The 144179-nt window shown below is 36.5% G+C and overlaps 3 protein-coding genes, 2 long non-coding RNA genes and 2 pseudogenes across 5 annotated transcripts; 3 read left to right on the forward strand and 4 right to left on the reverse strand.

The window, feature by feature from the left end:
- Positions 1-6010: 6010 nt before the first annotated feature.
- Positions 6011-71915, reverse strand: LOC130591967 (protein PIN-LIKES 3-like). The gene is made up of 10 exons (XM_057395989.1): positions 71690-71915; positions 66509-66588; positions 44980-45104; positions 44571-44692; positions 25686-25835; positions 20850-20963; positions 12162-12262; positions 6561-6613; positions 6243-6428; positions 6011-6135 (listed from the first exon to the last, which is right to left on the reverse strand). The coding sequence occupies exons 1-10, from the start codon at positions 71822-71824 to the stop codon at positions 6011-6013; spliced, it is 1191 nt and encodes a 396-aa protein (XP_057251972.1). The 5' UTR covers positions 71825-71915.
- On the forward strand, positions 21653-24378 carry LOC109136407 (uncharacterized). The gene is made up of 3 exons (XR_007275416.2): positions 21653-21668; positions 22256-22362; positions 24313-24378. It is a non-coding gene; the product is annotated as an uncharacterized LOC109136407 (long non-coding RNA).
- Positions 48060-48688, reverse strand: LOC104890496 (uncharacterized). Its single transcript, XM_010676005.4, has 2 exons — positions 48290-48688; positions 48060-48193 (listed from the first exon to the last, which is right to left on the reverse strand). The coding sequence occupies exons 1-2, from the start codon at positions 48661-48663 to the stop codon at positions 48157-48159; spliced, it is 411 nt and encodes a 136-aa protein (XP_010674307.3). The 5' UTR covers positions 48664-48688; the 3' UTR covers positions 48060-48156.
- A 27248-nt stretch (positions 71916-99163) lies between the features above and the next one.
- LOC130589393 (uncharacterized) lies at positions 99164-100466 on the forward strand (annotated as a pseudogene).
- A 480-nt stretch (positions 100467-100946) lies between these two features.
- LOC104901155 (major pollen allergen Ole e 10-like) lies at positions 100947-102751 on the forward strand (the record flags this gene model as incomplete). The annotated part of the gene is made up of 4 exons (XM_057396019.1): positions 100947-101292; positions 101390-101423; positions 102045-102200; positions 102487-102751. Coding segments are annotated over 3 exons (531 nt in total), but the record flags the coding sequence as incomplete, so codon positions are not given.
- A 35176-nt stretch (positions 102752-137927) lies between these two features.
- LOC125499040 (uncharacterized) lies at positions 137928-138502 on the reverse strand. The gene is made up of 2 exons (XR_007275703.2): positions 138323-138502; positions 137928-138189 (listed from the first exon to the last, which is right to left on the reverse strand). It is a non-coding gene; the product is annotated as an uncharacterized LOC125499040 (long non-coding RNA).
- Positions 138503-140756: 2254 nt separating this feature from the next.
- LOC125499120 (squamosa promoter-binding-like protein 1) lies at positions 140757-143908 on the reverse strand (annotated as a pseudogene).
- Between the last annotated feature and the right edge of the window lie 271 nt (positions 143909-144179).

Raw genomic sequence — 144179 nt, forward strand, 5'->3', positions numbered from 1 at the left:
GATTTTTCTGAAGGTTTTTGTTTGAAATAAAGAACAATTTGTTCCATTTTTACAATAATATGTTCTATGCCAGAGCTAATTTGATAAATGGTTTATATGTGCTTGATAAATCATTACAAGTCTATAACATAGATAGCAAAAAAAAATCAAATGATTCTAACCTAACCTATATTTGGCATTGCCGAATGGGTCATATAAACCAAAAGCGCATTCACAAGTTACAAAAGGACGGTATAATTCCATCATTTGATTTCGAATCATTTGATGTATGTGAATCATGCTTAACACGGAAGATATATGACAAAGTCACCATTTACTGGAAAAGGTGAAAGGGCCATCGATCTTTTAGGACTCATACATACAGATGATGTGGTCCTATGAGCACAAAGGCAAGGGGAGGGTTTAATATTCATCACCTTCACTGATGATTTGAGTAGATATGGCTATATTACTTAATGAAACATAAGTCGGAATCTTTTGATAGATTCAAAGAGTTCCAAAATGAAGTACAGAATCAACTTGGTAAGACAATAAAAGCACTACGATCCGATCGTGGTGGTGAATATTTGAGCCAAGATTTGATGATCATCTAAAGGTTGTGGAATTCTTTCACAATTAACTCCACCAGGAACACCACAGTTAAATGGTGTATCTGAAAGGAGAATCGAACATCTACTAGATATGGTTCGATCTATGATGAGTCTTGTGTCTTCCGATTTCTTTTTGGGGATACGCTCTCGAAACTGCTGCACACACACTAAATAGGACCCGTCAAAGGCTGTAGAAAAGACTCCATATGAGTTATGGAATGGAAAACCTCCAAACTTGTTTTCTTAAAATCTGGGGATGCGAGGTCTATGTAAAGCGGTTACTATCAGACAAACTCGCACCCAAGTCAGATAAATGTCTCTTTGTGGGATATCCAAAAGAGACAAGGGGTTATTACTTCTATAACCGTCAAGAGAACAAAGTGTTTGTTGCTCGTGATGGTGTCTTTCTTAAAAGGAATTTGTTTCTAGAAAGACAAGTGGGAGTAAAATAACACTCGAAGAAATTCGAGATGAGCAACAACTGGACGTGGCTCACACCATGTCAGAGACGGCCCAACAAGACAAAAGTCATGTTCAGGAGATGACGTATTAACACGTGAACCTCCTACCGTCCCATTGAAGTTGAATCAAGCGAAAATCTTCAAACTGTTGAAGAAACTTTCTCTTGATGCTCAGCCCCGCTAGGTCTAGTAGACCAAGGATTCCAAACAAAAGGTTGGTTGATTTCCTAATGACTAAAAATTCTGAAATTATGATTTTGGAAAATTCAGAACCTACTACCTACAAACAAGCTTTGACGACCCAGACTCTGAGAAATGGCTTGAGGCCATGAAATCCGAGTTAGACTCCATGTCTGAGAATAAAGTTTGGACACTGGTTGACTTGCCTGATGGGGTTAACCCTATTGGATGCAAGTGGTGTTCAAATTGAAAACAGACAAAGATGGAAATGTCTATGTCTACAAAGCAAGACTGGTTGCAAAAGGATTCAGACAAGTTCATGGTATAGACTATGATGAGACCTTTTCTCCAGTACAATGCTTAAATCAATTCGGATACTTTTAGCGATTGCTGCATTTTACGATTACGAAATTTGGCAGATGGATGTCAAAACCGCATTCTTGAATGGGTTCTTGAATGAGGATGTGTACATGACACAACCTGAAGGTTTTGAAGATCCAAAAATCCTAAAAGAGTTTGCAAGCTTCAAAGATCCATTTATGGATTGAAAGCATCTCGGAGCTGGAATCTTTGGTTTGATAAAGCAATCAAACAATTTGGTTTCATCAAAAGCGAAGAGGAGTCTTGTGTTTACAATAAGTTTAGTGGTAGCAGCTTAGTCTTCTTGGTTCTGTATGTAGATGACATACTAATCATGGGAAAGACATACCAATGCTTGAGTCAGAGGAATGGTTAAAAGTTTTTCTCTATGAAGGACCTTGGAGAAGCTGAGTACATACTGGGAATCAAAATCCATAGAGATAGGTCTCGAAGGATGATTGGGTAAGTCAAAAACTTATATTGATAAGGTTCTTCAAGGTTCAACATGGAAAACTCGAAGAGAGGTTTCGTTCCCATGTCACATGGCATATCACTTAGCAAGAGTCAGTGCCCGACTGAGCCTAATGAGTCAAAGCGAATGAGTAGCATTCCTTATGCTTCGGCTATAGGTCATCATGTATGCCATGATAAGTACTCGACCTGATGTTGCATATGCCTTGAGCATGTGTAGCAGGTTCCAAGCAAATCCAGGAGAAGCACACTGGACTGCAGCTAAGAGCATCCTTAAGTACTTGAGGAGGACTAAAGGCATTTTCTTAGTATATGGGGGACAAAGTGAGTTGGTTGTTGAAGGTTACACGGATGCAAGCTTCCAAACCGAAAGATGATATACCGCTCTCAGTCAGGTATGTCTTTCGTCTAATGGAGAGCAGTGAGCTGAAGAGCTCAAAGCAAAGCACTGTAGCAGACTCTACGAAGAATCGAATATTTAGCAGCAGTTGAAGCAGCTAAGGAAGCAGTTTGGAAAGAAGTTCTTGACAGAGCTGGATATCGTACCTATGTTCTGGAAGGAATTGAGTTGTTTGTGACAACAATGGTGCTATTGCGCAACAAAAGAACCAAGGTCACATAACAAGTCCAAACATGTAATGAGGAAATTTCACCTCATTTGAGAGATAGTTGACAGGAAGGATGTCAAAAACTGCAAAGTTCATACATATGAGAACGTGGCTGATTCGCTAACTAAACCATTACCTCAATCCAAGCACGAGTGTCATGCTAGGGCTATAGGCTTGAAGCAAATGTTAGAGTGGTTTGATTTACTAGGTTTAGAGAAACTTTTACAATGTAAAACATGGTTTTGCTATTTATGTTTATGAGAATAAATTTTTCTTATTTAATTTTGGTTTGGTATTAAATAAAATGTCCAAAATATATCTTGAATTCTATGGTTTTGTCAAATATGTGATTTGATGAATGAAACACCATAAGTAACAAATTCATAGAATATTAAGTTCCAATCTAAGTCATTAAACTGGACATAAATGACTTTTAAAGGATTAGCATAAAGATTGATTGATAGCGCGTTTCATGGGCTTATGAAACATGAGATGTTTAATCAATCATATGATATGTATAGTTGATACATAGTCGAACTAGACCTACTTAGAAGTTTTATAACTTCGAAATTATATTAGTAGATTCTTAAGACATGAGTGGAACATTACTTAGTCCAATGATTGATATAACTTTGATACTGTCAAACGTCATGCCGTAAAAGGGGAGTATAAAAGCAGAATTCAGGTTGTGCTAAAAGTTGAGTGGGAATATTCTTTGCCACAAGATTGAAAAGGTCCTCCTATATGTGATAGGATGGGTGTCTTAGCCCTTTGAAGAGTAAAAATAAAAAAATGCATGGTCGTGCTCAAATGAATCATTCGAAGATCATTTGTTTGTCAATTCAAACTCGGATTTCAAGGATTAATTTGAAAACTAGTATGGATAATATAGAAATATGATCATACTATCGAATTAAGACACTAAGAGACTTGAGGAATCAGAACATTGCACACTTGTCTCGGACAAGTGGGATATTGAAGGATTTATGTCCTCGACTTACATGCAATTACTAATTATATTATGGATCGTATTATGGAGATAATAAATTCGTTCTTTTAGGTCCTCTATACGTCTTGCTAGAGAATGCTATATAACTTCGGGTTAGACAATTATAAATCCTAAGCCCAATATAATGGATCCTATTAGGTCACACATTAAAACCTTGGATCAACAAAAGAAACCTAGAGCCCATAAAGGATCCTAGGGGTGGCCGGCCAAGAGGAGATGAGAAGGGATTTTATTCTTACCTAAATATGCTTATATATATATATATTATAATATATATATATATATATATATATATATATATATATATTTATATATATATATATATATATATATATATATATAGTGAAGGAATAAAAAGGATATACAAGATATCTCTTATTTTCTTCTCTCTCATATTCTTTCCTAAAGTCACATAAACTTCATTAAATTAAAAGAAAAATTTCTTCCTTCCAACTAGCATTGGTGGAGTGTTGATCCGGATTGGTGGACCAAGTAGAGGAATCACAATTGGGGTTCTTTATTCGGGTTATACAAACTTTGTGGAATTCACGCTACAAAGGTTAATTCTAAACTTTTATTTGATCCTTAATTGTATATGCATGTGATCCTATTTTAAGTGCTTATGAATTAGATTCATGAAATTTCGCTTATAGTACTTATTGTTGGATATTTAGAGTATCGGAGTATCGGTTTTCATAATTAGTTACGTTAAGTCACATAGGATAAGGTGTCGTGACTTAAGTAATGTGAATTAGAGATGACTAATGTACGTAATACATTAGTGAAAGAGCGCTCGCTCGGTGTCCGAGCGATCGTACAAAAACGGAAGGGAGACGATGAAATTCGCAAAGAGAAGAAATGGGGAAAGGAGCGCTCGCTCCTTTGAGGAGCGCTAGCTTCTTTGAGGAGCGCTAGCTCCATGTGGCCCGGTTTCAGTTTCACGTCTTTTCGAGTGACGGTTATTGCTGTGCGTGGTTTGTGTTTCTTTAAACATTACAAAGGCTCTAATCGTTCATATGCTTCATATGTGAATGAAAAAAAACCAGAGAAAACTCTCTCAAAGTTCCATAGCACTAAGTTCATTCATTGCTACAAATTCTTCCTTTCTTACACTCATTTGACGAATTTCACAACGAGCGTGATCTTCGTTGTTCTTCTTTGTATCTCGGAAGTGAATTCCTTGTAACCCGTGCTCAGTACAGGGTAGGAATATTGCTTTTGAGAAAGTATCCCAACACGCCTAGAAGATTCAAAGTTCATCTAGTAATCATCTTTATCACCCTATTACCATTTCTAACACTTATAAAATCCTACAATATCTAGTTAAGTTGGCGAGGATGATATTGTTGTCTAGAATTGTAGAGGTCAATGAATTTGCTCGTTTGAATCTCTTCATGGCATTGTCTGCTTTTCCTTTCTGAAATGTTTTCTTTTGTCGCTTTCCTATTCCAATTTACGTTTGCAATATTTTATCAACTTGAATTTTTTTATTTTCCTTTCTACCTCCTCCTCCTCCTGTACAAAGGTATTCTACATATTATCTCATTTAAAAGAAGTATTTATTTTTGTATCTTATAAACTTTCAAATTGTTAATTGTGCGTGCACTGGAAAAATAATGTACACAGTCTAAAGTCTAAACATAGATTTCTAATTTTCGTTTTAGGTGTTGGTTGATAAAGTGCATTAATCTTTAATGTATTATATATTGCGATATTCGGAGTTTATTTGTCTTGTTACTCGATTGTCGGGTTATTACGAAATACTTTTTTCGTCCTAGAATAGTTTGAACACTTTTCTTTTTTATTTGTCCTAATTTGATTTGGAGACTTTCATTTTTGACATCGTCCTATTATTATATTAGTTCTCTTACCCCTTTGGCTCACACTCTATCTTTATCAATTGAAAAACATACGCAACTTTTATTTTCTTTTTCAATAAAAATACTCTTGTAATTCCTACCACATCTAATTTTAAATAAAGATAACATTTGATAACCACATTAAATTTATAACCTTTAACTACATGTTCCACAAGTTTCAGATCTTTTTGAAACGGAAGGAGTATCAAATATTAATCATATGAAAGGACAAAGTTTTCTTATTTGGAGACTAGTTGCTCGTAAACATAAGTTAGTCAATTCTCAATTAGTTGGTTATCAATAAATTTGCATATTTTATTATATCTTTTAAAAATACTCCCCAAGTTTTTAAACAACATCGTAATAATGTACGTAATCATTGATGGCAATTTTTTAAATTGCCCATTAATTCTCAATTTGCTGTTTAGAGAGTATATAAGTTAAACCTACAAAAGGAAAGATCTTAATGACATTAAATCACTAGCCACATAAACAGTGTGGACCAAAAGGTGACGGCTAATGTAGCAACTATATATGTCCATAGCATAATGACGGAGCATTCACCTTCTCCTGTCTCGAAGAGTTGGCTGATAGTACCTGTTCGGTATACCAAAATGTTGTTGAAATAAATGCACATATATTATTTGTTTTAGGAGGAAAGAATGAAGTAAGTTTATAGTTTCAGAAGTAGGGACAATACATACCTACTTGCATTGCTGGTGGCACGGCAAACTGAAACATAAGAACGAACCTATAAAATGGTTTTGGTCCAACCATGCCAAGATGATGAGCAGCTCTTACGACGACGATGCCGAGTAAAGGCAATGCTACAAAACGAACCATTATTACTCCTATTATAAGCAGTGCACTTAGTCCTGATCTTCTCAAACCTAAAATGGAGATATCCTTTTGGATAAGTAACATGCACTTATAAATAAAGCAGAGATTAAATGACTCAAATAAACAAACAAGAACTCGTCAAAAACAAAAAAGAAAACAAGAAACATGAAGATAATGCCTACCTTTTAGAAGGTTTGCTCCAAGTACTAGTGTCACACAAGGCACTGTTGTTCCTCTAAAGATAATTCCAAAACAAACCAAATCATTAGGGATCTTTCGGTATCATTAGTAGTTTTTTGCTTTTAGTTTTTTAACATTTTAAAGTCATATGATGTAGCTTGTAAACAAAATTTAGTAATTAGTCATATTTAGTGAAGTCATGTTCATATTGTAAGAATTTAAGCTAAATTAGTTTGTTCATCCATGAACTGAGTGAAACTTAGAGAGTGTTTGATAGGAAATGTAAGATAATTCCCCTTACATTGAATTACAAGCTTAGAGTAGTTTATATACAAGAAGGCTAACTAACTCTAACTAATCATGTCAGCATGGCATATGTATAACAGAAGAAGTAACAAATATCTATTTATTACATCAACATCATACTATTATAACTAATATTCCCCCTGAAGGCGGGCTTGGATAAGGAGCAGACACGCCCATCATGGAAATAAGAAGCTTCAATTGTGGTGATGCTAACACCTTGGTAAATAAATCATCAAGTTGGGACTAATTGGCAGGTAAATAAGTTAACTGAAGTAAGTCCTCAAGTACTTTGTCCCTTGTAGAATGACAATCTATGTCAATATGCTTAGTTCTCTCGTGAAAATGGGGTTTTTTGGCTATGTCAATGGCTGAATAATTATCGCAATGTAATATGACTGGAGTAAGGTTTTCAACACCAAGCTCTGCAAGCAATATGACTAACCAAGTCACCTGAAAAGCCGAAGAGGATATATCCTTGTATTGTGCTTTAGAGGAAGATTTAGAAACTTTGTTTTGCTTCTTGGATTTCCATGTAATAGGATATTTTCCCAAAAGAAGAACATAGCGAGTAATATATCTTCTTGTATTAATGCATGAGGCCCAATCAGAGTCTGAGTATGCTTAAAGAGTGAGATATGCATTGGAAGCAAGCAATATAATACCCTGATCAGCAGTGTGATGTATGTATCTTAAAGTGTGATGTAAGGCAGCAAAATGAGAAGCTTTAGGAGGTTGCATAAAATAGCTTAGACTTTGAACTGCATAAGAGAGGTCAGGTCTGATATTGGTGAGAAAATTAAGTTTGCCAACCAAAGACATATAATGTCCAGTGTCAAACAAGATAACACGTTCAGAATCTTGGAGCTTTAGATTAAGAGGAAGAGGAGTAATAGCCTTTTTAGAAAGGTCAAGGCCAGCAGCAGCAAATAAGTCTTTGGTGAACTTCATTTGACTAAGAATGATGTCTTTAGGGACATAACAAACTTCTATGGCAAGGAAGTAATTAAGCCTTCCCAAGTCTTTGATGCTAAACGCATGATAAAGATATGATTTTAGAGCATCACTGTCAAGATCATTCCCAGTTAAGATGATATCATCTACATAAACTATTGCAACACAAATCAAACACTTGTGCTTCTTTAGAAACAAGCTATATTCATTCTTAGATTGAGAAAACCCTTGAGAAGTAAGAGCATCAACCAACTTAACATGCCATTGTCTGGAAGCCTTCTTAAGGCCATAAAGTAACATTTGAAGCTTGCAAACAAGTTTGCGAGGATTAGGAATGCCATCTGGTAATTTCATATGGACATCAACAGATAAGTCTCTATGTAGAAAGGCATTGTTCACATCAAGTTGGAACAAAGGCCATTTCTTAGAAGTTGTTAAGATAAGTAAACACCTTATTTCTCATAGTCTACTCCATATTTCTGGTTAAAGCTTTTGGCAACTAGCCTAGCTTTACATCTTTCCAATGTGCGATAAGATTTGAGCTTCGCCTTAAAAACCCATTTGTTACTAATAGGTTTCTTACCATTAGGGAGCTTAACAAGTTCTCATGTCTTGTTAGCATAATGTACAACATTTTCTTTATTCATTGCCTCAAGCCAAAGAGGATGAGTAGAGGCTTCAACATAGGAGGTAGTTTGTGCAATACCACAAGAGTTACTGATGAAAGCATTGTGAGAGGTAGAATGTCATCAAAAGCCAATGGATTACACCAGTGAGAAGAGATGGTAGGATGGTTGGGAGAAGAAACTTGACAATTGTACTCTGTAAGGTAAAAAGGAGGTTATGTGTGTCAATTAGGTCTAGTGGGAGGAGTACGAATTATTTCAGGTGAGCGTGTAGTTATAGGGTCAAGCAATATAAAAACATTAAGTTGAGAAGGAGAAGAATTAGAAGGAGGAGATGTATCTGAGTGCGAAGAAGAAGATGTAGGAATAAAATGTGGTGGAGAAGGAGGAGGTGGTGGTGATGAATGAGAAGGAAAAATCGCATCTTCAAAGGTAGGTATAGAAGTAGATGAAGGAAGTTGGATAATAGAGGGTAGAGTTTGAGGTACAGTAAGATGGAAAGGAAAGAAGTTTACATGGAATGAAACATCCCTAGAGACAAAGACTTTGTTGGTTGCCATATCAAGCACCTAGTAACCTTTTTGAGATGAGAATAGCCAATGAAAACACAAGGAGAAGCCCTCAGGTTAGATTTGGTTCCATGAACTTTAGTGTAAGACACATAGCATAAACATCCAAACATCTTGAGATGATCTAAGGAAGCATCAGTTTGATACAGAGTAGCATAAGGTGTTTTGTTGTGTAGAGGTTTCAAGGGAATTATGTTTATCAAATAGACAACACATAGCACACAATCACCCTAAAATCTATCAGTGATTTTATTTTAGAAGTAAAGAGTTCTAGCTGTGGCTAAGAGGTGCCTATGATTTCAATCAGCAATTCCATTTTGTTGTGGAGTATCACTACAACTTGTTTGGTGAAGAATACCCTGGCTTTCATAGAATAATTTCATATCACCTCCACACAATTCTTTGGCATTATCAAATTTGATGCAAAGAATTTTAGAATAAAATCGTGTTTCAACATATTTTGCAAAATTGATCATAACATATACAACATCAGATTTGTGTTTAAGCAAGTGTATCCATGAGAATCTGGAAAATTCATCTACAATAATGGTCAAGAACCAATTACAAACAGTATAGATTTTCACCTTGTAAGGACCCCAGAAATCAGTGTGGATCAACTGAAAAGTAGAAGTAGTATGTGTATTAATTTGGCAAAGATAGTCTAGGTTATTTGGAGATGGGACAAACCTGACAAATACTATCCTCAATACATTCTTTCACAAGATAATCAAGTATTATCACCTTTATTTGTGATAATGGTAGGTGACCCAACCTCAAATGCCATAGCATGGCTTTATTAGCATCAACAGAGGAAGTAGGAGATGTCGAAGAAGCATCAACAGCTGTCGATACATGGGCAACATGTATAGAAGTGACTCCATCATGTGGCTTATCTTCAACACAATATAATCTAGTTGTCTAGCTACCAAGAAGAATTTGCTTCTTGTTATGTAATGGATCTTAAATAAAACATTATTTGTGAGGAAATGAAACTTCACAATTAAGATCCTTGCATAACTTGTTCACAAAATTCAAATTGAATTTGAAATCTGGAAGATGTAATACTCTGTGAAGAGTAACATTGTTGTTCAGAATGAATGTGCCAATGTAAGAAATAATGACTGATTACCATCTGGTATAGTGATATAATTGTGAGTTCCAGTTAGAGCTTTATATTCAGTAAATCAATTCAATTATGAGAAGATATGGTCAGTAGCTCCACTATCCACGAGCCATTTATTACTAGAAGCAGACAAAAGACAGAATGTACTTACTAACATGGATGGGAAGCAGATTCACTTTCAATGAACTAAGTACCAGAATGATGGAAGGTTGGTTTATGAGTATTATTGACCAGTTCCATCAGCTGGGTGTATTGTGCCACATTGATATTGTTCTTTGAATCAGAAGATTCATTAGTAGCTGGTTGAGTTACAATTGTAGGAACAACTCTTTTGTCCTTACAGCCTTCAAAGCCAGGTGGATAGCCATGGTGCTTAAAGCATCTTTCATTACTATTCCTAGGGACTTTACAATGAGTGTAGTAATAATTTGCACCAAGTCTTTTCTTGCCACAGAAGGAATAACCAGTGTTATTGCTAGATGTAAAGGATTTCTCAAAAGATCTTTGATTACACCTCTAAAAGTTACCAAAAGCTTTGTATCTGTTGTTGCCATTTTTCTGAGTATCAGCAAGGAATACAAGGGTTTCAGTCTGATTGGATGTTGTAGTAATCTCTTTATGCCTTTGTTCTTGAGAGAAAAGACTATAGGCTTGTGTGATATTAGGTAGAGGTTGTAGCATCAACGCACTACCTCTTACAATAGAAAAAATTTCATTTAATTTCATCATATATAAATTGTATTAACCTATTCTCTTGTTGTCTGTCAATAATTTTCTTACTAAGATTGCATGTACCCTTATTACATGTACAAGTTGGAAGAGGATGTGCATCATTCAAAGCATCCCATACTATTTGTATGTTAGTGTAAAATTCAGCTATACTTTATGAACCTTGAGTTATCTCACTGTTCTAATGTGCAAACATGAGCCATCAAAGCATATCAAACAATTTCCTCTAATTCTTTCCAAATGTCTAAAGCATAACTAAGAACATAACACTTTTAGCTATTGATTCTTCAAGATTGAAGATTAACCAGGAACATTCTTTGATTAACCAGAGCTTGCTAAGATGTTTTTCGATCATTCCCTAAATGAATTCAAGTATTTTCTTCTCCGAGGTTCATCATATTTTGTAACAAACTGAATTCATTCAGGAAATGATTAAACACTTTCTCTCAATTTTCAGAAAATGATCCATGAATTAGGAGGAAGTGTTTGATAGGAAATGTAAGCTAATTTCCCTTAGATTGAATGACAAGCTTAGAGTAGTTTCTATACTAGAAAGACTAACTACCTCTAACTAATTCTATTAACATGGCATCTGTATAACTAAAGAAGTAACAAACCTAACAAAGTTTTATTTATTACACCAGCAGCATAATAATATAAGTAATACATATTAAGAATTAATAATAGAAATCTATAAACATTTTTACTATATACATTTATTTGCTATTAATTTTTTAAAAAAACAAATTTAAAAATTATAAACGACAATAGATTGATATTGTAATCGCTTATTTCGATATCTGTGGCTAATTTAATAGTGTACTTTCAGTAACGAAGTAAATTTGATAACAGTGACCAAATGAGTAATAGCTCATCTCCAAACGACAACATATTGATATTGTAATCGCTCAATTCGATATGTGTGGCTAATGTAATAGTGTACTTTGAGTAACGAAGAAAATCTGATAACAAATATCAAATGAGTAATAAATCATCTCCATATGGATAACTAATTTCTACCCCATGCGTACGCTCATAACACCATGAAGCCGACCAATGCATTTAATATCGAACTTAAAGAAAACCATATAAATCATAAATCATAAATCATAATAGACATAAGGGTGAGTTCTAATCGAATTGAATTAGATACTCTATCAAACTATTGTGACAATGAATTAAACTTATAGATTATTTGAACTTAATCATGTGACTTAATGTTCTGTAAACTAAATTAAAATAAATTAAAGACAAGCAAACATGATTAAAATAATTACTTTTATTAAAAAAAATACATACCCTAGTATATCAGACGCACTGTATATAATACGAAGAGGAGCATTACTACCGACTACCAAGTTCTTCAAAAAAGGGGCTACTCCGATGACCAGTCCAGTTATCTATATTAAAAAGGAAAAAAGTTAGTGGAAAAGTAACATGTATACATACACAAATACACTATGTATCCAATAGATGTACATCCATTGGAATTATAGTCGTACTTTAATTATGAAAAAATTTTACTAAAAATGACTTGGTTTAGTAGTTAATACTTTATTATATAAACTTGAAGTCACGTGATCAAATCTTTAACAATGTTACTTTAACGCACTATATTAAATAGTCGTGTTAGCATCATCTCCAATCCCAAAGATCATGGGATCAAGTCTTACCCATGCAAGGGATCTCCTATTTCCCCCTGGTTACTTGAAGGGACTTCATATTACTTTATATAAAAAAAAAACTTTAATTATGATCGAGTCTCACATGTGCAAGGGATCTCTAATTTCCCTCTAATTGCAAGGGGCTTTATCTTACTTTATAGAAAAACTTTAATCATAAAAAGCATTTTTTAAAAGGATCTTGAATGACTAAATCACTAGTAGAAAAACGTTAATTTGCATCTCTTGAATTGCGTTGCACAACTGAGAAACCGATGTAGATGTCAATGGGTGCATCATTGGGGTCGGATACTAAGGGGGTACGACGCAAATCTTAATTATGTGCGTCGGATTTATGGTGCATTCGACGCAAAACAGTGAAACAAATGGGTGCGATTTGCATCGAAGGTACGCGATATGCGATGCAAATTGTTGTATACTATGATTTGCGTCGGATTTAATTGGCCCACTCGACGCAAATGCTTGGCCCAAGTTTAAAAAAGGAGCAACTATATGCGTCGGACTTACTTTGCCCATCCGACACACTTTCCCCACCTCCCCCTTTTAATTTTCTAGTTGCCTCAAACTCTCAAACCCTAACCTATCATTCTTTTCTGCATCGCACAAACACTTTCTCTCTCTTCTCTTCTTCCTCATTCGGTTGCTACTCCCAACTCATAGAAATGAGTGATTTCTCTCTCTCTCTCTCTCTATCTCTCTCTCTCTCGCTTCTTAAAGTTAATCTATCTCTCCTTTCACTCTCCTAACGTTGATTTTAATGGATTCTAAGGTTTTGATTTTCTTTCTCCTCTTAAATGCATGCAGGTGCCGGTGAAGAACCTTTCAAACCCTATAAGGGACATTAAGGTCGAGAAATTTGTTCTGGGTATTTGAATCTGGTGAAGGTGGAGATCGTATCACCATTGCTGCAAAGGTTGATTTTATTGAAATTTAAGGTTTAGATTTATTATGGAATTTTTGTTTTGGGTATTTGAATCTAGTGTTGTAAAGCTGAATTTGATGTCGCACAACACTTCAAAATCAAAGGAATTCCAAATAAATCGAATTGTTCGGTTTGATAATTTCTACAGTTTCATAATATTATAAACTGTAGAATAAGAAATGTAAGAAAGAAGAGATTTAGCTAAGAAGCTTCAGGGAGAATTTTATTCAGTAAAATCATAATTACAGAGATAGGATAGACAAGTATTTATACCTACATGATACATTGAGCTATGATTGATAACTAACTTAACCACCTAACTAACATGTAACAAGATGTAACAATAATCAGTTAGATGTGTAACAATAATCAGTTAGGTGGGTGGTGAGCTGGAATTAGTAAATCCAATACCCCCCCCCCCCTCAAGTTGGGTGGTGGTGCAACCATGCCCAACTTGGACAAGAGCTGTCTGAAATGTCGAGAAGAAAGAGACTTTGTAAACACATCTGCAAGCTGAGAGCTGGTAGGTAAGTGAGACAACTGTAAAAGACCTTCCAGAACTTTATCTCTTGTGAAATGACAGTGAATGTCAATGTGTTTGGTTCTTTCATGGAACTCAGGGTTCCTAGCAATATGCAAAGCACTCTGATTGTCACAAAATAAAGTGACAGGTTTGAGTTTTGTAACACCCAACTCTTCCAAGAGTCTCACAACCCAAGTGACTTCTGCAGCTGCTGATGCCATAGCTTTGTATACAACCTCTGAAGAAGAGTTGCTGATAGTGCCTTGTTTCTTGGATTTCCAAGAAATTGGGGATTTGCCAAAGAGAAGAAGATAGCCAGTAATTAATCTTCTGGTGTCAATACAGGCAGCCCAGTCAGAATCAGAGAAAGCCTATAGTGTAAGAGAATCAACACTAGTGAGTAATATACCTTGCCCTTGAGTGTGTTTAAGGTATCTGAGAGTATGAGTGAGGGCTTGAAGATGAGAGGTTATGGGATTGTGCATATATTGACTGAGGGTTTGGACTGTGTAGGCTAGATCAGGTCTAGTATTTATTAAAAAATTTAACTTGCCAACTAATGATCTATAAAGGTCTGGTTCAAAAAGAACATCTCCTGCATTTGCTTGTAATTTGAGGGAAACAGGGAGAGGAGTGGTAGCTTTTTGAGAAAGGTCAAGGGAACATTCAGCAAGTAGGTCTTTGGTAAATTTTGGTTGGCTAAGAATAACACCTTCAGGATCATAACCTACTTCTATCCCTAGGAAATAATGGAGAATGCCCAGGTCCTTGATGCTGAAAGTATGGTGAAGGTGAGCTTTCAAGGCTGTAATGGAGGTTGCATCTATGCTTGTGAGTAGGATATCATGCACATACACTGCAACAATGGTGATGTGAAGATCAATTCTTTTTATGAAGAGGCTATAGTCATTTTTGACTGAGAGAAACCTTGGGCAGTGAGTTCACTCACTAATTTGGCAAACCATTGTCTTGAGGCTTGTTTAAGCCCATATAATGATTTTTTTCACCTTGCAAACATAGTTATTAGGATTTCTGAATCCAGCAAGCACTTTCATGTACACTTCTTCATGCAAATCTCCATGGAGAAAAGCAATATTGACATCAAGTTGGTAGATAGGCTAATGTTTCTGAGTAGCAAGAGTAATGAGACATCTAATAGTTGACATTTTGACTACTGGTGAAAATGTCTCTTCATAGTCAATGCCATGTCTTTGGTTGTATCCTTTGGCAACTAGCCTGGCCTTGCATCTTTCCACTGAACCATCACCGCAGCATTCAGTTTAACCTTGTATACCCACTTATTCCCAATAGCTTTCTTTCTAGTAGGTAAAGGAACTCCATCCCAAGTATGATTATCTGTGAGAGCAGTGATCTCCTTGTCCATAGCAAGGATCCATTCAGGCTTAGTAGAAGCCTCAACATAAGAAGTAGGTTCTTCAATATCAAAAGAAGAAGTAGAGAGAAAAGCTTTGTCGGAAGGAGAAGAAGAAGAAAATGAAACCAGGTTACACAAATGTTGAGGGAGAGGTGTAGAAACCACTGTATTACAGTGATAATTAGTGAGATATGAGGGAGGTTTGATAGTTCTGGTGGAGTGTCTTATAGGGGGTGGATCAGAAGTGGAAGAAGATGATGAGAGTAAAGGACTGAGATGAAGTAATGTATTAGGAGGAACAGAAGAAGAAGATATATGTGTATCGTCCAAGGAATCAGTAGTAGAAGGAGCAAGAGAAGGGGAATCTGATGTATGGTGTGATAATGGGTTACAAGATGTAGTGGTATGAGAAGGAGTAGGATAATCATCATCAAAGAAGGTATGAGTAGTACTTGGAACAAAAATGAAGTCAGCAATAGAAGGAGAATCAGTAGGGAGAAGATGAAAAGGAAAATGTTTTTCATGAAAGGTGACATCCCTTGAAATTAAGATCCCTTGAAATTAAGACTTGATTAGTGATGAGATCCAAGACTTTGTAACCCTTTTGAGTTACTGAATAACCAAGAAAAACACCAGGGTGTGCTCTAGGATCAAGTTTGGACCTATGTACCTTAGTAGTTGATAAGTAACATAGACAGCCAAAGACTTTTAGGTGATCAAGTGTAGGGTGCTTTTGGAACATTTTGTAATAAGGTGTGGCAAATTGGAGACTTTTTTGTGGCATTCTGTTAATCAGGTAGGCTGCACAAACTATACAGTCTCCCCAAAACCTTGTTTGTACATTAGAATGAAAGAAGATGGCCCTGGTAGTTTCTAACAAGTGTGTGTTTTCTTTCAACAATACCATTTTGTTGAGGTGTGTCTGAGCAACTTGTTTGATGGTGAATCCCTCTTTGCTCATAAAGTTTCTTTATAGCCCCTTCCTTCAGTTCTTGTGCATTGTCAAATCTCACAGAGATAAAACAAGCATTAAATTGTGTGTGCACATAATTAAAGAAAGTATCAAGGATAAGAGGGCAATCTGATTTGCTTTTAAGAAAATGCACCCAAGTGAAACGAGTGTAATCATCCACTATAGTCAAAAACATATTACATCCAGTGTGTGTTTTGGCCTTGTAAGGACCCCACACATCAATGTTCAACAACTCAAAAGGTTTAGAAGTTTTAGTACTACTGACTGGAAAAGGTTTTCGAGTTTGTTTTGCTGCAGGACAAATTTGGTAGATAATGTCATGTTTACAAGAGTGAACATTACAATCAGGTAAGATATGTTGTAATTGTGAAAAAGGAAGATGTCCTAAACGTAAATGCCAAAGTTTAGCTATATCAACAGCAAAAAGACAAGCAACTTTGTTATCAAAAGAAGAAGGCTCCACTGAATGAAGTTTAGGAGGTGTGACATTGTATAAACCTCCTTGCAAACTACCAAGAAGCATTGAAGGACATGTCAGCCCCTGAAGAAAACATTCATTGTGAGTAAATGTAATTTGACAATTTAAGTCTGCACAAAGTTTATGGACAGACAAAAGATTGAAATGAAAGTCAAGAATGTGAAGAGCATTTGTGTGGGGAATAGTTTGTGTGAGATATATGGAGCCAATATGTTTGACTGGAATTTGTTTACCATCAGGGATTGTTATGTTTTGAGTGGTGTCATTTGTGGGCTCATATGTGTGAAATAAGGATAAATTTGAGCAAATATGGTATATTATTATTGCTTGTTAAAAACAATATGTACCTGCCATGAGAGCATGACTCCCTAGTGTGGGTTCTGCAGTAGTAGTATGTTGTTGCTGAAGAAGACTCATGAGTTGATTGATTTGTTCAGGTGAAAGAGAAGTAGGTTGGGATTTAATGAATTTGGTTTGTGCTCAGAAGCATCAAATTCTTGTTGTTATGCTAAGTGAGTAACAGCTGATACTCTTCTATCTTTAAAACCCTTGAAGCCAGGTGGAAATCCATGAAGTTTGAAGCACCTTTCCGTACTGTGACCTGGTATCTTGCAATGGTTGCAAAAATAGAATAATCGAGGTCTCTTATTGCTAGAGAGAGTAGGAGGTTTTGTGGGAACATAGGATTTCTGAGGATTCTGATAAGGTTTGTAAGCTCTTCTGTCTGCACCAGCAAATGCCAATGATTCATTGCCAGAAGAAAGAGAAGTCACTTTTTTGTGTCTTTCTTCCTGTGCAAAAATTATGTAGGCCTGTGCAACCTTTGGAAGAGGTTGTGTCATGAGTATGTTTCCCCTCACAGTAGAGAAACTATCATTCAGTTTCATCATAAACTGAATTAGCCTTTGTTCCTGTTCCCTTGTATGTATCTTTTGTGTCAGGTTGCAAGTGCACTTATAGCAAGAACAAAATGGCAATGGATTGGCATCGTTAATTTCATACCAGATTGTTTTGCATTGAGTTGTGTATAAAATTCAGACACACTAGCTGTGACTTGACTGATTTTAGCGAGTTTCTGCTCCAGTGCAAAAACTTGTGTCATTGAAGAGTATTCAAACCTCTCTTCTAAATTTTTCCATACATCTATTGCAGTATCAAAGAATAGAACACTCTTCTTCACAGTGTTGTCTAGGTTAGCAATTAACCAAGATATGACCAGATTATTGCATCTCTCCCAAGCTACGTATTCAGATGTTCCTATTGCAGGAATATCTAGACTACCATCAACAAATTTCAGTTTGTTTTTGGCTGATAAAGAGATCATCATTGATCTCTTTCAATCATTGAATGCACTTCCATTAAACTTTACAGATACTAATTGATTGGAAATTGCATCTGCAGGATGAATATAGTACACACTATAGGATCCTGATTTAGTGGTAGTGTAGAACTAGATGTTTCGTTTTCAAGAATGATTGTGATTTGAATTTGATGAGAAAAGAAAGGTTCAGAAGAATAATCAAGATTTTCAATCTTGAAAACAATTTTGCAAGTAATCAGAGACCGAAAATTGAGATTTCTCTCACAGTTTCAATGAATTTCAGAGTGAAAATTGATGCAAGATCACAATCAAGAAGCAACAACTAGCACAATTTCAATGATTTTAGTTCAAATGAACTCAGATTAATGATCAAATTTCAGTAAAAGAGAAGAATACACCTGGAATGAAGATGATTTAACTGGAGATTGTATTTTCTGCTTCAATATTTCAGAATTTCAGATGAAGAACTCAATTGATCTCAGAAGGATGATTTTGAAGAATTGCACAGGAAGAACTTAATTAATTTCAGGATCGCAGAATAAATTTTGCTTTGATACCTTGATAATTTCTACAGTTTCAGAATATTATAAACTGTAGAATAAGAAATATAAGAAAGAAGAGATTAAGCTAAAGAGCTTCAGGGAGAATTTTATTCAGTAAAATCATGATTACAGTGATAGGAGACACAAGTATTTATAGCTAAAGGATACATTGAGCTATGATTGATAACTAACTTAACCACCTAACTAACATGTAACAAGATATAACAATAATCAATTAGATGTGTAACAATAATCAGTTAGGTGGGTGGTGAGCTGGAATTAGTAGGTCCAATACGATTCGTCGGTGAAAGTCGGTGTTCGTTCTCCATATCCTGTAATCTCCTTCCGATGAATTTCTTCTTGTCTTTTTCTGCTCGGTTTTTACATTTTTTTTTACATATTTGTTCAATACAATTGAGGTAAATTCATATATATATACATATATATTGAATTTCAAATCTCAGAACTTACGGAATTTTTTCCTTTTTTTCTCTCATTGTAAATTACAAGTATTAGATAAGTCAGTTTAGTTGGTGATAGACAAAGAACACCTGATGTAGGCTTCATCATTGTATCAGAGTATTGTATTTTTCATTATACATACTTTGTTGAATTTAATTTTTATTTTGTAATTAATCTAATTGTGAAACTTAGTGTGAAAATTGGGGCAGTTGTCAGATCTGATTTGATGTGCTTTTTTGTTGTTTGATTTAATTTTTTTTAATACAAATTAGCTAATTTGCATCAGATAGTGTAACTTCGCCCAACGCTTATCAAGCTTTTCCCTCCCAACGCTAGGGCCATTTGCTTCCTGGTATGTAGAGGCATTCGCATCGGATCCTGCGGCATGTCCGATGCAAATGGTGTGTCGATTGCGTCGCACAACACCTAGTATATGACGCAAATGGCCCTGCGCACAATATCTGGTGTGGGCTATTTGCGTTGCTCGTAGCTGTGGGTGCGACACAAATAGTACATGATATGCGTCGTTTCTTATTTGACGCAGATTACATCTCTGTCATGTTCGTCGAGGCATGTGATGTCGGACCGATGTCCGACGCAAATTGTGGTCCCAGCCTGACGCAAATCAATGATTTTGTACTAGTTCATACATTACAATATTAATCTAGTATCAAGTACGTATAAGGATACACTCACATTCTCCCTCTTTCTTCTTTCCTTATACCATCACCAACTTCTGCTTCTCCCACTCCAACCTCATAAGAGCCACCACCACCATTACAAATTTTTCAACCAAGAACCACTCCAACTCCTCTCTCTTTTTTTTCCCCTCTTTTCCCCTTATCATTCACTTCCCATCTACCTCCTCTTTCTTCATTTCCTCGCACCATCATCACCCCATTATAAGTTTTTTGGCCAAAAATTTCCTCTATTTTTGTCTCCTCAAATTTTGGCCAATATGGCGTGATTTTTGTTAAATCTTTAGTCAAGCGTCTACTTTAGACACCTAAGCTTAGGTCATGATATTTGCGACATAGGTGAGGCGTGTGTTTTAGATGCTCAACCTAGGGGTAGGCTTATGAAACAAACGTCTGGTGTTTTCAGGTAAAACAAATGCCTATGTGATGGTTGTGGAAGTGTTGCTGATGGTAGTGGTTGTGGCGCTTATGATGTTGGTGGTTGTGATGGTGGCTCTTCCAGTGCTGGTGGTGGTGCTGCTAATGGTATTAGTTGTTGGATAATGTAGGGGGGAATGGAAATTGGATTGATTGGTTGAAAAGAAAAGGGGAGGGAAAGGAAGGAAATCAAAGTATTTAACTATGTATAATAATACGTAGTTAGGATGACACTAATAAGTTCCGAAGCCCTGAAGAGCAAAATTCAAAAGTTTTCCCAATATAAGGACACATTTTCATCCGATTATGACAAATGCATAACGAAGAAAACAAAAGAATAATAAATTCACATGCAAGTTTACATTTTTTACCCACAACAATGTATTTGACTAGTGTACGTGCTGACATGTAGGATGAAAAATAAAATATTATCAGGGTCTTAGTTTTTTCAAGAGATATTAACGATTGTTGAATGTAGTCCTACAAAAATGTCATTTAAATTGCATCTCAACATATCAGGCAACACTTTCTTCATTATGTAAAGAAAAGGAAATGGTCTGAAAATTGTAACAAGCTCTAGGTGTTAGAACTTACCACTCCAATATTAGTTGGTGTGAACAACATCCGTAAATTGATACTCGTGAGTGTGTTGATGAATCGAAGTGCTCCATTCTCGATCTTTTCTGACATGGACACAAGGCCCCCAACCTATAAAAACAAGTATATACAACTTCGTTTTGATTTTTCGCACTACTACAAAAAAGGGCAAACATAACACCCCTAAATTAACTCGTATTTAAGCAAACGTTATGTAAAGTCTAAATTTAACATTTTACCCGTGTAACAGTTATCTTAAGTTGTATTGAGAATATATCACTTAACACTTATTTTGATGTCTGTTATCTTTGCTTGTGATGTTTTAATTTATTTTAATGAGAATAATAAAAACTGTTATCTTTTTTTATTATTAATAATAATGAATTTGTCAAAATAATTAAATTGAAAAAAAATAACTGCCGTAACTAAAAATTAGGAGCACTTATACGTATCTTTTTTTTTTCAAGTTCAATTGCCAGTTACTGTGTACCCCTCACCGTTGCTACCTGCGGTTCCCCTTTCTACCTTCGGATCTCATCTCCGACGACAAATCCCATGTCAAATTCCATTGCAGCAGACAAATTTATTCGGCCTGTGACAAATTCATCTCCGACGACAATTCCTGTGTCTAATTTCATTTTCACTTCACTGAAACCCTAATATTTCTCTCTCTTACTCTCAGTCTCTCCTCTTTGTCCCAAAAAACTTGTTGCTAGGTGCTAATCGATCTACTGGAATCGTTCTACTAATCGGGCCAATCAAATACTCAAGTTAAACTATTAGATTATCCAACACGAAATAATCACAAGTTTTGAGGTTTGCATTTTTTTCATTCAAAGCGCCTATTTAGAAGAATTACTGCTTATTTTTTTCTGATTTCTTATTAAATTCTGATTGGAATGATTGTGAATTTGTTATTTCTAAGTGGAAATTATGCTAACCCACTTGAATTTCACTCGAATTTGTGCTATGTTGCTGCTCGGTTATTTGGGAAATTTTGTTGCTTTGCTTTTTTGCTCGATTTTGCTATTGATTTAATGGTCGAATTTTTACTTGATTTTGTTGCTTAAATTTCTGATTGAAACTTGATCTTGTTTGCTCGAATTTCTTACTTAATCTCAGCTTGATTTCTACTGGCATTTCCCATATTTTTACTCGAATGTTGAGCTCTGCTTTGCTCTGTCTTATTTGGGTCAGACCACACTCTACAGTTCCTGTTGATGACTTGAATGATATCGATTTGGATTATATCAGAGGAACTACCACGGGAATGGATATGGGTAGTTATGAAGAAGTAGATGACGGTGGTTATGAAGATGTTGATGTGTAATTTATGAAGTTTACTTTTAAATTTTTAATGAGATTTCGCAATTTGAAGAATTCTTTCCTACATGATGAATCAGGTTTGGGGGCTCACTTGTTTTTGAAGCTGTTGCTTTATTGTTGAGAAAGGAAGTTGGGATTTTATGTCGGAAAGAAGTTGTGCATCTCTTGTATCTACTTTTCAACTGTGAGTATATATTCACTGTAAAATAGACATCCAATTGTTTCTACTTGCATTTTCGCTTTACTGGATGAATTGCGTTAATGTTATTAATTAGTTTTATAGCAATAAGCCCCTTCTCTTCCTACATGTGCTAGCGGCAGTACAAACTAGGAATATTGATCATTGATGGGAAGTCATTGATAAAACTGTCTGGTGTTGCCAGTCCATGCTGTTGTAGTATGTGTTTAAGGGAATTGGTGGCCAGATAGGTAAAGTTGTTATCTTCAAAAGATGGACATTTATGCTCAACTGAACCTGGAAATGGTATCATTTGCATGTTGTTTGTGTCTGTGCTGCACGAGGATGACTCCACAGATTGAGCTTTAGGTGATGATGTTTCTCCCTCCATTAAAGAATTCTTGGGGACCTACAATATTAGAAGATTGGCAAGGATCTTTTTCTTTTTTCTTCTTTCTCCACAGTTCTGAAAATACCCATCATAATTTCTTATAACCTAGTTGTTAACTGACTTTTCAACTGTAAGAATGCACTAAATATTTTTCTGCCATTTGCAATTCTTTCTCCTTTTCCTTTTTTTTTTTCATTGGTGGACTTGGTGTACTTCTCTTGAACATAAACTGAAAATTCCATCTCTGCAAAATGTTGAACTCTTCTGCCTTTTGATGTGTGAGGGTAGTTTTATATGACAGAGCTACAACGTTTGTTAGTCAATGGATGGAAAAAAAAGGCTTCTACAGTCTATTTATTGGGATTCCTAGTATTGAACTCGTGACCTCTCGCACCCAAAGTGAGAATCATACCAGTAGCCTTGTATTTGTGAACTCCAATTTTCTAAACTATTGTTATATATTGATATGATTTCCAGAGCTGTATGTGAAAGGTTGTTCTTGCGTTTGAAGCTGCTAGGCGCTAGCTAGTTCTCTTCTTCCATTGCTGTTGGTCATATTAAGATATTGCAATTCTTTTATGTACTTTGCATCCCACCAAGACTTGTTTGTGTTTGCTTTCGATATGTATGCCATGTTCATAACCTCAGTTATAAACTGTCTCTAGAGTAACTCAAGTCTAATGTCATTTTGCATTGTTTTTCGTTTAGGATCCAAACTAAGAATTGCACCTGCTCCCCTCTTCAATTTCCCCTCCCTCATGAATTGAGGTTACTGTTAATTAGGAATTTAGGATAGTAGACATATTCAGACATTTTAATTATCATCTTGAACATAACAAAGAAAAAGTTGATATAATAAATGATATTATTACAAGTCAAGTTAGCCACATGTATTTTTTCATTGGTAGACACCTGTTTGTAGCATCTATAAGATAGGGATGTTTTTGTTGAAGGGTATGACAGTAGCTACTTTTTACTCAACGCATAAAGTTCTTCATAAAGCTAGGGGGTATGTTTCATTGTTCCCTCTTCCTACTATAAGACATGGATAGTAGAGATATTCTGAACTGGCAGTGGCTACTATCATACCCTATTATATAAGGGAAGTTTGGGACCAATTTCTTAATTTTGCAATGGATCGATGCAATTATTTGAGTTGGTATTATTGCTTAGACACATAGTTGAACTGTTAGTGTAGTTTAATTAATTTAAGTAAACCCGTTTTGATGTCGACCATGCCTCTTAATGCTTGAAACTAGCGTCTTGGAATTGCTCATTCAAATTTTAAAAAATTGATGCATATTTATTGGAGTTGAGTCAAGTAGTTATAATTAGCAGAGATCAATATTCGATCCTCCTACCCATTACATCTCTGCTTAGGCTGAAGGTCAATCTCTATTACCCATTAGTTGCATGATTACCCCCAAAATGCCTTTTGGTGTTTCTCAGCCATCAGGTTTTAATCATTTATCTTGTTTCAGTTGATATTGGGTTCTTGATATTATTAATATACTATTTTATTATTAATACTATTTTATTATTTGCCTAAACTTATGAACACATAGGGGAATTATCAAATTTAGCACGTATCACGAAAATATATCAAGAAGATAAAAAAGAATCCCGAAATTAGATGGATAAATAGAGGTATCTGACTTTCATTTCATTATTTTGATAACGCAAATATTTTTCATTGTTATATTAAGTATTTGTGATTTCTTGTGTATAATGCCCTCGTCAACCGCTTGGCTCTAGACTGTGGATATTATGTGTGTCGCTACATGCTTGAGACGGTACAGTTAAGACGACTTATTGATAAGGTACTTGAACATTAGTTATAATTTGGCTTTTTTTAATTTCTATATGATTACGAATCTTTTAGACTGTAGATTTATATCTATATTATATTAGAGATATGAAGAGCAATTTGGATAAATTGGTTGAAAATACTTGATTATTATTTTATATCTGAAGATCTTGCCACAACTATGATAAGTAATTTGTGCATATATTATTAAAGTTTAATTACTTTTCAAGTTTTTGTATATGAGTACTTATTTTGTGATTACCTTTATTGTAGTATCATCAAGCATTGGTCCAAACTATTCTCAGGAGAAATTGATGAACTCAGGGATTTGTGGATTAATATGTCGGAGATCAACATGAAGCACAAATGATGAATGAGTTATAACTTTTCGCCTAATTTTTTTAACCTTAATCCACTTTTGGACATACATTATATTTTTGGATTTGGATATTGATATCATGTGGATGTGGTTATAGGATAGATTTGATCTTGTTTATGATTTAGATTAATATTGATATGTATATATAGTAGTTCTTTTTAGAAGTTTAATTAGATTTATGAATATTAGTTGAATTATTTTGTAATATAAAGAATTTTGGAAGTTTGGAATATCAATTCAATTTATTGGTTAAGATCTTATGGGTTGAGTATGGATTATACAACAGATACAGTTATTGTACTGTTAATATCTGTGTGCTGCCTACGGCCAATAATATATGCGTGAAATGATAATTTCATTATTTAAAAAAAAATTATCATAGATAACAGTTATAGGTAATATATGTTATATATATTATAGGAAAACATAACAGTTATTCAAGATAAGTGTTATATATAAATAGCAAACATAACACTTATTTATAAAATGTGTTATCTAATGGCATAACATGTATTACAAATAACTATTATGTTTTCTCTGGCAAACATAACACTTTCATCAGGTGTTATGTTTACTTTACATTACATTGACTTGGATAACACCTCAAAACTGTTATGTAAAGCCTTATTTAACAGTTATCTTTGCCCTTTTTTGTAGTAGTGTCGTTTTAAAGAAAAAGAAGAATAAAGAAGGTATAAAGATTAAGTAAAAATAATAATTGTGTTAGATGATCAAAATAAATTATTTATTACCGTAGAATTCAGTAATGTTTCTGTGAGATCTGATGCTTCACTAGAAGACCCTATAGTCACCACAGAGTGATGGGTGTCAACTTCATTGTTCTTTTCAGCTAACCTTTTCATAATAATATATACGTAAGACCAAGTATATATGCCTGCTACCTGAAAATGATGGAAGAAATTACGTTATTGTTGATATATAATCGTGTCTTTCCATTTTAATACCAGATCATCATACATATTGTCATCCTAATTTGTCCGAAGAGGTAAGCTGAAAATCGTTTTTTAGAACACAAAATCTATTTTTTTCACTAGTAGAAAAAAGCTAAATGATGCAAATTAAAAGAACGGATCCAGCTTTTATCGAATATCCTTCACTTAGAAATTGACAAAAAAACTGATGAAACTTGCTAAGACCTATATGTTTAATGGGTTAAAATCCTGTTCAGATTTTATGATCTAGTATCTCTTCGTATTGTGATATTAAAGAAAGGGAGAAAAGTCTTTCTCACATGACGTTATCTTCGAAGTGCTAATGAAGGGTCTGTTGATTCTCGACTTTTGCCAACAAATTATTTGGTTATACTATTGTATGAGGTAATTTATTGAGCTTTTATTGAGCTTTTCGTTGGGGTTTAATTACCTTTTAATGTTGAGCTATTAGAGCAGGCATGTCATACTTATTACTCTAGTTGTCTCATAATATAGTGTTTGATTTCCATTTTGGGTGTCTTAAAATATAGAGCTTGATGATATGTTTAAGGGTGATTTGTGGGGAAGCACCAATTAAAATAGGGTTTTTGTGGGGAAATACCACTAATTTTTTTTTTTTTTTTTTTTGAGGGAATGACAATTAAAATACTTATGTTGGCAACTTAACACCACATTACGATTTTCCAACCAAGTTGTCAACTTTTCGGCGTTCACTTATATTTCCGTCCAAAACGTCAATTTTTTTGTTTCTCCTCATCCCCCACCCCTACAACCTACCCACTGGAATCCTCCTCCCACCCTACGACCTACCACCAAAATCCTCCTTCCCCCACCCCTACGCCCTACCCATCGGAATCCTCCTCTCCCACCCCTACAGATACCCCATCGGAATCCTCCTCCCCCCTACCCCCACCCAAAGGAACCATAAAATGAAGCACGAGAGCAGGGATCCACGAGGAGAGAGAGAGAGTGAGAGAGAGAGATAGAGCGATAACTAGTGCAGAAGGGATTGGAGGATTTGAGATTGGGAGGTAAAGAAGAAGGATGAAGCTAGGAAAAGGAGAGAGAAGGAGAATGAGAGGAATTTAGGGTAAGGGACTAGGGGGGTTTCGATGGGTAGGGCGTAGGGTGGGGGAGGAGGATAAACAAAAGAAACCGAGGTTTTGGAGGTAAAGAAATTGTCAACGCCGAAAAGTTGACAATTTGGCCGGAAATCGTAATGTGGTGTTAAGTTACCAACGGAAGTATTATAATTGGTCCTTCTATCAAAAAAAAATTAAGTGGTGTTTCCCTACAAAAAAAACCCTATTTTAATTGGTTCTTCCACACGAAAAATCCTATAGTTAATTCCATATTTTTTTCGTGATTTGTCTTGATAATCATGTCATCATCATTTATTTGCTTCTTGAAAATAGTTTTTTGAGTTGTTTATTAAACCCTAGGGTTACATGTACCTTTTCACCAATTATTTTTCCTTCTCTCTCCTAAATCACCTTTTTCATACAATATTTCTATAGATGTATAAAAAGTATTTACTTTTCTCTTCGATTCTATTTACATTAATTTCCGTGAAAAATAGACTCAAGCACTATATTATGGGACGGAGGGAGTACAAGCCTCGATACTAGCTTATATGAAAAATTAAACCATTTATGACATGATAATGTTATTGGTCAATTAAGAAGTTAGAAGTTCGCTAAGTAGTTGTCCGCAATATCAAAATTGTCTGTCTATTAAATTCAGATTGGCATAAGATGGAAAATTAGTGTTAGTAGGCAATGATTTTCCAATTTATGACTAGACGTTATATCAATTAGTATGCTGAAGAATACTAGTCCTTGTTCGTTGCATAATGCATCCTAGCAGGCATGCAGAACTAGCATAGTATATGTTGTAACTGAATTACCACGACGATGCGTTGTTTAGTGAATATTGTCAATTAGTACATTTTTCTCTGATTTTCTTATTTTCACATTGGTGTAGAGACTCAAACATCACCTAGTAGGCTAGTAACAGGCAACAACGTTAAATACTATCCAATTTCGCGACCTTGATCAGGGGTCCTCCGTTGAAAAGGCCTCAGAATAATTATACGGGTCTTTTCCTCTAGGGCCAACTACAAACTATTGAGTGAAGTAATTCAAAGTTACTGTTACTGTTTTAAATTAAGTGCATAATAATTGGTGGATAGTCTAACGGTTCACCTTCTTAGTCTCTTCATGAGTTTAAGTCTTTTGGTTTTCTTATAGTTACATGTAATGTTGCTATATATACCTTCTGTAAGTTTGAAAAATAGAGAGTGAGAAAATCTTTTCCTCCACCATTCCATATAATATAGTAGAGTATTATTCTGTTTCCCAACATTTATGGTATCAGAGCTTAAATACTCCAGGTTAAAGTCCACCTAAACACTATCAATACAAAATTCACAAAATTTGAGTGAAGATTATGGCAAGCAATAGCACGAATTCTTCATCTCAGCCCTTATTTCCAATCTTTAAGGGGGAAAAGTATCACTTATGGAGTCTTAAAATGAAGACAATGTTCAAGTCCCAAGAGTTTGGGATTTGGTGGAGATCGGCTATAAAGAACTGACTCCGGCACCCGTAGTGCCTGATCAACCGTTAAGGGAGAATCGCAAGGAAGATGCAAAGGCGTTATTTCTCATTTAGTCGGCATTAGATAATGATATTTTTCCCAGAATTTCAGCAGCTTCTACTGCACATGAAGCTTGGGAGATACTCAAGCAAGAGTATTTGGGTGGCTAGAGGGTTATAAAGGTACTACTACAAACTCTTCGTCAAAGTTTTTGTGAATTAACTATGGGAGAAAAAGAATCTGTGCAAGCTTATCTATCAAGAGTCACTGAAATTGTTAGTCAGATGAAGTCATATGGTGAAAGAATTAGTAATGAGGATGTGGTGAGTAAAGTATTGAGAAGTTTGAACAAAGATTGGGATCATGTGGTGCCTGCAATTATGGAGTCAAAGGACCTTTCTAATTACACCTTTGAAGATTTGATGGGCACTCTGTTGGCTCATGAAAGTTGGGTAAAAAAGGGTGATGTTAAAGTTGAAGAGAAGGCCTTCCAAGTGAAAGAGTCTTCTACTAGAGGAAGAAATGAAAATTTTGGTAGTCATGGCACAGGTGGTAGATTTAGTTATCGAGGTCGAGGTTGTGATAATGGTAGAAGCAAAGGTAGATTTGGTGAAACTGGTAGAGGGCGATGCCATTTTGGCGATGTGTGTCGATCTGGTGAGTCAAGCCAGAATAGAAGTGCAATTCAATGTCACTTTTGTAAGAAATATGGACACAAGGAGGCTCAATGTTGGAGCAAGCAAGGTGGGGAACAAAGAGTTGCAAATTTCACACATAAAGTGGAGGAAGAAAGCAAGTTGTTCATTGCACGTACTAATACCGATGATATTGCGTACAGTGTATGGTTCATTGATAGTGGATGTTCGAACCATATGTCCAGTTTAAAGTCTTTGTTTAGAGATCTTGATGAATCGCAAAAAAGTGAAGTTCGACTTGGTGATGACAAGAAGGTACAAGTGACAGGAAAAGGTACGATTGCCATTAAAACTATTCAAGGTGATGTAAAAATTCTTCATAATGTGCAATATGTGCCTAATTTAGCTCATAACTTGCTTAGCGTTGGACAGTTGATGAAAAGTGGATATTCAATTGTGTTTGAAAATGATTCTTGTGTCATTTGTGACAAGAAAACTGGCCACACAATTACTAATATCAAAGTGACCCATAACAACATGTTTCCGCTAGACATTTCAAATGATATGAGTAGTGCCTTAGTTGTTCAAAGAGATAGTGAAGCTAAATTATGGCACTTGCGTTATGGGCACTTATATGTGAAAAGCTTAGGAGTCTTGAGACGATATGAGATGGTAGTTGGGTTGCCTAAAATGGGTGAACATGCTTTTTGTGAAGGGTGTGCCTATGGGAAGCAATGTAGGCAACCCTTTCCTAGTGGGAAGTCATGCAGGGCTTCTAATTTCCTTGATCTAGTTCATGCTGATTTGTGTGGTCCAATGAGAACGGAATCAATTGGAGGGAGTCGTTATTTTTTGTTGTTCGCAGATGATTATACTCGCATGAGCTGGGTTTACTTCTTGAAGTTGAAATCTGAAGCCTTTGAGAATTTCAAGAAATTCAAGGCTTTAGTGGAGAACCAAAGTGGCAGGCACATAAAGGCATTGCGCACTGATCGTGGAGGTGAATTTTTAAGTGTTAAGTTCACTATTTTTTGTGATGAACATGGCATACGAAGAGAACTTACAACACCATACACGCCTCAACAAAATGGCGTGGTAGAACGGAAAAACAGAACCGTGGTGGAGATGGCTAGAAGCAAGCTGAAAGCAAAGGAGTTACCTGATGAGTTTTGGGGATAAGCTGTAGCTACTATTGTCTACTTGCTGAACATCTCTCCAACAAGAGCTGTGATGAATAGAACACCGTTTGAAGCATGACGTGGTAAGAAACCGCATGTAAGACACTTCAGAATATTTGGGTGTATAGCTTATGCTTTAGTTCCTTCTCATTTGCATCACAAACTTAGTAGTAAGTTAGAAAAATATATCTTTATTGGTTATTGTACTGAGTTTAAAGCATATAAGTTATATAACCCTGTGAGTAGAAAAGTTGTTGTAAGTAGAGATGTTACGTTCGATGAGGAAGAAAGATGGAGATGGAGCAGTGATAGTGGGCCATTAGTGGCAACTATTCCAACATCTGTGCAACCTGATTTAGCACAACCAGAAGCTTCTGAGTCAGGAAGCAGTCACTCATCATCATCAGATTCTATGCCAAGCAGCCCATCTTCCTCGGATAGTGACAATTCATCTCGTTCAAGCTCCTCTCCAGAGTCGACACCAAGGAAGCTTCACTCAGTAAGAGAACTATATGAGTCATGTACTTTTTCTTTACTTGTAGCAGATCCCACTTGTTATGAAGATGCAGCAGAAAATCAAGCCTGGCAAGAAGCAATATGAGTGAGGAAATGTCAACCATACGCAAGAATGAAACTTGGGAGTTGGTTGATATGCCAGAGGATAAGAATGTTATTGGGCTAAAGTGGGTGTTTAGAACAAAGTTCAATGCAGATTGAAGTATTCAAAAGCATAAGGCTCGGCTCGTAGCTAAAGGATACTCACAACAACAAGGCATTGATTATGAGGAGACTTTCTCTCCTGTTGCTCGATTCGAAACTGTAAGAGTTTTTCTTGCCTTTGCAGCTCAAATGAACTTGCATGTATATCAATTTGATGTAAAGTCGGCCTTTTTGAATGGTAAACTAAAAGAGGAGGTTTATGTTTCACAACCTCAAGGCTTTGTTGTTAGTGGCAATGAAAATAAAGTGTACAGGTTAAGGAAGGCACTTTATGGGCTAAAACAATCCCCACGGGCATGGTATAGTAAAATTGATTCTTTCTTTCTTGAAAACAAGTTTACAAGAAGTGATAATGAGCCCACTCTTTATAAGAAGCAGCAAGGAAATTGAGATTTTCTGTTAGTGTGTCTCTATGTGGACGACATGATCTATATGGGTTCTTCACAATCTCTTGTTGATGACTTTAAGTCAAGTATGATGAAGAATTTTGAGATGACTAATTTTGGCTAGTTGCGATATTTTTTGGGGCTTGAAGTGAAGCAAGGTGAAGACGATATTTTTGTTTGTCAAGAGAAGTATGCGACAGATTTGCTGAAAAGGTTCAATATGACCAACTGTGAAGTTGCAGCAATTCCAATGAATATAAACGAAAAGTTGCAGCGGGATGATGAAACGGAGCTAGCTGATGAAAGGTTATTTAGAAGCATAGTTGGTGGTCTGAATTACTTGTCACACACCAGACCAGACATTACATTTTCTGTAAGTGTGGTGTCTAGGTTTTTGCATAACCCAACAAGACAACACCTTGGCGCTGCAAAAAAAATTCTTCGTTATGTTGCTGGAATTATAAACCTTGGTATATGAAACGGTAAAGTAGCAAACTTTAAGTTGGTTGGGTTCACTGATAGTGACTGGGCAGGGTGCTTAGATGATCGTAAGAGTACCTCAGGTCATGTTTTTAGCTTTAGGTCTGGAGCGGTAACATGGAGTTCAAAGAAGCAAGAGACAGTAGCATTATCATCAGCAGAAGCAGAGTATACAACAGCTAGTGCAGCAACTCGACAAGCATTATGACTACGAAAACTTTTGGGTGATTTTAATTATGAGCAAAATGATGTTACAGAGGTGTATTGTGATAATAGGCCTGCTATTGCTATGGCAAAAAATCCTACTTTTCATGGAAGGACGAAGCATGTAGATGTGAAGCGTCATTTCATTCGGAAACTTGTAGTTGATAAGAAGATTATATTGAGGTTCTGTGGTACAAATTAAATGAGCAAACTGCTGATATTTTCACCAAATCGCTTTCTCAAGCCAAACATCTTTTCTTTAGGGTGAAGTTGGGAGTTAGTGACTTTGAATCAAGGGGGAGTATTGAGTGAAGTAATCAAAATTACTGTTACTGTTTTAAATTAAGTGCATAATAATTGGTGGATAGTCTAATGGTTCACCTTCTTAGTCCCTTCATGAGTTTAAGTCTTTTGGTTTTCTTATAGTTACATGTAATGTTGCTATATATACCTTCTGTAAGTTTGAGAAATAGAGAGTGAGAAAATCTTTTCCTCCACCTTTCCATATAATACAGTAGAGTATTATTCTGTTTCCCAACACAAACTTGTATTAGAAATTGCAATTTTATGTAAATACTTGTTATGTATCAGTAAGTACTTATGCCTATTCGATATTGCTTCTGAAATCGAATCATTTAAGCACTATTCACTCCGGTTTTAAACCAGACCAAATTCTCAACCGCTCAGCCCCTACCACTTTCGTGTCATTTCCGGATTAGTTAAGTCCATTTTAACCAAATAAGCTAATCTTTTTTCCAATAGTATGTTTTCAACAAATTTCAAACCCAATTTTAAGAGTCTAACAGTTCACTGACCAATTATGAAAGTATGACGAGTACATCTACATTGGATAAATGCCTAAGATGTTCCTAAAATTTTGCAAATATTCATTTAGGTTTATGAGTCTTCCTTTAAGACTTGTTAGCGACTTCTTTTCCAAAGCGAACTTCAAAACTAAAACCTTTACAATGCGGTAGTAAAATAAGTAATTATCCCGCTTGGGTAATAAAAATATGCCTCCAATTTGGCACGACTGTAGTGAGAACCATTCAAAATAAATTTTTGATGAATGGGTGAAACTGGAAAAATGCAATTCATACTTTAAAATAACATTACTGATTTACATATGCATGGTTGTTCTTCAAAGCCACAATACGTTCTTTTCCTTGGCCTATTATCACATGTTCTACATGTGGGGGACCCGTGGGGGTTGCGGCTTTGTCCTTTTGAAAATCTTCTGGAGCAATAGTGATGGATCTTAGTCGTAAGCAAACCTACCCAACTATGACATTGCTTTCTTGTTTTGACTTAAGACTCTTACATGTGGTCATCTTTTTAATCAAAGATACGAAGCGTGTGATCAATCTCTTAGTCATTGTCCCTTTAGTTATGCCTAACCTAAGCAACATCATTTGTATCAAACATAGATCTTGACTTTAGGTTAGAAACACAGACTTTTTGTTGCGTATCTGAGATCCTTAATTACTAGTGTGCTATGTTCAACATGTTTTTGCCACGTGTTCCCCTCAAATAATCTAAAATATGGAAAACGACCAATAACTCGTCAAAAACAAAAAGAAAACTCCACCATTGAGTAACGTGAGCGGTGCACGACAATCATGCATGGCATACATCACGCATCTCTAATGAGCCAATAACAAATTTATTTTGACGAATCATTTGCCAGTTTTGATTTGTCGCACTCATCGTCATCCATGATCACTTTTAGGTCATCTTTTTGATAAAAAGAATCTCATATAAGTCAAAAATAAATATTAATCTCATCCTAAGTCACCTAAGTCACACGACAAACTAAGTCACCTAGGTCATCAATTATCACCTAAGTCACCTATTCAAGAATAAAAAATTAACTCTATGTTATGAGTTCATCTATATAAGTGGTCTTAATAGATTTTGAGTTTTCAAGCATCTCATCCTATCCCATCTTGTCCCCTCTCTCCAACATTTCTTCTTAACATATCAATATAATCTCTTTCAAAATTAGTCTTACCTTTTTTTTATCCTATCTATATTCTCAAAATATTTATTTCTATTATCATCCTATCATTTTTTAAAAATAAATAAACAATCTCTTTCAAATAATCCTTCTTATCATCAGCAACTTAAAACTCTTTTTCACAAAATTTATCCGCATCCACGATCTTCAAATAATCAACTTATTTTTCGGAAAAAAATTAAAAATTAAAAATTAAAAAGCAATGGGTCCATTTCAAAACAAAATGAATTTTAAACATTCTAAGCCTAATCTAATATATCAATCCAAGAGTCCATGCATTCATATTAGGCCCATGTAAGTCTACCTCATGTAAAAATATAAACTTCATATTCATCTTTATGGGAATATAGTCTAAGCTAAGCTTGGATTTCATATGGCCCAATCCAAGTCCTTGGCCTATTTTGCATCTTCATGTAAACCATAGTCGATTCTTTTTTCAAGCCCATATAGGACAAAATTTTAAGTCTAAAATCATACTATTGCCATAAATTTCAAATCTTTGAGTCTGGCAAAGTTAGTCCTCCTTGCCATAAAGGCCCAACCTTTGAATCTAGCAAAGTTAGTCCTCCTCTTTTCCATAAAGGCCTAACATTTAAGTTTATGATGTTGGCTTATTATCATGCTCAATTTGTTGCTATTATCACGGAATGTGTTTGCACACCCAAGTTCTCTATTATCATAAATGGAGCAGTTTATGGCTTTTCCAGTCTAAGAGAGGTTTGAGGCATGGAGACCCTCTTCCCCCTTTGATTTTTCTAATTTGCATGGAATATCTTGCTAGGATTTTGAAGGAGTGAGTTGCCTCATTTTTCAATTTGTCCAATGTGTCGATTCATGAAACTCACCCACCTTAATTCTGTTGATGACTTGATACCTTATTCTAAGGGTGATTTTCCATCTTTCTATTTGATACTTAGGGCCTTCAAAATACTTTGTGCTTCCTATGGTCTCAAAAATGATGTTCAAAAGTCTGCTTTTTTTTTTTTTAAGGGAGAGAAGGTGAAGTCTTTAAAAGGGTGCAACAGGTTTATGGGTTTATGAGAGGTTCCTTCACATTCAAATATCTAGAGGTTCCCTATTTATTCCAATAAAATAAATTAGTGCACTGTGAAAACTTAGTACAGAAGATGACTGCAAGAACTAGAAAATTTGTTTTATTCAGACAGACTTTAACTCATTTTTCTGTTTTAATGAGCATTCATGTGTATTGTGCTCAAATTTTCATTATCCCTAGTAGGACTTAAAGGAAAATAAAAGTATTTATAGATCTACTTGTAGTTCGAAAACTACGACAATGGGTATGTAGCTTGGCAGGATTTATGTACCACAAAATAAGTTGGAGGTCTTGGGTTTAGGAACGTGAAAATTTGGAATATGGCTAGCATGCGCAAGTATGTTTGAGCAGCCACAAAACAGGGCAATGTAGTGATTCAATGGGTGTATGCTGTGTTTATTAAGGAAAATGATGGGTGGGATTATCAATCATCTAGTGGTAACAGCTGGTATTGGAAGAGAATGTGCGGAATCAAAGAGTAAGTGGAAAATTTCTTTTCATATTATGATATCACACATAATTCTAGGTACTTAGTTAAACAAGTATATCAGATTATGTGCACTCATCATACTACGACTAATTGGAATACTTATGTATGGAATAGAAAGTGTTCCCAAACCTTGATTTATTAACTGGTTAGTCATGAGGGGCATATTACGAACTACAACAAGAGTGGCTAGATCTGATAACACTAGGGACATGCCGACATGGAATGTTTTATTTGTGGGAAGGGGGAGGAAAGTCAGGGACAATTATTCTTTATCGTCACTTCAGTCAGCATTGTATGCAACAATTAAAAAGGTGAATGGGGATTACAGCAACTCATCATGATCTTATAATGATCATTCAGTGGATTAGGATTTGTAGAGGTTCCACATTTTAAGGAGCAGTTTATGGTGTAGCTAGGCTAGTTTATGCAATTTGGAAATTTTTGGAACAAGAATAAAGATTCCTACGATTTAAGATATTGTTAATCATGTACATGAAATTGTATTACGACTATTTCTAGTTATACCCAAAATGATATCCATAAAGGATAAAGAGTTGTTTTATACATTGTAAGTAGTTCATGTTGGATGTTGTAAGAAAGTTTAGTCTCTTGGTTTAGGTTGCAAATTGTTGTGAATAATATAATAAAGCTTAGCAAAGAAAACATTTGAACTTAATGAATCTAGTCCTCCCCTTTTCCATAAAGTCATGACATTTGAGTCTGGCGAAGCTAGTCCTCCCTATTACCATAAATGTCCAGCCTTTGACTCCAATGAAGCTAGTTCTCCCGTTCGCCAGAAAGGCCAACCTTTGAGTCTAGGAAAGCTACTCCTCCGTATTGCCAGAAAGGCCCGACCATTGAGTCTAATGAAGCTAGTCCTCCCCTTTGCTATATATAGAGGCCCAAAATGTTAGTCTCGTAAAACTAGTGTTTCCCTTTGCCATAAAGGCCCAATCTTTGAGTCTAGCGAAGCTAGTCCTCCTTATTGCCTTACGGCCCAATGTTTAAGTCGAGCAAAGCTAATCCTTCCCTTTTCCATAAACGCCAATTCTTCGATTTTAGCGAAGCTAGTCTTTCCGATTGCCATAAAGGCCCAATCTTCGAAACTAAGCTAAATCCGGATCTTTGAGTATATCCTTTTTACAAGTTTAAAATCTAGTCTTTCTTATTGCCATGAAGGCTTAATTAATGAGTCTCTGCTTGCATTTTATATAGGTCCAGTTGTAGTACAATCCATGTCTGCATATGCATATAGTTAGGCCCATGTCTCTATCATGGTCAAGCCAATTCTATTATCAAACCCATATCATTTCAAAGCATCAATCTCAAATACCCCAAAACCCCCAAAAAATTCAAATTCTCTCTCTGTCCTATTTCAAGGAAACCCTGACCCCCTCTCACTCTCGCTTGCTGGCTCACACCCCCCCCCCCTTTTACTCACTGGAGCTTGCTCTCCGGTCGCCGGCACTGCAATTGTTCATTTTCTCTCTCCTTCCTCGAAACTCTTATTCTCCTCGTCGCGCGCTCTTTATTCTACTGCAATTGTTGCCAATGTTCGTCGATGGACTCGGTCGTCGTGCTACTATTGTTTGTCTTCGTTGTGCTGTCGTCGGTCTGTTGTTCTTTTTATGTTCTGGTTCGTTGCTGATATTGTTGTTCTTAGTGTTGTGCGCACCGCTACTCTGCTGGTGCTCTTCGCACGCCACTGCTCGTCGCCGCTCCGCTTCTTCCCCTCTTCGTTTGTTGAAGTTCTTGGCTGTTGCGGGCCCATATGATGCGGACCAAAATCGCATCAGTAAGCCCGATTTTGACCGCATCATATGGGCTTTTTTCCACCACTGAGTATATGAGATTACTTGAGTGTGTATAATCTCGTGGATTACTTTCACATAGCCTCGATTATATGGTGGTGTAATCTAATTGGAACGGGATATGCTCACTTTATATGATTACAATTGGTTTTGTTATTGATTATATGAATTAGATTCTAGCCAATGATATAATATGAACTGTATTTAGTTACCGTGAATTAGTCTTCGTGTAATGAGCCTTAAGTTATAATGTTCGAGTTACTCTCTTTAGCTAGTTAATTCTAGCTAAGAGACCTGTTGTGAGTTTTGTGGTTATTTCATAACCTCTATTAATATTGTTGTTGAGGTAAATGTGGATTGATAATCATGAAGTGTAAGAGAGTATAAGTTATTTATATATATGCAAGAGTATGAGTTTGGTGTAAGTGGTTTAGTAACTCTCCTAAACTCTAAGAGAGATACCTATATATTGTGAGTGTTGTTGAGACTTGATAATTGATATTATTATCGAGATAACTATTGATTGATATACATGAAATGAAAATAGTGTGAACTATCTATATGCAAGAGCATGTGTTGTGTGGAATCTTAGTAACTTTTGTTAGTTAACTCTAACTCACATACCTAGTGTTATTGTTGTAATGTTTTATCGAATATACGTAGTTATAAATTGTTGTGCTACATATGCTTATATGATTGGAAATGGATTGAATATAAAAGCATACATGCATTAGTTTTGGAATACAACATTTATAGAAGTTTTATGTCAAGTGACAAGGAATCATATCATAGTAAGCTCTTATGATATTGGTTTTCTGATAATGAATTATGTATATGCTATCATTGTTTAGTAATCGCGCGCCTTGCTATGTTTGCTATTATATAACCGACGTTGTATTATGAAAGAAGTAATTGAGGAGTAATATTTCATGTGTCCAAAAGGACTAATGTTATGCCTTACTATTACTATCACAGATGCGATTATGATGGTTAAGTTGATTATTGAGTCGTTTTTAAGTAAAAGTCACCAAAACATGAGTTAAATACGGGTTTAGTACTCAGCTTTGTTGATGTCACTAGGGAAAAAAAGGAAGGGCTGCGCTGGAATGGCTGCGTTTTCTTTAAAACGCAACCCTTCTTGTATGAAAGGTTGCGGTTTTACAGAAAACCGCAGTCCTTTTAGTGAAGGGTTGTGGTTAACAAGAAAACGCAACCCTTCTTACTATAAGAAGGGCTGCGTTTTTTGGCTAACCGCAGTCCTTGGGCCTTTTAAAAAACCTATTTTCCCTAAACTCACTACATCTTTCCCGCTCGTATTACCCGCATAGCTGAGACTTGAGAGCCTTTCTTTCTCTCTCCTCCCATCTCCTCTCTTTCTCCCCTAAACTCAACTTCGAACTGACATCTTTATCTCTACTCCTTCATCTTCGTCTTCTTCACTCATCATTATATCGCTCCAATTTATTGGAATTTCTTCAAATGTTCAATTTTTTGGTAATTACTTCCATGTTTCGTCTATTTAGTTCTTATTTTTTCTTTTCGTTCTTGTTTCTTCTATTTCGTTTTCAGATCTAAGTTTATTTCGTTAATTTTTCATGTTGTTCTCAATTTGAATGAAATTCAGGTATTTATTTATCTTATTTCAAGTTATAAAATTTTAGGTCTTTTTGGTTTCCTCAAGTGGAGCCTGATTCAGGGGGGTAATGCTACTGGTGTTCTTGTTACTGATATGAAACTGGAATAGAAAAATTCTGGTACACAAGATAGTGAAGTTCATCCTCAAAAATGGAAGGATTCATATATAAGTGTATTACGATCAATTATGGTGCTCCTTTCACCAAAACTTATCCGCACAACTTTGCTTCTTTGGTTGGTGTTTTTGGGAAACGCGTTCGCATTTAAACAATCGGAACAATGTATTACTATCCGCACAAGATAGTGAAGTTGATCCTCGTGTTGCTCACAACGCAGTTAAACAATCGGAATAGTGTATGTGATTCTACACCAGGGAGCCATCAACCCAAAGATTCCAGTGCTGATATAAACTACAAGGATGTCTTCATCACAAGTTTTGGTCGTAAGTTTCTTTGTTTGGGCTATGTTCTCAAGTTTGTTAACATTAATTGAAAAATAATCATGGCATAAAGTTTTGGCAGATACGTGTTTCATTGACTTTCTACTACTTATATTCTTATAACGGAAAAGTGTTGAGATTATTCTAAGACAAATGAAGATGAAAAGTTGCTAAGTTTTCTTAAATCAATTGTGTATAATTTCGATTCTGATTTTTTGTTGTTGTTTTTGGTTTTGATTTGATTTTGGTTTTTTGTTGTTGTTTTTGGTTTCGGAATAGTTATTACATTTTTTCTACTGTCACTTATGATATTTCTTCAGCTGGTTTGTATTATCACTTATCAAAAAAGTTAAGAACCAAACTCTATAACCAGTGAGGAGAAGGTTGTGATTTTGTTATAATTTTATCAGTTTGGAAATGATTTTGTGTCAATTTGACATAAAAATGCAAACAAAAAAAAAAAAATTGGGGTCCAAAAGGGCTGCAGTTTTGGGCTAAAACCGCAGCCCTTCTATGTTAAAAAGGCTGCGGTTTTGAGCCTAAACTGCAGTCTTTCATTGTGAAGGGCTGCGGTCCCTTCTTTTCTATTGAAGGGCTGCTACGGAAAGGGCTGCTGGCCAAAAACACAGCTCTTAGGGTTGTTTTAACCGCAACCCTTCCTTTTTTTTCCACTAGTGTGTGTATGTATGTTTGTTTTGTCATTTATGTGGCTTGTCACGTGGCGGGGGGGGGGGGGGGGGGGGGGGGGGGGGATTTCCTAAATGTTGCAGGTTAAAGTCGTAAGTTAATATTTTGCAAGTTGAAGCTAATACGAGCTAGAACAATTTTACATTTGTTTCTGAAGTGAGGACGCTCGACATTGTGATAGTTAGCTATTATTATTTGTAACCTATTTCCACATTTCAGAGTCGATAATGCTTCTAATCCTCTCTTGTTGTTGCTCCGCGAAAGCGTTGATGTTGTTGGGGAATGGATCGAAGAGATCCACCCCGAGAACAATCTATACGTTTGCTGGTTGTGCTGAATATCTCTCAAGTCATTTTCCTCAGTTCTTGCTACCGATTCAATCTCCATTGCCGTGTAATTCCTCAAGTCTTCTTCTTTTTGGCATTGGAATCTATATATGGACCTTTTGGTTTCCTAGTTGATTTCTGGCTTTTCGAGGTTCTCACCACAGATACAATTTGCATCGAAAGAAAACTATAAAGGAAGAAATTAGTTACTGTTCCATTGATACGCTAGAGAGGAGAGAGTTTCTCTCTCTAGAAATTTGCTACTTATTCATATATTTTCATATTAATAAGTCGTTTTTAGTTGCATATAGGTAGGTATTAAGTCTCATTTTAATGAAATTTTTAGTGCATCTTTGATCTAAGTGCATGATTGAGCATTCTTTTCAACCATTGTGTTATTTCGAGATACTTTTGGCTCTTTTATGTGATTTTCAGGTTATTGAGCCCGATTGTAACTAGGAGAAGCTAATATGGTTCGTAAATGGTCCAGATGGCAGTTTTAGGATGCGAGAAGATGAGTTTGAGTGCTTTGAGGTTGAAGGAATGATGATATTGAAGAATACTTTCTTTGCGCGACCAAGCAAAATCCCGCTTGCCTACGCACCAAGGCACACGCCAAAGTAGAATCTCGCTTGGCCACGCACCAAGGCGCACGCCCAGGCGAGATTCCACTTGCCCGTGCACTGCTGCAAAACAAAACAACACGTGCATGCCCAAGCAGGATTCTACTTTCCCGTGCACTATGTTGCACGCCCGTGCAGCTTCCTGCTTGCCCGTGCACGTTGCTATCGACCTATTTTCGTGACTCTTAATTATTTCCTTTTATAATTTATGTAAGCGATATTAGGTCTTATAAAACAGACTTTTGAGCAGTTTTTCATTATTAGAAAATAGAGTATTACTTTTTAGAGAGCTTTTTAAAGAGAAAAATCCATTATTGAACCTTGAATTCTACAAATTTTATCCATTCAAGTAAAGACTAAGTTTTTTTTTCTAATTTTCTCTTTTCCTTTATTATTATTATTATTATTATTATTATTATTATTATTATTATTATTATTATTATTATTATTATTATTATTATTATTATTATCATTATTTTTATTATTATTATTTATTATTATTATTATTATTATTATTATTATTATTATTATTATTATTATGTCTTTTAATTTATTATTAATTGCTTTGTAATTTCAATAATTACTGAGTAGTTTTATAATCTAGGGTTAAGTTGAACCCTAGCATTGATTAATGCATGAATTTGATGTTCATTGATTATATGATGATATCCCTCCATATTTGATTGAGTTGTGCTTACTTTCATTATCATACTAGGGATAGGTGATTTTGAATTGATTCCTTATGTCTTGTTTTCAAGGGAATTGAATCTAGATGGGTTTGTTGATTCAATCAAGAGTATTAATATATCTATGGGAATAAGTAGATAGGATTATTAGGAATTTATTCGTGATGCCATGTTTAATGTCTCTTTCTTGTATGATTCCATGGGAATAGGTTTGATTGCTTGATTAGAGTAGCTATTGGTACTCGGCAGAGGTCTTTGGTATTTATAGAGTGCATTACTCCTTTTGGATCATTGATTATGTTTATTGGGATGAGAATTTTTCATGTATTATTCGTGCTACTTGGGATACTTAATTCTAGGTGCGTTTATTTATTGATTTTATCTCGTGTGTTCTTAGTAGTTGTCATAATTTAACATTATTACTAGTCAACACATTTTCACCATTGTTTGCCACTTCTTTAGTTAAATGGAATCGAGATTTCTAGTGTTTGATACCATTTGTATCTACAGATTCGACCTTGTCTTGCCCTGCTTCCTAGCTAGGAGGTTAGTTAGGAAACTATTTTTATTCACATATACTCATCCATGTATATTTATTCATCACTCTCATATGTTTATTTATGCTAATCAAAGACCTAAATAAATGTCCCAACATGTAAGTTAGATAATTTGAACAATTGAATTAGATTTCTAGTAATTTAATTGTTTAAAGAACATATTACAAAAATTAGTATTCCCATGTCTAATAAACCAATATCGATTAATTTTAAAATGCTTAAACATATTTCTTGGTTGTTTATCTGCATTAGAACATGAATCATATTAGGTAAAGGACAAACACTGCGCAAATTTGATTTATGATCATATTCGTACCCTCACTCCTTAACTCAATTTTTTGATCATTGGCCAATTATGAAGTCATGATAGGGAAATTTACAGAAGAAAAGTCCTTAAGATTTTTCTATAGTTTGTGAAATATCTAATTAGGTTTATGAATCTTTCATTAAGACTTCTTGACGACTTCTTTTACAAAATGAATTTCAAAATATAGACTTTTAGAATGAGATAATTAAAATCACGATCATCCAGCTTAAATAATAAAAATATGCCTATAATTATGCAACATTATATTCACTTGGCTTATGTCTTGGTGTATGAATTTACTTCTTATAACGTTAAAATTTCACAAAATATTGAACCTTTTTTTTATAATTTTTGAATATTAAAAATATTATCAAGTAGAATCTAATAGGTTCTTTTCCATATAAACTACAACAGAAATGATTTTCAAGGTGCCAATAGATACTAGCTCGCTTAGAATTCTAGGTGGCATGAGTTTCAAGCTCCCTGAGAGCAACTTCAATTGTTAGCTAATTCCATGTAAGCCAACTTCTCCTTTGTGGTTTAGCTAAACTATTAGTTATTCGAGTAGGTCCCATAATCACCTTTTTCTTTATATATATATATGAACTTTTACTTATTGAAAAGCTATTTGTTGTGTGGGACTTAATGTATTGGCTACATCTTGTGCTCCAAAAGTTTAACAACTAGCTAAGTATTTTCTAAAATTACTATCAAGTCCTTTTTTTACACCATTAACGTTGCTCTTAGCTTATGTCGCTTGTAGCATGCTTTTCTGTTAGATGAGGATTCTTCCTAGAATATGTGTCAACTCTAAGAGATGTTATAGAATGTTTTGGTCAATGATCATGCTTCGAGATATAATTACTTAATTACTAAGAAAAGACCAAAAACAGAAAATTATAACGGAATGACATATAATCCCTCATGTGTTTCTTTCTAATAGTTATTCTTTGTTTCTTTCTAATAGTTATACTTTGTTTCTTTCTAAACTCTAATTTTATATTGTACCAAGTTTGTTAGTTTTTTTTAGTTATGTAAGATGAAAGTTGCTATTAGAAACCCGTTCGACATGCATTTTATAGGATTTGTATCTTTGCAATTTTAAATCTAGTAGATTCAGCCGGATCTACATCCATGGTATAGCAGGTCTGATTTGAATGTGGATCTCAATTTCGAGATACGAATCCAACCTATGAATTTATTATATATTGTGAAGTATATTATCACAAGTATAATTAAGGGATAATATATTGTTATGACAAGTAAAGAATTCTCGTTAATGTTTCTTTATTGTAAAGTGAACTAAGTGAGATAATTCTATATATAATCTTTTATGTATTTTTTTTTTCAAGTAAAAAAAGAATTCATGTGGATCCAGATCCAAATCTGTGGATCAGAAAATCGAATGGATCTAGATTTGAATTTGACTTTTCTGCATCCATATCCATGTATAAAAATATAAGGATTTGGATCTGGATCCACTAGCAGGAGCCAGTCCAATTCAAACTCGTTGTCATCCTTAGTCGGAACTTGTTGCAGGTCAACTCGACGTGTGTTTACAAGCTAGACACTTTGGGGAGTAATAGAAGGAAGAATGAGGATATCTCTACTTCCGAAGTGTCCCTAGTGGGGACTAAATGAATTTATTTGTTGGTAATAAAATTTAGTAAAAGCTAATATTTAAAACAGACGCAATGAAATTGAAGAGGCTCTAACAAGATGATGTATGATATGTTTTTATTACTGAAACTTCGACAACAGATAACAAAATGTGACCATTAAACAGAAACTCAGGCAATAGCAGTCTCGAACATATGGTGAAGTATAGAGAAGAAGAAACAATATACATACCGCCATTGTAATGGAAACGTAAGCTGCTCCATCAACCATGCAGATGGAGTATTCTCCAAAAGGGCTCTTAGGCTCATTGCATATCGCTGGGATGAGTATGTGAGGCAAGTTCCTTAAGTTTCCTGTTCATTTGCATTTGGGAATAACTTCACCGAGGTTAATCACGGGGAAAAACATGTAATTCAACTAAAAAACATGGGGCATCTTATACTTATACTTCCTCCTCCCTTCTAAGTAATACTATAACATGGTGTGACAGACTGACAGTGATTAGGAGTCACCTCAAAAACAAAAAAAAAAAAACAAAAAACAAAAAACGATTGGAAGTATGGTGTTGTAACATAAACAAAGTGAACTTGCATTACACCGGCTTAAAGATAAAAGGAGTAGTGTGTATCGTGTAATAAACCTGCTGTACAACAACCAATTACAACGCCTTGCAGATGAGGTGGTGGTTTAGTGATCTTGATTAGTACCCATCCAAATGCTGATCCGATAACAAACGCAATTAAAATATTTACGGGCATGAACCACCTACAGAGAGTCATAACTCTAAGTAATCTTAATAATTATGAATCCTAGTAGGAATTAAGCATCACAAATCACAATTAACTTATTACAATCAATACAAATATGAATACATGTGATGATCAAAATACATAATTTATTAGATATGATACTCGAAAAATAAACATTTAGTATAACTATGTCTTTTGGAGTCTATTTAAGGAACCCTTATTGGAACATGACCTATTTATCTAAAAAAACTATCTAATAGTTCCTACTCTCACTTTTACTTAATTTGAGATTTTACACTATTAACTTACATTTGACCACCTTTGGTGATGTATATGTAAGGCAAAATAAAGTTACGTGGCATCTTTATAAATTAGAATTTTTTCCTTGAATAATGCTAAAAAGGGGATTAATTCCCAAAATGTGCCACAAAATTTTTTATTTCCCTGCGTACCGTCCACGTAGGACGGCACGCGAAAAAAAGTTTTTTTTTTGTTTTAACGGAGGTAAACCGCTACTCGGAGTAGCGGTTTTGTTTGAAGTAAACCGCTACTCCGAGTAGCGGTTCATTCACCTAAACCGCTACTCAGAGTAGCGGTTTTAATGAGTGAACCGCTACTCTGAGTAGCGGTTTACTCCCTCGGGTAAACCGCTACTCCAGGTAGGTGCGTTCATTCATTAAAACCGCTACTCAGAGTAGCGGTTTTGTACCCACTACAAAACTCACTCAATTGTTTCCCACATAACTGGCCAACTGCCAGAACGCCAAAAAAATTCCACCAATCCCAAACAACATCCAACCTGCAATTCCAGCTTCCAAACAATTATCCAACCTCCAATTTCAACATTATCCAACCTGCAATTCCAGCAATTCCAAACAATTATCCAACCTCCAATTTCAACATTATCCAACCTGCAAATTCCAGCACCAAATTCCATTCAACAACACCAAATATAAGCCACACATTGATCACTCATCACCAACTCATACACATTCAAATGTATGTAAAAAAATTTGTTACAAGTTAGAGTGAGAAAAATAATGTTAACTAACTACATAAACACTAAATGAAACTTCTAAAACCCTCTCTTCTTCTTTTGTGAAGGTGTAGATGAGCTAGGTGTGGTTTCATTGAGTCTCTGCAATGGCATCAAGAGAAGGGGAGTAGTGTCAGAACGTCGTCGATAGGCCCTCTGAGTGACTGGAGGTGAAAGCAAAGCTGATGTGGTAGATATATGGGCAGCAGACGTAGAAGATGTAGAAGTCGATGTATATCCAGCAGAAGTAGGCACGCCCGTACGATGTGGCCATGTCCAGCTCGGCCAACAGCATCAACACACATCCCCTCATAGTCTGCAATGTCTGCGCATACAAGTCACGCACCATATCTGGAGGCAATGACTCAGAAGCCTCTAGCACAGTACCGCACCTATGAGCAATATCAGATAAAGTATGTGCCTGAATAGAAAGAAAAAATACATATTATATAGTTGTATAAATAAATAAAAGTGCAACTAAAAATCAGTTAACTTACCAGTACTATATCTGCAGACGCAGGCTGATAATGTGTAGAAGGTGGTCGCCTCGATGGATTCGTCAGGCGTAACCTCGTGATGCGACGAAACCATATCATATACTCGTCAAAGGCAGGAGTACGACCACTAAAAGGAGTGCCCTGAACTATGTGTCCCTCGCGCTCATCCCAATGTGCAATGTAAGGTCGATGTCTGAGCGGATAGTTCTTGTTCTTCGACCTCCGATCTATGGCATGAAGGGTTGTGCTCGTATCAGAAGGTGCGGGAATCGTCTGCTCGAATCCAAACTGGCGCATAACTCGACCAGGGAAATGGAACTCTACAATGTCGAAACAGATAAGTGGGGCCATGTGCGCCATACATGTCGATCAGCTCGACATATAGCAGGTAAAACGCCAGCTCGCATCAGTATATGGCTGCCAAGTCATCTACAAAAAATAGAATCTTACAAATATTAGGCAAAAGAAGAGTCTACCAATGTATATAAGTTAGGCAAGTACGAGCCTATGTACCTGCTCGTCGTCTGATGGTCAAGTGCATCCCTGTAGTAAGGAAGCCCACCTGCTGTGTGGGACCTATGATGTGTACTCGAAGCCAACTGAAAAGAAATATACGTATTATCCATGAGAAAAATGAAACTAAAGAATGTCAACAAATGTGAGACATTGAATATTACCTGACAGCTAAGGGGTCAATCCCCGGAACATGCTGGGAGCCTAAAATAGGAACGGCCTCGTCAAACTGTGGAGGTGGGTCCCGCACCCTCGAAATCCGAGGTCTGCCAATGTGTATGTGCTCCCATGCCCAAATCTGTAACAACAACACAGGGCCACCTAACTCCCTCGCACCCCTATGTGATGCCGACATAGCTGCCGATACAGGTATGCAAGGGTCGCACTACCCCAACTATATGTCCCTGCTACGTCGAGATCAGCTAAAAGCGGGAGATAAAGAACCTGGACTGCATCTCCACTCTTGTCGGCAAAAAGAATGGACCCCATCAATGCAAGAATGTAAGCCCGGGCAAATCGCTGTACAGTCACCTCATCAGCATCATTCGGCAACAAGAAAAAATGTTGCCGAAGCCATGTCAATCTCAAAGACGAACCCTGGAGAACTTTGGGCTCGTTCTCCGGTGTGTTGGGCCAAATCCCTAACAACTCGAAAACTAATGCAGCCCAGTTACCCTCGCCTCGACCAGTAACAGGTGCCCCGTGCACTCTAAGTCCAAGGATAACAGCGACATCCTCCAAAGTAATCGTCGCCTCCCCAACAGTCAAATGAAATGTATGGGTCTCCTGCCTCCATCGCTCCACTAATGCCGTCAGAAGTGGTCTATCAATCTCCAAACCTCCCCCTACCAAACGATGTATGCCGAGAAAACCAGCCCGCTCGACATACCGAAGAACCCTCTCGTGAATCTCCCAGTCAATAGAGACTGTGATGATGCAACCGACACGATAGTACCGTGTCCGCTACTCCCCTCCAGACATCCTCACTCCGATGCTGGTCCTGGAGGGTGAGAACGCTGCGATCAGTGGGGCCGGGAAAGATGGACTGCGCCATCAGACCTAATAAGAAAAAAAAATATATACCAGTTAGTAACAAAATGAGGACTATTGAAATAATATAAATTTTTAAATTTAACAAAATATGAAAACATTTACCCAGATGTTCCTTCACCGTTCTTATTAGGACATCTTTGCTTATTGTGTCCTGAAACCTTACAAATGCTACATCTATATTTGCCAGACCTATCAGCTGCATCCATTTCATTTTGTATTCGAGTGGACCGTGGACGTCCAGCTCCACGTTTTAGCCTCTCATCAGCTATAATTCTCGGACCATCATATGGAGAACAATTATGCATATCAGGCACAGGCTTGAAAAAGGACATATAAGTAGATCGATACGAGCTAGTCAGAAATGAAGCGTCCACAAAACCACTATATGACAAGCTCCGGTGACGACATACCGCAAGGACATGAGAACACGGCAACTTATATATTATGACTTTCTCACATGTACATGTCTTCTGCATTAAGTTAACCGTGTGTTTCTTTCCACCTTTCCCGCAATACGGTCTCCACGACCAGTAGTGACCTCAAATAGCCCTCGCACATAATCAAACACAATCACCTCATGAGCACCTGCCTTCTCCATGTTCTTTTCAATGATGTTAGTCGCCTTCGGGCTATAATCATGGCCTTCCTCAAGTCTTTTTCTACCTAATTCTCTCCTTGTAGCAAAATAAGAATTGACACGATAAAATGTCATTCTTACCAAAGCAGTGATCGGTAGACATCTTGCTCCTTTTAGGACACCATTAAACACTTCAGACATGTTGGTGGTTTGCACACCATATCTACACCCACCATCATGATGTAGAGACCATAGATGAAGGGGAATGTCCAACAGATATCTAGCTGCCTCGACATTAATGGAGCCAATTCGATCCATATAGTACAAAAACTTCCTTTTCTGCCTAGCATATGCAGCTTTTCCGAATAGGTTCTTGATGGCAGCATTCCTATACTTCGAATTCAAGTTCGAAGCAAGATGACGCACACAAAAGCGGTGATGTCACACATTTTGGGAATTAATCCCCTTTTTAGCATTATTCAAGGAAAAAATTCTTATAAATTAGGCTTAACATTTATTTTCACATTTTTTTTTTAATTTTATCTATCTATAAATAGATATAAGAAGGGTTAAACTTATGCATTGGTTAATGTGAAAATCAACATGTTGCAACTAAAACTAACCGCGGTAGTTGTTGCTTTTTTTTTTTTTTTTACATATTATCAATTTTTTTAGTGGCAGTACCAAATGGTGAAAAGCATTAATGAATTCCGTTGGTGGACTCCAACAAAGAATTATTCCTAATTTCCAAATGTTGATTACCTTGATCTGCAATATTCCGAGGACCCGAGTTCCAAATTGTTTTCGCAAAATTAATAAATAGGTATTCCCAATTCATATAATTACCCCCAATTCCCCAATCTTAAAAATCATAATTTCCAAAACGCTGGAAACAATATCATCGCGAACCCCAATTTTGTTTTTTGAAGTGATGCAACTAGTGGTTGCTAAATATACAATTTTGAACACTATTGGTATTCGATGTAATGCTACGAATTAACGAGATGGATGATATGAAAGCATCTATACAAATATATTACAAGGCTATCATGTCAATTAACAAAAGTAAAATTAGTTTGCAACAAGATTTGAACTCCTGCCCTCTTGATATTATACATGACACAATTACCATCTCAACCAACTTTTAATCATATTTTTCACATTATTATATTTGTACCTTATAAATGTTGACCTTTCCTTAATATATTTTAATGGAATGGAAAAAAAATGCATATCAAGTTCGGAAAAAATACCAATCCGGAGCAACGCTCGGGCCCAAATACTAGTAAAATATGAAATTGTGTGGAAAAGGAAAGTATGTGAGCCTATTGAGATAATTTATTAATGATTTGCGTTATTTGGTAGTGTCACTTAAAGAAAGTTGGATAATAGTTAGTTGTTGTTTTGTTAGAAAAAAAAACTCTTATGAGGTAGTTGTTATAAAAAATAGTAAAAACAAATAGACACTATTTTCCTAATTTTACAGCTTGTGAAGATTATATCCTGATTTCTCAAAAAGAGCTAATAGATGCTAGAATGCTCAAATTGTTGGCTCTAAAATGTTTTTATTCAGTAGGAAGATGAAGTTGATAAAGAAGGAGCTTCAGGAGTTGAATAAAATAGGTTTTAGTGATAATCAGGCTGCTGAATTGAAGGCTCATCAGAATATGATTTGTGCTCAAGAATTGATGCATGAAAATCCTGGGAATCGTTTATTAGGTGATGTTGAGCTTGAGGTTGTCAAGGAGTATAATTTTATAAATCAAGCTCATTTGGAGTTCTTGCAACATGTTGGATAAATCCAAGTGAACGCGAATTCGGACCTAGTTCGTTTTGCCCGACCGGGCGAGGGTTCGCCGACCCAGCCGAGCAAGACGAGTCTTCAGCCAGGTTTGCTCGCCCAACCGGGAGAGACGATATTTCTTTCTTTGGCAATTTATTTCCTTGCGAGCCCGACTGGGCGGTCTCCGCCTGACCCTCCCGGGCGAATTCTTTTTTTTGTGGGTTTTGGTTTTCGCGATTTCTGGGGACTCCTTTTTATGTTTTTTTATAGATACCTCACCCCAAAACCGAGTTATTCATTATTCTAACCCTAAAACACAAGCCTACCCTATTTCATCTGAGATTTGAGCAGTTCTTGAGAAATGTCAATCTTTGATCTGGGTGCACGGAGTCAGAGATAGTTGTGTGAACCTTGAGGAACGAACATCATCGTGAATCCGCACCTGTGGTGGCGAAATTGGTTTCTAAGGCAGTCTTCATCATACCATGGAGCAACTCGTTCTTATTATTCTGGATTAAGTTATTTGATTTCTGTAGATTTACATCTTAGACAACAGGTTTCTAAGCTAAATTGGGTGAAAAATGGTGATGAAAACACTACTCTATTTCATAAGAGCATCAAGACTAGGAAAGTGTAGAATAATGTGTATACCATTAAAGACATTGATAATGTTTGGAGAGATTCTCCTATAGAGGTGAATGTTTTTTTCTTATCTTATTATCAACACTAGCTAGGTAGTAGTTAAGGTGCTACAAGGTATGTTGTTGCATAGATATTTTACAGTGGTCCTCTCCTCACTAAAGAACATAGGCATATGCTCACTACTCCCCTACACTGCAAAAGAGGTGAAGAAAGCTTTATTTTGCATTCCTGAGAATAAAGCTTCGGGTCTAGATGGATTTGGAAGGCACTTTTCTAGAGATGCTTGGGAATTTATAGGAAGAGATATTACAGATGCTAGTTTAGATGTTCTTAGAGGAAGGAAGCTTCTCAAGGAGCTAAATGCAACTGTGACTGCTTTGGTTCCTAAAATTAAGTGCCTTAGTAATGTTAGTGACACTAGGCCTTGCTACAAAACAATTTATAAATGTATCACTAAAGTCATATGTGGTAGTTTGAGAAATATTTTGCCAGATATCATAGTTGAGAATCAAGGTAGGTTTGTTCATGGTAGATACATTGTTCACAACATCATGGCTGTTCAAGATATTGCAAAGGAAAATGGTAGGAAGCCTGCTAGTCCAAGCTTTATGATTAATTTCGACTTAGAAAAGGCTTATAATATTTTGAATTAACTACTACATAATACGTGTAATCTGAACACTTTTTAGCCCATTTCTCAACGCCAAAAATCGTCAAGAAAATTGTTCTCGACGCCTCTAAAAAGCAACACCACTTATATTAGCGATGAGACAAGAATTAGTAATCTCGATAGTAAACGGGTTGTAAAATTGATCTCACTAATAGAGAAACAAAATAAATCACTGTTTCACTTTCATTCCTTCAGTCCTTCCCTTTGTTTACTACTAAGAATTTGAAATTAGGACTAAACAAATAAATAAATAGCAATTAACACCATAATTGAATTGTGAATTGATACCAAAATCATTGCTTTCAACATCAAAGCAATTACAAGAGAGAAAGAGTAATTGAATTTCAAAAAGTGTTTAGATGTGCCCCCTCTCTTTTTTTCTCTTTAAAACCCTAACCTTCCCTACTCCTTCTTCATCAGTATGGATGAATTCATCCATCGTAAGCCCCCTTTTCCCTTCTATTTTTAGTTTTTAGTTTATTTTCTTGTTTTGTTGAATAAATTAGTATCTCTTTAAGAGATTTCTTCAAACCCTGTTGTGGGGTTTTTAGTCTCTGTCTCCCTTATGGGAGTTGTGAGTGTGGTGGTTTTGTTTTTAGGTATGAGAAACTGTTCTTATTGGTAGATGTTCAAGACTCAACATGAAGGTATTGGAATCTCGGATGCGGTTAACATGGCTTGATCAAGAATGCTCTTCCCAAACTATGTCCGAATGATAGACTTGCTCATCAATAGTTGTTTGATTCAGCAAATACAAGGGGGTTGCGCTGTATTGTTTGATGTGGTTCATTATAGTTTCTTCGAAGACGAATTTGATTTAACCTTGTTTAATTGTATCTTGTTTTTCTTTAATATCTATTGTAGATGCCGTTTGACCTTCAATTACTGAAATTTCTCTTTAAAAAAATTACAAGAGAGAAAAATACCGAGTCAATACTAAAAGTTTAAATTTTATCAAAAAGAAACAAAAGACTACTTGCGATCGCCACGTTCCTACCATAATCGCACGACAATCAAGAAAAAATGAGAATTGCAAGGTATGAAAACCCAATAAAGAAGAGGACATAGCTCAGAAAACCCAATAAAGAAGAGGACATAGCTCAGAAAAACTAACATACATGGACCAGAAACCCTAGGATCTAAAGAACTCTAGAACAACACATATAAAATTATAATTACCATGAACTTACCCCGTGAGAATGTTCAGGCCCGGCCCTGAGCCTTGTTTGAAGGGGCAATGGCCCATGGCCCATGCCTTCAAGGGGCCCATCGAAAAAAAACAAAAAAATTCCCTAGCAATAATATAGGTAAATGGCGTGAACTAACTAGGCAAGAATGAGAAGTGTTCTGCTGTCAAACATTTAAAGTCAAACCCAATTCTCAATTTCCCAAATGCTTCATATGTTCATCTTCTTCACTCTTCATTATTTTCTCTCTCCTTCCAAGACTCAAATTTAATCCTCTTTTAATTTCCATAATTTTTTCTAATCACCATTAAAATCATGAAAATTTTCATAATTCCCAAAATATTGTTGTTAACCTCCTCTTTATTATAGCAACGAATTTTTTTTTCTACAATTTAAATAGGGGAAACTTGCATTTGTATAATGTTTACTCATAAATTTTACTCTCAATCAATTTATTAAGAAATTTCGAAATTAAGAATTTTTTTGGGGAATTTTGGTTGACTGTCGATGGAAGATTGCCGAATTCTGTCGAGTCGCATTCTGGTATCTCTGCCTCACGACGGTGGTCCGCTCCCATTCCAGCCTTCCAACGACGGTTGTGGTTTGCTAATTTTCTTAAACATTGATCAAGGTGTTATCAGTACATTCTCTAATTTTCTTGTAATATGATGTGAGTGTTTGATTTATTTTCTTACGCGCAAATATGCTGCCTAAAAAATATTTATCTGGAAGTGAAAAAAAGAAAAAGAGAAAACTTACTGCAAAGTTACTAAAATCATAGCAAGGCGCTATTGACAAATTTGTTGTTAGAAATCTAGTTCATGAGAATTAGACCACCCAAATGAAAATTTGAATGAAGAAGTCAATGAAAATAATGGCCCAAATGAGCCTAATGATGTTCAAAATGAACCTAATTTGCTAAGTGATGTGTCAAATATATCTAATTTTTTTTTGGTAAATTTATTTGTAAAATTACATTGGCTTAAACGAGTTTATTATAATATAACTACTGTCATATGTTTTTAATTTGTTCTATTATAAATTGCATTTTTTAAGGGGCCCCAATATCTTATTTTGCCTAGGGCCCAAAAAAGTTCAGGACCGGGCCTGAGAATGTTGGTGACAAAAATAGTTGGAAGTATGTAATACGATTATAGTGAATGGCAATGCAAAAAAGTAAGAAACGTCAACGAATGAACAACCACCATCCCGATTGCTCTAGAAATTGTTCATAATTCAGCAAAACTGGAATCACTAGTGTAACCCTAGAAATTCTAGCACATGCGTCCATCTCGAAATTTAATCGAATAGTGAATTATTGAAGTGATGAATTCAATAGGGTTTATGACGTGGTGTGCTAGGGAGTTATAGTGATGTGGTTGAATATTGGAGTAAATTGACACGTCTGTTTCTCTCTCTTTCGAAATTGCAAATACTCAAAGTAATACACGTGCAAGGCACGTGAACGCGCAACGCCTAGAGTTATTCATAAAGCTCTTGGGCTAAAAAATCGTCGACAAAATACGGGAATCAATATTTCCACCAGCACTTATATGAAGTCGTCGAGCTCCAAGCGTCCAAAAAGAATGACTTTTATAGTAGTTATTGCAATTTTTTAAAGGAAATGTTAGTTGATTTGGGGTTTCTAGAATAGTTCATTGACCTTACAATGGAGTGCATAACTATTCTAAAGTTTTCTTTAATGGTAAATGGTAGTATGCGTGGGGGGTTACGGTAGGGATACCTTATGTCTCCCATGCTCTTTTTAGTCCGCATGGAATATCTTTCTAGAGTGTTGAAGAATGTGAGTAATCTGCCTCAATTTCATTTTCACCTTAGATATAAAGTTATTATTAAGCTTTCACATTTTTGCTTTGCTGATGACTTAATCTTATGTTGCAAAGGTGATTTCCCTTCTGTCTAACTGGTTCTTTTAAGATTTTTTTATCATTCTTCAAGATTAAAAGCTAATTTTTTAAGTCTTCATTGTACAGTTGTAGGATGTCTGATCAAGATATGCATAGAGTGGTGCATTTCTCAGGTTTTGCTAAAAGTTTTACCTTTTAGGTACTTAGGAGTACCTATTTGCTCAAAGAGAATTTATGTGGCTCAGTGTGATTGTTTAGTGGAAAAGATGTCTGCAAGTATAAGAATGTGGAGCTCTAAGCACCTTTTCTTATGCAGCTAGAGCTTTGTAGTCAATACAGTGCTCATGACTTTGCATATGTGTTGGGCCCAAATTCATGTTCTTTAAAAGTGTGTGCTTCATGATATTAAGGGGATATGCATAGCATGCATTTTTGTGGAATGGTGACTATTATTGTTCTAATCCTGGTAATGTTTCTTAGGATAGATTTTGTTTGTGATAGGTCAGCAAGTGGATTGGGTTTCAGGAATATCAGAAAGTATAATATAGTCGGCATGGGTAAATATGTTTTGGATATTGCTACAAAGCAGGACAATGAGCATCTACAATGGTCTAGTTTTAATCGGTCTAGCAAATAGTAAAACTAGTTTTAATTGGTTTAACCATTGGGAACTTGGTCCTTGGAGTTGGTTGGTCTAGAATTCCAGACCAATATCACCTCGAATGGCGTGCTTAGGGTGAGGGAGAAGATGACAAGTGGCAAAAAAGTTGGGCACAATATTTTTTTTAAAAAAAAAGCAAACGTTGAGTTGGATCAAAGGGTGAGGCGTGAAAAGCTGCCACGTGTGAGTTTAAGAGAGGGAGAGGCGTGAGATGCTGCCACGCGTAAAGTGAAACACTATTTAAGGCAACAACATCCTGTTTGCTGTCTGTGGGTCTGACGCGCGTCAGACCCCACTGAGCAGCGAATCAGGTGCTGCCACGCGTGTTATTCTTGCCAGATTTCCTTCCCTCCCTCTTGGTTGTAGTTCAAATGTAATTTTATTAACGTTACAAAATTTGTAACGTAAATTAAAAAACCAGGTTAAAATAAAATAAAATTACAATAACGGGTATAAAATATTTTTATCTATAAATTGACCCCAAATTACAATATATTTTACCACACCTCTTCCTAATCTATTTTTTTCTAATTACTCTCTTCTACCTACTAATATTACTTAAACTAAGTCAATATTATGGATTCAAATAATCCTAATTACTCCCAAAATAATCCAAACCACCCATAAAATCCCCAAAATAATTTTCATATAGATTCAAGTGTGCTACAAAATCTGGAATTTCAAAAAATGTTTATGTTTTTCCAAATCCAATCGAATTACCAACAAGCAACACAAAAATCTCCACAAAGTTCTAATCATCTATCCCAACAACAAGTTCAACCATCTTTTCCTATATCCCAACGTATTTCTCAACAACATGAACAACCTAACGAAAACGACGATGTAGTTGAAATCCAATCACAAGAAATTGAAAACACTCCTTTTTCAAAATAAGCTACAACATCAAAGTTTCAATGGAGTGCAAATGAAGATCATGCACTCATTTCGGCATATCTAGAGTGCGGAGGAGATGTGTTAAAGGGAACCGACCAAAATGGTGACGGTTTTTAGGGTTCAGTATTTGAGATGGTGGAAGAGTCACGACGACTCAATCCAACTTTACGCCCAAGGACATTCAAAGCTCTTACTAGTCGTTGGAAAAAAATCAACGGAGATGTGAATGCATGGGTCGGGATATATAGGCGAAAAGGAAGAAGGGGTCCGGCTGTAATGACGAAGACGTCCTGACTGAAGCCGTGAGATGTAGAAAAAAGTCCATGGGCCCTGATTTACATTGGAGCATGCATGGAATGTTCCGAAACACTACGACAAATGGACAGATGGCACCCAAATGAGTGGCAGAAGCTCCAAACGATATGGTTCAGATGAAGGTGTGAGCTCAAAACGTCCAGACGGCGTCAAGAAAATTAAGTGTAGGAGAAAAGCCCAAATATCCGGTTCTCCATCTCCATCCTCTTCAGAATTTACGAGGAGGATTAGTTTGGGAGAAGACTTACTTGAGTATCAAAAGGAGCATAATGCACTGAGAGAATCAACGAAAGAGGAAGATAGAAAGTTCAAAATTTGAAATATATTAATGGTTAAGTCTTCCCTTGATTCGGATGAGAGAGAGATGTATGAAAAACTTAAGCTACAATTTAAGGATAAATATGTTTAGTTAGTGTTCATGTTTTTAATTGGTTTCATTTTGCAATTTAGTTGTATCATACTTTAATTATCAATACGTATGTGTCGTAACTTTTGATTATGAATGTATCATTATCATTATCATTATAATTATTATTATTATCATATCATATCATCATCGTTTTCATTATTATTCTATTTATTATTATTGTTATTGTTACTATTATATTGAATTGTCTAATCACCTGATATTGAATAATGTCACAAATAGTATTGTTTTGAATTGTCTACTCATCTGACCTTGAATAGTATCACAAATAGTGCCGCAGTGAATTGTCTACTCTTACATTGCATTGAATTGTCTACTCCTACATTGTATTGAATTGTCTACTCTTACATTGCATTGAATTGTCTACTCCTACATTGCATTGAATTGTCTACTCCTACATTACATTGATATGTCTACTCTTACATTGCATTGTTTTTTGTAATCTGTAAATGAGTTATTGATATGTACATATGATGGATTTTTCCTTCTCAATCTCTTATTTTCTAGAAAAACACCACTCCAAAATGAACTATGAGTCAAGTTCTTCTAGTTCAGCATCTGAATTTTTTAATTACATGGTTCAAAATTACATAGAATGGAGTCAATCCGTTGATGCTGAGCAAAAAAATGAAGAAGAAATTGCACCCCATACTAGAAAATTTGTGCATAGGAAACGTGAGGAAGCTCATGAAAGATTGTTTCATGATTATTTTAACGACGAACCTCTATACCCCGAGAATATTTTTCGTCGAAGGTTTCGTATGCATAAACATGTTTTCCTTCGTATTGTCGAAGGTGTAACAATTCAAGATGATAAGTTCTTTAAGCAAAAACCATATGCTACTGGAAGGATGGGTGCATATGAAATACAAAAATGCACAGCGGCTATCAGGATGTTGGCATATGGTTCAGCCTATGATGCTGTTGATGAGTACCTGAAAATTGCTTCAAGTACCGCTAGAGAATGCCTTCTTCATTTTGTCGAAGGGGTTGTTGCTAGAGATGGACCTGAATACTTGAGGAAGGGAAATGCAAGTGACATTGAGCGTCTCCTACATGAAGGCGAGCGTCGTGGCTTCCCATGCATGATGGGAAGCATCGATTGCATGCACTGGAACTGGAAGAATTGTCCTCGGGGCTAGAAAGGAATGTATCAAGGAAGAAGCAAAATAGCAACCATAATCTTAGAAGCGGTTGCTTCAAGTGACTTATGGATATGGCATGCTTTTTTTGGCACTGCGGGTTCATGAAATAATATAAACGTATTATAAAGATCTCTCGTCTTTGATGATGTCCTACAAGGAAAAGCTCCAGAGGTCAGCTTCTCAGTGAACGGGACAACTTATAACATGGGGTTACTATCTTTCTGATGGCATCTACCCGAGATGGTCAACATTCATCCCCGCAATAAAGCTCCCCCAAGCCCCCAAACAAAGACTATTCACATAATATCAAGAAGCTATTAGAAAAGATGTAGAGCGTGCATTTGGAGTATTGCAAGCTAGATTTGCAATCATTTGCAAACCCGCTCTCGCGTGGGATAAAGACATATTGTGGAAAATAATCATGGCATGTATCATCATGCACAATATGATTGTTGATGATGAGCGTGATATTTATCAAAATTACCGAGATCCAAATGAATATGATCAACTTCAAACTCAAAATAACAAGGGGTCATCTAACCAAGCCGCATAAGACTCATTCAACGGAAGACTTGATGCGCGAAATTTAGCTGCATACATGGAGATCTAGAAGATCTGAGATGCGAGATGGGGAAACTCACATCTCACTAAAAAATAACTTGGTTGAACACATATGGCGTAAGTTTGGGCCTAATCGTCAAGTTGAATAACTAACTTTATTTAATTAATTATGGTTTAAGTAATTTCAAATTTCATGTATTTGTATGTTTTAAATTATCTATCTTTATGTATCAATCTATCATGTATTTGTGTTTTAAATTATCTATCTTTATGTATCAATTTCATATAGTTGTGTTTTTTAAATTACCTATATTATGTAAAGTGTTCGTTTTTTTTAATTTATAATGTCATGTTAACGTAATTTAATTTAAAGTAAGCTAATTAACACATATTTACTATAATCTCAAGTTAGCGCTAATTTCATTTAACGTAAGCTAATTGGGTAATTAGCTTGTAACATAATTTAATTTATCATAATTACTTTAACTTAAGCTAATTAGCTCGTAATTAATTTAACTTAATCTAATTAGCTTTTATTAATTTAAATCATCTATTTCATATAAAAAATAAACATTGTATATATGATGGGGTCTGGTAAAAGTAGGAGAGAGAGTATATGGTGGGGTATGGTAAAAGTAGGAGAGAGAAATAGAAAACCAAGTAAGACCAACCAAACCATTGTGACAAAAAAAAGATGAGTTGGTTAGTGGGATGTGAGGTGTAAGAAGGGGAGAAGGAGTGAGAATGACAAAAACATAAAAACTACTTAAGACCAACCCATCCATTGGTGATGCTTTTGGAGTTGGTTGGTCTTGATTTCCAGACTAGCAGTACATCAGATGGAGTGCACATCTCCAATGGTAGCACACCACTTGGCATTTTTGTCTACTACAATCTTCCCTTTAATTTGCAACGTTCTAATTTTTGTAATGTTAATAAAAAAATCAGCTTATTATTTTTTTTAAAAAAATTACAATAACGGGTATAAAGTATTTTTATTTATAAATTGAGTCTGAATTTCGTATATTTTACCAAACTTCTTCCCAGCCTATTTTTTTCTAATTACTTTCTCCTACCTATATGACTTATACTAAGCCAATATTATGGATTCAAATAATCCTAATTACTCCCAAACTAATCCAAACCACCCACAAAATTCACATCTCACTAAAATTTCATGTATGTATATTTTTTAAATTATCTATCTTATGTAATGTGTTCCTTTTTTAATATATAATATCAAGTTAGCTAATTTAATTTAACGTAAGCTAATTAGCTAATTAGCTTCTAACGTAATTTAATTTATCGTAATTAATTTAACGTAATTCAATTAGGTTTTATTAATTGAAATCATCTATTTCATATAAAAATACAAGTATAAGAAGAGAGAGAATATTGTGGGGTTTGGTAAAAGTAGGAGAGAAAAATAGAAAAACCAAGTAAGACCAACCAAACTATTGTAAGAAAAAAAAAAGAGTTGGTGGGAGTTTTAGTGGGATGTGAGGTGTAAGAAGAAGGAAATGAGAGAGAAAGAAAAAAAACTCAAAGACCAATTAAGACCAACTCACCCATTGTACATGTTCTAAAAACTTATTCCAGAGAAGATTTCTATGCTTGTCCCACTATAATGTGATGAAGGTTTATGATAAATTGATGGGTGATCTCCCTTAAGTCCATTAGGATTCTATGGTTTGGAATATATTTAGCATTCCTAGACATAGATTCATTGTATGGATGGCCGTGCAAGAAAAGCTGCAGACTACAGCTACGCTTGCTAGAATTGGAGTGAGCTCTTCTCCTAGTTGTTTAATTTTTGTGCAAATGGTCATGAAACTCATGAGCATTTATAGCTTGATATGCATCACAGAGATAAATAGTTGGCTAGGAATTACTGGTATGACTCATGATTTAGCTAGGTTGATTATTTGGATTTTGAGAAGCAGAAAGTCTTAAGTTTCAGAGAGTTGTGTGGTACTCTGGTCTATCTGCTTTAGTTTACAGTATTTGGAAGTGTAGGAAATAGGAATGAAGCCTTCTGACACAAAGTTATTCGCAAGTCTCACAAGATTTAAGAGTGTTAAATAGACTATAAAAGAGAGAATTGGTGTTGTGAAACCTGAAGAAAATAACAAGGAGAGACTATACTTGGTTATTGACTTTACAGTTGTACTTTTTATGTATAGTTTTTCTTCCCTAAATTAGAACACTTTATTCAGTTTAGAGTGGTGTTTAGGTTAAATATTTGGTGTCTTGATATATAATTTCTCCGTTTCATTTTAATTTACTCACTTCACTTCGGGGGAGAATCAAGGAGAAAGTACAAAAGGTGGAGAGAGAAATTGAAAAGTGAGAGAGAGAAACAAAAGAGTGGGTTAAAATATTACAAAGTAAATGACATGGGTGGAAAAAGAGAAGAAAGTAGATGTGATATGTTACCAAAAATAGAAAAAACAACAGCATGCAAATTAAAAAGAAACGGACAAAAAGAAAAGTGTGTAGATTAAAAAAAACGAGGGAGAGTACATACTTAACTTGCCTAGTAAAAGAAAATTCCTATATTTGACTTTAGATACGTTTGTTATAACTTATCTTTTAAAAGTCATTTTTGTGAAAAATATATTATAGAAAAATTATTCTAAAAATGATATTACCTTAGTACCTTACTAGTCTCATATGCGCGTGCGAAGACATATTAATATTAATATTGAAAATAAAAAGCGCTAAATGCACTTACACTATTTTATTGTAGTTTACTTTGATCATTCACAACTTTTTTTCGATGTAATAAATGAATTTGTATCATAATGTACTATAAGTTGATATTATTGGATGATGTATGCTAATATCATTAATATATGTGTAATCCATTGCGTAACATTACATTGAGAAATTGGATGATATAAGTCTATTTTTTTGATATATCTGAATTACGGACATATTTTCAAATAATGATGATATGGATTATCCCAATTAACACAAACGACCACTATGAGCCTTCAAATAAATAAAATGATAAATTATCCTAATCGACACATAAGACAACTATAAAAAGGCAAAAAATAAAAAAGCATTATCCCCTTTTTTTGGTATGTTTTATGTTAATGTATGTTCTTTGAAATTGTGATTGCAATTGGAAGTTTAGTTAGAAAGAAACTTTGTAAGTTTTTACTTTTTAATTGTTTGGAATTGCTTTAGTTAAATTAGTTTAATTTTCAATCAAAAATTTCTCTTTTTAAGCATATTTTTTTGGGAAATATCTTATGTGTACATTACATCTTATTATAAGTTGGGCAATCTTAAGTTTCCTTATTAGTTATTACACATAAATATAGATCAAGAAGGCATTGAATATTTTATAATTAGCATTTTTTGATAAGTGAAGGATAGAAGAGTAATTTTTATAAGATAACACCGTAGCTCACCCCTTGGCTTATATAAGACTAGCAATTTGCGCATGCTATGCATGCCTCATTTTTTTCAAAACACAAAATTTTACCTTTTTTAGGCATTAACAAGGGTAAAATTTGATCCATGATCCCAAAATTATAATCGGAAAGCAATTCACTTTTTTTTTTCCCTTGTCTAACTTCTAAATTCTGTTTTCACAAATTGATATTTAAAATTTTCATCATTTTAAATTTTGTCCTTTTCTAAATTTTAACACTTTGAGCTTAAATTATATTTGAAATGAAATTTTAAATTATTCATACACAATTTGATATTGGAATGTTACTTTTCACAAATTAATGTAGTTTTTTTTTTTTTTTCTGAAAATGGGTTTTTGCAAAAGTTGTTCGTAAAAAGTTTGATATCGTTTTGTTTTTCAAAATTTATTTCTGAACATGGATTTTTTGCAAAAATTTTAATATTGACATTTTTTTAAGAAAAAACTAAATTTATTTTATATGAAAATGAATTAAATTTAAGTTTGATTGTATAAAAGCCCTTTTGATCTCATTGCTATCATCTCCATTTTTTTAACTACGTAATAGTCGACTAAGTTGTTAACTTGTTATTGTTTATTTCAACTAATGTGAAATAATTTTGAAGGTTAAAAGAATTATGTACCCTTTTGGAAGTTCGTAAATTGCCGATGGATGAATGTGTGATATCGCCGTCAAAATCTTATGTTTTTCTCAGATTTGTGTGTATAGGTAACTTTTGTGAGTATGTAATTATGAATGATTCTTGAGAATAGTGATTTGTAAGTAATTTTTTGTAAATGTTTTTGTATGTAATGACGTTCTAGGTTATTAGTTTTAGTTTATATGTTAATTTTAAGTTTTCATAAAGTTTCCTGATTATTTGAGTGATCTGCGTGATTTTTATAACATGATTTTCTCAATTGTATGAATGATTTGTAAAGTTTCTTCTTTTAAGTGATTTGTGAGTGAGTGTTGTAAATTAATTTTCGGTAGTTTTCTTTGAGTGCCAATGTTGAATTTGACATTCCTTTTGTAATTTAGAAAGGGAAGGGGGCAAAATAGGCATTTCAAAAGAGGATATCATTGCTCCTCCCCTTCCCTTATATAATTGAGATAAGACGTTTTAGTTGTCAATCGCCATTACTTGTTGCCTTTGTTATACTTTAAATGAATTGAGATGTTAACATTCCACAATTAAAGAATAAATGAAACAATGTTGTGTTATCTAGTGCTTTTAGGAGGTTTAGGATGAGCGGCCACAGAGTTCGTCGAGAGAAGCTTTTGTGGAAATATGTTGAGGTATGTATTGATCGAATAGCTTGATTCAATTTAAAGCTTACTTTATTCTCATTATACGGTAAGTTTTCTCATATTTTTTTATAACTTTTGATAAAGTGCCCGCAACAACAAGGAGGCACGGAGTGCGGTTATTTTGTGATTCGGTACATTTTTGACGTACTCGCTTCATATTTTGGTTCGTTGGATATGGACAAAGTAAGTTCATATAATTATTCATTTCATATTTAATATATTTTAACTATTTGATGCTAACTTTGGTAAATTATTTTCAGGTTGCTCAAACCTTTACCAAAGATCCTTGTACGGAGGATCAAATCAATGAAGTGAAAAATAAGTGGGCAAGATACTTTGTTGATGAGTGCATTGCGTAGGTTAGTTAATTTATGTTATATTTTTTGTTTTTCTAACTTTAGACGAATATATACATTATTGCAACGTGTACCAACCAACATTGTAGTGATGGATTTCATGATATATATATATATGTTGTATTGCGCTAAATATTTTTGTTGGATTATTATGGAATTGTATTTATGATGTTGGTTGGGTTGAATATGATGTTGGTTGTTGGATTGAATATTGGATGATGTATGTTGGAGATCATGGTGGTTGTTTGATGGATTTTGGATTTGCTTGGATGGTGGATCTAGTAGATGTTATTGGTTGTACAGGTTAATTCCCTATTATGGGTTTATCCAATTTACAAACGGGGCTCTGCCAAAATTTATGCAGAAAATTTATTAGCATTATTGCTGCATAGCTTCATCAAAGTTGCATATATAGCTTCTTCATCACTAATATATAACAAGAAAAAAAAAAAGCAATATTGCTGCGCTTCTTGGCCAGAAACCGCAGCAATATGAGCAATATTGCTGCGGTTTCTGGCCAAGAACCGCAGCAATATTGCTTTCTTGTATAAAAAAACAATATTGCTGCGGTTTTGTGTCCAAACCGCCGCAATATATCATGTCAGCAAGGTGACATGTCATCAGAAAAAACTATATTGCTGCGGTTTGGACTCAAAACCGCAGCAACATTAACCTGACATGTCACCAAAAATTTACAATATTGTTGCGGTTTGGACTCAAAACCGCAGCAATATTGGTAAATATTGTTGCGGTTAAAAACCGCAGCAATATATTTAATACCTATTGCTGCCCCCTTAATTGCTACGCGTCCAAAACCGCCGCAATAGGGCACTTTTTAACCGCAGCAAGTAGCATTTATTCTACTAGTGGTTGGGTTCGATTTTCTTTGCGGTGTTGACTCTCTTGGGCTGTGCGTGTTGTAACTTCGTGTATTACATTTTGAGCCTTTTTAACCTTTTTACCTCATTCTCTCACTCATTTATTTCATACTAGCTAGCACTATATGCACGCGATACGTGCGACGAAATATTAATATTAATATTAACATCAAAAGGTGTCAAAAAACTAACTTAAGTGTGTAATATTTACGGTGAATATTGATGAGCGTTATTATTTTTTATTTGCATTGTTCTAGTGGAAATATCAATGTTTTCTATAAAGGACTATGCCGAGGTAGGATATGTTATTTTGTATTTGCTAGATAATTCAACAATTCTCCTTTTAAACAATGATCTAGATTATGTTTCCTATTTATTTGAAAATACATATATTTTATGAGTATTAGTTCAATTTAATTTCACTGGTAATTGAGGTTTTTAGGTATATACTCTCTCCGTTTCTAAAAATCTTCCCTATTTCCGTTTAAGTGCGTTTCCAAAAGATCTTCCCTCTTTTACTTTATTCCTTATTTGGAATTTTTTTCCCCTTTTTACCCTCTGATGTCCCTATCATATGGTCCACTATTACATTATTAATTCAATTTTACTCCATTTCTCTCTCCTACTTTAACCCTTTTTTATTTGTTTAATTATCTTAATCCCTTTTTTCTCTCTTACTTTACTCACCCCACATCTCACACCAATTGATTCTCATTGGTATATGTAGTAACAGGAACAAGGAATATCTTTAGAAAACGGAGGGAGTACTATGGTGAGTAGTGCTTCAATAAAAAAATTATAAATTGATACTATCTAATTATGTATGTTCATCTCTTTAATTATATATTATCTCAATTAGTTGTGAGCCCAATTTTTTTTAATCTAAGTTTATTAATTCTTTTATGGTTTATTTATGCATGTTATTTGAAATTGCTGTTGCAACCGAGAGTTATTTAGATAGTAAGAATCTCCATAAATCTTTGTTTTTATAATTATTTGAAATTTGATTTAATCATCAATTTATATTTTTAATTGTGAGTTTTCTCTTTTTACACATTTTTATGTATTTTTTTTATGGTTATGTATAACTTCCTTTACCCATATTTGTAAATGAAGAAAAAATTAAGAAAATTTTTTCTTTATTATTTTATGTGAGATTAAAGGTATATAAGTATTTTAAAGAGGGGATACCATCGCTCCCCTCTTTGACTTATATAATTGAGGTCTAATAATGAACAATGAACAAAATGATATTGAAGAGACAGCAATGGGATAGTTGTATATATAGTAGCGACCCGAGGGTGAGAGAACTGCACTTATAGGAAGACATTGAGTAAGAGAATGAGGAATGACAGGGGAAAACGAAAAAAATAAAGAAAAAACACATGAAAACATGAAAGTCGCAGGCAAAATAAGTGAGGGTCAACGCCATAAAAACAAAAGGTTACTCAACACTTAACGCACAAGAATGTTAACAAATTGAAGTATTATTGACAACTAAAAGTATTTTTAAAAATAGTGGTTAGACTGCAAAATAATACTTTTTTTTTTGTTGAACAAGCGAATTAACATAATATTGTACTCTATTTTATGTATAACTGGATGAAGTTGCGGGACTTACATTTCAATCATAGCATCAAGTGAAATGGTTTTCGCCAGGTAGGCAGCCATCAGACAAGGATTAAATACGTAATACACCAACTGTTTTCACAGAAAAATAAATTTTTGTTAGTCATAGAGGAAGGAGATTGGTGAACGCGGCCCAAAAATTTGCTAAAATCACATCAGGTTTACTTTTAATTTACTATCTTACTTTTTTTTTTCCACTACCCGCCACCCCTGCTACCACCTACCACCCTCTCCTGCCACCACCCAACTCTTGAAAAAAATTGATTTTGATTTTGGGCAATGGGCGGAATGTCTGGTCAGGATATTCCACCCATGGCTCAAACGTCTTGATTAGATCATGGGTGCAACATCCTGACCAGACATTTCATGGTTTCTATCCATGGCTCAAACGTTCAAGCCAGACATTTGGGCTATGAGTGGAACGTCCTGGCCAAATGTTTCGTACATTATTTAAATAAATTTCAGGTGGGTAATGTCAAGTGGTGACAGTGTGGCTGGAGGAGGTGGTGGTAATCAGGGTGCTGGTGGCAGGAGGTGGTGGTTTGGAAAAAGAAAATAAAAAAAGAGAGGGTAAATATGAAAATGATAGATGGGTCATGGGTAATTTTATGAAATTTTAGGGTGATATTTAGCATTTTAGATAGAGCAAAGGCCCGCATCTAGGATGTTCCCACTTTCCCTTAAAATATGACAAGATGTACCATATCTAGACATGGCCGAATCTAGGATGTTGGAGGCCCTGGCCCCTGTGCGTATTTTTGAAATGGGACCCTTAAATCTCCACTGTTTTAAAAAAAATATATATTATTTTGTTAACACTAAAAAAACTTCACTAGACTATAAAGATAATGTCAAGTTACATGATACATCTAGGGTTGTGCATATACTAGGGTCGTACCGGGATTTGGATTGGATCGAATTCCGGTCCGGTCTTCTAAAATCTTGGTTCTGGAATATCGGCCTGATCCGGTCCAAACCCAAAAAATTATGGTCCGGACCGATGGATCGGAATTCCTTTTCTTTACGTAAACAAAAAGTTTAAATGTTAAAAAAAGTTCAAGCTTGAAAGTTAGAAAGTTAAAAACTTACTATTTGATTAAATTCTAATAAATCTAATTAATAAATATCTTTAAATCAAATAAATTATTTTTAAAAAAAATAATTCGGTCCAGCAGGTCCAAGACTGGACCGAATGGGAACTTTTCTGGTGTAATCGTGGTCCAATAAAGTTCCACATTATGGTCCGGTCTGGTCCAGTCCTGAACTGGTGCATATTGATAGATACGTCTAATAGGAAAAATAGTTCATACATATTCGTTTAAAAAGTGAAGTATTAATGGACTAATGAAATAAGATATTTTGAAAAGGTGAGGTATATTGGTTACGGTGGAAATTGATGAGGGAAGATGAAAAGATGTATCTTTTTTTTGAGTTATATCACTTTTTTATTAGAGTTACCTCACTTTTTCATTACAGTTACATGACTTACCTCATGCGCATAAAATACATTCTCATTTCTCATGTAAGTATGCATTCTCAAATGAACTCACTTCTATATATATATATATATATATATATATATATATATATATATATATATTATATATATATTATATATATATTAATATATATATATATATATGTATATATATATATGTACATATATATGTACATATATATATATATATGTACATATATATATATATATGTACATATATATATATATATGTACGTATATATATATATATGTACGTATATATATATATATATGTACGTATATATATATATATGTACGTATATATATATATATATATGTACGTATATATATATATATATATGTACGTATATATATATATATATATGTACGTATATATATATATATATGTACGTATATATATATATATATGTACGTATATATATATATATATATACGTATATATATATATATATATATATATATATGTACGTATACATATATATATGTACGTATATATATATATATATATATATATATATATATATATGTACGTACATATATATATATGTACATATATATATATATATATGTACATATATATGTATACATATATGTGCATTAAGTCTGATAATGGAGGTGAGTATGGATTGGCAGAGTATACAAAACTTTGTGAGGAGAACGACATTATTCTGAAGAGAACAGTTCCAGGGAAACCTCGACAGAATGGAGTTGAAGAGAGAATGAACATGACACTGACTGAGAGGGCTAGATGTATGAGGTTGCATGCAGGGCTACATAAGACTTTCTGGGCAGATTCAGTTAGTACATCAGCTTATTTGATCAACAGAGGACCATCAGTTTCATTGGATTTCAAGTTGCCAAAGGAGGTTTGGAGTGAAAAGGAGGTAAATCTTTCTTTTTCTAAAACTATTTGGTTGTGTTGCATATGTTCAGTATGAGAAACATGACAAGATAGACCCAAAGACCGTTAAATGTTATTTTATTGGATATGGTTCTGAGAAGTATGGATATCGATGTTGGGAACCAAAAGGAGGAAGATTTTGAGACACTGTGATGTCACATTTGATGAGACTAAGCTGTATAAGGATGTATTTGGTGATAAATATGAGATTACTGAAGTAGTGGGAGTTCAGGAGAAGGAGTTGTGGAGATAGGTGGCATTGATGGAAGGGATGTCATTGTTCAGAAGGGTGAGCAACATAGAGATGAAGTTCACACTCCTGCAGGTCTGATTATGATGAGTCAGATATCTCACAGCCTGGTAATTAAGGGTACATTGTCATACAACCAAGAGGCTCCAGTTCTAGCAAGGAGAATTGTCTCTCAAGTTGACTTGAGAAAATCCGCAAGGGTGTCCAAAACACCTGTTCGATATTCACCTTCTATGTATTATTTGTTACTAACTGATGCAGGTGAACCAGAATCATACAAGGAAGCAATAAATTCGACTGATTCATCTAAGTGGGAGTTAGCCATGAAAGATGAGATGAAGTCCCTGGAAAGGATCAGACATGGGAGTTGTCTGCATTCCTAAAGGTATGAGAGCACTTAGCAACAAGTGGATCTTCAGACTGAAGAAAGAGCCTGATGGAAGTGTCAGGTAAAGGCGAGATTAGTAGTAAAGGGTTCCTACAAAAGGAGGGTATAGATTATAATGAAATATTTGCTCCTGTTGTGAAGTTAACTACTATTCGTATTTGTTGGCTATTGTTGCTGCTGAAAATTTATTCTTAGAATAGATGGATGTTAAGACTGCGTTTCTACATGGTGATCTGGAGGAGGAGATTTACATGAAGCAACCAGATGCTTTTAAATTTCAAGGGAAAGGAGAACTTGGTGTGCAAGCTCAAGAGGAGCTTATATGGGTTGAAGCAGGCTCCTAGACAGTGGTACATAAAGTTTGACACATTCATGTGTAGCAGTGGGTTCAAGAGAGCTGATAGTGATCATTGTTGTTACTTTCAGAGGTATGAAAATGACTATGTTTATTTACTTCTGATGTTGATGATATGCTGATTCTGGTACAAGTATGGATGTGATAAATGGATGTGAAAGGAAAGCTGTCACAAGTATTTGAGATGAAGGATTTGGGTGAATCTACACAAATCTTGGGCATGAAGATTTTCAGGGACAAGTCTACTGGTATGTTGAAGTTGTCTCAGGAGGATTATATTCTTAAGGTGCTGAAGAGGTTTAATGTAAAAGATGCTAAACCTGCAAATTCACTGCTTCCTAGTGATCTCAAATTGACAAGGGAGCATTCACCGATTACAAAAGCAGAAAGGAGCGGATGACCATTGTTCCCTGTGCTTCAGCTGTTGGTAGCTTGATGTATGTCATGGTGTGCACACGGCCAGACATTGCTTTTCTAGTGGGAGTTGTGAGTAGGTTTGTTTCTAATCAAGGTGAGAAACATTAGGATGCCGTAAAGTGGTTACTAAGGCATTTGAAGGGTACTTCAAGTACGTGGCTTTGTTTCTGGAGAAGGGAGTAAAGCTTGAGGGTTATGTTGATGCTGATCTCAGTGGAGATATCGATACAAGCAAAAGCACGCCAGGATATGTCTCTACTGTAGGGGGTACTGCACTGAGTTGGATGTCCAAGTTACAGAATGAAATCTCTTTGTCTACTACAGAGTCTGAATATGTGGCTATGTCGGAGGCAGCTAAGGAGATGGTATGGTTGATCGGTTTTCTTAAGGAGATAGATATTAAACAGGAGAAGGTGATACTTTATAGTGATAGTTAAAGTGCAGTGCATTTAGCTAAGAATCCCTGCAGATATGCTCACTAAGAGTGTGAGTTGTGATAAACTAAGGTTGTGTAGGACCTTAATTGGCGTTCGTTGATTGTTAGTGAAGGTGGTGGATTAGGAGTTGAGATAAATGAGATGATGATTAAGTTTTTCTTCACTTACACCTATCTCCAAGTGGGAGATTGTTGGGTATATGGTTCATATGAAGCTCATGAAAGTGTAAGAGGTGTGGAGAAAGGTTGCGTCAAAGAAATGCGTCAAATCGGGGAGATTGTAGCTTCACCCGATCGGGTCGGGCAAGGGAGCCCGATCGGGCCTGCAACGAAGACAATATATGGCAGTTTGTGTGTCGCCCGATGGAGTTGGGCTGCTTCGCTCGATCGGGCTGAGGACTGAATTACGACTCCGGCGTTCCTCACGCGATCGGGCCCGTATACACGTTTGAAGCTGGAGTTAAGCGCCCGATCGGGCGGGTCTCGCCCGACCTGATCGGGCTGGGCTGTTTTTGGCGCGGTTTAGTTTCGAAAAGGCGTTTTTCAAAGGAGGAGTATAAATAGATGCCCTAATACGTCATAAATTGTGTTCTTCATTATTATTTACATATTAGAGAGAGAGAAATCATTAGAGAGAGTTCTTGAGTGCTTTTGTAATCTTTCTTGAATATTCATCGAATCCTTAATGCATATTCGTGGTTTTTTCTCCTAGTTCTTGGGTTTCCACGTTAAAGTTCTTGTGTGTTCTTTCCTGCTTTGTTATTTGGTGTTCTATTATTGTTTGCTATTGTTTCTAGATTGACACTCAATAGAACTTAATTCTACTTGAATAACATGAAAAAAGGGAAATGAGAACTATATATTTTGAAACCGAGGGAGTAGTTAATTTTGACTTTTGACAGAGAAAATAAAGCGTATATGTACTTACATTGTTCAAGTTGTGCCTTACTGTTGGACCCAGTAGATTTATCCTATCCATGGCAAAAATGAGACCAACACTTGCTAACAACAACGTCAACAACACCGGCATAAAGGCCACCATAAAGAATGTTAAGAATCCCATTGTTGCTCGATTGCCAAAGCTTTGATTTTGGAAACTCGAACAACCGCTGATTTATGAATGAAGCTTTTATAACTGTCCAATATTTGTTGGTGTTTTTCTAATTACTCTCTGATTATAACATGGCAGATCTATTTAAACTCTGATTATGTAGCAGTAGTACGACATGCTCTTAATCTTTACCTATTCAAAAACTTCAATTTTTCGGATAATGAGAATTCTTCATTATTTAAAGCCTGGAAGTTATTCGAGAAAAATGGATCGAAAAGGAAATAGATTTCGAGAATATTAATAAACATTAATAGAGAGTTGATATTGAGACGTTGACCATCTCCGAAACGTTTTTGTTTCGTATATTTGGCAAAGGCCAAAGGGTCAGTTTGTGTAGGACTCAGAATATTAAATATTTATATAGCCACTACGGTATTGAATAAAGGGAAGAAAAGAAACAATATAATTCTCTTTTAGTCTCTGAATATGTAAGAGGGAGATGATGAATCTAGACAAAGAAATAGGACATGTTAATTCCAATAGTTCTCAAGACTCATAAGTAGCCTACTAAACAAGTCACAAACAGCTTAAAACTCAATAGAAAAAAAATAGACATACAAGCCTAATTCAATCAGGAATAAGCAAAAGGTAGACTTAAAAGGGGAAGATCGCACAAAGGTTGACTTATTTAAAATAATTTTTCCTTCAAATTAAAGTTGGTTACTTTTAAACTAGTAAGCACCTTTTACCATATAAAAGTCACTCCGTTAAAGTAAATTATCGTAAAATGATTTTATCTTATAGTATAGTAATCCCTCCGTTCGTTATTTTTATGTTTCAAGTTGTAATATTTTATAAACATATAAAAGTCAAATTAGAAACATTATAAGGGAATATAGGGATATGAGAATCTTTGTATTTTGGGGACCGACTTCCCAGAGAGTCCTAGGATTTCTTTCGGATAAATGCGCAACGGAAAAGGATGTTAGTCGGATTTTATCCCCTTTGCTCGTTCGTTCAATAGGACCTGAGGCACCCGCTACCGAGTAGCCTTGAAATCGAACAGGGTCATATAGAGAGAAACTATTTCCTATACTATTTAATAATTAAACCATACTAATTATACAATTTAACTAATTCACAGTTAGAAGTTTATTTGGTTTTCAATTAATTCTTAGTAGTTGGTACATGGTAGTGAGATATTATTTACTATAGTAAGTGGGTTGTGGGGCTTTAATTTTTTGGGCATGTAATACAATTTGTAATTTTGTTTTGGCTTGGAATAGAGTCGACATTCAATTTTTAGGAAAAAAAATTTAAAAAATAAGATGTTTTGAGTTAGAGTGATCAATTTTCTTATTTAATTCAGTGACATATTCTAATTACATGCACATAATTCATCTAATTGTAGGAAAAAGACAAACATGTTGAAGGTTGTTTTATAACGCATAAGATCTAATGTAGGTAATCACTTAATCAAATCACAAGATTAATTACATAGATTAATTGTCTAAATTATCTTATCAGGCATGATTTAACTAACATAATTGCGAATAATTCACATCATTCCGATTGATGAGATTGTAAGTAGGGAGCTTCTTTCTCCAGAATTTCCTCTCGGTGCATAAGCATCGTAGCTATGGCAAGGACTTCAAAAGGGAAGAAGTTAAATAATCCTACAGAAAAACCATCAGCGCCGAGTGGTGAATCAACGAGTTGATGTGAGATTTTGGGAGTTGATGTGATGGAATTTGAAGTTCGGGCTCAATCTGAAGAGGAGGATATCCGAGCGATTAGACATAGTCAGTATGCGCACCATTTGTTTTCTGAAGGGCTTACTTCTATGCATACATCATCTGAGAAGCAGTAGGGGAGGAAGTCTTGGGCCCATAGAAGTGTTCAACCTGTTCTGATTATACAATTTAAAGAAGAATTGGTAAGTCCTTCTGTAGCTCAAAATGCTGATGTGAGAGTAGATAAGGGTAAAATTGATGATGAAGATATTGAATCTGAAATTGAATTATGGAATTCTCCTACTATTTGTTATGTGATTGGAGCTAATCCTCCTCCCTTTGTTATAGAGGGTTACATTAGATAATTTGGAGGTCAATGGGGGTGGATAAGGTTGTTATAGAGGGTTACATTAGATAATTTGGAGGTCAATGGGGGTGGATAAGGTACTGTGCTAAAGAAAGGGGTTTTTATTGTGAGATTTAGATCAACGGAGAAGAGAGATGAGGTCTTAGCTGGATCGAATTACTTTTTTGATAACAAGTCGTTGATCATGAAACCATGGGAGCCTAAATGGATGTAATGAAATAATCATTTGATGTTTTGCAAACTTAGGATTAAACTTAGGTTGGATTTTAAGTATTGGAATGAAATTTTTTTAAAGAAGATTGTAGCTAGTATTTGACAATATGTGAAGGTTGATCAAGCTACTGCTAACCGTGATAAGTTATAATATGCTCGTGTTTTGATTGAAGTGAAAGTTGATTGGGATTTTCCAGATCAATTGGAGTTTCTTAATGAAAAAGGTTGAAGTGGTCTTTGGTGTAGTTTATGAATTGTAAGAAATTGGAGCTTGAAAAGGAGGATTGTAAGAAGAACGCGAGTAGGCAGGAGTGAAGAGTGAAACCTACTGTAATAGCCTTGTTTTTAAGAGTGTTTATTTAAAAGCTAATTACAATTATTAAATTAATTATGTTTCGAAAATCTTATTTTATTTGAGTTATGGTGTATGAATTTTATTTGACGATCATGTATATATATATTTGTTATATTAATTTTATGGAGTTATTATTATATTATTTTATATATCGCGTTTAATGAGCAATTTGTTGATATGTATTTACCCGAATAGGAAACCAAAGTCGAGTTCCCTTCCGTTGTCGGTAAATGAAGTAAAACACCCCCCTTAGATCTTTTGGTCGGCATTCTCACCTAAACCAAAAACCCAACTCTTTCTCGCTCTTATCAGTTACCACGCTCGAAAACAAAACCCCAAAGAAAATCCCCAAACCCGTGAATTCCAAAACCCCTCTCTCTAACCCCGTGATTTCTTTCTCTTTCCTCTCGCTTGATGTCGCCGGAGCTCCACCCTCTGGCCTCGCCGGCGTTTTAAGTTCATCGGATTCGCGTTGTTCTGCAGCGCTACGTTTCTCCTTCTCCCTCTTCGTCGACCTTGTGCTCGTCCCTATTCGTCGATGTCCATCGGTCTGCTGTTGTTGCCGGTGGATGATGGTTGTTGGGCTGCTGTTGTTCGTGGTCCGTGGTGCCGCTGACTGTCGGTTTTTCCTTTCCCCTGCTTGCGCCCTCTCTCTCTCCTCTCGCTGGTTGTTGTTGCTGCTCATCTGCGACACGGTGTCGCTACTGGTGGTAGCCGCCACTTCTTGGAGTTGCTGCAGTGGTGTGTTACCTCTTGTAAAGGTACTACACCGTGTCCTCCTTCCTTTGATACTAATTCTGTTTTTCTTTAATTCTAATTGAAGATTAGTGAATTGATTATGATTGTTGATGTTTGATGTAGTTGATAATATTGAATTATTGTTGATATGATGATGAATTATTGTGAATTGGTTATGAATCAATATATCAAAATTGATTTGTGTTTGTGCTAGTTGATTTCATAAATGGGGTTCTAATGTCTTTTCGTGAATTGTTGGTGGTAAATTGAGATTGAGGAAGCTCCTTTACTTAAGTAATAAATTAAATTGGTGTAATGTTGATTTCTGAGAGGATTTGTAATTATAAGTTCCTAAATCAGTTCACTTAGAAGGGTTGGTTTAGTTTGGGTGACTGAAGTTTTACTCTCGCCACGTTGGATAGTAAGTAATCTATTGAATTGTTTATTTTACTAGAGTTTGTAATTTAAATTCGTAGGATCGTTTACAGTAAGAGTAACAAGATATGATTATTGGTATTACTTGGATTGGTTTATTTGATTAGTTAATTAGTGAGAAAGGATAATTGATATTACTTAATATTATTAGAGTGGAATCATGAATTGAGTTATGAAGCGAAGAGTTATTTGAAGAGCCATGATTATTCTTAGAAGGTTATTAGCATAAGAGTGAATATGTTAGTTTATATCTCCTAATCAATGAGTTGTAATTAGACTCATGAGAGATGATTCTCATATAAGAAAAGTAATGAAGCTAGTTTTACGTAATTAAGCTAGATGAGAAATACTTGATATTAGTTAATGATTAAAGAATTGGAATGTTGTGAGCTATTAAGAGTTAATCTATATTCTTGGTCCTAATGTTAATAGAATTGTTAACCTTAAAATTATATTCATGTTATCAATCAGAATAGTTGTTCGAGTTCATTGTTAATTATGTTATAGAAGTCCTGGTTTTTGGCTTAAATGATCTTTATTAGTGTTTAAAGGGACTTGAGTAACATATTATATAGTAATGAAATTATGTTATTGATTTTGTTTATGCGATACATGAAAGTTGTTTTACGTTGTTGATGGAATCACTGAATTGTGGAAGGTGGTATACCTAATATATAATTAGAATTCTAATTGTGGTTATCATTTTGTCACAGTATATACTATGTTAATAAGTGGATTGATGTGGTAAGTTTGTGATAAGTGTTCTACTTGTAACTAAAATGATGTTTTAGGATTGGTTGGGTGTAAGTCTATATATAAAAGATTAGTTATATGAAAATCTGACTAGAGTTATCAATGATAATTTGGGGAAGAATAGTTTGAGTAGACTGCTTAAATGGGTTAACCTAATTGATAACCTCACACGAAGTCAAAGAAAGGATTAACTAATACTATAATAATATGAAGAGTATGAAAGTTAGTTTACTTTAACTATGGATTAGATTAGTGAAGATATGTTTAATAAAGTATTTTAGTTCGATGACTATAAACAAAAAATGATAATAAAGTCGGCTTATTTGACTAGTGATTCACTAAAGTAAAAGAGTGTGTGTGTTCAACTACATAAATTAATGTAAGTTATGAATTACTTTGAAGAAGTCCCACTTAGATAATGGAATTGTTTTAATGAGATAAACTCGCCCTATATGACCATAAGTATGGTTTGTACTTGGTTTGGTTTTATTACTGATTATGTTAATAAGAACTCAGCTAATGGTATAGCTTGGATCATATTTAGTTACTATAATCAACCTGTGATTGATGAAACTTGAGTTGTGTGTTTTAAGTTAACTTTCCTTAGTTAATTCTAAGAGAGAGACCTCTATATTGTGATTATTGAGGGGACTTGATAACTAGTATTATTATCTAGATGAATATAGATTGATAAGTATGAAAAGGAAAATTAGTATGAACTATGTATATGCAAAAGCGTGTAATGTGTAGAATTTGCTTAACAACTCTTGTTAGTTAATTCTAATTGAGAAACCTAGTAATATTGTTGTGGATGTTTTATTGACATGATTAATTACTACCAGTTGTGGCTCACAAGCATTATGATGGTAAATAGAATTGAAAAGCGTATATGTATCGATTTAGAAATACGTATTTATAAGAGTTATAAGTTAAATGATTATGGTTACCTACGAGGGAAATCACTTGGTTTGGTTCGTTGTTCAAAGATTGATATAAAGGATCACTAAATCATTGGATGAGTTATATGAATGATCTGATTGAGTTGTGAACGATAATCGAAAGGAATCTGAAAGGGGAAAGTAGCCTCGTCTAAGTCGACGGATGAGGTGACATGAACAGTGCCCCATGGACTGTGAACCTTGGGGGCCCCACAGGGAAACCTGCCCATTGCTCTGTGGGGCGATAATCGGGCGTTATATAAGGTAATGTGAAACCTGTGGATGGCTGATGAAATCAGCGGAAAAATGTACTCCGACTAGTCGCGGTTATTGGCCAAAAGTAAAGCGAATGGTTGGGTGACGACCCCACTGTCGGAGTGTAAGCTTTGTCTCCTCCGCCGCGTTCTCTTTCCCCCTGGTTGAAAAGAATGTCATCGCAAAGTATGAAAGTTATATCGATAATGGATTCCCGATAAGGAATCGTATCGTGGTAAGTTATTTCGATATTGAATTCCCGGTAAGGAATCATGTCAGGTAAGTAATGAATGTTTGTTCAGTATATAAATATGAATACTGATAGTGGTTTCCTGATAAGGAGGCATATCTTGGTAAGTGATACTAATGTTGGATTCCCGATAAGGAATCGTATCTTGTTATGTGGGTTCCTGATAAGGAATCGTTATAGTGGAAGTTGTTATGATATTTATTGCATGATAAGAGGATGTTTATAGAATATAAGAAAGTGATTGTTAGAATATGAAAGCATAAGTGTAAATTTTCAATAAGAAATCGACTAAAGGAAATGAAGATATTATTTATATCAAAGTTAGTGACCCCAAATTCTTATTATGGAATCGTGGTAAGTTGAAAGGTTGACCAAATGAGAATATAAAAAGATGTCATTGTTGAGAGTCACCTTATTGTGTTTGTTATTATGTGATTAATGATGTATTGTGAAAAGAGGAATTTGATAGGAATATAATATGTATGTTCAACAAGAATATTGCTGCTAAGCATACTCTGATTGATGTGATTGTTGAACTCATGTTGATTATGTGAGAGTCGTTTTCAAGTGAAAGCCACCAAAGCATGTGTTAAGCTTATTTATGGGTTAGTACTCAGCTTTGCTGATGTGTGTACGTATTTTGTCATTTCTGTGGCCTGTCACTTGGTGGGTGGCAGTATCTTAAATGTTTTAGGTTGAAGCCGTGAGTTATCCTTTTGCAAGCTGAAGCGGATACGAGATGGTGCAGTATTATATTTGTTATTGAAGTGAGGACGCTCCACTTGTAATAGTTAATCGTTTATTTTCTATAATATATTTCTTCATTTAAGAATCGGTAGCTAGTTGTCTTGATTCTCTGTTGTTTGTTGCTCTGCGAAAGCGTTGAGGTTGTTGAGCTTTGGGATTTGGAAATATTTTATAAATTGAATTTGCAACAGGTTTAAATCATTCTCGCTTTAGCGTTGTCCTATTTTCAAAGGAAATTCTGCGGATTTTTTAGAAATTTAATGACAATAAGTCTGAGAATCAAGCGTTGTCTAATAGTTAATAATTTGAATAGAATTGGGAATGAGTCCACACTCTCCGATGTAGTTCGGTGAGTGTGATGGTAATAGTTCGGGTTATCTCGACCAGAGTCTCTTTCGCTGTGCTTAATCCTCTGTAAGCTGGTCGAGAGAATTCGGGCTGTTACAAGTGGTATCAGAGCTTTATTAGTTTTTGGACACGCTGTGATCTCCATATCATAGTGTAAGGGTTGAAAATAGGTCTAATGGATTGACTAAAGAGTTAGGTATAAATGAATCAAGCCGTATGAGTGTTTGCGCTTATGCGTGTACTATATGGATCCATTTATCTGCATAGGTATTACTTATGTGCATATTTGCTAATGTGTATAATGTTATGTTGTCATAGCTTGATTGTATCTTATATCATTAATTACTTAACAGTGTGTATTTTGAGAAAACTTATATTCTTTGCTTCTTTAAATTAATTTCAAACGAGATCTCTGCAAATGAGATGGTTGAATTCCAATGCCAACAAGTTTTTGCTCTTTGCTCCTTGATATTGCGTGTCAAGTCGAAGTAGAGATTTTCTTTGCTCCTTGATTTCGCGAATCAAGTTGAAGTAGAGAACCAAAAGATGATGGTAGAATGGAGGCTGGACGCCTAATGTCTTGCGAGCTTGAGATTTTGATTTTCTAAGAATAATTCAAGTTTCGAGGACGAAACTTTTGATAAGGGTGGTAGTATGTAATAGCCTTGTTTTTAAGAGTGTTTATTTAAAAGCTAATTACAATTTTTAAATTAATTATGTTTCGAAAATCTTATTTTATTTGAGTTATGGAGTATGAATTTTATTTGACGATCATGTATATATATATTTGTTATATTAATTTAATGGAGTTATTATTATATTATTTTATATATCGCGTTTAATGAGTAATTTGTTGATATGTATTTACCCGAATAGGAAACCAAAGTCGAGTTCCCTTCCTTTATGTTGTCGGTAAATGAAGTAAAACACCCCCCCCCTTAGATCTTTTGGTCGGCATTCTCACCTAAACCAAAACCCCAACTCTTTCTCCCTCTTATCAGTTACCACGCTCGAAAACAAAATCCCAAAGAAAACCCCCAAACCCGTGAATTCCGAAACCCCTCTCTCTAACCGTGTGATTTCTTTCTCTTTCCTCTCGCTTGATATTGCCGGAGCTCCACCCTCTGGGCTTGCCGGCGTTTAAAGTTCATCGGATTCGCGTCGTTCTACAGCGCTACGTTTCTCCTTCTCCCTGTTCGTCGACCTTGTGCTCGTCCCTGTTCGTCGATGTCCATCGGTTTGCTGTTGTTGCTGGTGGATGATGGTTGTTAGGCTGCTGTTGTTCGTGGTCCGTGGTGCCGCTGACTGTGGGTTTTTCCTTTCCCCTGCTTGCGCCTCTCTCTCTCTCCTCTCGCTGGTTGTTGTTGCTGCTCATCTGCGACACGGTGTCGCTACTGGTGGTAGCCGCCACTTCTTGGAGTTGCTGCAGTGGTGTGTTACCTCTGTAAAGGTACTACACCGTGTCCTCTTTCCTTTAATACTAATTCTGTTTTTCTTTAATTCTAATTCAAGATTAGTGAATTAATTATGAGTTGTTGATGTTTGATGTAGTTGATAATATTGAATTATTGTTGATATGATGATGAATTATTGTGAATTGGTTATGAATCAATATATCAAAATTGATTTGTGTTTGTGCTAGTTGATTTCATAAATGGGGTTCTAATGTCTTTTCGTGAATTGTTGGTGGTAAATTGAGATTGAGGAAGCTCCTTTACTTAAGTAATAAATTAAATTGGTGTAATGTTGATTTCTGAGAGGATTTGTAATTATAAGTTTCTAAATCAGTTCACTTAGAAGGGTTGGTTTAGTTTGGGTGACTGAAGTTTTACTCTCGCCACGTTGGATAGTAAGTAATCTATTGAATTGTTTATTTTACTAGAGTTTGTAATTTAAATTCGTAGGATCGTTTACAGTAAAGTAACAAGATATGATTATTGGTATTACTTGGATTGGTTTATTTGATTAGTTAATTAGTGAGAAAGGATAATTGATATTACTTAATATTATTAGAGTGGAATCATGAATTGATTATGAAGCGAAGAGTTATTTAAAGAGCCATGATTATTCTTAGAAGGTTATTAGCATAAGGGTGAATATGTTAGTTTAATTATCTCCTCATCAATGAGTTGTAATTAGACTCATGAGAAATGATTCTTTATTAAGAAAAGTAATAGCTAGTTTTACGTAATTAAGCTAGATGAGAAATACTTGTATTAGTTAATGATTAAAGAATTGGAATGTTGTGAGCTATAAGAGTTAATCTATATTCTTGGTCTAATGTTAATAGAAAGTTGTTAACCTTAAATAATATTCATGTTATCAATCAGAATAGTGTTCGAGTTCATTGTTAATTATGTTATAGAATTCCTGGTTTTTGGGCTTAAATGATCTTTATTAGTGTTTAAAGGCGACTTCAGTAATATATTGATATAGTAATGAAATTATGTTATTGATTTTGTTTATGCGATACATGAAAGTTGTTTTTACGTTGTTGATGGAACTGAATTGTGGAAGGTGGTATACCTAATATATAATTAGAATTCTAATTGTAGGTTATCATTTTGTCAGTATATCTATGTTAATAAGTGGATTGATGTGGTAAGTTTGGGATAAGTGTTCTACTTGTAACTAAAATGATGTTCTAGAATTGGTTGGGTGTAAGTCTATATATAAAAGATTAGTTATATGAAATTCTGACTAGAGTTATCAATGATAATTTGGGGAAGAATAGTTTGAGTAGACTGCTTAAATGGGTTAACCTAATTAATAACCTCACACGAAGTTAAATAAAGGATTAACTAATACTATAATAATATTAAGAGTATGAAAGTTAGTTTACTTAACTATGGATTAGATTAGTGAAGATATGTTAATAAAGTATTTAGTTCGATGACTATAAACAAAAAGTAATAAAGTCGGCTTATTTGACTAGTGATTCACTAAAGTAAAAGAGTGTGTGTGTTCAACTACATAAATTAATGTAAGTTATAATTACTTTGAAGAAGTCCCACTTAGATAATGGAATTGTTTTAATGAGATAAACTCGCCCTATATGACATAAGTATGGTTTGTACTTGGTTTGGTTTTATTACTGATTATGTTAATAAGAACTCAGCTAATGGTATAGCTTGGATCATATTTAGTTACTATAAAACTGTGATCGATGAAGCTTGAGTTGTGTGTTTTAAGTTAACTTTCCTTAGTTAATTCTAAAGAGAGAGACTCTATATTGTGATTGTTGAGGGACTTGATAACTAGTATTATTATCTAGATGAATATAGATTGATAAGTATGAAAAGGAAAATTAGTATGAACTATGTATATGCAAAAGCGTGTAGTGTGTGGAATTAGCTTAGCAACTCTCATTAGTTAAATCTAACTGAGAGACCTAGTAATATTGTTGTGGATGTTTTATTTACATGATTAATTACTACCAGTTGTGGCTCACAAGCATTATGTTGGTAAAAGGAATTAAACAGCATAGATGTATCGATTTGGAAATACGTATTTATAAGAGTTATAAGTTAAATGATTATGGTTACCTACGAGGGAAATCACTTGGTTTGGTTCGTTGTTCAAAGATTGATATAAAGGATCACTAAATCATTGGATGAGTTACATGAATGATCTGATTGAGTTGTGAACGATAATCGAACGGAATTTGAAAGGGGAAAGTAGCATCGTCTGAGTCGACGGATGAGGTGACATGAACAGTGCCCCATGGACTGTGAACCTTGGGGGCCCCACAGGGAAACCTGCCCATTGCTCTGTGGGGCGATAATCGGGTGTTATATCAGGTAATGTGAAACCTGTGGATGGCTGATGAAATCAGCGGAAAAATGTACTCCGGACTAGTCGCGGTTATTGGCCAAAAGTAAAGCGAATGGTTGGGTGACGACCCCACTGTCGGAGTGTAAGCTTTGTCTCCTCCGCCGTTCTCTTTCCCCCTTGTTAAAAAGGAATGTATCGCAAAGTATGAAAGTTATATCGATAATGGATTCCCGATAAGGAATCGTATCGTGGTAAGTTGTTTCGATATTGAATTCCCGATAAGGATTCATTCAGGTAAGTAGAATGTTTTTCAGTATATAAATATGAATATCTGATAGTGGTTTCCTGATAAGGAGGCATATCTTGGTAAGTGATACTAATGTTGGATTCCGATAAGGAATCTATCTTGTTATGTGGATTCCGATAAGGAATCGTTATAGTGGAAGTTATGATATTTATTGCCATATAAGAGTTGTTTATAGAATATAAGAAAGTGATTGTAGAATATGAAAGCATAAGTGGTAAATTTCCATTAAGAAATCGACTAAAGGAAATGAAGATATTATTTATATCAAAGTTAGTGACCTCAAATTCCTATTATGGAATCGTGGTAAGTTGAAAGGTTGACCAAATGAGAATATAAAAACATGTCATTGTTGAGAAGTCCCTTATGTGTTTGTTATTATGTGATTAATGATGTATTGTGAAAAGAGGAATTTGATAGGAATATAATATGTATGTTCAACAAGAATATTGCTGCTAAGCATACTCTGATTGATGTGATTGTTGAACTCATGTTGATTATGTGAGAGTCGTTTTCAAGTGAAAGCCACCAAAGCATGTGTTAAGCTTATTTACGGGTTAGTACTCAGCTTTGCTGATGTGTGTACGTGTTTTGTCATTTCTGTGGCCTGTCACTTGGTGGGTGGCAGTATCTTAAATGTTTTAGGTTGAAGCCGTGAGTTATCCTTTTGCAAGCTGAAGCGATACGAGATGGTGCAGTATTATATTTGTTATTGAAGTGAGGACGCTCCACTTGTAATAGTTAATCGTTTATTTTCTATAATATATTTCTTCATTTAAGAATCGGTAGCTAGTTGTCTTGATTCTCTGTTGGTTGTTGCTCCGCGAAAGCGTTTAGGTTGTTGAGCTTTGGGATTTGGAAATATTTTATAAATTGAATTTGCAAACAGGTTTAAATCATTCTCGCTTTAGCGTTGTCCTATTTTCAAAGGAAATTCTGCCGGATTTTTTATAGAAATTTATGACAATACAGTTTGAGAATCAAAGCGTTGTCGTAATAGTTAATCAATTTGAATAGAGTTTGGGAAAATGAGTTCCACACTCTCCGATGTAGTTCGGTGAGTATGATGGTAATAGTTCGGGTCATCTCGACCAGAGTCTCTTTCGCTGTGCTTAATCCTCTGTAAGCTGGTCGAGAGAATTCGGGCTGTTACACCTACTTTCAAAGAAATTAAAGTGGTAGAGGAAATCAAGCCGTGGAAGTTGAACAAGATGAACCAGATGGCTTTCAAGCTGTGAGACAAATAACTAGCTAGGAAGGCAAGTTCACCAAGTAGGCCCTATAGCTATAGCAAATACATTTGCATCACTTGTGGATATGGAAGTTGAAGAAGTGATGGTGGGTCAGGTTATGTGTGTGAACATGGGTACAATGTAGGTCCAGGGAAGGGATTCCCCTGATAAGCATGGAAAATCTTCTTATCTGGAATGTTCGAGGGATAAATTGCCTAAAGAAACAAAAAGATGTTAAGCAGTTTATAGGCAAAATTTTTGGACTATTTAGTTTCTTAGAGACTAAGGTGAAGGCAAATAAAATGGGTGTGTTATATATAAATGTTTCTCTAGATGGTCTTTTACATCAAATTGTGCTCTTCATCATGGAGGCAGAATTGTGATGGCCTGGAATCCTCAAAGCTTTCATGTTACCATAATTTGGATGACTGAACAATTGCTTGACTATTGGATTGAACCTGTTACTAGTGGTTCTGGCTCATTTTTTTACAACTGTTTATGCATTTAACACTGCTGGACGAAGGGAGGATGTAATGAAAGAATTATGTGGTTTGACTGAGAGGATAAAGAAGGCTTGTCTTGTAGCTGGGGATTTTAATTGTGTATTGAATAAAGATGAAAGATTCGGGGTTGTGGTTAGGGACTATGAAATGGAAGTTTTTAGATGTGTTGCTAGGTGTGGATTGGAAGATATCAAGTCAGTTGATTATTTCTACACATGTAATAATAAGCAGAAGGGTGAGGGGAGGGTTTTTAGCAAATTGGATAGAGTAAGGGGGAACAGAATGTGGTGTGACAGATTCCCAACTATTGAAGCTATCTTTCTGTCCGAGGAAACGGGAGGAAAATTTCCTTTTAGGTACTATAAGATATCGAGTGAGAACCCAGCTTCTCAAAGGATAGTTAGTAGTTGCTGGCAAAGGAATGTGTATGGTCCTTTGATGTTTAAAACAATTCAAAAACTAAAGACTGGGGAGAAAGAATTAAAAATTCTTAATGGAGCAGCTTTTTAGTGAAATTCAAATAGCTAATGCAATGGCTCTGAAGCAACTACAAGAGTGTAAGAAGAAATTATATTTGAAGCTCGAAGATCAGTTCTTGGGTGATAAGGACAAGCAGCAGCAAAAGAGTATAGCATAATACATGATTTTCACATGTCTTTTCTTAAATAAAAAGCCAAGTTAGCCTGGGTACAAGGAGGTGATGAGAATAGTAGGATGTTTCATCTATCTACTAAGGCTAGGAAGTTGCAAAGCATTGTGTATTGTATCCATGATATGGATGGGGTTTGGAGGGATAAGTTTGACGAATTCAAGATGCTTATCTAAGCTACTATAAATGTCTGCTAGGGAATGCAAAGGAGAGGAATGGGTGTGTGCAGAAAGAGGTTATAAATGAAGGGACTATGTTGAATCACTAGTGAAAAAAAGCCTATCCGATCCGGTCAAAATCGGGCTTACCGCTCCGGTTTTGGTCCGGATAGGACGGGCAAGCAACGATTAATAATGATTAATTGATCTGGTCCTAAACCGGACCAGTTAATCATTTACCGATCTGATTTTGATGAAAAACTGGATCAGTTAATCCGAATACCCCAATTTGGACCGGATCAGTTGAAGTGCAAATCTGATTTGAAAAATGGGCAGCCACTAAACTGATCTAGTTTTCCTGATGAACCGGATCAGCTACTGGCAATCTGAAATAAAACAAAAAATTGCAACCAACAGGGGTAGACCCCTTTACAGCTCAGAAGGCAATTATTTGTTACTTGTGAGTTGTGACTTCCTTCAGGTTTATTAGCTATAATAACTTCCATATTTTTTTTTCAAATATATGATGTTCCATATCTCATATCACAAACAAGCTGACCAAAACCACTTTAGTTGAACATGGCTAAGTCAGCAACAAAAGAAATAAAATGCATAATTTGTCTGTCAAAAAGGAGCATGATGGAGCTTGAACCATGACTGAATGGAAGAAGTAGCATTATAAGATCCGATCCATAAAAACAACAATCTCAATCCCTCTACATATTAACTTAATGGAACAAAGCATCAACCAAGCCAATCTCAACAATGTTGGCTTGATGCCGAGCAAGCCACATGTGCTTTAGCTAAAGTTATCTTAAAAAGTAAAACCAATAGCCTCGAAAAGGGAATAAGAACATAAATGTGGCTGGGTTCACTTCAAATAAAAGTAGTTGCTGATGTTTTAAGGCCGTCATATTCTTCCCATGAAACTTCAAAGCATTCTCTACCTTGAACTTTTCTATGCTTGAGAATATAGGACATCTTTGCGGCTTATGTTCCCATTTATGTCTTGAACTATACCTTGTATGTGGAAAGCAATCACAAATTTAGAATGCATGTGATATTATCTTGATGTAATGATGCATGGACCCAAGGTAAGTATCTTTAGCATGTTGCAACTTGCAAGGCAAGGCCATTAACAAATTATGCCAAAGTTTTAGATGACCAAGTTCAAACCATCATATAATACAGGAGTAGAAGAGGCAATAGTATATTTAAAGATGATGCAAGCCTTCAAGATAAGGTAAATTGTGCTCCATGCATGCATTCAAGTAACCTTAATCCAGGCCCCCTCTTCAAAAGAAGACTTCAATAAATAGGACAAACTATATCATGTTGATGTATGCGTATAACCCAAGTATGTTAGCGGACCAACATGATGACTCCGCGAGCACTGGTGAGGACGCGAGCACGACAAATGTCGTCCACAACTCTAACAAGTCAGTTCACCAACAACGTTGACGGTCGCCTAATAAGACAAAGGTATAGGAATCTTCTCACCTGTCAAGTGCGTCACAGCCATACACGTGTCACAGGATTATACGCCCTGTAAGAGGAATAGTACTTCTATAAATATCCCACTAGTACTATTCTGCAGGTACACTCTCTCTCATACTAAAATAGCTTATCTTTCTCTCTCTAAGTTCTCTCTCTCAATCCTAATTAGACAAACACTGACTTGAGTGTCAGAGGGGGTTTCCTTGCATCCTGCTCGAGGGTAGCTCACATTTACTTATTGTGCAGCTATTCACCAAAGGACAGTAATCCCCAAATATTTGGCGGACGTCTCTTAAGGCCGTCAATCGTTTCAACACCGAAACAACTTGGCGCTAGAATTGAAGGAGGGGACTTCCCATCTTTGTGAATGCTAACATGGAAAGAGCAAACAATGAAGGACGTGGTCCACAAGGATTCGAAACCGGTCAAGGGTCTACTCATCCCCCTATTACCGGAGCTATCGGTGCACCCCAATTCTCAACTTGAGGGACCGGGAACGGCAATGAGCAAAAAACTCCTGAGAACAATGTATCTCAGGTCAACATTGGTGGTGGATCATTCAACCTGAATCAACTCAATCAATTCTTCCCTGAGTAGCTACAAACTTTAGCGTCTTTTATCCAAATGTTGCAAGCTAGTACTCAGCCTAACAACACCCCTACTCCTAATGCCAGGGTTGGCCAAGTTCGTAGGCGGATGCCAACTATGATTGGTCGCAATGCTGATGGTACCCCGGTAAGGAGAATGCAGACCTTTTCTCAAGAGGGACGCTAGATGGAAAGGCAGGTTGAAGACCCAGAGTATGAAGAATCAGTCCTTAAAACTGAGGAACTCAACAACTTAGAGGATGATAGTCAAAGTCATTCCCACCGTGAGTACAGCACCAATGGTGCTAGTAACTATTCGGTTGTCCGACACTTGCTAATCACACCCAGACTCTCCCCATTCATACTAGAAATACTGAATCACCCAATGTCAAGAATCAAAATGCCATCATGTAAATATGACGGCAGCTCAGATCCCGACGATCATATCGCGGCATATGAAGGACACATGTTCTTATACACCAAAGTGGATGCCATCTGGTGCAAGGTATTCCCCTCTACCCTGACCGGCATTGGTCAGACATGGTTCAAGAGTTTGAAATCGGGCATTATCTCTAGCTTCTCCAAATTGTCCTCTACATTCAGTACTCATATCGTAAGTAACAGGCGTCGTGAGCGCACTACGGGCGAGCTACTCGCTGTTAAACATGGAGAAATAGAAAGTCTTCGTGATTTCATTGGCGTTTCAATGTGGAAGCAGTTTCCATCACGCAACTTTAGCAGGATGTGGCCGTCTTAGCTTTGATGACGGGGCTGAGAGAGTGATCAACCTTCAGAAGTTACCTGGGCCATAAAAGCTTCACGTCCTTGGGGCCTGTGCTAGGAAAGGCGAATGACTTCATCATGCGCGAGGAATTTGATAAGGTCGTGAGCAGTCAACACCGCAAGTCTAAAAAGAGGAAAGAAGAGAAAAAAAAGAAAGACAAGGGACACGAGAGTGATCGCGGGCGAGATGAAAGAAGGCAAGAATCTAATGTGGTCAAAAGAGGTAATGACTGTGAAAGAAACGGCCGTGAGAGAATCGATCGTGAAAGAGGTGACTGTGAAAGGTATGTCCGTGACAGAAGTGACCGCGAGAGGAGTGGTCGGGAGAGGGGTGAACGCATGGAAAAATTTGGTGCGTACACTCAACTCACCACCTCCAGGAGTCAGATATACTTAATGAACAAAGATAGCGATAAATGGTAGCGTTCGAAGCAAATGTTCCATAAAAACCGCGACAAGCGCAAGTGGTGTGATTTCCATGGGGATCACGGACATTTGAATGAAGATTGTCGGCACCTAAAGGACAACTTGGAGGATCTTGTAAGAAGAGGCTATTTCAGCCAGTATAAATCCCAAACTAGGGATGAAGACTTGGTCAAGCCAGCCGGTTATAATGTGCAATCACGGATCAACGAGATCCATGTTATTAGTGGTGGTATGATTCATGAAGAAAACGTAAACGGAGCAAAGGCAAGCCTTAAAGAATTCAGGCACCAGGTCAACTTCAATTAAAGTATATATGCAGTGGAGGAAACCACCAATGATGCCAGCTATGTCTTTCACTGTAGAGGATGCAGAGCATGTGGAATACCCACATGATGACCCTATGGTGGTCACGTTAAAAGTGTCGAACTGTCTGATCCATAAGATATTGGTAGATGAAGAAAGTTCTGCAAACATATTGGCCCTGTTTGGTGATTAGAGTTTAGAGTTTAGAGGTTAGAGTTTAGAGTTTGTCGTTAGATGATTACTTTTTTGTTCAGACGATTTGACTGCTGATTCAAATAATTGTTGTGTAAAGGTGTTTGGTAACACTTAGCTAATTGTCTACAGTTTTGTACTTTTTAGAGCATGTAAAATGACATTTATGGACATATATTTTTTAAAAAACAAATTTTAGTTTTAATTATATGGACAAAATAGTCATTTAGTTTTTCTCTCTCCAAAACTCTCATGAAAAAGCTCTTCTACCTACCTTTTCCAAAAGAGAGCTTTGATAAGAGTTTTTGGTACAAAACTCTCTTTAATCCTCTCTCTCACCAAACACCCAAATTAGAGTTTTCACTAGTCAAAACTATAAACTCTCCCCAAAACTCTAAACTTTCTCTAAAACTCTCCCCCCCAAACACCCCCATTGTATTTCTCAACCTTTGAGAAGCTGATGATCGGTCGAGAATATCTAAAACATGTTCGGTACCCAGTGATTGCATTCACGGGAGTATCTGTGACCCCTGAAGGTCTCATAACCTTGTCGGTTAGAGTTGGAGAAAACGAGGCTAGAGACGTAATGACAAGGTTTTTACTGGTAGACACGTACCAGGAGCCTATAAAGCAATAAATGGGCGCCCCTTTATCCACGACGTCCAAGGAGTCGTATCCACATATCATCTCACTATGTTCTACGTCTCAAACCTAGGGACGACAACAAAGTTAAGAGGGAATCATGAAATGGCAAATTCATGCTACTTAACAACACTCAAGCAGCCGGCAAGAAGAATGCCGGCGGAAGAAACAAATCCGCGAACAAAAGATAGCAAAGAAGGGCATAGAGGAAAGCCCTAGCATATGAAGCATAGTTCGGTAAAGAAGAGGACATGGTGGAAATTTCAAAAGAAGAATTGCAATCGCGGCTCGATGGTACGCCAAGACCCAAACCACATGGAGAAACACAGCAGGAGATGCTGGCGGAGGAGTCAACGAGAACAGTTGCTGTCGGAACAGACATGCACCCAAAGGTCAGGCTCAACCTGGTGACTCTCCTAACAAGAGAAAACGCGGACGTCTTCGCATTCTCGACGGATGAGATGCCGGGAATAGATCCGTCCGTGATGATACGTCGCATGAATGTTGACAGCATTGTCCGCCCTATTAAGAAAAAGAACATGACCATAAAAGAGGAGGTTGATAAGCTACTGGCGACATAGTTCTTTAAACCATGCGACTATCTAGAATGGTTGGCCAATGTGGTCATGGTAAAGAAGTCTAGCGGCCAATGGAGGATGTGCGTGGATTCCACGGACCTCAGCAGAGCCTGCCCAAAGGATTGCTATCCGTTACCAAGAATAGACCAGTTGGTAGACTCTACCAGCGGTCATTCATTGCTAAGTTTTATGGATGCATTCTCGGGCTATCATCAGATCAGCCTGTTCGAGGCCGACAGAAAGAAAGCGATGTTTATCACTGATTGCGGTGTTTATAACTATAAGGCGATGCCGTTTGGGCTTCGAAATGCGGGAGCAACGTACTAGAAATTGGTTAATGAAGTGTTCGCGAATCAGAATGGTAGAAATATCGAAGCTTATGTTGACGACTCCATCGTCAAGAGTAAAACTGACCGCGAACATCTGGACGATTTGGAAGAGACCTTAGAACATTAAGGAAGTACCACATGAAACTTAATCCAAAAAAGTGTGTCTTTGGGGTATGAGCAGGAAAGCTCCTAGGTTTTCTCTTAAGCAAGAGAGGGATTCATGCAAATCCAGATAAAATCCAAGCCATAATCGACCTACCTGAGCCAAGGGACGTTAAGGATATACAAAGGTTGACAGGGAGAATGGCGAGCGTTACTCGATTCATTTCAAAATCAGCAGATCCTTTCTTTGCACTGTTAAGAGGAAACAAGACGTTCGAGTGAGGAGAGGAGCAAAGAAAGGCATTCCTAACGGTCAAAGAACATTAGAAGAGCATGCCCACCATCACAAGGTCAGAAGTGCTACAGTTGTATATATAGGCCTCGCCCAGAACGGTTGCGACCGTATTGTTGGTAGAAAAGGAGAGAAGACAACATCCAATATACTTCATCAGCCACATCCTTAACGGTCCTGAGAGCCGTTATCAGCTGGTAGAAAAAATGTCTTTGGCCGTGGTAATCGCCGCCAGGAAACTCAGACCATACTTTGACTGCCATCCCATCCAAGTGTAAACCAATCAGCCACTTGAGAAGGCCTTGCAGAAGATGGATAGTTTGGGCCGCCTACTAAAATGGGTCGTCGAGCTATCTGAGTATGATATAACCGCTATCAAAGCGCAAGCCCTGACAAAGTTTATTGTGGAAGCCTCATATGAGGAAGAAATGTAACAAAAGGAAAACTTGCTGCTGGAAGTTGACGGATCCTCCGCTGTTAGCGGTTTTGAGGCAGGCATAGTGATGTAAAGCCTTGAAGGGAATTCATACCAGTACGCCATCAAGATTGCCTTCCTGGTGTCGAACAACGAAGCGGAATATGAACCAGCAATTGCCGCATTTAGACCGTGCTTGGCGGCGGGAGCCAAGAATGTACTCTTGTAGACGGATTCGCAGTTGTTAGTGGCCAACTAAGGGGAGAATTCGAGGTCAGGGAGGCTTACATGTTGAAGTATGTAGAAAAGGCCAAAGAGCTGATTGCCCAGTTGAGCCACTTCGAGCTCCAAGCAATACCCAGAGCCGAGAACACAAAAGCGGACGCCTTGTCCAAGTTAGCTAGTTCTAATTCATTCAGCATCGAAAAAACCGTCATAATAGATATACTGAAAGAGAAGAGCATCACGGAGAAGATTGTGACCGTCAAAAACATAAACCAACAGGGGGAGTGGTTTAATGAGCTGGTGGCATACAAGTTGACGGGAGCACTTCCCAATGATCCCTCATCCGCCAAGAAACTATGACGACAAGCGAGTTGGTACGTCATATACCAAGATGAGCTATAAAAGAAATCATTTAGCCTACCTCTACTTAACTGCTCAACGACTTGGGAATCTGCAACAATTCTTGAGGAGATACATGAAGGCAGTTGCGGCAACCACATTGGCGGTAAGGCCTTAGCATTGAAAGCATTATGAGCTGAGTTTTATTGGCCAAGTATGCCGGTGGACACCTAGAGTTATGTTAAAAGCTGCGACAAGGGCCAGAGGTACGCCCCCGTCATCAACAGGCTAGCCAATGATTTGCAGCCTATCCTAGGCCCAATTCCGTTCACTTAGTGGGGGATGGACATCTTGGGACCATTTACCACAACAACTAGAGGGAGGAGATTCCTAATAATCGAAATTTATTACTTGAAAAAATGGATAGAAGTGTAGCCGACAGCAAAAATCAATCTAAATCGGTCAAGAAATTCATCTGGCAAAATATTATGACAAGATTCGGGATTCCCACGGCTATCATTTTAGACCATGGTGTCCAATTTGATTGCCGTCCCATACAAGCTTTTTTGACGGATTTTCGTGTAAAAATCGCATACTCAGCAGTTTGCCATCCTCAGAGCAACATACAAGCAGAGGTCGCGAACAAGCAAATCTTGAATGCCTTAAAGAAAAAGCTTGATGAATTCAAAGGAAGGTCGACCGACATGGTATCGGCTGTGCTCCGGTCAAATAGAACAACAGAAAAAAAAAAGCAACAGAAGAAAACCCTTTCAAGCTAGCCTTCGGTACAGAAGCAGTATTGCCGGTCGAGGTGGGTTTGCCCTCGTATCGGATAAAACATCAGATTCCCGAGGAGAATGAATAGGCACTCAGGGATAATTTAGACTTCTTGCCAGATATAAGGCTGAAAAAGAGGAGCGGCCTACAAAGACAGAATCAGTAAGGCTTACAACAAGAAAGTCTGGGAAAGGCTGTTGGATGTAAACGACCTGTTCCTTACATGTTTTGAGAAGGTCCTTACATAATTGCCAAAAAGCTCGCTCTCGGTTCCTTCATTCTCAAGGGCTTGGATGACAAGGAACTTAAGAGCTGCTGGAATGCTAGTGTTTTAAAGAAGTATTATGTTGAAATTGTAGAATGTAAGGGGCCACGAGCCACTTTCCAATACATGAATAATATATTCTCACTAGCGTTCCACAAAAACATTATTATTTATATATTAACGAATTACATAACAGATTAGTATGTTAGAGGCCATATGACAGGCAAAGTGCATTAAGGGTCATATGACATACCAACCACAAAATAAAAAGCCACATGACAGGCTAAGTGCATTAATGGTCATATGACAAACCAAACACACAATAAAAAGCCACATGACAGGCTAAAGTGCATTAACGGTCATATAACACCGCCAAGCACATAACACCGCCATATGACAGGCAAAGTGTGTTAACGATCATATAACAGACCAAGCTCATATTAACAACCGCATTCGCGGATATATATACCAAAACGAATAACTCCCTAAGTGTTAATAGAATAAAGAGGCAAACAGTCATGCAAGGATTGAAACATTAGCAACATGAGGAAGCAAAAATTCGATATGTACTTTCCATAAAATAAAAGCTACTGGTTTGGAGGCCAACTACAGATACAAAATGGTGGCGGCCCATAAAAAAGGCTTTTAATTAGAATTGTACTTACAGAAATAAAACAAATTCATCATTTACAAACGCTAGCATGGGCCTTGAGTTGAAAGGTCTCGAGGATCTGCATCAGCAATGGCGTCCTCGTCAGCAAAGTTAGGATCCCCCTCAAATAGCATGAGATGTTGGCCGGCAGCATGAGCATCCTCGATCACATTCCAGTCAAACCTTGGAATGGCCTTACTTACACATCTCATGGCGGCCGCCCATCCGCCATCATACTTCTTGTGGAGGGTCGCCACATACTCCTCAGATTGCTTGATTTCAGCAACAGCTTTTGCGCATCCTAGCTTCAGCTTCAGCAGAAACGTCCAGCACGACAACCTCCTTTTCAGAGTTCACGGTCTCCAGAGCTTTAGTCAAGGCCTTGACATTTTCCTCGGTCTCTTCCAGCAAAGCAGCCCTCGACCGTACACTAGTAGAAAAAACCTCAATTGCTCCGATTTTTTAGGCCGCAAATGCTCCGTATTGCACACGTAGCAGACGCCATACGAGCATTTGAGACTCTTACATGCTCCGGTTGTAACCGAAGCATTTGGCAACAAAAATGCTCTGGTTTTCCTTAAAAACCGGAGCATTTGTGCAACCAAATGCTCCGGTTTTTAAGGAAAACCGGAGCATTTGAGGCCCAAAAAAATATAAAAAAAAATTTTTTTTTTCTTTTTTTTCACACTAAATTAATACATAATCAATTATATATAGGTAAAAAGTTATATTTCTAATATTTTTGTTCTTGAATACAAGAAATACTACAAATGAACAACAATTGCAAATTATAAGAAATACAATTATGAGTTCAAAGAAACACAAACACTAAAAAATTTTGGAGTGTGGATTGTAAAACTAGCAACAACAACTAGCTAAGAGCAGCATAACCAAGAGCCAACATCATCAGCGACACGGCTGAAGACACGCAGTGAAGTTAGTATAAAAATTGTGATAGATTCTAATAATGCTAGTACTGCAAGATATGAAAACACACCAGCTGTAGTGTCTCCAACTTATCCTCCAAAGGCTACAATTCCGCAACCTTGGTCGCCAACTCAATCTCCGCATCCTTTAGCAGGCCTTGGCAAGTATCCAGCGAATCCTTATAGCTGTCCGATAGCTTTTGGTACTCAACGTACTGCTCAATTAGCTCAATAGCAGCATTGTTGGCCTGCAAAAGGCAAAAGAACGTCCATAGAGATATAAAAGCAAGTGAGAATAATAAAAAGATTAAGTAAGAAAGCGTACCACAAGTTGGTCATGAGCCAGCCTTGTAGCAGGAGTTACCAAGGACCCTGCCGGCCTGTCTAATGGCAACTGCATGCCCTTCGGAATACGGTAAGCAAGAATACCATCGTTCTCGGGGATGTCGGCATACATCGAGTCATCTTCCCAGACGTCCCAGTCAGGTTGGTAAATATTGCCAGGAGTGACAGGCCGACGAGCAAAAGAGGCCGTTAAAGAGTCACTTAGTGACACCTCTTTCTTCTCGATCCACTCTTGGTACCGAGAAAATATGCCGGGAAACAAGTTGGACAGAAAACTTAGCATAGTAAACAACTCCCTGATCTTTTCTCGGATGAAAGAGTAAGAGCCCGACAACCAAGAAGTGTCGCTAACATGTCCAAGACCAGCAGCCGCGACAGTATGGTCCCGGACCTCTGGAGGAGCATCCACGTTCAGATCTTCCAAGTGAACGATCTCATTAGCGGGAGGAGAAGTTCCAGGGTCCCCGAAAGCTTGCCTTTTGTTGGCAAAAGTATATGCGAGAACCTGCTCACGAGCCCGTGATATTATGGTTTTATATAGAGTTTTCTCCCCTATTTATGTGCTAAAAGTTATGGTTATGGTGCTCTTAGGAGCCATTTGGTACTAATTCTCTCCATCTAGTTGTGGTTTGCTGTTTTGTATTGGATTGTAGGTTTTGGAAGCTATTACCTACTTTACATGATTGCACATTGGATTAGAGAGGTTAAATGCCGAGTTTCTAGATCCCGAGGATGATTTCTGGGACTTTGAGCAAAGGAAGAACAAGAAACGAGTTTAAACTGATCGGCCCGACAGGATCGGGCGGCCCAGCCCGATCGGGCGAAGAGGCAGGTTTCATGTTTTTGTTGCGGGCCCGATCGGGCGTCAGACACCCAGTCGTGATTCGGTGTCTCGCCCAATCGGGCGACCTGGTCCGACGTCGGGCGCCCATGCCAGCTGCTGCAACCTACCACGTTATTAGACCGCCCGATGTCATCGGGCGGGTCAGCCCGATCACATCGGGCGTCTGGGAATTTTGGCTTTTTCCTCCGCTTTGGAGCCCGATGCCATCGGGCATCTTTGGCCCGATCGGGTGACTGACGAGATGCGGGTTTTTAATGAATGCGGGCCCTTTTTTCGATACTTTTTGGCTATTGTTTTAGGGCTTGTATAAATAGGAAAAATCAGAATTATTAGTCTTCTTCTCGGTTTTTTATTAGTTTTCTCTAGAGAGTGTTTCAAGAACCTTAATTTAGTCCTTTGTGATTTCACTCCAAGATCAAACCTTTTGCTTATTCATAGTTCAATATAATTCGGTATCACTTGATAGGCTAAAGTCGTATCCCTGACTACTAGTTAGTGGACCTTAGGTTATTTTTGATTAGGTGATACGACTTTAGCCTATCAGGCCGCCTCTCCTTGATGCCACCCCTTGTAAGATGCCGAGAAGTAGATGACCTGAGAGGGATGGCAGGAGATGGCAGAACGCTTGTTCTAGCAGCAGCATTAACGCCCGGGACGCGAGTTTTGTACTTTTTAGAGCATGTAAAATGACACTTATGGACATATGTTTTTTTTTAAAACAAATTTTAGTTTTAATTATATGGACAAAATAGTCTTTTATTTTTTCTCTCTCCAAAACTCTCATGAAAAAGCTCCTCTACCCACCTTTTTCAAAAAGAGAGTTTTGATAAGAGTTTTTGGTACAAAACTCTCTTTAATCCTCTCTCTCACCAAACACCCAAATTAGAGTTTTTACTGGTCAAAACTATAAACTCTCCCCAAAACTCTAAACTTTCTCTAAAACTCTCCCCCCAAACTCCCCCATTGTATTTCTCAACTTTTGAGAAGCTGATGATCGGTCGAAAATATCTAAAACATGTTCGGTACCCAGTGATTGCATTCACGGGAGCATCTGTCACTAGTGGAAAAAACTGCTTTTGCTACTTATCAAATGCTCCGATTGACTAATCAACCCGAGCATTTGTGAATTTTTTAAATTAAATTTTCACAAATGCTCGGATTGATCAGTCACCCCGAGCATTTGATATCAAATGCTTCGGTGGATTAGTCAACCCGAGCATTTGAACCATCTCAATATTCGCGAAACCTCACATTGAATGCGCTAAAAAAATTTCTTCTCTCCTCATCAGGCATTCTCTCTCTCCATTGTTTTCACTCCCTCCCAAGTGCCCTGACTCTCTCAATTGGACCCTTCTCTAGTTTTGATCAAACCTCCCTCCGACATCCCTCCTTCTCAAGTCCCCTTCTCTCTCAAGTCCGCTATTTCTTTAATCAAATTGCTCCTTTAGGTTTGATTTTCTCCTAATTTCTAGGTTTTCTTTGAATTACACGAATCAATTCTAGGGTTTAATCTAATGGACCAATCGAAGAGAGAGAGAGCATTGGCCCGAAGAAATCGAAGCATGAAACCCTAGATCCGAGAAGAAAATCAAGAGCACAAAGCATGAAACCCTAGATCCGAGAAGAAAATCAAGAGCACGAAGCAATCAACTGCGTACTATTATACAACAGGACAAGATCCAAGAGATTCTGTTGGCAGTTCTGGTTATCACTAATTATTAGAAACAGAATGACGAGCTTTCCAAATGCTTATCTGGAGATCTGCAGGCATGTGATCTTTCTCTTTCACGCTTCAACAAGTTAAAATGCCCACTGTTGTCTGATTTTTGATGAATTCTAGGAGTCTGATGTTGTTTTTGTGATCATAAAGCATGAAGGCACATTATCTTTTGCTAAATGGCCGGGGAAGGAGACTTCAATTGCGTTATTTAATAATCATGGCATGTTTTTTTTTCTAATTCAAAGTAAAAAAAAAATCATGTAAAACAAAAAAAACAACCATCAGTCTATGAAGTGAGAGGAAAGTGAAAACAGCTGCAGAAGATAGGATAGAGAGAAGGATTGATAAGCCCAAATCAGTAATCATCTTCTTCTATCAATGTCAAGAGTCAACCCAATCGCCATGATTATTGTTTTATGTTGGGCTTTTTTCATCTTTAATGGCAAACGTGAAAGTTTGTCATACAAACGAATTTGATGAATGGAAGAGTGCTGGTTGTCTTCTAATTTAGACTATATAAGGAATAGTTATGTTCCATTTAATGATAAAAGTATTTTTTTGCCAGTGAAGAGGTCATTATCCAACATTGAAGTAAAAGTAAAGCCTTCCTAGTCATGTTATATCCTCGTAAAGAAGACTTGGTTCCATGATTTTGATAGCATTCCTAGTTTTACTGATATGGTTGTTTTTCTGCAAGAAGGTTACCATTTTATTCTCCTTTTGAAAAACCCTTTAATAAGACATAACCAGCTTTTTTGTCTGGATAAGTAACAAGTATGATAAAACGACACCAAGAAGGTGTCACCCAAATGCAAAACGAAGGCTAAGGATAGAGAAAAAAAATATTACGCCCTGGAGCCATCATATGAGAACTTTTATATGAAATCTAGAAATGTCAAGTGCCTCTCAAAACCTTTCACTTGAATCCAGATAAACAACAGCCTTATAAAGATAAAGGACCTTGAAATGTCATTAGAAAAAAAATAAAATACTGCCAGGAGGAAAGTTTTCATTGTGTCTGCTCAGTTGACATTTTCTCCCTCACTGTGCTGTTTGAGGATTTGCAGATGATTTATCAGTCTTTGACCTTCAATTCTTCAAATGATCATGCTTAGGCTTCCATTCAACACGTCCCATAAATCCTATCTCATTCTGAAGGCTGCATTCATCTGAAAGGATGTCATTTCATGAAGTGCACAACTGCACATTACTTTTGGTGTATGCACCTCATTTTTGTGAATTGGGTCGTATTTTATTTATCATCCTAATATATGCTGCAACTTTATCATCTAGACAAGTGGGATTTAACTTTTTAGAAAATTATATGTGCCTTTGATAACTAGAAACTCACTACAGTTGACTTTCTCTTCGCGCAGCTGTCTTTGGAGCATGTTTGCATGTGATATCTACTGCACTTCTTGGCATAACAGCTGTAACCATGGCAAATACCATTGCCGGGAAAGAAACTGTGCATAAGCTTGCTTCTCTGCTACTTGTGTTTCTTGGTGGAAGTTATATCTTTGTTATTTCTATGTGGAAAGGGTGGTCATAGCCATTCTCACCATCAACCCATGGAGAAAATGGCTGTCGCTGGACTAGTCCTAGTACCCGCACTATCACCTTGTGCAACGACACTTCCAGTGTTTCTGGCTGTCGGCAATTCATCCTCGATGATGGTCCTGGCCATCATAGTGTTGTTATTCAGGTACAATGCCTATCCTTGATTAATTTGTGGCACCCCTGAAATGGGAAAACCTAAGAAACCAAACAAATGGAGTACTCTGCTTAGATGTGTTATTTTGGTGTATGTCAGAAATGTTTTGTTACGATGGTTTTGTATGGGCCTTTCCCTCCCTCTCCTCTCCTCCCTCTGCAAATGCTTATAATACACTGTCAGAGTCTTGTATTAAGAAGACGTAAACAATTTATTAAGTTCCCATCTTTGTTTTCCGCGAATATACATCTGAAGATAGTGGTTATTGGCTGATCATGTTTTATGCAGCACTATTACCGTGATGACATCTTTGGTAGCTCTATCCTTCTACGGTGCAAGTCAGCTGAAGTTTCACTGGTTGAGCGATATGACAAGCTTCTTGCTGGTTCTGTTCTCTGTGTGGTAGGATTCTTAACGCTCATTTTCCATGATCATGGTCATCACCATGATCATGATGGGGCCAGTTTTCTATACAACTGCTACTAGTTTATGTAATAAGTTCATCTTTTGGGCCTGTAATTTGCTGCTTTCTCTGTTCTAAATGTTTCAGCCAATACGAGAAGGAAATTTTATCATCCAACCTAAAGTTGATTTTGATATCAGTATCAGCACTATGATTGGGCTTTTTAACCTTGGGTAAGTTGTACCATGTTTCCAAATTACACTATCAGTATATATGATTTCACTCATTTACTTGGATTAACCTGCATGCGCTCCACACAAAACCTATTTTGGTATAACTTATCAACTAGTGTATTCTTATTACATGCTAATGGATTGGGAAAGTAGTTGCCTGATAATCTGGCTTAACTAAATCTTGGAGTAGTGAAGGTTGATTGCTTACTTGTGTTTGCTTCTTCTTGCCTGTCTTACTGAGAGATCTGTAAATCAGAGAGTTGATTTCAGTAGTACAAAACTGAAGTCTTGTGATGATTTGACTGTTCAATGAATCTCTACTCCATGTATAAGTGTATTTATTATAAGTTATAACTCGTGATACATAATTTGTGTCCTCTACATGATTGCATGACTATTCAATGAATATTATTATATCATGCATACCTCATGTGTTGCACGTCATGCACCTGTTACTGTATTGTCTGTATACATATTTGTGGATTCTACTTGTCGGCATGAGTTTCTACGAACTTACATGGACCAAAACGTTGAATAGTATAGGATCTCTGTTGAGAAAACAAATTAGTAGATTGAAGGTATTATTTCTTGCTCTTCATAATGGTTTAAGCTTCACCTTTAATATTGTGATTTGTGAATACAGTTAGAAAAATCATCCCTTCTTCCAAAGCCATTTTAATTATTGTTCAGAATATTAAGGTCAAGAAAATGATGACAGATGCAGAGGTAAAAAAGAAAAGTAGACTATTAAGACTATGAGGACTTTAAAAGAGGTCAAGGATACCAAAGATGACTTAGATGGCAGAAGTTAAAAAGGGTAAAAAGAGGTCACAGTCTTAGTCTCTCTGTTAAACTGTTCCTCCTATTTCTTGCGCTGCAGCAGCAGGTGGAGTTTGGTGAGGGAGTGTGGTGCGTGTCTCGTAGCGGTGCCAGCGACGATGCATTGCAGTCAGCTCTTGACTACGTTTGTGCAGCGGGTGCTGACTGTACCCCCATTCAGCAGTCTGGATTATGTTTCCTCCCTAACACTCCTCAGGCTCACGCCTCCTACGCCTTCAACAGCTTTTACCAGCGCAATCATATGTCTGCTTCTTCTTGTGACTTCTCCGCCACTGCCACCCTCGCTCAAACTGATCCCAGTATTTTCCTTTTCCTTTCTGTTATACTAAATCATTATTTATTTAATTACCTTATTACCACTCATATCATATACTAATACTAGTATACTACTATCAGGCTATGGATCTTGCATCTACCCTGCTTCTCCAAGGTACGGGTACCCTTTCTTCTTCCTTAATCCTTACCCATATCCATATCCTCTTTCTTTATCTAGCTTTCCTTACACGCTTCTTTATCTTCAAATATTACCTGTTGCCTGTTGCTTGCGGTCTGCTTCTTGTTAAACTAGTGGCATCTTTCTGTGACTCTAACTAATACGCAACCTTCATGTAATGTAATTAGATACTACTTTACTCCACTAATACAAGATTTGTGCTTATCATTCTATTATATTAACATATCGTAGGTACTTTACACTTTACACTAGGAGCAATAAACAGGAATAATATTCAAGTACGTATTCATTTGTTATGAGCAATGAGAAAATTGAGGGCATGGTAGATATGTCAGTTTTTTATACTATTGCTCACTACTCACTAGACAGTAGACACTAGGGTGAATAACTACACAAAATACTAGTCTACTGAGGAGTATTTTAACTTCATGACTAGAGATGTTTAATTAGCCTAAAACTTGGTAAATTTCCTATAATATGCATGTTTTATTTTCACAAGTATGCTTAAGATGGTATGGAGCTGAATATGATTTGCATCCCCTCGAAAGTTGAGATTCAACTCGTGAGTTTTCTGAGCTCATTGGTGCTGACATTCAGGTACATATATGATATAATGATCTGGATCATCATCAAGTTGCCGCCCTTGCAAGTTGCTTTATCCCTGGAGATACGTCAAATGAGCAGATTCATCTGCGAGCGGAACTTGCAAAACCCTTACAGCAACTCCAAGACAGTGCACGAAGAATAGCACAGGTTCTCTCCTTCTTCATCCTTTATTCCCTTTGTTATCCTAAGTTATAGGTATAGGAGGATATTGTCATTCTCAATGTTGAAAAAGTCTGCTTGTAAAAATAAAAATCAGACCTATTCCCCTTGATCCTCATGAGCTATGCTAACATGACAAAAGTCTGTCAGTTGATTAGATTGCTAGCTATGATGTATGACTGTGTGGTTGCTCTAATGTGGAAATATCAACGTGTTTGGATTTCACTCATGCTATTATTGTTGATTGGGAGTCCCTTTTTTTGTAAATGTGCAGTGGTCATACATCATATTGCAGAACACTTGAGTGCTTGTTGCTTACTTCAGCTATAGTTGCACCTTATTGAAGTATTTGGATTGCATTGGAGGCTGGTGCTGCAGTTTGGTGCATGGGATTCCAAAAAATCTGATCGCCTTATAACATTTAAGGAATATGTTCATATGGATATATTAGTTTACCTTAATGTTAATTGTTATTTATTTGTACTATATCTTGTATTTATGAACAAAAATATTAGAAATGAAACTTTTATCTACATGTAGATGATTGTCCATCAATTTAGGATAAAAAAAGCCAAAAAAAAAAAAATTTTTTTTTTTTAATTTTTAGGGGCTCAAATTTTCCGGTTTTTAAGATAAAACCGGAGCATTTGTAAAAGTCTCAAATGCTCGGGCGACGTTTGCTACGCGTCAAATACGGAGCATTTGTAGCCTAAAAAACCGGAGTATTTGAGATTTTTTCTACTAGTGTATGCTTCATTTGCTAAGGCTTTCCTCTATGCCCTTCTTTGCTTTCTTGTTGGCGAATTTGCTTCTTCCACCGGCATTCTTCTTGCCGGCTGCTTGAGTGTTGTTAAATAGCATGAATTTTCCATTTCTTGATTCCCCCTTAACTTTGTTGTCGTCCCTAGGTTTGAGACGTACAACATAGTGAGATGATATGTGGATACGACTCCTTGGACGTCGTGGATAAAGGGTCACCCATTGATTGCTTTATAGGCTCCTGGTACGTGTCTACCAGTAAAAACCCTTTCATTACGTCTCTGGCCTCGTTTTCTCCAACTCTAACCGACAAGGTTATGAGACCTTCAGGGGTCACAGATGCTCCCGTGAATGCAATCACTGGGTACCGAACATGTTTTAGATATTTTCGACCGATCATCAGCTTCTCAAAAGTTGAGAAATATAATGGGGGAGTTTGGGGGGAGAGTTTTAGAGAAAGTTTAGAGTTTTGGGGAGAGTTTATAGTTTTGACCAGTAAAAACTCTAATTTGGGTGTTTGGTGAGAGAGAGGATTAAAGAGAGTTTTGTACCAAAAACTCTTATCAAAACTCTCTTTTGAAAAAGGTGGGTAGAGGAGCTTTTTCATGAGAGTTTTGGAGAGAGAAAAAATAAAAGACTATTTTGTCCATATAATTAAAACTAAAATTTGTTTTTAAAAAAAACATATGTCCATAAATGTCATTATACTTCGGTAAAGAAGAGGACATGATGGAAGTTTCAATGGAAGAATTGGAATCAAGGCCGGATGATACGCCAAGACCCAAACCAGATGGAGAAACAAAGCAGGAGATGCTGGCGGACGATCCAACGAGAAAAGTTGCTGTCGGAACAGACATGGACCCAAAGGTCAGGGTCAACCTGGTGACTCTCCTAATAAGAGAAAACACGGACGTCTTCGCATTCTCGACGGATGAGATGCTGGGAATAGATTCGTCCGTGATGATACGTCGCTTGAATGTTGACAGCATTGTCCGCCCTATTAATAAAAAGAACATGACCATAAAAGAGGAGGTTGATAAGCTGTTGGCGGCAGACTTCTTTAAACCATGCGACTATCTAGAATAGTTGGCCAATGTGGTCATGGTAAAGAATGTTATTTCCCTAGGAACACTACAAGAGGGGGGCGGGGTGAATTGTATGTGTAGAAATAAACGTAACTTTTTGCGGAAATTTAAACTTAAACGAATAAACAAGCTAGAGGAACACAAGGGATTATTACGAGGAAAAACTTCTTGGGCCCAACAAGAAGAAACAACCTCGACCACTAGGGATTTTAAACTCAACTCTTTCACTAATTAGGCCAAACAACTTTGTTACAACCTAATTCTATTCTCGAGCCACACTTTGAGTTCCTAAACTCAAGTTCCTGAGCCACTGTTCCCTTAACAGTAGTTCCTCTCAACTTCACTCGAAGTTTTCTCACTCTTACTAGCTTTACTCAAAGCTTCTCTCTTACAGAACTTCACTCAAAGTCCCTTACCCCAAAAATCAAAGTACAATAATTGATCGAAATAAGCTTACTGGAATTAGAGTAAGAAAGCAAAGAACAAATGGCTATTATGAGAGAATGAAGGCACTGATACTTAATTAGTTAAACTCACTTAATTACTTAGTCAGACACACTTTGGAACTTATTTAGACTTCAATATTTATAGTGACAAACATATAGAACGTGGGAGTTAAAATCGAGTTCATGTTAAATCCATTATCCCATGATGTTCCTTCCCTTAAGGAACACGTTCCTTATCATGTCCCATGATCCCATGATCTCTTTTTGGACGAGGGTTGCTTCTTCTTCTTATGAGTCTGAATCATCTTCATCATCTGCTTTGAGAGCAATTGATTTTGATTTGGAGCTTTCACCATATTCAGTATCAAGGTGAAGCTCATGAGTCATAAGTGACCCTGCCAGCTGTTCTAAGTTGAACTTAGTGAAGTCTTTTGTTTCTTTAAGAGCAGTGACTTTAGCCATCCATCTGTCCTTAGGAAGACTCCTAAGAACCTTTCGAACCTGTTCCTCAGATGAAAAAACTTTCCAAGAGAAGCCAACTCATTATAATGTTAGTAAAACGAGTAAACATGTCTCGGATGCTTTCCTTAGATTTCATGCAGAACAGTTCATATTGATTCATAAGTAAATCAATTTTTGATCTTTTAACTTCATTAGTTCCTTCATGGGTTACTTCTAGTAAATCCCATATTTGCTTTGCGGATTTGCATCCCATGATCCTATTATGTTCATGGGGTCCAAGTCCACAATGCAACAGTTTAATAGCCATGGCATTTACTTCCATTTTTTCAAAATCAGATTTGTCATAATCAGAGAGGGGTTTTAGAGTTACCTCATTTTTGTCATTTGTAGTTGTGACTTCGAAATCACCAACTTCAATGACTCTCCATACCTGATAGTTTTCAGCTTTGATGAATATCTCCATGCGGTTCTTCCAATAGTTGTAGTACTTCCCATTGAACATAGGAGGCCTTTGAGTGGAATAACCTTCTTCAAGTTTCTCGGTGGTATTCATTGTTCCTTGGATCTTTTTCTCAATAGGGTTTCCTATCTTACGTGAGTTCTGCTCTGATACCAATTGTTATTTCCCTAGGAACACTACAAGAGGGGGGGGAATTGTAGGTGTAGAAATAAACGTAACTTTTTGCGGAAATTAAAACTTAAACGAATAAACAAGCTAGAGGAACACAAGGGATTTTTACGAGGAAAAACTTCTTGGGCCCAACAAGAAGAAACAACCTCGACCACTAGGGATTTTAAACTCAACTCTTTCACTAATTAGGCCAAACAACTTTGTTACAACCTAATTCTAACTCGAGCCACACCTTGAGTTCCTAAACTCAAGTTCCTGAGCCACTGTTCCCTTAACAGAGTTCCTCTCAACTTCACTCGAAGTTTTCTCCACTCTACAAGCTTTACTCAAAGCTTCTCTCTTACAGAACTTCACTCAAAGTTCCCTTACCCCAAAAACCAAAATACAATTGATCGAAATAAGCTTAGTGGAATTAGAGTAAGAAAGCAAAGAACAAATGGCTATTATGAGAGAATGAAGGCACTGACACTTAATTGTTAAACTCACTTAATTACTTAGTCAGACACATTTGGAACTTATTTAGACTTCAATATTTATAGTGACAAACATAAGAACGTGGGAGTTAAAATCGAGTTCATGTTAATCCATTAACCCATGATGTTCCTTCCCTAAGGAACACGTTCTTATCATGTCCCATGATCCCATGATCTCTTTGAACGTGGATATTTTTAGCCACTAATACTAAAGATTAGGAGTTTTTGAGCTTTATCCGAAAATCAGTTATTTAAAAAGATTTATTATTAAAACTGAATTTTAATCTTTAAGAAAATATATATCTTTTAAATAAAATCTTCTTAAAAACCGGATAATATTTTCTTATCTTTTTCGAAAAACAAAATCTTTTCCTTAAAAATTTTCTATTTAAAACTGATTTTCACTTAAGATAAAACTTTTCCTATAATTTAGGCATGACTTACTCAATTCATATTGTACCGTTATACTACTTCACGCCTAAGTCTAGTTCCTTTTATATATCAAGTTCCTTTAACAATTGTTTAGTGCCATTTAGTTTCCTTAGAAAGGAACAAACTCTCATTCTCAAATAATGACTACATGTTCCTTACCATCCTTACTTTGTTCCTTTACAATGGAACTAGAAAATAAAACGCCTAGCTTTTATTCTTCTTGATCCAATGCTTGCTCCAGTATCAACTTATAGAAACTTCTTTACTTAGCCTTTGAAATCCTCTCTTGACTTCTTCCTTGACTTCGTATTCTCCTAGTTCCTTTATTGATACCTTAAAATCATACACTTAAATAACTCATTAGTTCACTACTTAGTTTGCATCTTTGTTTCTTTGTCATCATCAAAACTAGGGTTCAACAATTTCCCCCTTTTTGATGATGACAACAAAGGTACAAACTAAGGAAATAACAAATAATATAAGTGAATGAAAAAAATAAAACAATAAAGAAGAAAATGAAAAATAAAACAAAATTTTGATTTTTCATTTCTTATTTTTAATTATTTTTTTTTTTTCATTTACTAACTTAATTTTTATTTAATTTGTTCCTTAAATCTTTTTCCTTTTCATCTCAAAAGAATAGACTCTGCGTGAAGTTATATATGGTTGTAAGACCTTAAGACCAAAGCAAGCACCAATTTTTGTTAAGTTAGAATTGTCAAAGGATAAACTTGCTCAAACACAATCACAAATACTAGCCATTCCAAGGAAGAAATTATGCATAAATAATCACAAACACGGACATAATAGCAAAAGTCAATTTTATATAGCACTTGTTCCAAAAAAAAAAAAAAAAACAAAGAAAGAAAAAGAAAACAAACTAAACAACAATCTTGTTCCTCGAAAGGGAAACAGGAACTAAGAACTAAGAAAGGGAAGGGGAATGGTGTTCCTCAACAACTTCTTTTTCAACCACATCCTCCAGTTTCTTCATCACTTCACCTTGATCGACACCAACTCGTTCCTTCAAATCCTCCAAGGCTAGGGCCATTGTCTCCATCTTCTTTTGTTACTCAATCACCGTATCACTTAGAATTTTCATAAGACCCATCATTTTGTCAGTTTTAGCATCTAATGTCTAGTGTAGGTGATTATAGAATTTAATCATATGTTGTGCAGGAAGACAGACATCATTTACCCAACCACAGTCATCCGGAGAAGCTTGTTCCTCACCCTTGGAACCAGAGGCAGTAGGATGTTTTGGTGGAGGAACTAAAGTAGGGTGGGTTGAAGGACCATCAGTTCCGGAAATGGAATCAGATGGGGAGGTGTTATAGATGGAAGGAAGAAATGGTGGTGTTGGTGGAAGAGATGTAGAGGTAGAGGCAAAGGGGTTAGGTCCAGTCAACTCATCCTTAATCTGTTCAAAACTGGAAAGAACATAAAAGGATGAGGGAGAGATAGAGGTGAGTTTGGTGATAGGAACAGACAGCTTTGGAGATGTTGGTGGAGTGGGATCCATGAGAGTGGGGTGTTCCTGTTCCTCCGCATCAGAAAGGACTAAAGGTGAGTCCTTGTTGGAAGGAACAGAGGCAGAATGAGCTATTTTCAATCTAGTGCTCTGCCTCACTCTCTTAGAAACAGGAGGGGTAGGCTTTTTGGCAATGTGTTTGCGCCTTTTGGTTTAGGTTCCTCATGTGTAGGAAATGGTTCCTCCAGAATAACATCGGCCAGTTCCTCAATAACTACCTTAGGCAGTTTCCTCTTGCTAGAGGAACTGGGAGCTGTTCTCCCTTGAGTAAGTACTCCCTCTTGGACAGAAAGATCCAATCCATTAAGAGTTTTCTCATACAAGATATTTCCCTGCTTAACTCCTAAAGTAGGTCATCCAGTAAGTCTCACTTCATAATGATGAAGGAGAGATGTAATCAAGGCTCCATATCCAATAACACAGTTGTTTTCGATACAGTGGGTAAGATGTTGTATAAAGAGAGAAGGAAAGTTGATTTGTATGTGGTGGTCTAAACAGAACATGTAGCACATGTCTAGAAGACCCACTTTATTCCTCTTTTCAGTGCGAGGAATGAGTGCTCTCCATACTAAGTTGAATAGGACTTTGTGAAGAGGAGAGAGAGTAGGTTATGGTTTATTTTGTTCTGACAGTTCCTCCAAATAATTCAACAATTTTATCCTGAGGAAAATTAGGGAAAGAAACAATTGCTTTCCTTTTGAAATACAAATCTGTTCCTTGGCAAGGAACTTTTCAAACTCTTCCCAATGTTTCTTGATTAAACTTAATTTTCTTCCCCCTAACTTCAGTTGTGCAAAGATCATTAGTATTGGTAAAATCCGCACAGAATTCATCCATTGCTAAAGGAACAAGTGCATTGTTAAAAGCAAATTCAAAGAGAAATTCCAAACCATGTTCCTTTAGAATGTCTGTTAATTCATTAAATTTCACATTATTTGCCTATTCTAGATCTACGCAAAAACCTAGGACATACCGTGATTCGCTTCTTTCAACCCATTTCTTTGAAGAAGAAGCAACAATTCCTTTGGAAGGAACAGGAGTGATTTCTTCTTCCCCCTGAGTTTGTTCCGGGGACTCTTCTTCATCATCCTCCCCTCTTAACTTCCTTCGTCGCATACTCCTTCTTGGAGATTCTAATTTTGCTCGTTAATGGTGTTTTCATTTGATTTGGTGTGGAGAAGGAGAGTTTTCCATTTTAGAGGAGTTAGGAGATTTTGAGGGTGGAAAAGGAGAATTTCGTGAGGTTTTTGCCATGATGTGAAGTAAAATTGGGGTTTTATGGTTTGTGAAGAGGTGTGTGGAGTTTCGTTAATGGCGAAGATGAAGAGTTTTAAGGAACACGGTATCTAGAGAGATGAATTAAAGAGGGAAGGGAATGCATGTAACAGTGTTTTCGTACACACGGGAAAAAATAGAGCCAATAAAAAGAAAAAGAAAAAACGAAAAGAAGATAAATGAGAATCAAGATTTAATTAAATCTGATTCCTATTTTTCGAATTTTTGGAATTTTTATGAGTTTTTAATTTTTGGAAGGAAAATAAATGCTAAGAAACTTGTGCTATAGGAACAACTAATGCTACATATCAATGTTCTTCATATCATGTATGTTTCTTTACCTTAGGAACAGTAAGGGGAGTATTATGTGACATTTGTGAGTTGTTTAATTCCTTTGAATTCATGTTTATGTTTTGTAACACTCTTATTTGCAATGGTCTTAGGCAATTAAACACAATTATTTTTAGCACACAAAGTCACTCAAATTAATTCAGACATGGGGGAATGAAATAGGAACAATCACTTAATTTTTATTAATCCTAACTCAAGCCTTAATTTTTCATATCTATCTCTTGCAAAGGCTTAGTTAGTATATCAGCAATCTGATTCTCAGTTTGACAAAACTCAAGTTTAATCAAACCTTTTTCAACATTTTTCTTTTAGAAAGTGATGTCTGATATGTATATGTTTAACTCTGGAATGATGCACTGGATCTTTAGAAATACAAATAGCACTAGTATTATCACAATAAATAGGAACACAATCAAAGTTTATTCCATAGTCGCTAAGTTGTTGTTTTATCCAAAGCATTTGAGAGCAACATGCAGTTGCTGCTACATATTCTGCTTCAGCAGTGGATAAAGCAACTGTGTTTTGTTTCTTGGTACTCCAAGAAACTAAACTATGACTAAGGAATTGTACCATACCTGAGGTGCTTTTCCTATTTACAAGATCTCCAGCATAATCTGCATCTGCATATCCTTTAAGCTCAAATGTATCACTTCTTGGATAGTAGAGTCCAAGATCATCTGTTCCTTTAAGATATCTAAGAATTCTCTTCACGCATATAGATGAGATCTTTTGGATTTGCTTGAAATCTAGCACACAAACCAACACTGAAAGCTATGTCTGGACGACTAGCAGTTAGATACAAAAGTGAACCAATCATTCCTCTATATTTTGTTTGATCAACACTTGTCCTTAGGAGTCTTCATCTAATCTAGTTGAAGTTCCCATAGGAGTGTGATTTATCTTTGAGTTTTCGAGGCCATATTTCTTCAATAGTTCCTTTATGTTTTGTTGGTGAACAATTATTCCCTTTTCAGTTTGTTTGATTTGTAATCCAAGAAAGAAATTTAACTCACCCATCATACTCATTTCAAATTCATTACTCATGAGATTTGAGAATTCTTTGCACAATGTTTCATTTGTTGCTCCGAATATGATGTCATCAACATATATTTGAACAAGTAAAATGTCAGTTCCTTTAGATTTTAGGAACAAGGTTTTATCAACCTTTCCTCTTTTAAAATTGTTTTCTAAAAGGAACTTGATAATCTCTCATACCATGACTAGGCTTGTTTTAACCCATAAAGAGCTTTATCAAGCTTGTAGATATGTTTGGGAGATTATTTTCAAAGCCTGGGGTTGTTCAACATATACATCTTCATTTAGATAGCCATTTAAAAATGCACACTTAACATCCATTTGTATAATTTAAATCCCATGTAAGCAGCAAATGCAATTAAAATTCTAATGGCTTCTAATCTAGCTACAGGAGCAAAGGTTTCTTCATAATCTATTCCTTCTTGTTGATTATAACCTTTTACTACAAGTCTAGCTTTGTTCCTTACAATGGTTCCATATTCATCTAGTTTGTTTCTAAACACCCACTTTAAGCCAATTACTTTTTGTTGTTTAGATGAGGGAACTAGATGCCATACCTTGTTTCTTTCGAACTCATTTAATTCAGCTTGCATAGCAGTGATTAGTTAGGGCTTCTTCATGATTTCTTGGTTACATCATTGATAGGAACGCATGAAATGCACAAAAGTTCCTTAACTGAGATCTAGTTTGCGTACCTTTGGATATGTCGCTGATTATGAGTTCCATTGGATGTGACTTTTGTTGTCTCCAAGGTTTTGGTTGAAACTCTCTTATAGGAACATGTTGTTCCTCATGAGTTCCTTGAGTAGATGAGGAACTATGATCAGTTGTTCCTCTGTTAGCCTCGGTAGACTCTGTTCCTTCATTTGAGGAACATGAACATCTTCTCCTCCTTGAGGAACAGGAACATCATCGATGTGATTATCTCCAATTTCTTCGTTCCCTTCCTCTTTTACTTCTTCTTCTTCATTTGAATCTGCATTTTTCTCACTTGGTTGTACCAACCCAATCTTATAGTCATCAACCTGTATGCTTGGATTGCATTTGTCAGATTCATCAAAGATTACATGAATACTTTCTTCAACACACATAGTTCTCTTGTTATATACTCTATAAGCTTTACTATGTGATGAGTATCCTAAAAATATTGCTTCACCTCCTTGCATCAAATTTTCCAAGATTATCTTTTCCATTATTATGCACAAAACACTTGCAACCAAATGTTCTAAAATAAGTGATATTGGTTTCTTTCCAAAATAAAGTTCATAAGGAGTTTTTTAATGATAGGTCTCATCATGGCACGATTAATTATGTGACAAGCAGTATTAACATTCAGCCCAAAAGTTCCTTGGAAGCTCACTAGCAATTAACTATGTTCTAGACATTTCCTCCAAAGTTCTATTTTTCCTTTTTACAACACCATTTTGTTGTGGTGTTCTAAGGGCACAAAAATTATGATCTAGGCCATTATCTCTACTTAAGTCATCTAATTTATAATTCTCAAATTCTTTGCCATGATCTGATCTAATGTATTATTTTATGACCACTCAAGTGTTGAACTCTTTATCAAAGACAAGGAACTCATCATAAGTCTATCTTTACTAGTGAGAAAAATAACCCAATATACCTAGAGTAGTCATCTACAATAACTAATGCATACCTCTTTCCACTTCTACTTTGAATTCTCATAGGTCCACATAAGTCCATATGAATTAGTTCTAATGGTTTAATGGTACTTACTATCGTTTTAGATTTGAAAGAGGATCTTACTTGCTTACCTCGTGCACATGCATCACAAACTTGTTCAATATGAAATTTTATGGATGGTTGCCATGATCTGATCTAATGTGCATTATTTTATGACCACTCAAGTGTTGAACTCTTTTAGCAAAGACAAGGAACTCATCATAAGTCTCATCTTTACTAGTGAGAAAAATAACCCAAGTATACCTAGAGTAGTCACTACAATAACTAATACATACCTCTTTCCACTTCTACTTTGAATTCTCATAGGTCCACATAAGTCCATATGAATTAGTTCTAATGGTTTAATGGTACTTACTATCGTTTTAGATTTGAAAGAGGATCTTACATGCTTACCTCGTGCACATGCATCACAAACTTGATCAATATGAAATTTTATGGATGGTAATCCTAAAACAAGATCTTTTGATCTAAGTTTCTCAAGTAATAAAAAGCTAGCATGTCCTAGACGCTTGTGCCAAAGAAGTGAATCATCTTCAATAACACTAAGACAAGTTAAATTGATTTGAGGAACAAGGTCAAGATCCACAATATATGTGTTCCCTTCCCTTGTTCCTTCCAAGATAACCTTCTTAGTTTTAATGTTGATGATCAAGCATTTTCTTTATCAAATTTTACAGTATTTCCCTTGTCACAGAATTGAGAAATACTCAATAGATTATGTTTAGACCTTCAACTAAAATACATTTTCAATGGATGTAGTGGTGACTTACCAACCTTGCCATGGCAACTATGTTACCTTCTTATTGTCATAAATGTTACACTTCACCTTCTTAGGTTGTGATGAGAAAACTTAGTTTTGTCTCCTGTCATGTGCTTGGAACAACCACTATCGAGATACCATGTGTTGTTCCCCTCACTCCAACCTGCAAAAATCAACTAATTGTTAGTTGTAGGAACCCCTTCTTTTGTGGGTTCCTGTTCTTGACTAGGACTTTATTTGACAACCCATTTCTTGTTACTTATCTTCACATTCTTGCCAATCATTTCAGTTTTTCGTTTGCATTGATTTATATAGTGACCTACCTTTCCACAGTACATACAAAATTTGTCACTAGGTAGCTCTACATATTTTTTGGTCTTGTTCCTTTTCTTGTAGTTCTCAAAACCAAGACCTTCTTTTCTTTTGGTCTGTGTTTCTCAATCCACTTAGGAACAACCATCGTTTTGCCTCTGTTCCTTGCAACAACCAGTTCCTTTTTAAGATTGCAGATCTGTTCCTTTAAAGAAATTTTTTCTTTGTTTAAATTTTCAATCTCAGATCTGTAACCTTTCAAAGGCATTCATCTTATAACAAAGGAACTTAGAACAGGGTCAAACTCCTTCAAGTGTGAAATCTCAAATTGATTGATAATTTTCATTTTTCAAACTTTCATAGCATTCTTTGATTTTTAATTTTTATCAAAAAGTCAAAGAATCTTGTTTCAACAACTGTTCTCATTTTCTTAAGCCATTCTATGTGTTCTTTGCAGACCTTTAGGGCTTGTTTAGTTTGTTTACGTTTTTCACGTTCATCTCTACATTTAAGAATTGCATCATAAAGAAGATCATAATTTTAGGCCTAGTTTTACAATCTAAGTCTGACTCAAGACCATGTTGACTTACCTCAACCTTTTCTTCATCTTCTTTTTCATCAATGTTTGCCATGAGGCAAAGGTTTGCTATTTCTTCAGTTTGTTGTCCTCCCTTCTTCTTCCGTCTCTGTGTCTCCCAAGCAGCTATCATTGCTTGCGCACGTTTGCTTTAGAGAAGGGTGCCTTGGATTCTTTGTTCCTTCAGCAAAGCGTTCCTTGTTCCTTTCTTTGGTTTTGTCATTTTCCAAAGTGGACATTCCGTGATGAAGTGATCTGTACTACCACATTTATGATAAGCAGCTTTGTTAGAAAATTTCTTAGTTTTACCTTTGAAGTTCCTATACATCTTTCGAAATTTTCGAACCACGAGGGTTGCTTCTTCTTCTTATGAGTCTGAATCATCTTCATCATCTGCTTTGAGAGCAATAGATTTTGATTTGGAGCTTTCACCTTATTCAGTATCAAGGTGAAGCTCATGAGTCATAAGTGACCATGCCAGCTGTTCTAAGTTGAACTTAGTGAAGTGTTTTGTTTTTTAAAGAGCAGTGACTTTAGCCATCCATCTGTCCTTAGGAAGACTCCTGAGAACCTTTCGAACCTGTTCCTCAGATGAAACAAACTTTCCAAGAGAAGCTCACTCATTAATAATGTTAGTAAAACGAGTGAACATATCTCGAATGCTTTCCTTAGATTTCATGAGAACAGTTCATATTGATTCATAAGTAAATCAATTTTGATCTTTTACTTCATTAGTTCCTTCATGGGTTACTTCTAGTAAATCCCATATTTGCTTTGCGGATTTGCATCCCATGATCCTATTAGTTCATGGGGTCCAAGTCCACAATGCAACAGTTTAATAGCCATGGCATTTACTTCCATCTTTTTCAAAATTAATTTGCATAATCAGAGAGGGGTTTTAGAGTTACCTCATTTTTGTCATTTGTAGTTGTGACTTCGAAATCACCAACTTCAATGACTCTCCATACCTGATAGTTTTCAACTTTGATGAATATCTCCATGCGGTTCTTCCAAATTGTAGTACTTCCCATTGAACATAGGACGCCTTTGAGTAGAGTAAACTTCCTCAAGTTTCTCGGTGGTATTCATTGTTCCTTGGATCTTTTTCTCAATACGGTTTCCTATCTGTCGTTAGTTCTGGCTCTGATACCAATTGTTATTTCCCTAGGAACACTATAAGAGGGCGGGTGAATTATATGTGTAGAAATAAACGTAACTTTTTGCGGAAATTTAAACTTAAACGAATAAACAAGCTAGAGGAACACAAAGGATTTTTACGAGGAAAAACTTCTTGGGCCCAACAAGAAGAAACAACCTCGACCACTAGGGATTTTAAACTCACACCTTTCACTAATTAGGCCAAACAACTTTGTTACAACCTAACACCTTGAGTTCCTAAACTCAAGTTCCTGAGCCACTGTTCCCTTAACAGTAGTTCCTCTCAACTTCACTCGAAGTTTTCTCACTCTTACTAGCTTTACTCAAAGCTTCTCTCTTACAGAACTTCACTCAAAGTTCCCTTACCCCAAAAACCAAAATACAATTGATCGAAATAAGCTTTGTGGAATTAGAGTAAGAAAGCAAAGAACAAATGGCTATTATGAGAGAATGAAGGCACTGACACTTAATTAGTTATACTCACTTAATTACTTAGTCAGACACACTTTGGAACTTATTTAGACTTCAATATTTATAGTGACAAACATATAGAACGTGGGAGTTAAAATCGAGTTCATGTCAAATCCATTATCCCATGATGTTCCTTCCCTTAAGGAACACGTTCCTTATCATGTCCCATGATCCCATGATCTCTTTTTGGACGTGGATATGTTTTAGCCATTACTCCTAAAGATTAGGAGCTTCTTGAGCTTTATCCGAAAATTAGTTCACTTTAAAACAAATTTAATATTAAAACTGAATTTTAATCTTTAAGAAAATATTATCTTTTAAATAAAATCTTCTTAAAAATCGGATAAATATTTTCTTATCTTTTTCGAAAAACAAAATCTTTTCCTTGAAAAGATTTTCTATTAAAACCGATTTTCACTTAGATAAAACTTGTTTCCTATTAATTAGGCATGACTTACTCAACTTCATAATTGTACTGTTATACTACTTCACGCCTAAGTCTAGTTCCTTTTATATATCAAGTTCCTTTAACAGATTTCTTTAGTGCCATTTAGTTTGTTCCTTAGAAAGGAACAAACTCTCATTCTCAAATAAGACTACCAATGTTCCTTACCATCCTTACTTGTTCCTTTTACAATGGAACTAGAAAATAAAACGCCTTGCTTTTATTCTTCTTGATCCAATGCTGCTCCAGTATCAATTTCTAGGAACATCTTTACTTAGTCTTTGAAATCCTCTCTTGACTTCTTCCTTGACTTCGTATTCTCCTAGTTCCTTTCACTGATACCTTAAAAATCATACACTTAAATAACTCATTAGTTCACTACTGAGTTTGCATCTTTATCTCTTTGTCATCATCAAAACTAGGGTTCAACAAAGAAGTCTAGCGGCCAATGGAGGATGTGCGTGGATTTCACGGACCTCAGTAGAGCCTGCCCAAAGGATTGCTATCGGTTACCAAGAATAGACCAGTTGGTAGACTCTACCAGCGGTCATGCATTGCTAAGTTTTATGGATGCATTCTCGGGCTATCATCAGATCAGCCTGTTCGAGGCCGACAGAAAGAAAGCGACGTTTATCACAGATTGCGGTGTTTATAACTATAAGGCGATGCCATTTGGGATTCGCAATGCGGGAGCAACGTACTATAAATTGGTTAATGAAGTGTTCGCGAATCAGAGGGGTAGAAATATCGAAGCTTATGTTGACGACTCCATCGTCAAGAGTAAAACTGACCGCGAACATCTGGATGATTTGGAAGAGACCTTAGAACATTAAGGAAGTACCACATGAAACTTAATCCAAAAAAGTGTGTCTTTGGGGTAAGAGCAGGAAAGTTCCTAGGTTTTCTCGTAAGCAAGAGAGGGATTCATGAAAATCCAGATAAAATCCAAGCCATTATCGACCTACCTGAACCAAGGGACGTTAAGGATATACAAAGGTTGACAGGGAGAATGGTGGGCGTTACTCGATTCATCTCAAAATCAGCAGATAAAGCTTTTCCTTTCTTTGCACTATTAAGAGGAAACAAGACGTTCGAGTGAGGAGAGGACCAAAGAAAGGCATTCCTAACGGTCAAAGAACATTTGAAGAGCATGCCCACCATCACAAGGTCAGAAGTGCTACAGTTGTATATATAGGCCTCGCTCAGAACGGTCGCGGCCATATTGTTGGAAGAAAAGGAGAGAAGACAACAACCAATATACTTCATCAGCCACATGCTTAACGGTCCTGAGAGCCATTATCAGCTGGTAGAAAAAATGGCTTTGGCCGTGGTAATCGCCGCTAGGAAACTCAGACCATACTTTGACTACCATCCCATCCAAGTTTAAACCAATCAGCCACTTGAGAAGGCCTTGCAGAAGATGGATAGTTTGGGTCGCCTACTAAAATGGGTCGTCGAGCTATCTGAGTATGATATACTGTACAAGCCCAGGACCGTTATCAAAGCGCAAGCCCTGTCAGATTTTACTGTGGAAGCCTCATATGAGGAAGATATGTAACAAAAGGAAAACTTGCTGCTGGAAGTTGACGGATCCTCCACTGTTAGCGGATTTGGGGCAGGCATATTGATGTAAAGCACTGAAGGGAATTCATACCAGTACGCCATCAAGATTGCCTTCCTGGTGTCGAACAATGAAGCGGAATATGAAGCAGCAATTGCCGCATTTAGACTGTGCTTGGCGGCGGGAGCCAAGAATGTACTCTTAAAGACGGATTCGCAGTTATTAGTGGCCAACTAAGGGGAGAATTCAAGGTCAGGGAGGCTTACATGGTGAAGTATGTAAAAAAGGCCAAAGAGTTGATTGCCCAGTTGAGCCACTTCGAGGTCCAAGCAATACCCAGAGCCGAGAACACAAAACCGGACGCCTTGTCCAAGTTAGCCAGTTCTGAATTCATTCAGCATCGAAAAAACCGTCACAATAGATATACTGAAAGAGAAGAACATCACGAAGTTGATTGTGACCGTCAGAAACATAAACCAACAGGGGGAGTAGTTTAATGAGCTGGTGGCATACAAGTTGACGGGAGCACTTCCCAATGATCCCTCATCCGCCAAGAAACTGTGACGACAAGCGAGTTGGTACGTCATATACCAAGATGAGCTATAAAAGAAATCATTCAGCCTACCTCTACTTAACTGCTCAACGACTTGGGAATCTGCAACAATTCTTGAGGAGATACATGAAGGCAGTTGCGGCAACCATATTGGCGGTAAGGCCTTAGCATTGAAAGCATTAAGAGCTGGGTTTTTATTGGCCAAGTATGCTGGTGGATGCCTAGAGTTATGTTAAGAGCTGCGAAAAGTGCCAGAGGTACGCCCCCGTCATCAACAGGCTAGCCAATGATTTGCAGCCTATCCTAGGTCCAATTCCGTTCACTCAGTGGGGGATTGACATCTTGGGACCATTTACCACAACAACTAGAGGGAGGAGATTCATAATAGTCGGAATTGATTACTTTACAAAATGGATAGAAGCGTAGTCGACAACAAAAATCAATCTAAGTCGGTCAAGAAATTCATCTGGCAAAATATTATGACAAGATTCGGGATTCCCACGGCTATAATTTTAGACCATGGCGTCCAATTTGACTGTCGTCCCACACAAACTTTTTTAACGGATTTTCGTGTAAAATTCGAATACTCAGCAGTTTGCTATCCTCAGAGCAACGGACAAGCAGAGGTCGCGGACAAGCAAATTTTGAATGCCTTAAAGAAAAAGCTTGATGAATTCAAAGGAAGGTGGGCCAACATGGTATCGGCTGTGCTCTGGTCAAATAGAAGAACAGAAAAAAAAAAAGCAACAGGAGAAAACCCTTTCAAGCTAGCCTTCGGTACAGAAGCAGTGTTGCTGGTCGAGGTGGGTTTGCCCTCGTATCGGATAAAACATCAGATCCCCGAGGAGAATGAATAGGCACTCATGGATAATTTAGACTTCTTGCCAGAAATAAGGCTGATAGCAGAACTGAGAGGAGCGGCCTACAAAGACAGAATCAGTAAGGCTTACAACAAGAAAGTCTGGGAAAGGCTGTTGGATGTAAACGACCTGTTCCTTTGAAGAACTGCGCCACTAGCAAAGCGCATGTCGAGGTAAAGTTAACCGCCAATTGGGAAGGTCCTTACATAATTGCCAAAAAGGTCGCTCCCGGTTCCTTCATTATCAAGGGCTTGGATCGCAAGGAACTTAAGAACTGCTGGAATGCTAGTGTTTTAAAGAAGTATTATGCTGAAATTGTAGAATGTAATGGGCCACGAGCCACTTTTCAATACATGAATAATATACTTTCACTAGCATTCCACAAATACATTATTATTTATATATTAACGAATTACATAACAGATTAGTATGTTAGAGGCCATATGACATGCAAAGTGCATTAACGGTCATATGACATACCAACCACAAAATAAAAAGCCACATGACAGGCTAAGTGCATTAATGGTCATATGACAGACCAATCACACAATAAAAAGCCACATGACAGGCTAAAGTGCATTAACGGTCATATAACACCGCCAAGCACATAACAACGCCATCTGACAGGCAAAGTGTGTTAATGATCATATAACAGACCAAGCTCATATTAACAACCGCATTTGCGGATATATATACCAAAACGAATAACGCCCTAAGTGTTAATAGAATAATGAGGCAAGCAGTCATGCAAGGATTGAAACATTAGCAACACGAGGGAGCAAAAATTCGATAAGTACTTTCCATAAAATAAAAGCTACTGGTTTGGCGGCCAACTACAGATACAAAATGGTGGCGGCCCATAAAAAAGGCTTTTAATTAGAATCGTACTTACATAAATAAATAAAAAATTCATCGTTTACAAACGCTAGCATGGGCCTTGAGTTGAAAGGTCTCGAGGATCCGCATCAGCAATGGCGTCCTCGTTAGCAAAGTTAGGATCCCTATCAAATAGCGTGAGATGTGGGCCGGCAGCATAAGCATCCTCGATCACATTCCAGTCAAACCTTGGAATGGCCTTACTTACACATCTCATGGCGGCCACCCATCCGCCATCATACCTCTTGTGGAGGGTCGCCACATACTCTTCAGATTGCTTGAAGTTAGTATAAAAATTGTGATAGATTCTAATAATGCTAGTACTGCAAGATATGAAAACACACCAGCTGTAGTGTCTCCAGCTCATCTTCCAAAGGCTGCAATTCCACAACATTGGCCGCCAACTCACTCTCCGCGTCCTTGAGCAGGCCTTGGCAAGTCTCCAGCGAATCCTTATAGTTGTCCGCCAGCTTTTGGTACTTAACGTACTGCTCAATCAGCTCAATAGCAGCATTGTTGACCTGCAAAAAGGAAAAGAACTTCAATAGAGATATAAAAGCAAGTGAGAATAATAAAAAGATTAAGTAAGAAAGCGTACCACAAGTTGGTCATGAGCCAGCCTTGCAGCAAACGTTGCCAAGGACCCTGTCGGCCTGTCTAATGGCAACTACATGCCCTTTGGAATACGATAGGCAAGAATACCTTCGTTCTCGGGGATGTCGGCATACATCGAGTCATCTTCCCACACGTCCCAGTTAGGCTGGTAAATATTGCCAGGAGTGACAGACCGACGAGCGAAAAAGGCCGTTATAGAGTAACTTAGTGACACCTCTTTCTTCTCGATCCACTCCTGGTACCGAGAAAAGATGCCCGGAAACAAGTTGGACAGAAAACTTGGCATAGTAAATAACTCCTTTATCTTCTCCCGGATGAAAGAGTAAGTGCCCGACAACGAAGAAGTGCCGCTAACATGTCCAAGACCAGCAGCCGCGACAGTATGCTCCTGGACCTCTAAGGAGCATCCACGTTCAGATCTTCCACCTGAGCGATCTCATTAGCGGGAGGAGAAGTTCGAGGGTCCCCCAAAGCTTGCCTTTTGTTGGCAAAAGTATCTGCCAGAACCTGCTCACGAGGCCGCCTCCCGTTGATGCCACCCCTTGTAAGATGCCGAGAAGTAGATGACCTGAGAGGGATGGCAGGAGATGGCGGAACGCTAGTTCTAGTAGCAGCTTTAACGCCCGGGGACGCGAGCCATAGTTGCGCCACCGTGACCTCGACGCATGTTTTGGGGGCCGTTACGGTTGCCCCTCGTCGACAGTTAGTAACAACATGCATTATCTCGTAATCGTTGGGGGGAGCAAGCGGCAAATGAGTTAGCAGCCGAAGGTCCTCGCCAACGCAAAGTGCGTCGAGATCAAGGTTGGCAAAACCTACAAACAAGCAAGAAAAAGTCAAATAATATAAAAATAACAGAGAAGCAGCTGCTAACAATTACTACTATCATCAAACAGACCAATCCGACATCACTTACCATTTTCATGAGTGCGCGACAGCAGAACGACCGATAAAGGCTTGCTCCCCAGAATGTACTTGGAACGAGGAATCCAATATTTGGGCTCCTTAGCGCTAGTCGTCTTCCCGTCCTCATAAGTGATCTCAAAATCTTCCATGTCAAAATAATCAAAGGCCGCTAACTCCTCCTCACTTAACGACACTAAAGGTAGATGCTCCATATGAGGACCAGGCTCAGTGCAATGGCGACGCGCAGGGTAGTTCTCGGGCACTCGTAACCAGAAGAAGGCATCCTTGTCAACCGTAGTTAGCCACCACCAACCCGCCTGCCTAGAAGATCCATTCTTTTTCAACCAATGGATGTGAAGGAATAAATTTATTGTTTGCGGGAAGTCCAAAAAGCGTACAACCCAAATGTAAGCGATCAAATTGCGGACCGCCAAAGGTGTCAGTTGCGCCAAACACAAATTGAACGCATTCATAATTTCCACAAAGAAAGAATACAGGGGAAGGCGCAGGCCAAACTCAAAGTGGTGAGTGTATATGGCCCCATGACCAACAGGATATTCCGCCACAATGGCTCCCTCTGGCGGCAGTATCAGCCGGTATCCCGTTGGCATATGATACAACTCCCGAGCAACTCTTGGGTAGGTAAGATCAAGAGCGTCCAGACACCGCGGTCCATCAATCTCTACGCTGAGAGGACCGGTAGTAGCATCTCCTCAGGCAGCCACAGAACATCAGACCCCGGTTCGACTACAACCTCCTCCGGCTGGCTTGAGCGAGAACATTCCTCAATTACGGGTGCTGTCATAGGCATAGGAACGCAGTATTCGCGCTGGTGCGACGATGGTAAAAGACCTCTTCACGATGGTAAAAGACCTGTAAACGGTCGTAAAATCGACTGATACATTGACCCCGGCATCCACCAAGCTATCCAACCAGGCGTGCTCTCTAAGGGGGGTTAGATCAAGGCCGGGAATGACATCGGCTGGCGGATGCCTAACAGAGCGCCTAACAATATTTTGGTGCCTAAGTTCCCTAAGCGTTTGCTTGTCACCGCTAGGCTAGAGGACATATATCTCATAGTCAGGTTATGCTCCTCAGGGGTGCCAGGGTCGTTAACAAAATTTGACCTCAATTCTTTTTCTCTCTCAGTCGTAAGGGGTATGTCCGCTAATAACCTAGTCCTCTCCACTAGACTTGAACTAGAAGCATGTCCACTGTCGGCCAAAGGGGAAGCAGGATCGTTATCGGCCAAAGGGGAAGCAGGATCGTTATCGGCCAAAGGTGAAGAAGGATCATTCTCGGTCATAAACACATCACTAAGGGTATTCTGGCTATCAGATTAGTCCGACAAGATGAAAACGCAAAAGAAACTTAAGAAAACGAGGAAATAAATTGTGGGAATACCTGGAAACGAAGGGTCGCCGGAAAAAAGAGAAAGGAACGAAAATCGTCGGAAAAGGTGAACAAAGTCCCAAACGGTGGAATTGCACTGAGAAATCTCAGGTTGAAGCCAGAAAACCAACGGAAATACCAAAAGAACACCGGAAAAGCACGGAACCCCAAACGTAGAAAAACCCATAAAATGTTCGTCGGGAAATGATGAGATTTTCAGTGCACCAGAACCATAAAGTGAAAACTGGAAGATCGAGAAACTCTTTGAAGTAATTTGAGCACAAGAAGGGCCCTTTTTTGAGCAATGCAAGCTTCGGTTATGGAGGAATTTGCTAAGAGAAAACTGAAGAAGGAGAGAGAGCATTTAGAGAGAGCTAATAAAGTATTGGGCAGGACTTTCGGAAAGGTAATCATTAACTTTTCAAAATGCTTCAACTCCCTGCAGCGACACGTGGCATCTGATAAGTCATCTTTATATATAGTTTTTAGACGTATTTAGGTTGCATTTTAGAGCATTTAGTTTCATATTTAGGTTCATTGTTGCATTATATTCTTAAGTTATATTTTTCTACTCCTATTCGGTATGTTTTCTTGTTTTTGATGAATTTCAGGCATTGAGAACGTATTTGGATTATGATTTGATGAACTTGAGGATTAGAAGCACTTGGAAAGGAGTTATAATGCATAAGGATCGTATGGCTATGTCATAGTACGAGTTTGAGCAAAAACGAAGCGGAAAAGTCATTAGAAGAAATGTGAAAAAGAGTCATGTCTACTCTTCTGATCATAACTTTTGATGTGATTCTTAGAATCGAGTAACTCCACCATATTTGGAAACTAGACTTGAAGATCTTTCCAACGATAGGTGTCACGCCCCGAGGAGACTTCTAGTCAAGGAGTTATGCCTTTCGGAAGATTCCAGTGTTGCTGCTGGAATCTGCCACGCGTACGCGCGGATCACTAATCCGCCTATTAATGATATATTTAAGACTTTCCTTATCTTGTAAATTACTTTCCAAGTCATATTAGGTTATTGAATATTTATTTAGATAGGTTTTCATTCTTTCTATCTCCTCCTCCCTCTCACGTTATTTTTCTTAGGTTTTAGGTTTTAGTTTTCTCTCCTCTCTTTCTCTCTAGTTTTGAGTGTAAACCCTAGTTTTTATTCTTCTTCATTAATTCATGAATTCTATTAGTTTCTTTACTTGATTTCTTTTATGATGTTTTTCTTTGTAGATTTAGATTTCATTATTTATTTCATGATAGAGTAGTTTCTTTTATTTATGGTTAAGTGAACCCTAGTATGATTTAATTCATGATTGTTTCTTTAAATTCTCATATTAATGGTTGATTGTTCTTGCTTAATTGATTGTGCATATTCCAATACTAGATTAGGGATAACTAGTGTTGTTTTAATTCCATTGTCTTGATCACAACGGGAGTTAGATTTTGACGGATTTGAGTATTTCAATTAAGGGCATGAAGTTCTCCACGGGAGTAGCTAGAATGGATTGTTAGGAAGTTAAAGTGCCATGTTTAATGTCTTTAATTTGCATGATTCCACGGGAGTAGGCTTGAATGCATATTAGAGAAGCCATAGATACTCGGGAGAGGTCTATGGTACTTTATAGGGTGTACTTTTCCTTGTGAACATTTAATTGATTAGTTTGGGGTAGGAATTATTTTCTATTACTTCGTGCTAGTGGGGATACTTAACTGTAGAGTCTTTTATTTTTATATTGATTAGTATTGTTATTTCGACGATCATTAATATTAATCTTCTTTAGTCTTACCATTATTTAAGGACTAATCATAGAACAACTTTCTCTCTGTGAGATCGACTCTGACTTACCCTACTACATAGTTAGGAGGATTAGTTAGGTTATTTATTTTTGTTAGGTGCGCGACACGCCTATCACCATCCAACAAATTAATCTCTTCAAAAAATCAAACACGGAAAAAGCGACTCGCGTCCACTAACAACATCCTTAGCGGTCAAGACCCCAAATGATGTTGGGGGGCTAGTTGTATGGGTATATCCCAAGTATGTTAGCGGAACAACATGATGAGTCCGCGAGCACTAGTGAGGACGCAAGCACGACAAATGTCGACCACAACTCTAAGAAGTCAGTTCACCAACGTGGTCCGACAACGTTGGCGGTCGCTTAATAAGACAAAGGTATGAGAATCTTCTCACCATTTAAGTGCGTCACAGCCATACAGGTGTCACAGGATTATACACCATGTCAGAGGAATAATACTTCTATAAATACCCCACTAGTACTATTCTGCACGTACACTCTCTCTCATACTAAAAAAAGCTTATCTTTCTCTCTCTAAGTTCTCTCCCGAAATCATAGTTGGACAAACACTAACTTGAGTGCCAGAGGGGGTTTTCTCACATCCCCCGAGAGTAGCTCACGTTTACTTATTGTGCAGCTATTCACCAAAGGACAGTAACCCTCAAATCTTTGGCGGACTTCTCTTAAGGCCGTCAACCGTTTCAACACCGAAAAAATTGATTCTGCTTAGGCGTGCCTAAAGAGGTTATCAAAGTATCCTAAACATAGCTAGTTACACCCTAAGCCTTTAACTGTCTCATTTTCATGCCCATATAGAGGTAAAAAAAAAGAGTCAATGTGATGTCGGTCATGGTAAAAATTAGATAGGCCTGGCAATGATGGAAGGGGAGAGACGATACCTAGGCGTGGAGTTCGGTCAATGATAGACTGCTCCTTTCAACTTCAGCTTAGAGGAGTACTCCTGATTTCCCTGGATACGCATTGTACCATAGTGTTTGCAATATAGCTTCCCTAGTATAAGGTTGTATATGGATGTTGTTACCTGAAATTCAAAAAGTTCAATCTGAATTTGAGCATAAAAGAAGACTAGAAACAAAAATACTCCATTGGAATACTTCTTTATCATCGAAAATAGCTTATAGCTCACCGTACTCCATTGAAAGACTTCTCCATCATCAAACTTTTACAGGATCAAGTTGTATAGAATGACCCCAAAATTTACTTTTTAAATTGCTGTCTCCCCAATTTCCATCGAGTTCCATCACAATGACAAGCAACAATCATAGGATGATGACTTACCTGGTAAAAGAAAACAAAAAAAAAAAATCTTATAAAAATAAGTGAGGTTTAAATATTCACTCCCTCTATCTTTATTACCCTGGTCTATCATGAACTCGTGTCAATGATAGTTTCTTACCTATTGGCGATCCCTAGATTCAGGTGTCCTAATTATTTGTAAACTTTTCAAATAAAATAATACGCCATTGATTTTAAAAGATAATAGACAAATAACTTAGCACTTTCAGTGAGTCAGAGAGAGAAACCTTCTGTGAGAAAAAGAAAATCTATGATGTTGACGAAGATGAAGCCTCTAGTTATTGTGAATCCTCACTATTACAAAAAAAAAAAAATGTGAAGAAAATTTTGTGAGATGGAACTAACAATGAGCTGACATGCAATTCTATACTTCAAATCACTTGCGAAATTCAACTACTAGCACTTGATGATAAGTATTCCTTACTTTTTCGATCCTGTGACCTAGTACTTGGTGGACAGGTAAGGTATTTTATCTCTTCTTCACTCATTATAACGGATGTTTGAGACAATGTCAGCATCCAACGCTCGCAATAATGTTTCATAATCTGCCGCAAAATTAATGGAGAACTTAAAATATATGAATATATGATACTAAGAGAGAATACAAACACGAGTTTGTAGCATGAATATACCTAGATAATCAAACTCGTGATCCAGAAGTGCAAGTTGAAGCCTTAGTCCCTGTAATCGCCCTCTGCTTGCTAAAGCTATAAATAGTGGCATCTGCAAACGAAGTTTAGTATGGCCAAACAAGCCACTAGCAGCCGCGCATGAGCGTGAGCTTGCAATTTTTGACAGGTAGCATACATCCTGAAGCTTGTAGTGATCAGAAATAACACACCAAGAACCAGCCAGAGTTGCAAATTATGAAGACTATTACATAAAAAACTGATATTGTAATAAAAGGAGTTAGTTAGAGTTAGTTAGTGCTTAATATTCTGTTAGGTGTTCTAACAAACTCTACTATAAATAGCATATGTAGCCATTGTATTTTCTCCCTGATTTCAACTACTCATTCAATAAGAACACATTGTTCTTACTTTCTCTCTCTTAACCTCAAGTCAGTTTTATATTGATTCACATGGTATCAGAGCGGATTTCGTTCCTTGGAATCTGCATTTGATTAAATTCTTGAAATCTTTCACTAAATTCTTCATTCGTTTCTTCTCGCCAAGCTTTCAATTCTTTTCCGCAATTAATTCAAAAAATTGAAGCTAGTTATTAATGGCGGCAGAAAGTGAAACATTGAATGGAGCAAATTTTGGAGGAAATACTGGAGCAAATGCCTTGATTCACAACAATATGAGTTCAGCCTATAATGATCCTTTCTTTATTTCAAGTTCAGATCAAACAATTGGTAAGCTCGTTCCTGTAAACTTGTCTGGAAATAACTTTCTGAGTTGGAAGCGAAATGTTAAACGTGCTTTGATTGCCAAAAATAAAATAGGTTTTGTAGATGGAAGTATTACAAAACCTGATGAACTTGATAGTGATTTTAATAGATGGATGCGTTGTGATTATTTGGTTATATGTTGGTTAATGAACTCCATGGATAGTGATATAGCTGAAAACTTTACATATGTGGATAATTCTGCACAGTTATGGTCAGAATTAGGTGAGAGATATGGCCAATCTAATGGTCCTCAGATTTATCAACTTAGAAAAGAGTTAGATAATCTGAGACAAGAAAATTTGTCAATTGTTGTATACTTTGGCAAATTAAAGCGATATTGGGATGAATTACACCATTTGAGAAGTTTTCCAGTGTGTTCTTGTGGTATTATATCCAAATGTTCTTGTAATTTTCTGAAGCAACTCTCAGACTTTGAAGCAGAAGATAAGGTGATGCAATTTCTGCTAGGGTTAAACAGTGGATATGACAATGTTATTTCGAATATTCTTTCTATGGATCCTTTGCCTTCAATCAATAGAGCCTATTACATTGCTCAACAGATTGAGAAACAAAAGGAAGTGAGCAATGTAAATCATTTATCTCATGAGATAAATGCTTTAGCTGTTCAGAAGTCACAGCATAATATCAAGAAAGATTGGAGAAAAGAGAAATTGGATCGTAAGTGTGATCATTGCAAAGGAAGAGGTCACACTAAGGACCAATGTTTCAAAATAGGATATCCTGATTGGTATAATCCTAAGAAGGCAGGTTCTACTTTTGGTAAACATAACAAATTGGCTGCACATGTCATGACTGAAGGTTTGGATTATGATGATAATCCTTTGGATTTTTCTGCTGCTGGTCCTTCCTTGGCTACTTCTGTGTCTGATGGACAATCTGGTGGTCTGGATGCTAACACAATGAAATCTATTATTCAAGAAGTCATGAAGACTCTAAAAGGTAAACAAAAGATGGAAGAATCTTCTTCTGGAGGAAATCATTTTGCTCATTCTGCTGCAGTTAACAGAGGAATTACTGGAGAACCTTCAAACCATCATGATACTTATGGAGGTATACATTCTTTTTTTACTCAAGTTAATACTACTGGTATGTCTAGTATCTGGATTGTGGATTCAGGAGCTACTGACCATATGACATATGATCAGACCCTCTTTTGTGCTAGAAGGAAGCTAGCTAAGGCTTTGGAAATAGGCTTGCCTGATGGTAGTTGTAATTATGTTGTTGAAATTGGTGATATTTTGCTTTTCTGTGGTATTTTGCTTAAGAATGTTTTGCTAGTTCCTACTTTTAAGCAAAACTTGTTGTCACTTGGACAATTGCTTGATAATACTTCCATTATTGTGAAGTTTTCACCAACAGAATGTGTATTCTCTAATTCTCATTCATCTTCTATTCTAGCTACAGGACAAAAGACTAATGGATTATATCTTCTCAATTCTCATGTAATCTTAGACACTTCTTGTCATACTTCTAATAAAATATCAAATCCAGATCACTCTATTTTAAGCTTTGCTTCACTCAAAAATCCTACATCTTCTTCTGTAAGACTGGATATTCTACATGCTAGATTAGGGCATGTTTCCCTCTCAACCATGAAACATGTCTCCATTTGTCAGTGTTCTCATCTTAATGATTTCTTCTGTGAAGTGTGCATATTTGCAAAACATCATAAATCTCCTTTTCCTAGAAGTATCAATAGAGCTTCAAATTGTTTTGATTTGATTCATATTGATCTTTGGGGTCCTTACAAAACCAAAACTCTTCTTGGAGCTTCCTATTTTCTCACAATCCTAGATGATCATAGTAGGTGTACCTGGACCTACATGCTTCAAAACAAAATGCAGGTCTTTAGAACTATTAAATCCTTCTTTACTATGATTCAAACTCAGTTTAATGCCAAGATCAAATGGATTAGGTCTGATAATGGCACAGAAATTATCCAGGAACAATGCTCCACTTTCTTCTTGTCTAAAGGTGTGCTTAATCAAAGAAGTATTGCTGGTGTTCCACAGCAAAATGGGCGTGTGGAACGCAAGCACAAACATCTTTTAGAAATAGCCAGAGCTCTCAAATTTCATGCTTCTATGCCCATAAAATTCTGGGGTGACTGCATCCTCACTGCTACTTTTGTTATCAATCATTTACCATCTTCTGTTATCAATTGGAAAACTCCAATAGAACTTCTTTACCAAAAACCACCTGATTATTCTTTTTTAAAGGTCTTTGGATGTCTATGTTATGCTCACACCAAGACTAAAGATAAATTTCTTCCTAGAGCTACTAAATGTGTTTTCCTTGGTTATTCTTTTGGACAAAAAGGATACAAAGTGTATGATCTAACTACTCACAAGTGCTTTCTCACAAGAGATATCATTTTCAAGGAAGATATATTTCCTTTCAAAGATATAAATGTTGTCCCTACTGATTCTTATAATGATTCTCACATTACAAATTCTCCAATCATCAGTTTCCATGATAGTCCTATCTTTTCATCTACATCCCCTACTTTTCCTAATTCTATTTCAGCTTTTGATAATGTTTCTTCAACACCTTCTATCAATCCTGTTGTATCTCCAGTTCATATGAACAATATTTCACCTACCATATCATCTACTACCTTAAATCATGAAAATCCCTCTACTTCTCCTTCTACTGACCTTTCTAATCATTCTATTTCTCCTATTCCAGTTCCTTTCACATCTATCTCTCCTGCTTCACATGATATATCTTCTTCTTCTCAAATACCTACCAATCCTATGTCTTCCATTAGGCACTCTTCCAGAAATATTAAACCTCCTATCAAGCTCCAAGATTATGTTTGTCCTAGCTTGCCTAATACTTCTTCTTCTTTGTCTTTTTCTGTTAATACACAATCTGCTAAGATGGAACCTTCTACTTATTATCAAGCAAGTGTTTATCCTGAGTGGCAACTTGCTATGCAAAAGGAATTAGATGCACTCGAAAGTAATGATACTTGGGAATTGCAAAAGTTACCTAAGGGGAAGAAAGCAATTGGGTGTAAATGGGTGTTTAAAGTGAAATATAATCCAGATGGTTCTATTGACAGACATAAGGCTAGGTTAGTAGCAACTAGCTACCAACAAATAGCTGGGGAAGACTTTACTCATACATTCTCACCTGTTGCTAAGATAGCCACAGTGAGAGTTGTTATCTCTCTTGCTACTGCTAAGCATTGGCCTTTATGTCAACTTAACATAAACAATGCTTTTTTACATGGTTACTTAGATGAAGAGGTGTTTATGAAACCTCCTTTAGGATATCAGAAGGCCAAGTCAGGAGATGTTTGCAGACTCAAAAGATCTCTGTATGGTTTAAAGCAGGCTTCCAGACAATGGAATAAAGAATTGAATAAATTTTTGTTTAGTCTTGGCTTCATTCAGTCTAAGCAGGACTAGTCTTTATTTACAAGAAATCTTGATGGTGAATTTGTGGTGATATTGGTGTATGTGGATGACATGGTGTTGACTGACACTAGTAGAACTCAAATTGATCATATCAAGGCAGCCTTAGACAAGGCATTTACCATCAAAGACTTGGGTGACATTAAATATTTTCTGGGAATAGAAGTCATCCGGAATTCTTCTGGAACTTTATTGAGTCAAAGAAAATACATATCAGACATCATTAAGGACTTGAACTTGGGTACTTCCAAGCCTGTTTCTTCACCATTACCTAAAGGGTTGGGTCTATCTACTGATCAGGGTGAAATACTTGAAGATCCTGAAGTGTATAGAAGGCTTGTAGGGAGACTGTTGTATCTTAATATCACAAGGCCAGATCTTTCATATGCTACACAACATCTTAGCCAGTTCCTAAGTTGTCCAAGAAAGCCTCACCTTCAAGCAGCAATGTATGTGGTTAGGTATCTAAAGCACACAATCAATATGGGGTTATTCTATTCAGCCTCTTGTGATCTTAATCTCACTGCATATAGTGATGCAGACTAGAGCTCGTGTATGTTTAGCAGTAGATCTCTCAGTGCTTACTGTGTTTTCTTGGGTAATCACTTAGTTTCTTGGAAAACTAAAAAGCAAAGAACAGTAAGTAAATCTTCTGCAGAAGCAGAATACAGAAGTATGTCTTCTACAGCTTCTGAAATTGTGTGGCTTGAGGGTTTGTTGCAAGATTTACAAGTAAATGTTACACTTCCTATTTATATGTATTGTGATAATCAGGCTGCTGAACATATTGCACAGAATCCTGTCTTCCATGAGAGGACTAAGCATCTCAAGAGAGATTGTCATTATGTACGAGAACAAGTAGAAGCTGGATTCCTTCAAACTGCTCATGTTCAAAGTTCTGCACAGCTTGCTGATCTCCTCACCAAACCTCTTCCAGGACCTCAGCATCTTCTTTTAGCTTCCAAGCTTGGTCTTGTTGATTGTTCACAAGTCCAGCTTGAAGGGGGAATATGAAGACTATTACATAAAAAAACTGATATTGTAATAAAAGGAGTTAGTTAGAGTTAGTTAGTGCTTAATATTCTGTTAGGTGTTCTAACAAACTCTACTATAAATAGCATATGTAGCCATTGTATTTTCTCCCTGATTTCAACTACTCATTCAATAAGAACACATTGTGTAATATCCCGAAAATTTTAAACTTCCTTAAATTAAATAATCTTAATTAGTGGCTAAATTTTTCCTTTAATCATAAGTTAAGATCAAAATTTTTGTTATTTTATGTCCAAGTAATGATAATATATATATTGTATGGCTAGAGTTGCTAATAATAATAAGTTATGCTAGATGATTTCATTAGTTAAAATAAGAAGACAAATTAATTACTAAACAAATTAATTACTAAACAAGTTGATGGCCTAAAAAGGAAAAGAAAAAGAAAAAGAAGAAATTGAAAGAAACAGAAAAACATTTTCTTCTCCTTCGACCCATTTCAGTTTTCTTTTCTCAAACAACCCACCCATGAATTTCTAACTCTAAAATGGATTATTCTTGCTCAATCAAACTCATATTCATATAAAATTCATTAATCAAACAAAATTACCCGATAACCCATTTTTATCCATTCAAATTCATCAACCCAATTGGGCAAAAATTAGAACTCAACAATGGCTATAAATAGCCATGTTCATCTCCTCAAACCATTCACTCAAACCATTTGAGTCTTCGCCGGAAAACACCACCCAAAACACCCCTCAAATCCCCTGTTTTTTTTTTAATTTTCTCTCTCCTCTGTTTTCGTGCGACCACCGTAGCACCACCACCCTCCACCGACAACAACCATCGTTATAACCACCACCGCCTGCTTCTGTTCGCAACCAACAACCACCGCGGCGCCAACCCAGCCGTATTCCCTTCTCCGTCGTTCAGCTTCTTCTCCCTCCTCTCGCCCAGTTTACCTCTCTCTCGTGTCTCCCTCCTCGTCGCGTCGTTGACCGCGCGCACCGCCAGACCGCAGCTACAGCACCGACGAACCCGAGCCGAGAGTCGCCGGAGTTTCGCGCCTTCCGCCGCTGTCGCCGGAGCCTCGTCCGTTCTCCCCTGCTCTCTGGTTCACGCTATTCGGTTGAAGCAGAGGTATGTTAAAAGTTAAAACATACCTCTCCCCTTATATGTTGTGTTATATTTTGTTGGGCTTTAGAGTTTAATAGTTTGATAAATTATCTGGGCTGGAATAATTAACTCAGTAGATGAAATGGACTAAGGGAGAGAGTTTGATTCTTTAACTCACTTGGATATCAATATTGATGTTTAGTCAAAATATAATAAATGACTCACTATATAATACTTGTGATTCGGTAATTAATAAACGATTAAACGATAATTTATGTGATAATACTTAACAATATATTTATATATATATATATATATATCTAACCTTTGCAATTTGATTATTATGAGACTAGATAATGATGTAGTATGTGATAACCTTAATATTATATTTTATATAATTATAATATTTCAACTAAAAAGTAATAGTAATAAGTGTAGTTCACTTGTTAAAATTGTATATGTTAAGGTAGCAGTTAATTAAATTACAAGAACGAAAGAGTTCTATTACGAGTTTTATAATTATAAGTCATTAAGTATAATCATGAACCATAAGATTAATGACCACTGTTTTAATTTATAAAATGACGAATATGTTTAAAGGACTCTATGATAAATAGAATGAAGTTTCTAATTAAAGGTTAACAAAACTATAACGTTTTGAAATTCATAAAATATGAAAAGGTTATAATAAGACGTTCATATTCAATAGTCGTGAATTATAGCTTAAACGCTAAGTTGTTAAGTGGAAAGGGCGCCTACGACCTTTTATCAACCACCAAAGACGATAATATATATATAACTCCTAAAATGGACACATGACGGAAATGGACCAGTAAACTCAGAATTCCGAATAAAATATTAATAAATCTTTTATTGATCCGTGAATTGATTATTAGATTAAAAAGGAAGAGATATTACAACGCCTTTCCCTACGATCAAGGTTGTTAAGCAGGATTCCAGGTAACGTCTACTGCTAACACCCACAATTCCTTTCGAATGAAGTTTTATGGTATTTTACACTATGTTGTTGATGTATGGATTGTGGGATATGAAATGTTTTATGAATATGATGATTTTCGATGATATGAAATGATTTTGATGTTTATGAAAATATGAGGATGATGACATGCTCTATGACGTAAATGATGTTTTATGATTATGATTACGATGATGTAACGTAACTATGATATGTAAAAGAGACGAAACATGATAAGGTACAGTGAAAGATGGTTCTTGGCAGTATGATACGGGCACCGCAAGTGTCACCTATGTTGTGACCGCCTGACTGTTTTATGATTACGGGCACCGCAAGTGTCACCTAAGTTGTGACCGCCTGACTGTTTAAATGATACGGGCACCGCAAGTGTCACCTATGATGTGACCGCCTGACTGTTATGTAATGGGAGACGTCCCTTATGTTATGATGTACTCGCCAAGTTACCAAAGTAAAAGATGTATGATGATGAACATGATAAAGAAGATAATGTAACATGTTATGCTATGCTTGTGAAACACTTTAATTATTCTCTCCTCCCTGTTTTTAAATAAAATGATGTGAAATGAATTTACGAGGTTAGAGTAGTATGTTACTGAGCCTCGGCTCATGACGTTTTGTTTTTCTGTTTTAGGTATGCATATGAAGATGGGATGACGTAGCAGTGAGGATTAAATTACGTTAATTCATGCGACTATGACGGTTATGTAATTCAAGTTTATGATCACTAGATTTCGTAACATTAGCTATGCTTAAGCTATCTATATATATTTCTAGAATTACTACCACTATTATAGAGGTTTAATTATATGAAAGAATGTTGCCTTGTACCTTCCTGTGTGGAGAGTACGGCAGTGACGCACCGACTAAGCTAAGAAGGTCTTCCGCTGCTAATCCTTGTAATTAATTAACCTAATAGTGATGCTTAAAAGTCGGGGCGTTACACATTGTTCTTACTTTCTCTAACCTCAAGTCAGTTTTATATTGATTCACACAAATACATAGAGCATATAACTTATATAAGCATCACTTAGATAAAGAATAATGATGTACATTCTAATTAAAGAGCATAACGATAAAATATCAAACCACTGATATATATAGCATACTAACTAATATCAAGTATTGCTAATAATAACAAACAACCAGCGATGTCAAAGATAGAGAAGACTCCAACCTTATCACATCTTACACGGATATAGCAATGCTGAATCGATCTCCCTGCACCATATATACAAATTATTTGTGCCATTTGTACGACCTGGAGGGTACTAATTATTAGTGTCTAATTCTACAGTACATAAATATAATATATAATTGTTCCCCTAAGAATTAATATCCTAACTACTAATATATCCTAAAGATATTTATCATATCTTTAGTATCCTAATATATCTCTAACAAATTGTTAAAAGAAAGAAGAAAGGGGTGTCTACAGTAGTAATACAACCATCATGAAATCACAATTCAAGGAGAAGCAATGTAAACAGGAAATAAGATGCAACATGGATATAATAGAGGACTTCAGAGAACATCATTGTTACACCAAAGCAGACCATCTCCACATATGATACAACTCAAATGTGCATATATTAACAAATAACATGTTACGTCCTAATATTTGCTTAAGCTGGAAAGTGCAGGTAGGATGTTTGCCAGCACTACTTGGAAAGCAGCTAAGAAGAATCAGGTAGCAGCTACAGCAAGTACTTACAAATCCCGAAAGATAATCCAACAAAGAAAGCATTGGATACTGATCAAGACTTAGTCAAAGAACGTTGCTTCAGCAGTCAAGCCTAAAAGATAGGACGAGATCAGCAGTTGAGCAGAAGATGGAAGTATCCCTCGATTTTAGGAGAATATGGCAAGATAGTAAGAGTTAGTTGCAAAACGACTAATTGTAAACAACATTCAAAACAATGTATTAGTATAAATAAAAAAAAGGAGGATCTTGGGAGAATAAGTTCTTTACATCATTTACATTCGAATATTTTCCTTTGCTTTCACAATACAAAAAAGTGTACTTAGTATAAGCTGCAAGCTGTAAGCTGTAATTCTCATACATAGTGGATTGGTGGACTCAATTCTACCCGCGGTTTTTACCCTTCTTCCTGGGGTTTTCCGCGTCACCATTTCTTGGTGCCTTGTTTCTTTTCTGCATTTGTTCATTTTTGTAGCTAGCATTCTTTGTTGTTCATAGCTGCATCTTCATTAGCTGTAGATCCTCAGCTAAGTTCTGTCTGATCAGAATTTGACATAAACAGTTTGGCGCCAACCGTGGGGCTCTACAACTAATTAGCTTATAAACTCTCATAAAAATCTTAAAAAGAAAATAACTTCATTTCATTCTAGAAAAAATGGCTGATGATACTGCCGAAATGATGAAGGCTGCTTTGCTGAAACCTCAGAAGGATTTTCGCCGCAATCAATCTGAAACTCAGCAGACTATTGATAGTCTCAGGAAGGAGCTCGAGTATGTCAAAAGCAGCAAATCGCCCAAGCCCCGTGGCCAGGGACTGACCCCCCGTAATCTCAATCTCGAGGATCCCAGCGCCAGCGAAGGCGAAGATGAAGGAAATCAGGCCAGATCTGACGAAGAAGAAGAGGAGGCAGATCCTGCCGCTAAGAAGATGTCGCTCCTGGAATCTCAGAACAGAAAGATACTCCGCATGCTGGCAAAGTTACCTAGAGCACCAACTCCCGTGGCTGAAGAATCTCCCAATGGCTATGCGCAGTCCCCCCTTCGTGGATGAAATTGCAAGGGCTAGGATCCCTAAGAAGATCAATGTGTCCCAGCCTCACAAGTTGTATGATGGAGCTGCGGATCCCTATGATCATGTGGGCTACCAGCATGTACTCCAACTCTCAACTTGTCCAACACTTCAGACGTGCACAAGTCTAAATCTATTGCAATCCACTTTTCACTTTACATGATTAACAATTTATTACTTGTTATGGCTCACAACTAGAACAAATGTTACCATTATCACATAATCATAAACTTTCATTTTTATCTTACAATTAGATAAGTGATCACACAACTTAACAATCCTTGATTAATTCCAATTTTAATCCAATTTTCCTTTATTTGTTGAACCTAGTCAACAACCAAACTACCTTTCATAGGTATAAAATATCAACTTACCAGATAAGCTCCTCAGTCTTTATAAAGCGGTGAAATAATAAAAAAGGAACAACATGATTCAATCATGATCCAAACTAATAAACATATAGTAATCCCTCATATGAATTAATACAATAAAGTTCTCAAACCCCGTATGCTTGCATCAATCTTCCATATAAACATAATATAAATCTCATAAATAACATGTTTCGCACAACGGCATAAAACATGCAAATTCAAGTTAATAGTAATCGCATATGAACTCAATTAGTTCCCTATACGTGATACTACCACTAGTACAAAAAAGGCAATTTGCGTCGGATGTGAGGCGCCTATTTGCGTCGGACTATGGTGCGACGCCAAAGCCCTCGACGCAAATGACTCAGAAACGATCTGCGTCGTATGCGGAAACGACGCAGATTAGTTAGTTATTTGCGTCGCACGTTGTATACGGTGCGACGCAGATGGCTACCACAGCCCAACACCAAGTTCAAAGGGTAATGTGCGTCGCACATCGCCTAGGGTGCGACGCATATAAGTGATTTGCGTCGCACCTTGGGCTACGTGCGACGCAAATTGCAATTTTTTAAAAAAAAAAAATTTTTTTTTAAAATTTTTTTTTTAATTAAAAAAACTTGGAATGAAGGTGAACTTTTCGAGTGAAATAATACTGAATAATATGAGGAGGGGAATAATATGAATTGTTCAGCGAGGTCGTTGAAACTAACAAAGAAATTAATTTCGTGAACCATAATTTAAGTTATGGGACATGAATATTGCAATTAACATGACGAAAATCTCAAAATGAAAATTATACAGTACAAATCATCAAAATAAAATAAATTAAACAATCGAAATATAAAAATCTGAAATTAAACAATGAAATTATACAGCGAGGTCGATGAAACGAACCAAAAAATTATATCACTTGTACATCCAGTATAGAATGAAAAAAATCTGGAATAATATGAAGTGTTCAGCGAAATCCTAAAACAATCGAAATATAAAAAAATCTGAAAAAATCCTACGCTTAAACAACAGAAATATAAAAATCTGAAAATAATGAAACAACCGAAATGTAAGATCTTGTCTGCAATTTCTTCTCTTCCTCCTTCAGATCTGGAAATTCAATGAATTTCATTATAATATATACGAGAAATTAAAAAGAAAAAAAACCAAGAATTTATCTTTAGCAAACACTAGTACAGAATTGAAGGAGATTTATGCTTAAACAACAGAAATATAAAAATACCTGAAAATCGAAGAACTCTTCGAAATTGAAGAAGAACTTGTCGAAATTGAAGAACTCTTCGAAATTGAAGAATAACTTGTCGGAATTGAAGAACTCTTCGAAATTAAAGAAGAACTTGTCGAAATTTGTATGCCAAAGATCCGAAAACACGAAATTAAGAAGAATTGAAGAAGAACTTGTCGAAATTTGTATGCCAGACACCCGAAAACACGAAATTAAGAAGATTTATGCTTTCGTTATTGAGATTCGAAAGAGAGATGAAGGTTAAGAGAGAGAAAGGGTGAGGTTGAGGGTGAGAGAGAGGGTGATGAGAAAGAGGCGCTGGGTTTCTTCGCTGCAAATGAAGTTTTTTAGGGTTTGAGGATATAAAACACGGGTGGGCTTGTATACTGCGTCGCACCATGGGCTTCATGCGACGCAGATTACTTTGTTATGTGCGTCGCATGATGGGCTTCATGCGACGCACATAGATGATTTGCATCACACGTTATTTAGATACGACGCACATAATTCGTCTTATGCGTCGATTCATTGTCGCATGCGACGCAAATAGTATATTTGCATCGTTTCCGTGTTTGTGCGACGCAAATGGGGCGACGCAAATTGACCTTTTTCTACTAGTGTACATACTTCTCATCCTTAAAATAATGATACTAATCCAATTAACACATAGGTATGTACCGTGTACGTACATTGTGTAGACAAATCAAGTGGCCGCTTTCACAACCTTAAAAGTCGTCTAAAGAGAATTCTACACTTAAACTAATCAATATAAATTCAATATTAATCGTTTATGTATTTACAGCAATAATTAAATACTTTAAACCCTTCTTAAAAGTGTTTAAAAACCTTTTCGATCATTAGAACTTAAGTATTAAAGCCTCTTAGTATAGTACTATTATACTAGCTAGCTACTAAAAACTCTCAAAATCCATGTTTTAAAATCATAAATCTCCATTAACAATACTCTTTTCAAATTTCCAGAAACATATTATATATCAACTCTTTTTAAACATGCTTCAACATATTTAAAATCATAAGAATAATAAATCTTCATAAACTATAATATACTACTATGATTTCTAACTTTTAAAATCCTTAAAAACTCATGCTTTGATAATTAGAAATACAATTCCAATATATTTAATAAATCTAAATTTTTTAATTTCTTTAATACATAAATATATAAACTTAGATTCATAAATAAATCATCAAACTAAAGCTTTTAAACATAATCATACTCAAAACAAATCTTAAAAACATAAACTTTGAATAAAAACTTAAGGAGGAAGAAAAGTAATCAAACCAAAGCTGGCAACAACTACTTAAGGCGGTCGGTGATAGTCGACAGCGCGGCAGACCGACGAAGCAAAGAAGTGAAGGCCGAAAGAGAGCTAGGACGAAAACCGAAGAGAGACAAAAAGAAATAGGAGTCTTTTTCCTTGTGGGGGTTTATATAGAAATTGTGGGAGGAAGGAGGAGAGAGACAATAATTATGCGGGAAAAATTTGGGGTTTATGGGGGTTTATATTGGTTCCCCTTGTGGGCTTAAGAAAAGGTAATTGGGCTCAAATAGAGTTTAATGATTAATGAAATTAGTATTTGAGTTCCCAATATCCGATTAGGAGTCCTTTTATTCCTAATCCAAATAGAGTTTGGGTTCCTCATACCCACTTAGAATTCTTTTCCAATTCCTAAAAGTGTTGTAAGCTTTTCAAATATTTTTCAAAGCATGCCTACGCAAAATATTTTAACTTTTATAATCATTAAAATAATTCCCTTGACATTCAAATAATCAACCTTTGAAAAAACTAAATCATTTAAATACTAAAATTGATTTAAATATATATTATGTTTGGGCCCAATAATGCCTAGAACTAGTGGAAAAAACATCAAGTACTCCGGTTAAAAACCCTACAAGTGCTCCGTATTTGACCCGTAGCAGACGCCATACGAGCACTTGAGTATTTATCAAGTGCTTCGGTTTTCAACCGGAGCACTTAGATTCACAAGTGCTCCGGTTGTATTAAAAAACAAAGCACTTGTGGATTTTTTATGCTCAATATAAGTCAAGTGCTTCGGTTGATAAGGGGAAACCGGAGCACTTGGTTTCACAAGTGCTCCGATTTTCCACTGGAAAGACTGAGCTTTTAAAAAAAAAAAATTATAACCTGCTACCCTTGCTTACCAGCAGCATGGGTAACAAGTCTTAAAAACCAAAACTGAAGTAATAAAGCAGCAGTATACATTTGTATAGTAGAGAAGAAGAATGATTTTACTTCACCACATAGCAAAATATCAACATATTACTTAAAATTATGTCTGAATCTCTCCCTAAACTAATTGTTTAATTATTAAAAAAGGAATAGTTCTCTAAAATTAGGCCCAAAGTGTCACTTATGGACTACACTTGCCGAATTGCGGCAGGCGGGGAGCTGGTGCTGCCAGTGAGCTCCTACTGGTGCAGCCGGTGAGCTGCTCTAGTGCTGCCAGCATATGGGCTGCAGGTGCTGCCTATTCTTTTTGTGCTGCAGGTTTGTTTCTCATCCTTGACTAGGTGTATTACCTTAATAAATCCTCTCCCAGCAACATCTGGTGTAGAGCAATTAAAGCTGAGAGACTGGATCCCATCGTGCTCAGAAGCAGCATTAGTTCCCTCCACCAAGCAATAACAACTCTCCTAGACCAAATACTTCCCTTTTATAGCACAAAGTAACCTAAAGTAGTAACATTGAGAGATTCAAAGGTTATCAACAGCTTAAAAGGACCAAAAAGTGAACCTCAAAGTTGAGATACAAGCTACTGTATGCAAGCTATACAGAGTGGTAAGAAACTAACAATAATAAATTAATCCTCGTGAATAGAAACTGAAGTAGTTCACATTAACATGATGGTTAAAGAAAAGTACCTAGAAAATGGCCCAGAGAGATTAGAACCCTTAACTACTAACTTCACTGTCTCAGCAGCAGGAACCGCAATAGGACTGATGCTTAAGATTCGACTCTCTGGCGACTGGGTGTATCTAGAAGAACTCGGCCTTCAGCACAGATTCAAAAGAAATTGAATTAGAGTTGGTTCAAAAAGGACGCTAGCAAATATATGTCCCATAAAAAGTCCAAGATGCTCAAAGTAATAAATTTGGTAATAAACTGATCTGATTTTATACATTAATCAACAAAAACAGCTGGGATAGAGGGGATGGGAGTGATGAAAACCAACCATCACAGATAAATGTTGCACGTTGCTGAACTCTGGTATAGATCCATCCTGTCTTCAAAAACGGGTCATCAGGCATACTCAATAGCCTACTCAAACTGGAGCTCATGTCAAAGCAGAGCTGCAAGAACAATAATAACAATCATGACAACAGAATCATTGTCTAGCACAAAAAGATTAGGCAATCCACCTAGTCAAGGATGAGAAACAAACCTCCTCCCATAAAGACTTGTTCAAACGGAAATATATTGTCAAAACAATACAGCCAGGCCTAATGTACCCCTCAATGTTAGTAGGACTGCGAGATAACCAATTAAGGATCTGGAGAGCATCAAGTCAAATACCTCAACTATATAACATCAAAAAGATATGTGGCTAAATAATGTTATGACCAGGATAGGGGGTAGACGTTACCTGTGTTCGCAATAGATGAGGCAATTCATTTGGGTTCTTACCAAAAAGCTTGAAAACAATACGATCAGTGCGGCCACAGTTTCCACAAGATTATAGAATAATAAGGGAAAGAGAAAAGACAAAGTAACAATTGCATGAATGACATAAGGTCATACACGACTTTTTTAGTGGCCACAGTTTCCAGAAGGGTTGAAAAAATTATTACCACCTGACTCATGTATCACCCCCCCCCCCCCCCCTCTTCCTAGAAGATAATAGTTTGAGAATGTACCTGCACCTTTACATAATATCTTGAACTTATATGATTAGATAGAGATAGCAACATTATGCAAGCAGAATAGAAGCACAAGATAATTTAACTCATGTCCGTAAAATCTTATGGTCATACATCCAGCTTTCCTCAGCTTAAAGACAACGTATACTCTTGGATCAATCTCCCAGTGTCATGTCTCTTAGTCGGCGGATGCAGGTGATAACAAAGACAACAAAAAATTCATCTACTTCATTAGAGGCATAATACTGGTTTAAAAGCCAAGCATTTATACATGAAGTCGTGAGTTTGATCCTAGACTACAATGTTCTACCTCATTCCATTTGCCAATTAAAAAAATTTATACATTTTTAGAGTAGCTATTCTCAGTCTCACCAAATAATTTTTGTTAAACCAATTAGCTTTGTATGAAATTAGCTAAACTATTGAGTAATTTTGCATAGCCTTTTGATTTTCAAGGTCTTTTGTATATAGCTTATTTATAGACAACCTTTTTATCTATTTTTTTTTTTTGCAACTTTTACTTTTTTGTTCAACTAATACCTGGTCTGCCCATCAGACCATCTAACACAAAAAATTGCATAGAGAGAGAGGAGAAGTAGGGGGGGAGCCAGGCACATAATAGCTAGTACATGTATACTAGAGGAGCTCCACATAAGGAAAAGAATAGTACCTGTGTTTCACTGCCACTAGAACTGCAACGACCAGAAGTTGAATCCGAGTTTCCACTTGTTTGAGGAGGACTCGATTTCTGTAAATGTAGTTTTGGCCTTAATGAGCAGGTATGTCTCCCAAGGTAAGCCTCTTGCACACTGCCTTTTGCTGGTATAGAGCCGCCAGCTGCTTGGTAGACACCTGGTTGGGAAAGCTGGTGGAGTTTGTTGTGTCTCATGCTGATGCTCCCTCGTCAATAATCCAAGCTTTGCCTCTGATGAAGGTACATCATGAGATGATTCTTGAGCTCTTGAAGGATTCTAATTATCAGAAAAGGAGAAAAAAATTAGAGGCAAGAAGAACGAGAAAATTTGCAAATGAACAATCAGATAAAATCTGACACCTTTTCTGGAATTCCAACAGATATTCCTGCATTAAATAAACTCTGGGATCCTTGCTGTAAATTAGGCAAGTTGCTTCCATCAACTTGACTAGCAAGATTCCTCAAAAGATGAGAAATCAGATCCTGCTCTTTTTACTCATTGGAAGCATTTGCTGCATTTCACATGTATTTCATAAATTCCAGCATGCAGAATCATTTATAATGGATATAGGAGATGGGAACTTGATTAGTTTACCAACTCCTTTCGTCAATAAAAGTTGTTAAGCAATGTAGCTTGTAACATATATGCATTTAAACTTATGCCTCCCTAGATAAAGACTTCTAAACTTGTCAAAGATTTTCTATTAAATTGGAGAATGGAATTACAGCCATCATCGCAATCCCATATTAGGATTACAACCTTCCGTTGAACTTCTGATGGATCCAAAACTCAAAACTCCATTATTTTTATGCTTTTGGAGTATAAGAGGCTGAATTGAAGTGTTGGCACTTCTTACTTAGTATGAAGTAACATATAGTTTTTGCGTATTGGATTAACTTCAACTGCAAACAGCATACATCCAACATAAGGGTGTAGATGATACGAGTTAATTTGAGTTTGGGGCAGCTCAACTTGACTCGCTAGCATCTTGAGTCAAGCTCGAGTTAGGTCGAGCTCACTTGAGTCGAGTTTTGAGCGAGTCGATATCGAGTAGCTCACAAGAGTCTCGTCTTATTAGCATCCCTAAGAAACTAGATCGGAGATAGATTAGATCCACACTAAGACACATTCAGATGGGAAAAGACCCTTCAAAGTTCAAACATAAGGAAAAACCGTTATGCAAACTAATGATAATTCAGTCAAAATCTTCCAATAGCAGCTGCATATAATTGACACTTGACAAGATAAAATGTAATCA

This window comes from Beta vulgaris, chromosome 6 (assembly GCF_026745355.1).
Source record: "Beta vulgaris subsp. vulgaris cultivar EL10 chromosome 6, EL10.2, whole genome shotgun sequence".
In the NCBI taxonomy this organism is placed as follows: Eukaryota; Viridiplantae; Streptophyta; class Magnoliopsida; order Caryophyllales; family Amaranthaceae; genus Beta; species Beta vulgaris.

Bases quoted from the DNA above. Each gene is read 5' to 3' on its own strand.
- LOC104890496 (XM_010676005.4), bottom strand. From the start codon at position 48,663: ATGCAGAAGACATGTACATGTGAGAAAGTCATAATATATAAGTTGCCG. The intron at 48,194-48,289 runs GTAAATGTTTTC...TTTTCTTATTAG, and splicing joins AACGGTGAAGGAACATCTGG to GTCTGATGGCGCAGTCCATC.
- LOC130591967 (XM_057395989.1), bottom strand. From the start codon at position 71,824: ATGGGATTCTTAACATTCTTTATGGTGGCCTTTATGCCGGTGTTGTTG. The intron at 25,836-44,570 runs GTATGTATATTG...CATCATTTTCAG, and splicing joins ACGTTTCCATTACAATGGCG to GTAGCAGGCATATATACTTG. The intron at 6,614-12,161 runs GTATGTATTTTT...AATTATCTTTAG, and splicing joins AGTGCGTCTGATATACTAGG to AGGAACAACAGTGCCTTGTG.